Consider the following 144179-nt stretch of genomic DNA (forward strand, 5'->3'; position numbering starts at 1 on the left):
GTGCGGGTAGGGTCCCTAGGGCCTAGCCTGCTGCAATCAGGGCCATCTTCTGCCCGTTTGCCAGTCCCTAGGCCGCATGCCACCTCCATCGCCAGGCTGTCAGGCCATTGGGATCAGCAGCTCATCCCCAGCTGCTCCGGGGCTCAGGCCTGCGGAAAAGCAGGCGTTGGTGACTTCACCTCCATGTGCTTGTGCCGGGCCGGCCGTTGTTGGAACATGCTGCCCATTCTGGGCCACTCACGCCGGGGCAGGTAGGTCGTGGGTGCGCTCTGCAGCTTCCGTCAGCGCCTCAAGCCCGGCAGCAGCGGCAGCAGCGGTGGTGGCACCCAGGTGAGTGGCCCCGAGCAGGCAGCATGTTCCATCAGTGGCCAGCCCGGCACATGCGATTGGAGGTGAAGTCACCGGCGCCTGCTTTCCCACAGACTTGAGTCCCGAGCAGCTGGGGATGAGCTGCTGATCCCAACGGCCTGACAGCCAGCCTGTTCCTCCCGCCACCCACCCCGATTCCCCTGTTCACCATCGCTGATCCATCAGAGCTGGGGGCCTGGAGCAGGGACCAAGTGGTCAGCCGTTCAGCCCGCTTGCCAGTCCCTAGTCCCGCCCCACCCCGCTCGTGAGCCAGGGAGAGGGGGGGAGGGACCGAGAGGTGCTCAATGCACCTCATGGTGACCAGTTGTTTGGTCATCACAGTCATCACGGACACTAGTTTTTTATGTACATAGATAGTTCTGGATGCTGGAAGTCTAAGATCAAGGTGTGGACAGGGTTGTTTCTCCTGAGGCCTCTCTCCTTGGCGTGTAAATGACTGTCTTCCTCCCTGTGTCTTCACATGATCTTCCCTCTGTGTCTGTCTGTGTCCTCATAGCTCTTCATATAAGAACATCAGTTATATTGGATTAGAACCAACCTGTATGACCTCATTTAACCTTAATCACCTCTTTAAAGGCCCTATCTTCAAATACAATGCTCCTCAACTTAGGATGGGGTTACATCCCCAAAACCCCATCATAAATTGAAAATATCCTGCATCCAAAGTGCATTAAATTCTACACTGTACACAATGGGTTGATTGTGTGGCTGACAGGGAGCTGAGGCTGGCTACTTCTGTACAGCATCACCAGAGAGTATCTTAGCGCATATAACTCACCCTGGAAAAGATCAAAATTCAAAATCCAAAGAACAGTTTCTACTAAATGCATATCATTTTCACACCATTGTAAAGTAAAAAAAATAAATAAATAAGTCCAACTATAGTGAGTCTGGAAACAACCATACAGTCACATTTGGAGGTCCTGGGTGTTAGGACCTCAAAAGATGGATTATGAGGAGACAAAATTCAGCTCATATACCAAGTGACAACCCTGTAAGGCACCATTGTCCCAAGTGGGCACCTTTTCTAATGAGCCCAACTCAGAGGTCAGGAAACCTTTTCCTACTCCATCAGCCAAGCGCTCACATGCTCTTCAACACAAGCCCAAGGCTGGAGCTCCAGAAGAAAAATGTTTCCATCAGGAGTTAAGAGTGGCTGCCCAGCAACAAAACAGTCATTAAAATTAAACAGTAGGGATCAACCTGGAATCTACAGATTAATATTTTGTAGTAACATTAGGTTTTTTTTCTGGAAAAGCCCATAGTTTTTATCACATTTTCAGGGTGATCTGGAACCCCTTAAAAGGTTAAGAACCGCCCTAACCGGTTTGGCTCAGTGGCTAGAGTATCGGCCTGCAGACTGAAAGGTCCCAGGTTCGATTCAGGTCAAGGGCAGGTACCTTGGTTGCAGGCACATCCCCAGTGGGGGGTGTGCAGGAGGCAGCTGATTGATGTTTCTCTCTCATTGATGTTTCTAACTCTCTATCCCTCTCCCTTCCTCTCTGTAAAAAATCAATAAAATATATTAAAGAAAATAAGGTTAAGAACCATAGGTCCTTTCTCTTCTCCAGTGTATTGCCTTTATGGTCCTTTTACATTCTTCCTAGTGTCGTCCTTTCTACACACACACACACATATACACACACACTCAATCTCTCCTCCTCCCCTCCTACCACCCATCTCCTTTTCTCCCTGCTATAACGTAGTCTGTTTCTCAACTTGAACACTTATCTGTGATTCAAAACAACTTTTCTCAACAATAGTAAAACTCCAGCCCGAGCTGAGTTGCTCAATGGTTAGAGCAATGCTCTGGAACTGAAGGGTTTCGGGTTCAATTCCGGTCAAGGACACATGTTGCAGGCTCATCCCCACCTGCAATTGGGGCCCGTGTGGGAGGCAACCAATCGATGTTTCTCTCTCTTTCTGTCTCTCCCCCTGGCTTTCACTTTGTAAAAATCAATGGAAAAAAATATCCTAGGATGAGGATTAGCAACAATAACAACAAAAAAAAAAACAAGTATTAAAACTCCAAAGTAACCTGGACATGAACCCAAGTCACCGTACACCATAAGAATTAAATAAAATTGCCTAGAATTATCTTCCACCTTCACGCCCACACAGCATCTGCAAAATCGCAGGGCTTATGTTCTTGGGGGCACTTTTGTCTGAGTACCTCCTCTGAGTCATCTTCTGAGGCTGAGTTCTCTCTACTCTGCATAAACCCAGAGTTGGAGCTCAGCCAACCACAGATACTTGTGTATATAACAGATTTCAGTGGAGTTTGGGGCAATGGAGAAGACTAACACCACAGCCACAAAACAGTTTCTTACCGCATACCACTTCAGTGTTCAATTCCCTTAAGCACCTCAAATGCCTTCCTGGCCATCTCCCCTTCACCAGGCTACTCAGGTGCCCTCAGCCCTTAGGACAGCACTCTCCCTTTGTTCTGCAGGGCACTTTTACCTTTTGTTGCCTTCTTTTAAAAAAAATATATTTTCTTTTATTGTAGAGAGAGAGGAAGAGAAACATTAACGTGAGAGAAACATCAGTCGGCTGCCTCCTGCACACCCCTATTAGGTAATGAGCCTTTAACCTGGGCATGTGCTCTGAGGAGGAATCAACCCGGCAACATTTTGGTATATAGGACAGCGCTCAATCAACTGAGCCACACTGGTCAGGGCCTTTGTTGCCTTCTTGACTCCAGGACTATCTATTTCCTAAAGATCATTAAGGTCCTCCTCAAAACCAAAGGCTCGTCTCCTTGGGCACCTCAAAAGGATCAGAAGGGATGTTAGAAGTCCAGCCTTCTGTTTCCATTCTTCTGCATCATGTCTGTATAAAAAGAAGGACGTAATATTGATATTTATTTTTCCACTTATGGGAACATGGCATTCCTCTTACAAGGCACAAGTGGCTAGAGTTAGTTTTCATTGTGACCATCCATTTCCATTCCAAGGCACAGGCATCTACACTGAGCTGGAGTAAGTATAGGATGAGGGTTAAGAATATGAGATCTGGAGTCAACTACCTGAATTTGATTCCAAGAAAAGCTATTTGCTGAATGATCTTAGATGAGTTATTCAAAATCTCTAAGTCTCAGTCCACCCCTCTATAAAATGGGAATAATGGTGATGCTTGATGGGCCATTGTGCAGTTAAGTAAGGCAAAGTTAAGAGCACTTCATGTAGGGCTCAGAAAAGCTTCCATTAAACCATAGCTGATGTCCTCTCAGACTCTCGCTGACAGCAGGGAATCCCATTACCATTATGCCTGCAGAACATCAGTGTTGAAATAAAAGCACACAATCTACCCTGTAGCCCTCATAGTTGATCTTGGGCATCACAGAGATGCAACATTTTTCTGACTAACTAAGAGGTACTCAGCAAATTGATGTTGGGCTTCTATCTAAAAGCAGTGAAAATATGGAACCCCTTCCTTCTTCCCTCAAGAGCCCCCATGCCTGATTGAATCCTTTTAGGAGGCCAACAAGATGTGCATGTGGGAAAATAAAAGGCAAGAAATGGAGTAATTTTATTGAGTATCTACCATGTACAGGATCTACCATGGGCAAGATATACCAAATGCTAGATGCAAGGGACTGATTATCTCAATAACAATTAGGAAGACAAATAGTATTTTCAATTTTTTAAGAGGAAATATACACTTAGAGAAATGAATAACTTATCCAAGATCATGAGAGTTTCAAGTTAAAGTTTAAAACCAGGTGTACTGGATTCTAAAATACATATTTATCCCAATTCACTGCCCTATAAGGGGTGTAAAATAGTCTTTCCTTCCTTCCTTCCTTCCTTCCTTCCTTCCTTCCTTCCTTCCTTCCTTCCTTCCTTCCTTCCTTCTTTCCCTCCTTCTTTTCTCCTCTCTCTCTCCTCAGTTGAGTGGGAGATCCCAACAGAGGATCCTAGGGTGTATGAGAGAACATATGTGTAACCAGAAACAAAGAAGCCTGAAGGTGGGGTCCTGAACCAATCTCTTTCTAAACTCCCTCTCTTCTGTGCCAGTTCATCATTTCAGGATCCCTCTCAGTGGCATCAGAACAGCAACCGGGATCTTCTTGCCTGGTAAGTCCCATCCTGAGACAGGCTCTCCCAACTGTGAACCCCTAGAAGACACACACAACAAGGGAAAGGAGCTCACACGCAATGCCTCCCTCATCTTTGCACCTACTTATAACCAGACACAGGACACTGACACGCATGCTCACTCATACTCACTTACAAGACCACATCAACCTGGACAGAGTCACAAATGAGAGTCCAGAAGATTCGGTGGAAGGAAGGGTAGCATCAGGGTGTGGAGAGTCGGAGAGAATAACTTTCCTAAGATCTTACAAGAGGAGGCAGAAAGCTACCTGGGGTGCAGGGCTGCCCTCCAGCAGAGCAGGCACTGACTGCCTGCAGCACACAGAGCCCAGTGCCAGACATTTCTACAGGGAAGCCAGGGGAGGCTCACAGGGCAGCTTCCCTAAGGAATCCTGCCCAATAAGCTCTGTGAATCAACGTGAGCAAGGCTTGGTGGTCCTCAAGCGTTGGACCAAGAAAGTACCTTGGCTTCTCTCACAAGCAGGTTATCTGGGGCAAGGGGCCCGAGAATGAACCAGTCCCAAACCAGATGAGATCTATTTTAAAATCTCCATAGGGAAGGTCAGTTCTGGGCATGCCTTTCTGCACATTTACCAGAATTTTGGAGCATGGAGCCTGTCACATCCCAAGACACTTGGGTTAAGTTTTCTGCCCATCTCCTGGGGGATAAATGGGTCAAGTGTTTCCCAAAGATTATTTTTTGGGGACACTTGTCCCATGAGACACTTTATGAAGATGGTTAGATAAACTTGGTAGGGGTGGAAATATCTATTTAGTAGTCCACTTCTGGAAGATCCATAATCCAAGTTAAAGGCTCTGTGAAGTCCTGCACAAGTCCTGTTGAACATTTTTCATCCCAGGTGTTTTCAAAGCTAATTTACCACCATTTTAATTTTTTGGAATAGTACACCTCTGGCTCCAGAACTAGGATTCTGGGAATTCACATTAAGAATCACAAGTTTAATCTATGTTCAACTCAACTACAATCATTTTTCTCTCACATCCTGACCCTCTGTGTCTTCTTCAGCTGAATGGAAGCTTGGGCTTGAACATCATCAGTGCAATCTGTTCTATGGTTGGAATCATGCTGTTCATCACAGAGCTGATTATCAACCCCCATCATTACTACTATCCCGACTACTATTTTCACTGGGGTATCGTGAGTATCCCTCTTGACCAATGCTCTTCTGGGGTCCAACTTAGCTATGTTTAGGAATTCCCCAAGCACCAAAGAAAACAGAGGTGTTGTCAGAATCAGAACAGAGTTTCAAGTGTGTAGCTTTATTGCTGTTACTCTAAGCATGTGACTTCTTAGTCTTGGTTTCTATCTTTATAAAACAGTACCATCAGTAGGTGAGTGGATAAAAAAGTTGGGGTACATTTACACCATGGAATACTATGCAGCAGTAATAAAAAGGGATCTCTTAGCCTTTGAGACAGCCTGGAGGGACCTGGAGAATATTACGCTAAGCGAAATAAGCCAGTCAGAGAAAGACAAGTATTACTTGATCTCACTCATATGTGGAATCTAATGCACTAAGTAAGCTATTGAACAAAATAGATCTAGAGACATAAAAGCATAGAACAGACTGTCGAATCTCAGAGGGAAGGCAAAGGTCAGTGGGTGGGAAGAGATCAACCAAAGAACTTGTTTGCATATATGTATAAACCATGGGCACAGACAATAGGGTGGTGGAGGCCGGGGGTGGGGGCAGGCTCTAAGCAGTCAATGGAAGAAAAAAGGGACATATGTAATACTTTCAACAATGAAGATTAAAAAAAAAAATACAGTTCCTACCTTATGACATTGTTGGGAGAATTAGATGCAGTTATACAGATAATGCACCGTACCAACAGGCTGCACCTCTACTCAATGCTTGCCTTCTTGCCCATTACTATGGACAAAGGGCTCGGCAAACGTGTGCAGAAAAGGATGGGGAGTGAATATTTAAGGCTTTGCAGACCATCTGGTCTCTGTTGCAAGTACTTAACCCAGTGTGAAAGCAGCCAGAGAATAGGCATAGACAAATGAACCAATTCATGCTGTAGACCCAAGCTATTCCATAGAAATCTAATGTAAGCCTCGTATGTGACTTAACATTTTCTAGTTGCCACATTTAAAAGTGAAAAAAAGTAACAGGTGAAATTAATTTGAATAATACATTTATTTAACCCAATTGATCTAAAATGTCATTTCAATATGTAATTTGTATTAAAAATTATTAATTTAATATTTTGCAAAGGTGCCACATCTTTGAAATCCAGTGTTGTTTTTGCATTTACACCACATCTCAAGTCCTCTGGTCCTAACAGATCTGAAAGTTCAGCTCTGGATGAGTCCCATGTAAACTCAATGTCTCCCTCTGCCCAGCGGCCCTGTCCTCTCTGCCCACTCAAGGTTATCACTCCATGTGCTTCTCCTCTCTCCCTTGCCCCCACTTCACCTCTACATCACTTTCCCCCTCTCGCTACAGATTTTCTATAAGCATCTAAACACACTTTTGTTTTTTCATCTTAAGAAACAAACCAACCTTGCTTGGTTACTTCAGCTTCCACCCCATTTCTCTGGCCCTCTCTGCAGATAATTCCTTAAAAGAATTGTCTACCTCACAGTCTCCAATTCTCTCCTCTCATAATCTCTTGAGCCCACTCTAGCCATATGTTCAGCTTCATTTCTCCAAAAGCTTCCTCTGCTCAAGGTCCCCCATCATTCCTCCTCTTTGGTGGACTCCCAGGCCCTGCAGCTGGTGTTCCTGCACCCACACTGGTTGCTCTCTTCTCTGCTCCTTTCGCTGGTTCTTGTCTTTCCCCCAACTTCTCACACTCAGTCCTCCATCTTCTTCTGCTTCTCTCTCTCCTCCCTGCCTTGGCAGTGGCATCCAGTCTGGTGACTTGAAACACTTTCTCTATGAAAATAACTCCAGTTGCATAGCTTCCCGCAAAACATCTCTAGCAAACTCCGGTCTCTTGTATCTAGTTGTCCATTCACCATCTTGAAGTTAACATATTCAAATCTCACCTCTAGGTTTTACTTCCTAAACCCTCTCTCAGGCTGCCTTTTGCAGGTTGATGGCAACTGAATCCTTGCAGTCAGTGAGGACAAAAACTTAGTGAAGTCATTGACCTGCTCTCTGTTTCCCACACCTCTCAGCAAACTCCTCAGGGAAGCCTGCTGGCTTCGCCTTTAAAATGCATCCAGAATCCAGCCATTTTCACCAGATTCTCAGTCACCACACTGGCTGGAGACACTACCAGCTGACTTCTAATCTCAGTTCTGCCGATGTCTGATCTTGGAAAGAGAATTCTTCCATTCTGGCCACCCACCCACCTCCTGCCTCAGTCTTGAACAAGGAGGGCTGGACTTCATAGCTTAGCAAAAGATGAGCTAAGGGATGGGTTACTGCAAGGGCTCACTAAGCATGAATTAATGCTCACCAAATAATAACTGAACTGCTTGAGGATCCCTTCTCCCCATGGAAAGGTGTTTGTTTCTTTCCAATTACAGTTGACGTACAATACTGGATTAGTGTCAGGTGCACAGCATAATAATTAGACACATATAATTAATGAGGTGATCACCCCAATAAAGACTTTACCCATATGACATCGTACATAGTCATTACAATGTATAATTGACTACATTCCCCATGCTATACTTTAATTTACTTCCCTATGACTATTTTATAACTGCTGATTTGTACTTCTTAATCCCTTCACCTTCTTCACTCAGCCTCCAGCTCCCCTCCCATTAGAAAGTTTTATTTAGGAAAGAATGTTTGTTGTTAAAAATATATTGGAAAAGGACCAGTTTCATTTGCAAAGGGCCCTTCTCCCTAAGCTTCTGTGGTTCCTTGACTAAGACATCATCATTCTGCTATGCCCTTGCCTGGACATATGTCCAAACCCACATCATTGAATCTTCTACTGAGAAACTACCTCTCCTTAGTGCCTCGAGGCACTATTTTTGTGTCTAACCATGTCTGATTTGAATTATAATTATCTACATCTTTATCTGGCATCCTCACTAGATTGTGCCTCTCAGGATGCTTTCTTAGCCATTCGTAGCAAACAGATGTTTAATAAATGCTTGCTAAATAGGAGGGAAGAAACGGAAAGTGAAAAGAAGGGGTCTCTCCATAAGAGAGAATTCTCTGAGCAGCCAGCTATCACCAATGCCGTTTTAAAAATCATAACTGACAAATATCTGTTTGGTACCTACCATGTGCCATGCACTTTCACTTTTATTCTCTCCTGTAATTGGAATCCAAATGGTTATTGGGCTCATTCATCTCTTGTCCTTTTATGATTAAAGTGGATTCTACCCAAACTCTCTCCCCAGATACTGTGGGAGACCCCATTTTCCTGAGCATTGCTGGAGAACAGCAAGGGATGGGCTTAGAATTCAGGGGTAGGGAACCTTTTTTCTGCCAAGGCCCATTTGAATATGTATAACATCACTTGCAGGCCATACAAAATTACCAACTTAAAAATTAACCTGTTATATTTGGTCAAACATTTAATTAACTTACCTCTAATGCTTTGCAGCTCCAGACCAAATGATTTCTTGGGCCTGGCCGGACGTTCCCCACCCCTGGCTTAGATGTCTCCTGGTGCTCACGTGAAATCTGCTGAATTAGTTCCATTAGGGGATCCTTCTACTGACTGTTTTCCCAAGCTATAAAGACAGTCCCAATTATTTCTCCCCACAAAATGCCATGGTCACAAGCCAGGAAGGTTGCTTTAGTAGCTGACTTTCTCTAAAGGTTCGGAGGGATGGTGGAGGGAACTACTGATACCTGGAGGTTAGACAGCCCTGCTTTGTAATGTGTTAATTTCTCACAAGATGCCTTTTCCTGCAGACTCCACCTTCCGGTCCCGTCATTTCCCTTCCCTCTCTGTGGCTTGTCCTTACTCCCAAATTTCTCTTCACTCTTACACAGAACAGTTTCACTCTTTCACTGTCTCACCCCAGACCCCATCCTTAGGTCTTGTGCCCTGGACCTAAAACAAGTCACCAAGGTGTCTCCCTAAACAATGTTTCCCTTAGAAGAACACAGGTCATAAGTGTTAAAATAAATTCTTTTACAAACACACTTGACCCTCACAAAACCTGGGGAGATCTTTTCTCCACGAGGCTGAGACGAGGTTAGAGGTCTTCCTCAAAGCCCTAGCCACGGTCCATTGCAGAGCCATGCTTTGAGCCAGACCTCGCACTCCCGGGGCAGCCCTCATGACCTCCGTGTTCCTCCTGGTTCTAGGGCCCTGGATTAGCTACTTCTGCCGTGCTGTTGATCTTTAGCCTCCTGGAGTTCTGCATCGCCTGCACGTGTGCCCACTTTGGCTGTCAACTACTCCGCCAGTCACAGAACAGCGTGAGTTTGTAGGATCTTCACAGGGTGTAAACATGCCCCAAAGAGCGAGGGGACCAGAGGGGCCTTCAGGCTCCCCGTCCTGCCCAGAATGTCTAAAGGCCTTTTTGCATACACGGTTCTCACTAATGCCCCTCCTGTGCCTCTCTTTTCCAGGGGCCGATGGTCTTCCAAACCGTCTACACCAATCCAGGACCAGTGAACTCGCCGCCATATCATGTCAATGTGGTCCAGGGCTCCCAATAAGCCAAAGGTTCTAGAAGCATCTTTCACTGGGACCAAAAGAAGAACTCCCTTTTCTGGGCTTCTGAAATTCAGCTTCTTCCTTCCCTGACAAACTAAGGAATGTGTTTCCCCAACTGTTGGCACCCTTGACTTCATTCTCTTCAGCCTGTAAATCATGCTGTTCCTCTGTTTAAAAAAAGGAGATAGGACTTTGAAGTGGATTTGAGCAAAGAGGTCCTCCATAAGACATCAACTTGTGGGACGTCCAGTGCACATATTTATTTACTTACCTGTGTGAGCTTATGAGTTAGCGGATCAAATGTCTAGACAACCCCAGCTTCATCCTCCCAATCATTCACTCACTGAATAAAAATGCACTGAGCATTTGATATGTTCCAGCCTCTCTATTCATGGCAGGAGGAGGGTGAACATGAGTGAACACACAAAGTCCTGGAACGTGTAAACCATTTGCTCCTAAGTGTCCTTATTTAAGGAAGATAAAACCTTGCAATTCATTAGCTGACTGTAAATTACTCAAATTGTTTGGCTTTGTTTAATTATTTTGTCTCAGTTTCCCTTATTCCACCTCTCAAGGAATTTCTCTATTCTAGCTTCCTCCTAGCCTGCCTCAATATTTACCAAGTTATTCTGCTCAATGCTTTTTTACTTGCATTATCTCATTTCATAGCCAAACATTACAGAGTGACATTATCTATGTCTTAAGAACAAGAAATATGAAAAACCTGGGACTCAGAAAGGCTAGGTGATTTTCCCAAGTCCATACCACTAGTAATTGTGGAAGCTGGATTTGAATCCATGTTCTCTGCCTCCATATTCCATGCTATTGGCCACCTCATCTTGTCATATCTATTTCCCTCATGGCCACAGGGGGGCACCAGGACCAATGAGCCTTGTGAGCCTTGGAGAGCAGTGAAAGGACCTGGGTGCAGGGTGTGAGTTGGAGTACTACACAGAGATGAGTAGGACCCTCCAGAAGTGCACTGGGCCATGAGGGAGATAGGGGCCATCAGAAAGGACAGCATGGCTCACTGGAAACTGAACTTGGGTTCCCAAACACTGGCACACCATGAAGCCAGGAAAGGGCTAGAGGAGAGCATTCATGGCAGGAGAACCAGTTCGAGTAAAGGCAGCCTCTGGCAAGAAAATGTAGACCATGGGAGGGGAGACTGTTAAAAGTCTCTGAGCATAGACAGATATGCTCAAAGGGGACGGTGAGTAGAGCAGGGCCCAGGGAAATCATTGAAGAGCGTTGTCCAATTCAGGGGGTAGAAAGGGCAGAGAGTGATGTAGGGGCTGCAGGCTGACAAGCCACAAGGAGGCTAGTTCTATGTATGGAAGACTTGAACCAATGCAGGACCAACCAGAGAGGGAAATCTTTAGTTTCTAGAGAAGTTTTGTTTTGTTCACTGATGTATTCCCAATGCTGGGTCATAGTTGGCCCCAGTATATATATTTTTGATATATTACTTGAAGGAATGACGGTTGAGTCGTCCCATTCAGACTCACAGAATTCATTACTAGACTGCTGTACTCAGATTATCCACAGGGAGGTACTATTGCAACACCTGCCTGCAAGGGAGAGAGCCCTCCAGGACTGTCAATTGGGTTTTCTTTTCAGACTCCTAGAATTCATTACTAGGATGCTGTTTCAGAATGCTCACAAGAGGCCAGTATTGCAACTAATCTATTACTAGGGTGCTGTTCTCAGAATGTCCACAAGAGGGGAGATTAAAAATGGTGGCAGAGTAAGTGGATACTACTCAGACATGCTCCCAGGACCAAACTGGAATTACAACTAAAATACAAAACACACACACACACACACCACCACCACCACCACCACCACCACCACCACCACCACCATCCTGAATAATCAACTGAAGACTAGCTGGAGATAACCCTGATAACCAAGGATGGAAAGTGGAGACCGCATAGAGACTGGTAGGAAGGGTGCAGGTGCAAAAGGTCTGGCCAGGCTCCCACAGACAGCAGCTGAAGTTCCGGAGAGATATCTCAGTGGTGGGATGGTGCCACTGAGACTCTGGGGTCTAATTCCCAAGCTGGGCCCCCCAGCAAAGAGCACCAGAAGTGGGAAAAGTGGCCACATAACATCTGGCTTTGAAAAGCAGCAGGGTTTATGTCTGTCAGGGAGAGATGGCTGGAAATGGCACCCTCTTAAAGGGCCAACACACAGAATTTCGTGTCTAACCATTCAACTTGTGCTTGGCAGAGGGCAATATTGCAACACTTTCTTGCAGGTGAGAGGCCTCTAAGTCTACCAATAGGGTGCTGTTCTCAGAATGTCCACAAGAGGGCACCATTGTAACATCTCCCTGCAGGACAAGAGCCCTCTAGGTCAGTGGTGCCAACTGGTGGTTCATGGAGGTCTGAAACGTTGGCAACCACTGCTCTAGGTCTATCAATAGGGTGCTGTTCTCAGAATGGCCATAAGAGGGCACTATTGCAACCCTTCCCTGTAGTGGGAGAGTTCTCTAGGTCTATCAATTGGGTTTTCTTTTCAAACTGGCAAAATTTCTTACTAGGATGCTGTTCTCAGAAGGTCCACCAGAGGGCACCATTGCAACATCTCCCTGCAGGGAGAGAGCCCTCTAGGTCTATCAATAGGGTGCTGTTCACCCTAGCCGGTTTGGCTCAGTGGATAGAGCGTTGGCCTGTGGACTGAAGGGTCCTGGGTTTGATTCCGTTCAAGTGCATATGCCTGGGTTACAGGCTCAATACCCAGTAGGGGACATGCAGGAAGCAGCTGATAATGACTCCCATCGATGTTTCTCTTTCTCCCTCTCCCTATCTCTCTCTAAAATAATACAAATATATTTTTAAAAATAGAGTGCTGTTCTCCAAATGTCCACAAAAGGGCACTATTGCAACATCTCCCTGCATGGAAGAGGCCTCCGGTTCTATCAATTGGGTTTTCTTTTCAAACTGGCAGAATTCCTTATTGAGGTGCTGTTCTCAGAATGTCCACAGGAGGGCACTATCGCAACACTTCCCTGCAGTGAGAGATCCCTTTAGCTCTATCAATTGGGTTTTTGTTTTTTTTTTCAAACTGGCAGAATTCCTTACTGAGGTGGTGTTCTCAGAATGTCCACAGGAGGACACTATTGCAACATCTCCTTGCAGTGGGAGAGCCCTTTAGGTCTATCAGTTGCGTTTTCTTTTCAAACTGGCAGAATTCCTTACTAAGATGCTGTTCTCAGAAGGTCCACCAGAGGGCACCATTGCAACATCTCCCTGCAGGGAGAGAGCTCTCTAGGTCTATCAATAGGGTGCTGTTCACCCTAGCGGGTTTGGCTCAGTGGATAGTGTTGGTCTGTGAACTGAAGGGTCCCGGGTTTTATTACGGTCAAGGGTGTATGCCTGGGTTACAGGCTCAATCCCCAGTAGGGGACATGCAGGACGTGGCTGATCAATGACTCCCATCAATGTTTTTAACTCTCTCTCCCTCTCTCTATCTCTCTCTAAAATCAATAAAAATATATTTTTTTAAATAGAGTGCTTTGCCCTAGCTGGTTTGGCTCAGTGGATAGAGCGTCAGCCTGCGGATTGAAAGGTCCCATGTTCGATTCCAGTCAAGGGCATGTACCTTGGTTGCGGGCACATCCCCAGTGGGGAGTGTGCAGAGGGCAGCTGATCGATGTTTCTCTCTCATCGATGTTTCTGACTCTATCCCTCTCCCTTCCTCTCTGTAAAAAATCAATAAAATATATTTTTTAAAAGGGTGCTTTTCTTCGAATGTCCACAAGAGGGCACTATTGCAACACTTCTCTGCAGTGAGAGTGCCCTTTAGGTCTATTAATTGGGTTTTCTTTTCAAACTGGCAGAATTCCTTACTGAGGTGCTGTTCTCAGAATGTCCACAAGAGGGCACGGCACTATTGCAACATCTCCCTGCAATGGGAGAGCCCTCTGGATTTCTCAATAGGGTTTTCTTTTCAGACTCATATATTTTGTCATTTTCCACATATCCAACTACTTCAGGATGATTCTTTTAAAATTTTCTTTACTATAAATAGCACTGCTATAAACACCTCTGTACAAATTGTTATTTTCCCTCCTGTCTCCTTTTGATTTTTCCCCTTGGAATGCTATCTCAAAAGTGGATTTATGAGGTCAAAGGATCCGTTTAACTTTATTGTTCTTGTTAATGATGAAGTTATTGTGATGAACTAAACTCTTATTTTATTTTCAGTTGAAACCGAGGTGCTTTCCATTGAACTGCAAATATCTGTATTGAACATATTAGAAAAGGAGAAATAGCAACAACAAAAAATCTAGAAATTATTTCAAATAAGTCTTCTAGGAATAAGGTATTTTTTATTTACCAACCATTGTGAAATTTGCATAGAATTAGAAGGGGATCAGAGGTTATTAAGTTCAACTCAACCTCTCTAAACCTTAGTTTCCTAGTGTGCAAAAAGTATATAATAATAGAGTTGTTTTGAGACTAAACTAAGAAAACATATGTAAAATACTTAGCTCATTGTCTGACACAAATAAATTATCAGTTAATATTAGTCACTATTACAGTATAACTGTTATAGTTAGCATATACCAAATTGAAAGGTCACATTCCATCCATTCATTTATTTGGCACTTAAATGCCAGGCATTGGCTAGAATTTGGTATGCAAAAGTGAAAAAAAAAATTGTCTCCGCCTTCATGGAGCTTATGTTCTACGATACAGACAATAAACAAATATATCATGTTAGATGGTGCTTGTGTTATGGAGAATAAAGCAAAATCTGAAAAGTAGAGTATGTATGTTGGTATTACTATTGTATATATGGTAGTCAGGGAAGGTCTCCCGAATTTAGTGATATTTGTGTAAAGACCTGAAAAACGACAGGGAGTCAAAAGAGAGTTCCAAAGAGACTTTTACGGAGAAATATGGCCAAACTTTTGTTGTTGTTGTTAATCCTCACCAAGGGTATTTTTTTCCATTGAATTCCAGAGAGTGGGAAGGAAGGGGAGAGATAGAGAGAGAAGCATCAATTGGTTGCTTCCTGCATGCTCCCCAACCGGCACTGAGGATTGAGCCTGCAACCAGTCAGAATTGTCCCCTTGATCAGAATTGAACCTGAGACTCTTCAGTCCCAGGCCGACATTCTAATCACTGAGCAAAACGGGCCAGGCTGGTTACACTTCTGAGTACAGGAACTTTCAGATTTGGTAGCACAGCCAAAACTATCGTATATAGGAGACCTTAAATATATTAGGTGTTGGAATAGGTGTGGTCATCGGTATGATTATAGCTACAGTTTTCTCTTTATTGTTTCACTTAAAAATCAACATTTCATTTTTGCATGGATAACACGTCTACATGATTCAACATAAAAAAGTATAAATAGGTAGAGACGTCTGTCCTATACAGTTTGCATTGCTCCCAACAAACAGGTAACATTAGATTTTTAAAAATCTTTCCACAGATTGTACAATTTTTATTATTTTTGTATTGATTGATTTTACAAAAATAAACAAACCGATGTTTCTCTCTCTCTCTCCCTCTCACTTCCTCTTTCTCCCTAAAATCAATCAATACAAAAATAATAAAAATTGTACAATATATTCATTGGTTGAATCTTGTGTGTGCCTTGACCAGGATGGAACCTTGCAACCTTGGCCTCCGGGGAGGATGCTCTGACCAACCGAACTACCCATCCAGGGCCCCAAACATTTAAAACCAAACAAGCATGGATATGTCAGCTAGTAAACTGCGGACTTAAACAAAGAAAACCATCCAACATCCAGAGACAGCTTTCCAGGCGCCTGTATCTTTAAAACAGTCAATTACATTTTGCCCCAGCTGCCCAAGGTTCCCCATCCACGGGGATCTTAAGGCCTGGAAACCGGAAACGCCCTATGGAGGGTAAAGGTGAACCGGAAGTCCTTCCTGGGGAGCGATAGAGGCGCTGGGCTGAGGCACCTGAGGGCGGGCCGTTTAGAAGCGGTCCCGATCGTTTTGTCCGGGGTTCCCGTAGGGGTTTGACCGGCCTCTGTGGTGGCTGCCTCAGCTCCCCTTCCTCGCCCTGGCTGCTGAGCCGTCTCCGCGGCCAGGAGGCTCCTGACCTGACCGTGGCGTCGGCCGCGGGTGTCCAGAACCTTCCGCCCGCCTGAGCCTGACACCTGACGGGGAGCAGCCAGCGCCCGCAGGCCTCACTCCGCTTGGGCTTCTCCGGCCTTTGGGGCTGCTGGTTAGTAAGGTGGGTCTTGTCTGTTCCCATAGAAAAGCGCAGATCTTGTCTTTACTTGGTGTTTTTTGTTGTTTTTTAAGGTTTTGTTTGTTTTATTTTGAAACCTCACGTTTTTGAAATGACTACAAGGCCACAGTGTTGGCCGTGCTTGTGACAAACTTCACACAGGCCTGGTGCCCCTGGATTGCAGCAGTTCGACCTGTGGGCGGTGACCCTGACCTTCTCCGCAGGAATCCCTTCGGGCCAGGCGCCGAGGGATGTGCAACTGACTCCCCAGGAAAACTCCGGGTTCCTTAGCGCTCACCGACTTCTCACGCCTTCTGAAGCGCCCGCACCAGCAGATCCCCGCGATTCTGATAACGCTGGATTGTGGGCTTAAATTATTCCCGTCATTGTTGTTGTTGGTTTTTTTTTTAATCTCCCCCTTAGCTTTTGGAAACAATCAGAACTCTCAAGGCATTTATGGGAGCCTTTCAGGGGTGGGGAAGCTATTTTCTGCCCGGGGCCACTTGGATATTTGTAACATCCTTTGCGGGCCATACAAAATGACCACCTTAAAAATGAGCCTGCCCGCCCTGGCCGGTTTGGCTCAGTGGATAGAGCGTCGGTCTGAGGACTGAAGGGTCCCGGGTTCGATTCCAGTCCAGGGCACATGCCTGGTTTGTGGGCTCGATCCGCAGTGTGGGGTGGTGTGCAGGAGGCAGCGATCAATGATTCTCATCATGGATGTTTCTATCTCTCTCTCCCTCTTCCTTCCTCTCTGAAATCAATAAAATATATATATATATATTTTAAAATGAGCCTGCTGTATTTGGTCAAACCTTTAGTTAGGTCACCCCCAGAGGCAGTGGCAGGGCTGGGCGAAATGACTTCGCAGGCCTAACGGGACTGGGCGTCCCCCACCCCTGCAGACCACCTCGGAGATACGGGGCTTTGGGGCCGGGCTGCTGCAGCACAGCGAGTGGTCATCTTTCCGCAAGTGGAGGGCCTGGCCTTCCATTGATAAAAACTGCAGCATCTGTGAAATATAACAAAACCAGCCAGTCAATCAATGTATGCCTGTAATGGGTATATTCCATTTAGGAAGAAAACGGGAAGATTCCACTGTGAAATCCTTTAACTTTTGATTATGTGCTGTATTGCCTTAGATGTGGTAGATGCCTGTGGCTGTGTTTGTGTTGTACTTTTAAGAAGGAACCCTGACTGAAACAGCAGTCTGGCCTATGTGAGTGGAATTTTTTCCACAGCCCTTCATAGTTTTATTCTCTACCCATTTCTTTAGTCAATTTTAGTGTTTATGATAACCCTTCCTGGTTTCAGGGTTGAATTAAAGTATTATTGAATTTTTAAACATTATATCCCCCACTCTGATGGTTTACAAATTGTGCTGATGTAACTTGAGAGAATATTTTCGTTTTTATGTTGCTTCCTACAGTAATATCTGGAAGGAACCTGCTATCATAGTGCATCAGTGTCCACTGGGTGGCAGCATAGTGTTTTTAGTTTCTTTCGCTTTGATTGGATTTCAGAATTACTGATGCTGTAATAGTGTTATTCTGATAGTAATTGGTATCTATCAGATGTTGAATGCTTATTACATGCCAGGTACTGGGCCAACTCCTTTATGTGTATGTTCACATGTAATCCTAAATAAGTCCCAAAACCTGTGACTTAACTATTCCTATTAGTCTTTTTATACCATATGAGGAAGCTGTGGGAAAAAGAATAAATAATAATGCAAGGCTAATAACAAGCCAATAAGTGATAGAGCCAGAACTGAAACACAGGTACTAACTACTTGGTGCTAATCAAATTAAAACCATTATCAAATTGACCAATTAATTAAGAACCAGCAGTTAATATGAGAAATCTGTGGATATTCTGAAAGAGGGGGAACATTGAATATTGGTTTTATATTATGTGCCTCAAAACACTTGGGGATGCATAGTTTCCAAAAGCCACTATTTCTTAAATTGTGTTCCAAGAAATACTAGTCCTGCAAAATGCTTCAATTGAAAAAGGTTCCTGTGGTCACAAATGCTCTTGATGATTCATTAAAGGTTCTAAGAAGTCCTGCAGTAAAGGAGTCTGTTTAACCTAACTTTTTTTGAACTCATAGCATTAAGTTTTATTTTAATATATATATTTTTTATTGATTTTTTACAGAGAGGAAAGGAGAGGGATAGAGAGCTAGAAACATCGATGAGAGAGAAACATCCATCAGCTGCCTCCTGCACGCCCCCCACCTGGGGATGTGCCCACAACCAAGGTACATGTCCTTGACCGGAATCGAACCCGGGACCCTTGAGTCCGCAGGCCGACGCTCTATCCACCGAGCCAAACCGGTTTCGGCTAAGTTTTATTTTAATCCTCACCCAAGGATATGTTTACTGATTTTAGAAAGAGAGGATGAAGGAGAGAAAGAGAGAAAGAGAATGGGGGAGGTGGAAGGGAGGGAGGGAGGGAGGGAGGGAGGGAGGGAGGGAGGGAGAAGAGAAGAGAAGGGAGAGGAAGGGAGGGGAGGGGAGGGGAGGGGAGGGGAGGGGAGGGGAGGGAGAGGAGAGAGAATATTAATTGGTTGCCTCCTGTACCTGCCCCCACCAGGAATCAAATCAGCAGCCTTTTGGTGTATGGGGCCAATGATCCAACCAACTGAGCCACCCAGCCAGGGTGCGTTCTTAAGTTTTTATTATTACAACCCACATTAAGAAATACATTTTACATGCAGACCAGTATAAATATATGTATATACAACTTAAATAAAATACACATGAGGCAGTACTTACCTTTGTACTACTCTTATGGTTTCTACTAGAGGCCCAATGCACGAAATTCGTTCAAAGGGCTTGGCCCTTGAAGCCCCGGCTTCATCTGGAAGGTTGTCCGGATGGCCGTTCTGCTGTTGGTCTAATTAGCATATTAGCTCTTTATTATATAGGATTTTGTGTTTTTCTAGCCTAGCCTTCATTTACATTTTTCTGTTGAGTTTAGAAATAGGGAAAAAGGCATTGATTTGTTGTTCCATTCATACATGCATTCATTGGTTGCTTCTTTAAAAAAAAATGATTTTAGAGAGGAAAGGAGAAGGAGAGAGAGATAGTAAAATCAGTGATGAGAGAGAATCATTGATTGGCTGCCTCCTGCATGCCCCCTACTGGGAATCAAGCCTGCAACCCCGGCATGGGTCCCAGACAGGAAATCTAACTGTGACCGCCTGGCTCATATGTTAATGCCCAACCACTGAGCCACATAGTCAGCCATTGGTTGCTTCTTTTATGTGCCATGACCAGAGATCAAACCAGGATGACACTCTGAGCTACTCAGCCAGGGCTAGCCTAGCCTTTCATTTAAAAAGAGTCTTTTTAAAAAAAGACCTTTTACATTGATTTCTTGAACCACAATCTATAGTTTTACTGGACTAGAACTTGGGTCCTATTTTTTATTTGAAGCACATATTACTGGAACACACCGAGGTAAACATACAAGGCTGTGTGTGGTTGAAGGAAGTGGTTGATGTAATGGTAAATACCTTTGATGAAGTTAATATTCTTTTTTTTTAAATATATTTTATTGATTTTTACAGAGAGGAAGAGAGAGGGATAGAGAGTTAGAAACATCGATGAGAGAGAATCATCGATCAGCTGCCTCCTGCACACCCTCTACTGGGGATGTGCCCGCAACCAAGGTACATGCCCTTGACCGGAATCGAACCTGGGACCTTTCAGTCCACAGGCCGACGCTCCATCCACTGAGCCAAACCGGTTTTGGCTGAAGTTAATATTCTTTTATCAGTCCTGGAAATTGTTGAATGGAGATAGTGTTTCTTACTGGGAAATTAATTTTCATAAATCAGAACACTAGCAAAGTGAGAACATAAAACAATTATACAGATTACATTCTTTGGAACACATGCTTCTGAGAGTATTAGTTTGCATTATTAATTTTTTAAAGTGTTCCGTGGTCAAGATAAACTTGGGAAATTTGGGTTAAACAGCTTCTAACTATGTGATGGCACTGTTATTCTCTAAGATGGGGAGTTAGTATGCAGCATTTTCCAGATTTATTTGACCAGAGAACCTGTTTTTAGAGATGTATCTTATGGATCTTGTGCCCTTTAGAATACACTTTGGGAAATGATTATGTAGATAATAAAGGTAAAAATGTTTTTGTTGTAATATGACTATTTTAGGTGAAAATTTTTATTGTAAGTTATTCATGTAATTTTCATAACTCATTTTATTTCCTAATATTGACATGATAGAGAATATCAGCAAGCCATTCAACATTCTTAGTTTTAATATGACCAATGGAAATTTTGTTATTAAAAAAAAGCCTTTATGAAATTCTCTGGCACTGATTAATTTCATATAAAACTAAAACTCTTAGTTTTAATTTAAGTTCAATGAGCAATAAATATCCAGTTGCTTTAGAATCAGCCTGAAAAAATTTGAAGTTTAGATTAGTTAAATGTTATTAGTGTTTTAAGAAATACTTAAAGGATTTTCCTACATTTTATTTACAAGGTGGCCAAAATTAGTGTTTATGTACTTGATCCAAAGATCTCTTTTGTATTGCATTAGACTAATTAAATTTAAAATTCCATTAATAGTTCATTTCATGTCCCATAATGAACCTTATGAAGAGAATTTCCAGTTCTTTCATTTCCTTCACATGCCTCAAACCATTCATTTTTAGAATTAAATATTTCTAAATTTAAAATCTTGTATATGGAATCCCTATTCCTTTTTTTAAAACAAGGAGAAATTTGGCAAATATTTTATTGTGAATAGAGAATATTTTACTCATCTATAATAATAAAAGCATAATATGCTTATTAGACCAGACAGCCAAATGACCTTCTGGACATCATTATGGACATCCGGACAAAGCTGCAGCGGCAGGGGCTGAGGCAGAGGCAGCTAGGGCCAATCAAGCAGGCAGGTGAGCAGTTAGGGGTGATCAGGCAGGCAGAGTGGTTAGGGACGATGAGGCAGGCAGGCAGAGAGGTTAGGGTTAGGGGTGTCCAGGCAGGCAAGCAGAGGTGGTTAGGGGTGATGAGGCAGGCAGGCGAGCAGTTAGGGGCGATCAGGCAGGCAGGCAGAGTGGTTAGAGGTGAGCAGTTACTGGAGATCAGACAGGCAGGCAGAGGGGTTAGAGGTGATCAGGCAGGCAGGCAGAGTGGTTAAGGGCAATCAGGCAGGCGAGTGGTTAGGAGCCAGCGGTCCCGGATTGTGAGAGGGTGCAGGCCAGGCTGAGGGACTCCCCACCCGCCACGTGCATGAATTTTGTGCACTGGGCCTCTAGTAATGGTATAAAATACTTTCTTTCAAGAAACTACCGTATTTTCCGGCGTATAAGACGACTTTTTAACCCAGGAAAATCTTCTAAACGCCCAGTCGTCTTATACGCCGGAAAATACAGTAGGTGTTTAATTTTGCATAACTTATAATTAAAATATTTACCAAGTGTTCCCAAAGCATATTTCCCACTGCAACTTAATAACATGAAACAGTAAATGAAAAAATAACATTGTTAATGGAAGCATTCTAAATTGATGTAAAAATACAAAATTATATGTAATAGACAATAAGAGAATGGGGCAATATACACACTAAAGTACTGATCACATGGTACAGGCAACAAGTACAGTCCAAAAAAGGAGAAATTGGTGTGAGCTGGATTCATAAGAAAAACTTCATGGAGGAGATGGAATTTGATCTGATTTTTAAATATGTTTAAACAAAGATAGAGGAAGGCATTCTATATGAGAGAGCAAAATGTATAGGTATTAATTTGTTCAGGCTCCTTAATGTGGCAATACATGACCCTCAAGACCTGCCTGCTTCTTGAGCCTCATTGCATCTTCTCCCAGCCTTTCATGTTAGACTTTAATCTCAAACTGCTTTTAGTTCTTCATATAAGATTTCTTTGCCCTGGCCAGTTTGGTGTAGTGGAAAGAGAGTTGACCTTTGGACCAAAGGGTCCCAGGTTTGATTCTGGTCACCCAGAATGCCAGCTCGATCCCCAGTGTGGGGCATGCAGGAGGCAGCCAGTCAATGATTCTCTCCCATCATTGATGTTTCTATCTTTCTCTCCCTTTCCTTTCTTCTCTGAAATCAATAAAAATGTGTTAAAGTAAATAAATAAAATGTTGTTTCTTCCACCTGTGCCTTTGCTTATGCTGTTTTGCTGTTCTAAAATACCGTTACCTAATCTTTCAATTTGCTAACTTCTTAACTTTTAAGAGTTTTAGCCCAGACCTCACTTTCTCCAGGTAGTTGCTGACCTTGCTGGATTAGAAGCCCCTTCTTTTTCCTACCATAAAACTCTCTGGGATCTCTACCACTGCACATCCGATATAATAAAAGGCTAAAATGCAAATTGTCCCCTCGACCGGGAGTTTGACCAACGGGCAGGGCTGGCCAGCCAACCGCCCGCAGGCCTCCCCACCCCCGGCTGGCCTCAACCATGATTGGGGCGGAGCCAACTGGCCAACCTCCTGTGTCCCCTCCCCCTGGCTGGCCTGGCCCCATCGGCCTTGATCGGGGCGCCTGGCCAGACCCCACCTGTGCACGAATTTGTGCACTGGGCCTCTAGTTGTATTATACTTACCTTTATATATTTGTATCTCTCTCTACCACAGTTCCTTGAGCACAAGGTCTCTGTGTTGTTTTTTTAAAATCATTACGTTTTTGAATATAGAAGGGCCAACAACTATTTATTGAATGGATGAAAACTTTTTGTTTTCTTTCTTTATTTACATTAATATTTTCAGACTTTAAAACTCCCCTTAGTTCTGGTATTTTGCAATTTATTTAACAATGTCAGATTTACACTTGATTTTATAATATTCTATTCCCTTCTGGAACCTCAACAATCTCTGTATCTTGACCCTATCACATAATTCTTCACTGTACTTCCTAAGAAAGAAAAGAGTGTGTTCTTTTTTTCCTAAGGTTAATCATTCAACAATGTGTTTCTCTTTTACCTAACTCCAAGACTTCATTTCTTCAGTTATCCCCTCTTTTCATATTTAATCCCTTGATCTTTACTGGCTTCTTTCTGTAAGATGTGAAATGTTTCCATTTTTCTCCTATCCCCTAACCTTTCCTTGATTATTTATAACCTTAAACTACTACCTATATCTCATTTTGTGAGAACTGCTCATGGATCTCCCTTTTATATTCCAGATCAATTTGTGTCAGTAAGAACTACCATGTTATCCTTCTGCCAAATTCCATTTCCCTTTGAACTATTTCTTGAATTCCTCAATAGCCTAAGAATTCTTCTCCATAGGTTAATTAGATCAGAATTACACTGCTACAAGTAGCCCTGATACCATTTACTCCAGTTTGCTATTGCACTTATAATTATTTTGGTTAATGAGGTTATTTCCAAATTAACAAATAAAAATTTAAACTTAGTTTAGCATTCTTATTTTATAGGTAACATAAATGAGGCTTTGGCACTGTGTACTTTGAACTCTCCAAACACTTAAAGCCCCCTTTTTAATCTATGGTGCCTTTTAAAAAAAAAAAAAGTGTTTTTATTGATTTAAGAGAGAGAGAGAAAAGAAGTGAGAGGGATAGAGAGAGAAAAACATTGAGACAACCTCAATTGGTTACTTCCTACATGCCCTCTTCTGGGCATGTGCCCTTACTGGGAATAGAACCAGTGACCTCTCAGTACATGGGACAAAGCTCAACCAATTGAGCCACACCATCCAGGGCTATCTGTGGTGTGTTTTATATCATGCTTAGTGTTATCATGTCTGGGGTTACACTTATTTGAATAAATGCTCTATTCACTTTTACAGACCTTGAAGGTAAATACCATTGACTCAAATATGTATCACCTGCAGTTTCTTGAACAGAGATTTATTGAATTATGTCACTGTTTTTTATTAGCCTACTAGAGGCCCAGTGCATGAAATTCATGCATGGGTAGGGTCCCTAGGCCTGGCCGGCAATCGGGGCTGATCGGGGCCTTCCAGCTGCCGGCCAAACTTCTTTCTGGCTGCTGGCCGGGGCCTTCCTTTGTTCAACACCGCCCTCTGGTTGGTCAACACATGTCATAGCGAGCAATTGAACTCCTGGTCTCCGGTTGAACTTCTGAGGGGACACTTTGCATTTTAGCCTTTTATATAGATAGATATAGATATAATAAAAGCCTAATATGCAAATTGACCGAACGGCAGAATGAGTGGTGGAATGACTGGTCGCTATGATGCGCACTGACCACCAGGGGGCAGACGCTCAATGCAGGAGCTGTCCCCAGACTGCAGGTCCCAGGCAAGCCAAGGCAGGTGCCAGCGGGGGCCCCCTGATCACCCCACTGGTCATCCTGCAGGGGGAGGCAACCAGCAGCGGCAGTGGCAGGGGTCAGGGCTGGCCGGTGAGGGCAGGGGTTGGGGCGGCTGGTGAGCAAGTGATTGCCCCACTGATTGTTGCCTCCCACAGAGGGAGGTGACTGGTGGCCGTGGTGGGGGAATCAGTGGGCGGGGCTGGCCAGTGAGTGGGCGCCACCCCCTTATCGCTCCACTGGTTGCCTCCAAGGCAGGTGCCAGTGGGGGCCCCCTGATTGCCCCGCTGGTTGCCCCACCGAGGGACCAGCAGCGGCAGGGGGCGGTGCTGGCAAGCAGGCGGCGCCAGGCTGGCCAACGCAGGTGCCCGCGGGGGGCCCCCTGATTGCCCCACCAGTCACCCCACAGATTGGCCCTGATCACCGGCCAGGCCTGTGGACCCTTACCCATGCACGAATTTCATGCACCAGGCCTCTAGTCCTGTATAATAAAGAGCTAATATGCTAATTAGACTGAACAGCCGTCTGGACGACCTTCTGGATGAAGCTGGGGCTGCGAGGGCTGGCTGGGGCTGCTGAGGCTGCGAGGGCTGAGCCCCTTGCACGAATTTTATGCTTTGGGCCTCTACTCTGTATATAAAAAGTCATTTTAAAAATTCGTATGTGGATGCTTTTCCATTTTCCCTCATTATATAATTATTGTTCTCTAGGCCTTTTCTAGTGTTGTGATACCTATCAAAGTTTGTTTATCACAGATACAGGAAACACTCTGATTGCACATGTGACTTTATTTGTCTCAGTTTCCCAGTATCCTACTCCCCACCTTTCCAAAGGATGCAAGTGTTCTGTTAAATACAGTGCAACATGCAATGTGAGAAACATTGAGTGCCTGACTTTTGTAAATTATTGTATTGGGCAATGTGAGGATATAAAAGTGAATGAGATTTGGCACTAATCAAGGAACTTGCAATATAATGGTTAACACAACTATTGCTTATACAAGATAGAATATGAGTCATGTTTTGGTAATTTTTTCTCAGTCTTTTAAAGAAATATACATACACTAGGTGTATACATATAATACTTTTAAAATATATTTACACACTGTCTCTTCAAATATATATATATATACACACTAGCTTTTATATATATAACATGTATGTATGCATATATATACAGTTTTCACTTTTTGTGACAAATGTCACCCGTATTTCACATCTAAATTTTATATTTATAATTACTTATGAAGGAGATATGCTTATAAGACTGATATAGCATATAGTTTAAGTACTAATAGTATTCCTGAGAATAAATGCAATATGATGATACCAACGTAGGGGCTATTAAAAAAAGGAAACTTGGAAGTTATAGCTTTTTAACAAAGAATTTTGGGGGAAAATACTTTAGTTACTGAAAAATCAATTTTTGGTATTTGTACAGCTATTGTTGATTTTGTTTACACTCTATTAATGTTTTAGCTAATGTCAAAGCTCACAGTCGTTATTATGTGAAATGATAGTGTGAAATTGATGCTGTTATAGTATAACAATAAGGACGTGACTCATGTATTTTATGTACACATGCATTCAACTGTAGTGACAAACGGCTTTATGCTGTGTGATTAAATGCATATTAGCGTTTGCCCTAGGCATTTGATTATTACCATCTTTACTTCATTACATTACCACACTGTATGGTCATATAATTTATAAGATAATACACACATCACTTTGTTGCTGATAGGAATTATTCTGTTTTATGGATGGTGTCCTTTAATTTTGCCTTTCATGGATTATAAAATTGGTTAATATCTGCTGAAGTGAATCACTGGAGAAGCAAATAAAGATGCTGGCCTCAGGTCACAGTGTCATTTGTGATACTGGCAAAATCTTACAGGCTCATTTATCCCTGTACATGATTGATAACAGCATGGGTTAAATGGAGAAAGCTTTGCTTCTATTAAAGGATCATCATGAATGAAGACCTCCCACTTAATAGTCAGGCATGATGAGAAGACAAGAGACTGTCTACAGGTCAAATTAAATAACTTAAATAATTTAAGTAGAATGACAGTGTAATTTGTCCATTTTGTGTTATTACTCTGACCCCTATCAGGATTATAGACTAACTTACTTTCCACTGTAGAGTATTTAAGATGTAATTTTTTAATAAATACTTTCAAAGATTTAAAAGCCTTTCTGGCATTTAATTGTGGTAAAAGACAGATTTTTATTACGTGCTTAAAATAAAGCTTTTTAAATGAAAAATAGCAATACTATAAAATACAGAGTCAGTAATATGGTGAATGCTGAGGTAATGTTTTAATCATTTTGTAATATATTTATAATTCTTTAAGTATTTTATAATAAATGTATTTTTCAAATGTATATTTTATAATGAAATATTATAAACAATTAAGTGATTATAAATAGAATATATTTATTATAACTAATATTTGTTATAAATAATTGTATTATAAACAATAAATTTAGTATTATAAATTACTATAAATAAATGAACTATTTACAAGAAAATTTTTTTAGTAACACTTAGAAGCCAAGTGTTAAAAATAAAGATAGTCAGGATTTTTTTTTTAATAAAGAAAGCTTTTTCATATACTTAAAAATTTTTTATTGATTGATTTTTTAGAGAGAGAGAGAAACATCAAGTTGTTACACTTATTTATGCATTCATTGGTTACTTTTGTGTGCCCTGACTGGGGATCTAACCCCCACCCTTAGTGTATTGGGTTGATGCTCTAACCAACTGAGCTTACCCGGCCAGTAATGACTACTTTCCTTTATGGAATCATTGTTCAGCTATTCAAGTTGTGATTCAAAATATGGGAAGGCATATGCATTTTTGGAGATACTTATAATAATAGTATTGAAATATGAGAGTATTTTGATTTGTTAAGATTAAAGTAAGTATGAAGCTTCAAATTAAATATTACATGTCTCTTTTAAATGATCAAAAAGGCACATTTTGTACATGTAATCATCCTCATTTCTTTCTTTTTTTTTTAATTTTGTTAATCCTAACTGGAGGATTTTTTTTTTTTTAAGAGAACGGAAGTGGGGGAAGGAGAGAGAGAGAGAGGAGAGAGAGAAACATTGATGTGAGAGAGACACGTCTATCGTGTTGCCTCCTGCACCTACCCTGAGTGGGGCCCGGAATCGAACCTGCAACCTATGACCAGAATCGAACCCATAACCATTTGATGCGTAGTCACTGGCTATTAAACCTTTGTGATAAACCAAGACTTAAATACATTACCTCATTTAATCCTCACACAGTGAAATAAGTGTCATTGTCTCTGTTATGCAGATGAGGAAACTGAACTCTAGGGAAGTCACACAGCCAGTAAGAGGAGATAGAATTTGAATCCACATGTTTTGGATTCTGTTATAGTAATCTACAAATATACATATGTCTTTTTCAGAAGCGCAGAAAACTATATTTACCACAAAACTGGTTCATTTCTGACTTTATCAAGCTTGCTTGTAATAGCGTTGTAAAAACTTTTTTGCACTTTGACCCATAGAGCAACTACTTTAAACTATTTTAGCTGATTCTTCAGACATTTGCTTCCGTATCTCTAAATAATAATGTGCTTATCATTGCTACATCTTGATTTTCCAGTGTTAGTCATTATCTAATGACTTTCCATAATGACAAATGAAGATTTAACTTTTCTTTCACCTTTGCTCTAATTCTTCCCCCTTCACATACTATCCTCACCATATAGTTATTTCATAATCTTGATTTTATAAGTAATTTATGACCACATAAATGCTATTCACAGCTGAACCTTTGGAGTGTGCTATGATAATTTTTTCCTTACCTATACAATACCCACCCCCCAATTTGTCTTTTTTCTCCTATTGATGACTTTTAATGTATTCATTACTAACTCAGCCTCATACTTTTCCCAGATATATGGACCTCTTATTACTAATTTAAAAACAGTTGGTAATCTGTTAATCTCATCCTATTGATGAACTTTTTACTAGAGTGTACTAAACCACTTCCATTTGGACTGGTTGATCTCAAGGTTTGCTGTTCCAGTGTCATCTTTATACCCCCCTTCACAGTTCTAGGATCCTTTTCCTCTCTTGTGTAGGATCCCCTGTATCTCATACTTTCCTCTTTCTTGGAGAAATCTTTAAGTAGCTTCCTGAGAAAGGATGCATGAAAGATAAATTGGTTTTGACACTGCATGTCTGAAAATACCTTTTACCTTCACATTTTTGCATGGCTGGCAAATTCCATTGGGTAATCTTTTCCCCTAATTTTGAAGGCTTAGCTTCTTTATTCTAGTTTTCATTTTATATGGGCTCCTAAAGCAAACCCTAATTTTTTTTGAAGATATTGAAAACTCTAATGTAATTCTTAGTCCTTTGTATGGAAAAAACTTTTTTTCCTTTCTTAAAGCTTATAGAATCCTTTCCATTTCCTCTAGTGTTACATTATTTCACCATGATGTGTCTTGGTTCAGCCCTTAATGAGCTCTTTGCAAACCCATATTTTTTGTAGTTCTGGGAAGATTGATTCTGAAAATGATTCATTTTCCTCCAAATTCTTTCTGAGAGAGAAACATTGATTGGTTGCCTCTAGTAGGAGGCACAATGTTTATCTCAGGCTTGGTGTAAAACAATTAGTGAAGGGCCAAACCTTGCCTGCTACATTAGGAACCCAGCCTTTAGGAGAAGGATGGAAGGGGCAGGAGATTTAGTCCTGGAGGGTACTACAGTAACAGAAAAGATCAGCCACAGAGAACCAAAATCAATCATTGTTTTGCTAAGTGCTTTGTGTATGAAGATCAGAATAGGAGTAATGACAAAACTTACTCACTATTAGCCCTGGAGGATTATGGGATACCGGTTGTTACATTTTTATGGTAACTGTGCTTTTACTTGAAAACCTAGAAAAATGCTTTTTTTTTACATTACAGAAAATAAATGTCAACATGGAGAACGATTTTAAGATTGACTCATCATCATCTACCTTTGCTCTTCAAAGTTCTTCAGAGACATTGTTTTCTATTCAGCTATTAGATTTCAGAACTAGTTTATTGGAAGCATTAGAAGAATTACGTATGCGAAGGGTAAGTACCTTTTTAAAGTGCTATTTTAATAGATAACTGGATTTGTCCCGTTTAATTTTTGGTTTAAGAAAAAAAAAAGACCTAACAAAATAAGCTCTTATTTAGAAAGAAGAAATACAGTCCAAATAATGAAGTAAAAGAGAAAAGGATAAATTTAGTTGACCTCAGGGAATGGGAAATAAGAATTTACAAACCAAAAAATATAGTAGATTTTCAGATTGTTAAATACTTGATAAATCAGCTAATATTTGTTGAAATACCTTGGAATGCATAGATAGCACCATAGTTAGACACTGTGGATGATTAAAAAAACTCTTCGTTAGAAGATTACATTTTTTGTTAAAGTTATAAGTTAAGTACCTATGAAATGATTAAATGATGAAACAAGATAACACATAATTGACAAAATAAATGTATATAGTAAGTATTCTGAATTCAAAAAATAAAATATTCTTAGTTTAAAAGTGATAACTCTGAAATTTTTAGGAAAGAGACATCTAGTATAAAAATTTTAGCACGAGATCAATATTGTTCAAAGCTGTTCAATGTTTCTTGGGACTCCTTTTGTAGGAAAATTTTTAGCTGTGATCTTTTCGAGTGTTGCCTTCCCTTATTTCTTTTCTTCTATTACCTTGTTCTGGAATTCCCCTTAGGTAGTATATTGGATCATTTCATTCTATCTGTTATGACTCTTAACTGTTTTATAGTTTTTGTATTTTTTCATTTATTGCATGTGTAATTCATTTTGTTATTTCCTAACTGTCTTTTCAAATGTGTTTTTTTTTCTGCTATCTAACCTTGATGAGAGTTTTTAATTTCAAGGATTACATTTTCATTTCTAGAGGTTTCTTCAAAGGATCTGCTATGGTCTGAATGTTTGTGTCCCCCCATATACATATGTTGAAACCTAATTTCCAGTATGATGGAATTAGAAGGTGGGGCTTTGGGAGGTAATTAGGTCATGAGGCCCAACAGGGCTCTAGCCCTTTTTGCTACGTGAAGTTATGAACTGGGAAGCTGCTCTCACCAGACATAGAACCTGACCATGTAGGCACCCTGATTTCATACTTCCAGTCTCCAGAACTATGAGAAACAAGTTTCTGTTGTTTATAAGTCACCTAGTCTATAGCATTTTATTGTAGCAGCCTGGACAGACCAAGATAGGACTCAACAGTTTAGTGTTATGCCAATAAAAAACCAGTGGGATGTTTTTTAGAATTTGGCAGAATGATTCTAAAGTTATATCTGTAAGAAAATGTATTAATATATACAAAATTATGTTATACACCTTAACTAATACAATGTTATATGTCATATGTCATTAGCTAGAAAAAAATGTATGAGTATAGATAGAAAATAAAAAAAAGAATTGCTACTTGGTCTATCAGATATTAAAGGCTTCTCCAGTCTATAATAATAAAAGCGTAATATGCAAATCGACCGAATGGCCAAACAGCGGAACGACCTTCCAGATGACCACACTATGACATGCACTGGCACCAGGCCTGACAAAGCGGGTATGATGCGATTGGTCAGTGGCCCCACCATCGGCCCATGATCATTCCGCAGAGGGAGGCCCAGGCCACTGGCCAGCGGGGCATTCAATCAGGCGGCTCCAAGATCACCACAAAGAGGGAGGCCCAGGCTACCCGGCGGCAGCGCTGTAGTGGGTGGGCGGGGCCTTCCTCCGTGGGGCGATCGATTGCAGGGTTCCCGGACTTCGAGAGGGAGCAGGTCAGGCTGAGGGACACCCCTCCCCACCCTCACCCCCGAGTGCACAAGTTTCATGCACTGGGCCTCTAGTACTGTAATAATTAAAAATGTGATATTGTTGCAGGAACAAATAGATCAGTAAAAGAATAAATCCAATGGGGGAAAAGAAGGAAGTCAATACAGGGCACTTGAACAATTCATACATAATTCACATACAAATATAAAGTGTAAAGAAAAAATATACAAATACTATAAAATATAAGAAATAATTTTATAGTCTTTGGAATAGAGATTATCCTTCCTTAATGAAAAGATGGTGGCCAGATATGATGATATACAAGATGTTATGAATGAGTAGGAATTTTGGATCATTCTCTACAAGGGTTTGTCAATTATGCTAGTATTGTCAAGAAATTAAATTTGTTTTTTCTGATTCTGTTGTGTATTTATTTTATTGATCTCTTTTAGCTTTATTCTTTATTTTACTTAATTTTCTGTTCTTTTTGTTTTGAAGTTTTGGAGATGGGTATTTTAACTTTGTTTTTCTAACAAAGTATTTAAAGCTGTAAACCTCTCTCAGTATGGTTTTAGCTGTGTCACACAATTTTTACATATTTTATCTTCATTATCATTCAGTTCAAATTATTTTCTAATTTTCATTGAAATTTCTTTTTGAACCCATGAGTTATTTAGAAGTGTATTACTGCTTTTACAAATATTTGAGAATTTTATTTTTGTTAACTTTAAAAAAACGATTTCTAGCATAATTCTGTATCAGATAACATACTCTATTTAATTTCAGTCACTTAGTATTTGTGGAGCTTTGCTTTCTAGTCAAGGATATAATCAATTTTGGTAAATATTCCAACATAGATGAACTTGAAAATAATGTGTGTTTTCTATTTCTTGGGTGTAGTGTTCTAGGAATATGAATTTGGCCAACTTTGTTAATCTTGTTCACATCTCCTATATCATTACTGATTTTTTGTCTATATTTTCCTTTTTCTGTTCATGTTTTAGTGTGGTTATTTTCTTCTGTCCTTTTAGTTCACTAATATTCTCTTCCATTTATTTAATCGGCTGATAAAGTCAAGCTATTGAATTCTTAATTTTATTTCTTGTATTTCTAAATTTTCTTTTTGGTTCTTTTGTAATTTTCAATTCTCTGCTGAAATTCATTTTATTATATATTTTTTAGCATATTATTTCATATATCTTAATGTCTATGGCTATAAACTCTGATATCTGGGCTTGTAGATCCATTTCTATTATCTGTTTTTTCTCTCATGATTTTTTGTTATTTGACCTTATTTTCTGAAATGTAGGGTGAATTTTGATTAAATGACTTTGTGCATGAAAAATTGCAAAGAAAATTTGAGGCTTTGCATGCTATCTTCTTCTAGAGAGGTTTACTTTGCTTCTGTAAGGATGGGCAGGTCATCTTACCTATCAGAGATTGAGGTCACTGGAGGTTCAGTTTCCATTTTTGTAAGGGCTAGTTTATTTCCACCCTCTAAGAGTGTAGATGTTTGGACTTCCAACTAAAATCCTGGGATATCTTCCAAAATTCCTCCTCTTTAGTGGGTCCTGAACACTAAGTCAATCCTCAGAAAACTGCTGGTAGAACTGCCTCACTTTCTTAGCCCCTAGTAAATGGGTGAATGGCAATTGTCAGAATCATCTCTTTTTGCTTTCATTTTCTGTATGATCTTAGAGACGTATTCTAAATAATCAGTCTTTTTGCAGGTTCATGAAATTGTAGGATTTTAGAGGTGGAAGTGGCCTGAGGTAGCTTCTAGTCCAACCTAAAATCCAGAGAATTTTAAGAGACTGATACTCTGATCTCTCTGCTCCTTGTCTAATGTTCTTCCATTAATATATATTTAATAAGTTAACTAGAATGAATAACGCAGTCAACATAAAATTGGTCAATATTGTAGAGGGTTAGATAGTAAAGTTTCTTCAAAGAAGTAAGCACAATAGGTAATAAAGTCAAAGAAAGAGATTTATTACTCAATTGAACTACATTTTACTACTTACCTATGCTGGAATTAACAAAAGAGAAAGGGGACTTGACCCTTTTTTTCCATTATGGATCTAATTTGATAATTATAATAATTTATTGGGGAAAAAGAATTTTAAATTATAATTACCTTCAGATAAACAATCTGAATCAACAAAAAAGTTTATATTGAATTTATGTTTGCTTTTTAGAAGTTAGACACCATTTCTGGTAAATTCCCTTGTCTGATAGGTAGACAGAATAACTGATGAGTAGGGATGAACAATAGCAGAAGGGTCACAAATTCAACTTCCTTTGGATTCAGGTAGTGGCATATGATGGGAATAGGGTAGGAATTGTATTTGAACTGGAGAAACTATGTCTTCAGTTCAACCTATCTCTGATTCAGCTTCAGAAAATTGTTGCCATATAGAAAAAAAATGGGCCCTGAACTGTTAGCTTTTCCAATTATTGAAGACTTTAATGTAGCCCCACTGGTGTGGCTCAGTTGGTTGATTGTCGACCTATGAACCAGGAGGTCACTGTTGGATTCCCCGTCAGGGCACATGCCAAGGTTGTGGGTTCAATCCCCAGTGTGGAGCGTGCAAGAGGCAACCAACCAATGATTCTCATCATTGATGTTTCTATCTCTCTCTCTCCTTCTCCCTTCCTCTCTGAAATAAATAAAAATATATTTTTAAAAATACTTTAATGTAAAATCTATTAGATCCTAAATATTGGTAGTGGATTGAAAGTTTATAAACCAGATTTTTAAGTATTTTTAAGCTAGATTATCTATACAATGGGAATGAAAGACTTCTATCACAGAACTTTCAAACTTAAAAATATGCATTTTTTGATAACCTTTGAAAAACTACTCAGTCTTGCTCTAAGAGAATTTAAATTTTAATAGTCAAAACATACCATACAAATCAATCACTATACTCTCATATAGTGTGTATTACGGATTATGACAAAACCATTATGGGAGTTCAGAGAAAGGATACTTTAAATTTATTAAATATCTAAACAGAAGTAAATCTTGGAATTTTACATTAGCAATAAATAAAAGCCAATGGAAATTTGGGTATTCTAGAATAGCAATGATTTGCTAAGGAAATTGTGAAAGAAAACTGAGCAATTAATGGTATAATATGTGGTAAAGCAGCACTTCAGTGTCCCATAAAATTAGTTATGCTATCAGTGGAATCATACATCTCTGTGATTATAATGATTTGTAGAATGTATATGTTTATATTACATGGAAAGCTGATACAATGGGTGTTATTCACATTGCTGAAAGTCACATTATAATATGCTTCTACTATATTAGGATTTAAAATTTACTTCATGCTTTCTATTAAAAATTATTTACTTTTTTTGAACTTTTTATTTTCCATGCATTCTTCAAGCAGCTTTCAAAAGTTATTAATAAAAATTATTATTAAATTGTGAATGAATAAAAAAATACTAAATTTGGTGAGAAAATCCCATCTGTAACTTCAATAAAGTATCCAAGAATATCGAACCTTAAAAGTGTTTATTTTTTATTAGCTGCCTTAGGACTACAAGGATTTAAGTGTTTTATAAAAACAATAAAAGAGGAGTAATTTGATGGTTTATTTACTCTTTATAACCTTTAGAAAGTGTCATGCTTTTTAAAAAGTGCTTGCTTCAGGCTGTAGTTTTACAAGATGGGCTATGTATTGGTCAGACCTCTTTAATTCTTGACCCTGAACAGATTTAGGGACATAGTATGTATAGCAGGCACATGTCCAAGCAGCCAAAACTGTAACTGGGTACTTTTATTCTCTTTTTCAAACTCATAATCCACCTCCTACAAAATTGCCCAATTCAGTTTCTTATGTTGTCTAATAAAATACTAATCACTCTTTCAGATAGTTTCTTGGTTTGATTAGCTACAAAGTATTCTAGATGAAAAAATCTGATATATAGGGGAGAGCCTAAAAGTTCATATTTTTAAAAACCTCTTTCCTAAGTAGTATTTAAACTGCTGTTTTCATATTAGTCAACTTAATCTATTACATTGATTTCTAAAATAGAAAAATATTAATATTAGAAAATTTGTAGTAATTCTTAAAATTCTATTTTTCCATTCAACAAATATTTCTATTTTTTTTTTGACATGTTCTACCAAACAATCAGAATATACTTACATGTTTAAAATAGTTAATATGATTTAGGGTGTTTTTCTAACTTTTGTGGAATATGAAGATTAAACTCCGAAGTGTTTGAAGGAAAAGAACATATATGATACATAGATCATAATCCATATTGTTCTACAGAACCCATGGTCTTTTAAAGATAATATAATACGTGTTAAGGAGACTCTGGAGACAGATCATCTAGGTTTACCTAGTATGTGACTTGAGACAAGTTACTTATCCTCTTGCTAACCCAGTTTCTTCATCTATAAAATGGCAATGAGAAGAATACTCACCTCATAAAATTAAACCTAGGATTAAATTAATCAAAAAGTGCTGACCAGTGATTCTCATCATTGATGTCTCTATTCCTTTCTCCCTCTCCCTTCATCTCTCTGAAATTAATAAAAATCATTATAAAAACATTCTACTTGATCATGGTGTATAATTTTTTATACATTGTTGGATTTCACTTGCTAACATGGTATTGAGGATTTCTTTTTGTCAAAACTTCTCACAGATATTGGTCTTAGTTTAATTTTTTTGTATTATCTTTGTTTGGTTTTGGTGTCACAGTTAAACAGGTCTCAAAAAATGAGTTGCAGTGTGTTCCTGTTGTATTTTTCTGGAAGAGTCTGTGTGAACGTAGTGTTAATTTATCTTGAAATGTTTGGTAGAGTTCTTCAGTGAAACCATCTGGCCTGGAAACTTGTTTTTTTTTAGGAACTATTAACTTAATGGTTGTAGAGCTATTTAGATCGTCTATATCACCTAGGTTGAGGTTTGGTAGTTTTATGGTTTTTGAAGAATTGGTATATTTCTGTAACTTGTCATATTTAAGAGCATGACCTTGTTCCTAGCATTCCTTATGAATTTTTTAATGGCTGCAGTATTTTTGTATATGGTTTCTTTTAGCTCTCTGAGCTAGTTAAAATTGTTCATTTAAAGTCTTTGTCTAGTAAGTTCATCATCTGTAATTGCTCAAGGACAGTTCCTATTCATTTCTTTCCTTGTGTATGGATCACACTTTCCTGTTGTTTTTTTTCTTCCCATGCCTTGTAATATTTTGTTTAAAACTAGACATTACCCTTTTGAAAAGTGGCAACCTTAGAAATCAGTTTTCTCTCCCTCACCAAGATTGCTGCTTGTCATTTTTTGTTTTTGACGTTTCTGAAATAATTTTGTAAAGGATGCAGTTTTTGTAATATATAGCTATTGAAGTCATCATTGTGCTTTTTTAACTTAATTATCAGCTTTGTTTGACAGAGATTTCCTTAAATACATTGGGCCAAAGGGAAAAAGCACACACCTCCCAGTCTTTGCAGAAGGGCTCTCTGCATGTGTGTGTGGCACACCTTCAATACTCAACCACGCAGTTTTCAAGTCTGCCTGTTGAAGTTTTCAACAGAAGCTTTAGATTTCTCTAGTGATACCTTGTGTTATGGTGTGGACTGATTCTGGAGTATTACATTATTTTAAACAGAATCAGAGGGGTTTTCTACATAACTGCTTCCTGTCTGGCTTTGGGCCTTTTCCTTTGACTCTTTGGGCCTTTCCTTTGTGCTGCTTCCCAGAGAGAGAGTCTGTCTTTGCAGCTCCTCTCCTTGTTAGTGGGGTGGTTATAGAGGGAGGGAGAACAGGGCATTCTCTGATGTTCTTATTAAGGCTGATTGTCACGGTGGCGTCTTCACAAGAGTTTTGATCCCTCCATCATACTTAATGCTGAATTTAGCATGTATTCCTGCTCTTCCTAGAGATGTTTTATTTTCCTAGCCTTCTGCTCCTACCCGCAGTGGGTTTCTGCAGGTGCTCTTGTGCTGCAGTTTTTATTGCCCTTCCCTCTGTAGATTAGACTTTTGTTCCTTAGGGGAGATAAGGAAGGTAGAGTTTTCAGTTGTGGCTGTTAGTGCCCTTCCCCTGGGTCAGTTCCACTAGTGTCCTTAGCTGTAGTGCTGTTGTTGTTTTGTGGCTTTGTTTTGTTTTGTTCTTTCCCCAACAGATTAAGGTTTTTGGTCTGGAGGGGAAATAGAGAAGGTGACTTATAATTGCTCTTCTTCTCCCAAGCCAGTACCACCAGAGAAAGCTTTCTCAGGATTTTCCCCATCCTTCCCTGTAAGTACAGTGGGTTTCCTAAAAAAAAAAAAAAAAAAGCCTGGTAGAAGGTATAAACTTCCTTTGGAGCCCCTCAGGGGACTCACAATCTTACACTGGCCCACATTCTGCCTTTAGCAGTTTATTAAGTTCTTTTAGCTGAGGTTTCTTATCAGTACTCAGTAGTTTATGTCTCAGGTAAGCAAATTTGCAATTTGTCCAGCTTTTTTCTTGTGGTAAGAGCTAAAACTGGAAGATTTAAGGTCCTAATTTTCCTAGCATCTTTCTTCTTTTTGATGTAGGAAGCAGAAATTCAATATGAAGAGCAGATTGGTAAAATTATTGTGGAGACACAAGAACTTAAATGGCAAAATGTGAGTATATTTTTTTCTCAGATTAGCATTCTTAGCAATTGTTTTTAAATGTATTCTAATCTTTAATTGCAAAGTCAATTTTTAAATTTTCTAAACAAATTCAGAGTATTAAAGTTCCCACTAAAACTGTTAACATTTGGGCTTCCAGAAAATTGAGAATAATTTTTATTCAGGCTTTCTGATAAGAAAATAACTAAGAATAATACTGAGTATAATGCTGAAAACTGTGAACTATTTCACATCTGAGAAATATATTGTATGTTTTAGAGGAGTCAAAATATTTTTTAAGAAGTGAAACCTCAGAACTGTACATGTGTTCCTAGGTTGTTGTTACATATTATAACCAAATTTTTAAAAAGAATATTAGATTTTATTTTCTCTCTAGACTTATCTATATTAAAAGCATTTTAATAATGCTTCTTATGCCTTTCCACCAAGGTAATTTTAACCACTAAATATTGAAAGATTAATTATGATAGCCCTTCTCACTATTTGGCAATATTGAAATAGGAACAGGAGGTAACATACTAGAAACTAGAATCAGAATTCAGGTGACAAAAGATAATTATTAAAAATTAGCTATGAGAATTAAAATATTTTAAAGCAATTGCTAACTTCTGGAGAAATAAAAGTTGTCTGAGAATAGAAATGTAATTGTGATACACTTATACTAGAGGCCCTTTGCATGAAGAATCGTGCAATAGACCTTCCTTCGCCTGGCTACTGGCACCAGTTTTCCTTCCGCCTTCTTTCAGGGTGGGGGCTTGGACCCCAGCGGTGGCGGTGGCAGTGTGGGGCGGGAGCTGCCGGGCCCCACGCCGCCATCCGCAATTCGGGCGCCGCTACCGTCCAGGTCCCTCAGTGATAGGAGGGACCCGGGCGCCACCACCGCTCCGACCCACGAACGCTGAGGGGCGGGACCAGGCGCCGCCGCTGCTCCCACCGCGCCTCCTGCCGGCCCCATCGGTCCCCCCTCGGCCCCATTGGTCCCCCCTCAGCAGCGGCCGCCGTTGAGAGGCACAGGGGGCGGGACCCGCACCTCTCAACGGCTGGATAGGCCACCCCAAGTCCCCCCCCCCAGCCTCCAATCATGGGTGTAGCAGAGTGATGGTTATTTGCAAATTACCCTTTTATTAGGTAGGATGACTCTGCATTGAATAAAAATTGCATAGTCAGAGTAGTAAAAATACTATTAACTTAGCCACAATTTTTATATAACTGTTGGAAGAATAGAGGGAGGAAATGTAGGTTAATGACTGTACAAGAAAACTAAACTATCATAATAGGAGATCAATACATAAATTTTTACATTGTTTAATCAACATATATTAAGAGACATGGAGTCAAATAACAGAAATATTTGAAAGTGGCTGCTACATTTAGGCCTAATAGTTTTAAATTATGAGGATTATTTGATAAAAATAGAAGAAAAAATATAAAGTTATCTTGAATCTGAAGGACAGAACATAGAACTTCTACCAAAAAGGGTGGGCAGGGGAGGGGAAAAAAGAAATGGAATCATATATGTGTATTTTTTTCAAAAATGCCCTGTGGTAGAGTAAAATCTCTGACATTTCTCTTAGCAATATTTTTTTCTGCTATATCTCCTTGGGTAAGGGAAACAAAAGAAAAAATAAACAAATGGGACTGCATCAGACTAAAAGTTTTTGCACAGCATAGGAAACCATCAACAATGAAAAGACAACCTAGTGAATGGGAGAAGATATTTGCCATAGTACAGTAGATGAGGGGTTAATATCCAAAATATATAAAGAACTTATACAACTTGACACCATAAAAACAAACAATCCATTTAAAAAATGGGTAAAGGACCCAAACGGACACTTCTCCAAAGTGGGCAAACAGTTGGCCAAGATACGTACGAAAAGATGCTCAGTGTTACTAATCATCAGAGAAATGCAAACTAAAACCACAATGAGGTATCACCTCACCCCTGTCAGAATGGCTATCCTCAGTAAATCAACAAACAAGTGTTGGTGAGGATGTGAAGAAAAGGGAACCATCATACACTTTTGTTGGGAATGCAGGTTGGTGCAGCCACTGTGGTAAGCAGTATGGAGGATCCTCAAAACATTAAAAGTGGAATTGCCTTATGATCCAGTGATTTCACTTCTGAGTATGTGTCCAAAGAAACCAAAAACTTTAAGTTGAAAGAGTACGTGCACCCTTATGTTCATTGCAGCAGTAGAGGCCTGGTGTGGGAGTCCCTCAGCCTGGCCTGTGCCCTCTCGCAGTCCAGGAGCCCTCGGGGGATGTTCAACTGCCGGCGTAGGCCCACTCCCCAAGCCGCAGTGGGACATCCTTAGCGCTGCCTCAGAGGCAGGAGAGGCTCCCGCCACTGCTGCTGTTCTCGCCAACTGTGCTCCCCAGCTGTGCGCCTGGCTTCTGGCTGACTGGTGCTCCCCCTGTGGGGGTGCACTGACCACAAGGGGGCAGCTTCTATATTGAGAGTCTGCCCCCTGGTGGTCAGTGCGTATCATAGTGACCAGTCGTTCCACAGTTCGGTCGATTTGCATGTTAGCCTTTTATTATATAGGATTATTTACAATTGCCAGACTGTGGAAGCAGCCCAAGTGCCCATCAATAGATGAGTGGATAAAAAAGTGGTGGTACATATATACCATGGAATATTATTCAGCCATAAAAAAGAATGAAATCTTAACATTTGTGACAGCATGGATGGATCTAGAGCAGGGGTCCTCAAACTTTTTAAACAGGGGGCCAGTTCACTGTCCCTCAGACTGTTGGAGGGCCGGACTATAGTTTAAAAAAAACTATGAACAAATTCCTACGTACACTGCACATATCTTATTTTGAAGTAAAAAAACAAAACGGCAAAAACACCCGCATGTGCCCCGCAGGCCGTAGTTTGAGGATGCCTGATCTAGAGAGTATTAATGCTAAGTGAAATAAGCCAATCAGAGAAAGGAAAATACAGTATGATTTCACTTAGTGGAATCTAAAGGGCAGAATAAACAAACAAACAAAATTGAAACAGACTCATAGATAAAGAGAACAGACTAATGGTAGCCAGAGGGGCAAGGAGTTGGGGAGTTGGGGAGCTGGGGGAAAAAGGCGAAAGGATTAAAAAATACAAAATGGTAGTTACAAAATAGTCACAGGGATGTAAAGTACAGCATAGGGAATATTGTCAATAATATTGTAATAACTATGTACAGTGCCAGATGGGTACTTGAAATAGCAGGGGGAACACTTTGTAAAATATATGATTGTCTAACCCTATGCAGCTGAAAGTAACACAAAATAATATTGAATGTAAACTGTAACTGAAAAATAAAATTAAAAAATTTTTAAATGCCCTGTGATAGTTTTGGTTTTGTAAAAATTTAGTAGTATTTCAAAGCATTTAAAGAATCATATGTTGCTATATGAATATTTGTGCCTAGATCATAAAATTGGTTTATTTGGAAACTCTAAGACTACGGTCTGCTTGTGTACAAGGAATGTTAATAACTTTTGACGGAAGATATTTTCTTGAAGAAAGCTTTGCAGCAAGCTATGTTTAGAGTTTAAATTCTAATAAAGCAATGTATTTTATCATAAAGAAGCAACTGGAAGCAAAATAATTGTATGATGCTTCCATGACAATTAAAAAATCATAAAATTGGTTTAAAATTGCATTTCAGGAGCATGAAATTATATATGCAACAAATATATTTAACTTGTATTTACATAGTGTAACTAATTAAAGTTTAAACTGAAAGAGTTGCTAGAATTTATATCTTTTTATCATTTTTTAAAACAGGAAACTCTTCAGAATCAAAAGGAAACATTAACAAAGCAACACAAAGACGCAATGGCAGTTTTTAAAAAGCAGGTAATTTCAAAAGGATAGACAAACACTATAGTATTAAATATAACATCTCCCCTTTATGAATATTGTAAGCTGTTCTCCATACACACTGAAGACCCACACAAAAACGTATTATTGGAAGCAGGAAATGAATAAGGTTATTTTGAATCATAACTGATAATAAAGAGTATAATGTGGTAGAATGAGTTAGTTATGGAGAGAAATTGGAAAAACGATTTTCTTGTAGATGTGTTTTCATCTGTTCTAAATAAATTAGATTAATGATGTGGGTGTTCTTTTTCTCTCCCTTCTCCCCTTCCTCTGTTTAATTAGAGTATCCTAGGATATTAACCCTTTCAACATTACTTCTTTACCCTAGCTAGAATTGTATCACTGATGAAAAGCAGAGATGCAAGTAGGGAGATGTAAAAGATGAGGGGATGTGATTATCATGCACCGAAGCCTTCATAAATATTAACCATCAGCAACTCAGTAAGTCTAGTAGAAAAATAGAAGAAAAGAAAAAGATTTTTAAAGAACTGAATAACAACTCCTTTCTTATTTTGAATTCTATAGCTCTTCTTTACAAGCTCAAATTTCTCTTTTCAGTCCCTAGTTAGAAAGTGTAAGTGTAATAAATATGTTCCTGAAAAATATCCTCTGGAAGTGTTTTTTCTTATAGCCTTTCCAACATGACTTTTTAAAAAATTCATTCCTCCCTCCCTTTTTTGTCTTCATCTCCATATAGGTGTGTATGTGTGTTTAGAAAAACAAATGTATAAAAAGAAATAAACGTACACATTGTAAATCACTAGTGGGTTAAAGTCATTGGTAATTTATACTTTAGCATAGATTTATTTAAGCAAATGATAAACTTTCTTTTAGTCTGAGATTGGCCTCATCAAAGTTATGGGAGTTTTAATTGAAGGGTAAGGAAGCAGAAGCCAAATGTATAGCAGTCTTCTTTAGGAGAGCAAGTCTTTATCTCTGATATCACAAGGGACTTTGAGCTAGATAAGGATATCACAGGGGACTTTGAGCTAGATAAGGATATCCAGGTATCTGAAGAATAGAGGAGAGAGTGCCCTGGGATTCTTTTTATTTTGTTTTATTTATTTATTTATTTATTTATTTATTTATTTATTTATTTATTTATTTTTAAGGATTCTAGAATGTAACAAGGCATATAGAAAATTAGATGGAGAAATTCCAAAGAAAAATTTCATTTCTTTTTTTTAATTCTTTACTGTTTAAAGTATTACATATAGTATTACATATGTCTTCTTTTTCCCCCATTGACCTCTCTCCGGCCACCCCCAGCACATTCTCTCACTTCCCTCCCTACTCTCTATGTCCATTGGTTATGCTTATATGCATGCATACAAGTCCTTTGGTTGATCTCTTACCCACTCCCACACACACCCTCCCCTTTCTTCCCTCTGAAGTTTGACAGTCTGTTCCATGCTTCTTTGTCTGTTTTTGTTTATCAGTTTATGTTGTTCATTATATTCCACAAATGAGTGAGATCATGTGATATTTATTTTTCTCTAACTGACTTATTTCGCTTAGCATAATGCTCTCCAAGTCCATCCATGCTGTTGCAAATGGTAAGAGTTCTTTTTTATAGCAGCGTAGTATTCCATTGTATAGATGTACCACTGTTTTTTAGTCCACTCATCTGCTGATGGGCACTTAGGCTGTTTCCAAATTTTAGCTATTTAAATTGTGCTGCTATGAACATAGGGAGTGCATATGTCCTTTCTGGTTGGTGTTTCTGATTTCTTGGGATATATTACTAGAAGTGGGATTACTGGGTCAAATTGGAATTCCATTTTTAATTTTTTGAGGAAACCTCATACTGTTTTCCACAGTGGCTGCACCAGTCTGCATTCCCACCAGCAGTGCACAAGGGTTCCTTTTTTTCCACATCCTCCCCAGCACTTGTCATTTGTTGATTTGTTGATGATAGTCATTCTGACAGGTGTGAGATGGTATCTCATTGTCGTTTTGATTTGCATCTCTTGGATGATTAGTGACTTTGAGCATGTTTTCATATGTCTCTTGGCCTTCTGTATGTCCACTTTAGAAAAGTGTCTATTTAAGTCCTTTGCCCATTTTTTGATTGGATTATTTATCTTCCTTTTGTTAAGATGTATGAGTTCCCTATAGATTTTGGAGATTAGGCCCTTATTAGATATAACATTGGCTAATATGTTCTCCCATGCAGTGGGCTTTCTTGTTGTTTTGTTGGTGGTTTCTTTAGCTGTGCAGAAGCTTTTTATTTTGATACTAGTGGCCTAGTGTACAAATTCGTGCACGGGTAGGGTTCCTCGGGATAGCCTGTGGGGATTGGGCCAAAACCTGCAGTCCATTGCTGCTGCTCCTGCCTGCCGCTCCTGCTCATCCGGGCCCTGCTGCACCTGCCGTGGGCTGATGCCACCGCAGCGGTGCCCGCAGTGGCACTCGCCAGCCATGAGACCTATGTCTGGCACCTGTCCCGGGGAAGGTAGGGGGAGGCCCAGGATGTGATTCGCCCTCCGGGCGGGTGGTGAAATGCCCTTGCTGGCCCAGGATCCAGATCCGTCCTACTGATGTTCACGCAGGTTGTTGGGAGCCACTTGGTGGCCGCTTTTATATCATTTCTTTCCTTGCAAAGCATCTCGGGAGGGAAAGCAGCTGCAGTGCCTAAGGCCAACTTCCAGAAGGCCGGTGGCACTGTAGAGATTATGCTGGTGGCACCCGTCTGTCAGTGTCTGTCCTGTTCTCCAGAGATTGGACCTGCAGGACTACTGAGGGAGTGAGTGGATGCTGCCTGGGCTGGTGGGCCGCTGGGATGGGTCGGTCAGCTGAGTGGCACTCCCACTGTGGGAGTGCACTGACCACCAGAGGGCAGCTCCTGCGTTGAGCGTCTGCCTCCTGGTGGTCAGTGCACATCATAGCGACTGGTCAACCCGTCGTTCGGTCACTTAGGCTCTTATAGATAGATAGATAGATAGATAGATAGATAGATAGATAGATAGATAGTCCCATTTGTTTATTTTCTCCTTAGTTTCCTTTGTCCTAGGAGTTGTATCAGTAAAGATATTGCTACAACACAACTTTGCCTAATATCCTTGCAGTGCTTGGAATATTTAACTAGTTTTCTTTGGCAACTTTACTTTAGTTTTTCTGTTTTAAAAAGTCATTGTTTATTAGACTATTGCATGCATTTTTCAAATTTTTAGGAAATATTGTCAATGCAAATACAAATGGTATTTATTTCATAACAGTGTGCCCTTAGAAAATGTTATTATTTATGAGTAGATAGCAAATTACTGAAATATTTAAGAAAAAAACTTCTGGAGGGCAAAACTAAACTTTCAAGAATGATTGTTGTCTCTAATTCATTTCCTTTGTTGACTGGCTTTTTCCTTCCATTCATATTTTTTATTATTTATTTTCTCATTCATTGTAAAAGTAGCATATTCACATTATATCAAGTTCTAACAATAATCATGTAAAATATATCTATAATCTCACTGTGTAAATCACTGTTAACAGTTTACTTACCTGTATTTTAATCTTTCTAATTGTTTGTAGTTGCAAATGAAAATGTGTGCCTTGGAAGAAGAAAAGGTATTAATTTTTTAATAATTTAAAGCATGGTTAAATGTATTTAAGTATCAATTGTTCCCCATAATGGAAAGGAGCATTAGTAATACACTAATGTAAACTGTTAATTGCTGAAAATCTTAGACACAGAAAGGACCCAAGGGAATCGTGTTACTTGACCACTGTTATTTTGCAATTGAGAACATTGAGACCTAGGAAGACTTGCTGAAGTTCAAGATCCCATTTTGAAGTGGTAAAATTGGGACTAGAACCCAGATCTCTTCAGCCCCCAAATTAATGCTATTTCCACTCTACTGCAATTAAGTGTAATATTTTTTGTGCTTTTTTAATGTAATTACCTTCTTTAAAAAACATTAAAATGATTGTCATATGGGTGCCAACCAACTGGAAAAGAGGACACAACTTAAAACAGTCCTAGAAATTCATCTGGAATGAAACATTTTCCTTTGCTATCTAATAGTTAATACATGTTTTGAGTATGTCAATGAACATATCACTTATAATATTAATAATTTATAGTTTGTTATTTTTAGCTAAAGACCTTCTTTTAAAAATTCTCCCATATCCTTAAATTTATAAGATAAATGTACCTGTATCTTGTTAATCCTATATAATAAAAGGGTAATATGCAAATAGACCGAACAGAACAACCGAACAACCAAAGCGTAATACGCTAATGATATGCTCTGGCTGCTCAACTGCTGGCTATGATGTGCATTGACCACCAAGAGGCTGATGCTCCAACCTGTAGGTTAGCTTGTTGCTGGGGTCCGGCAGATCAGGACTGAGTGAAATGGGCCGGACATGTCCTGGAGCCCTCCCAAGGTCCCTCTCCAGTCCAATCATGCACTGGTGGGGTCCCTCAGCCTGGCCTGCGCCCTCTCTCAATCCGGGATTCCTTAGGGGATGTCGGAGAGCCGGTTTCAGCCTGATCCCACAGGCCACTCCCCTTGGGATGGTGCCAGATGCAGGGCTCTTAGCTGGCAAGCACTGCTGCAGCAACGCTAGCCTCTCCTGATCGGGACTGATTGGGCTCGAGCCTGCAGCAGGCACAGTGGGGCTAGGATGAGCGGGAGCGGCAGATAGGAGCTGCAGGCGGCTTGATCCCTGCAGGCCACCCAGAGAGACCCCACCCATGCACGAATTCGTGCATCGGGCCTCTAGTTAGATTATATTTATTCTAGCTATATGAATTCAATACTTAATTATACAGTATTCCTAAGTTCTCAAGAATGCTCTACTGATAAAATTTGTTGTTATAAGATTTTCCATTTCATGATATTTATAATCTCATCAACAACTTACTGTAATTTTACAATATGGTAAAGTCTTTAGAAGTTGTGGTGTGGATACAAGTGTAAAGCCTGTGAAGTATTATGTTTACAGTAGAGATTTTGGTTCTTGAGCTCTTATATTTTCCCATTAATAGTATTATTTACATTGGAAAATACTGAAATATAGTTTTTTACTTAAAGGGAAAATATCAACTTGCTACAGAAATAAAAGAAAAAGAAATAGAAGGATTGAAAGAAACATTAAAAGCATTACAGGTAAAGTAATAAGTATTGTTTAAAAAGTAATTTGGCATTTTAGCATTGTATCAGTAAAATATCATTAAACATGTAAGCTAGCAATGCAAAGCTAATAAAAAAATTCACCTATGGTATATAACATATAATTTAGTACTTTTTATCTTAGAAAATGAATTTCAAATTAGAAGGATTTTTGCTTCATTTTTTTATTTTAAAAAGAAATATTAAAATAGCTTTCATTATTTTTATAGTAATACTAGAGGCCCAGTGCATGATTGAATCATGCACGTGTAGGGTCCCCTACACACTTTTGCTTTCGATCACGGCCTGTCCGCTGGTGCACCAGGCTTTTCAGAAGCCTCCAGCGCGGCGGAGGCTTCTGAAAGGCCTGGTGCCTGAGCAGACAGGCACCCAGATCCCACGCTTTTGCTTTTGATCGCTGGTGCACCAGGCCTTTCAGAAGCCTCCAGCGCAGCGGAGGCTTCTGAAAGGCCTGCTGCCTGAGTGGACAGGCAGCAGGCCCCCGCTTTTGATGGTCCGCGGTGGGACGTGAGCTCGCTGCCCCAGAAACCCCTTCTGTGCCGCAGCACAGCCATGGCGCAGACACTGAGCTCGAGCTGCCGCTGGCGACGCAAGCTCAGAGTTCTGCCCGCCCAATCGGCCACCCTGGCCACCCCGAGTCCCGCCCCCCCGCGCCTCCTGGCCAATCGTGGGCATAGCGAAGGTATGGTCAATTTGCATATTTGTCTATTATTAGGTAGGATAATTAGATATATATTGTTTTTAATACTTTATAGGTTAAGTACTAAGGAAAATAAGTCCGGCCTGTATACTATGTCAGATTCACCCATGGTTCCTAAAATTTTAAATAACATTAATTGAGTCATTATTACTTGCTAAGTAATGTGGTTATTTTCTGTAAATACAAAGATGAAGAAAACATCACATTTGCCTTTAAGTTGTTCACAGTCTTAGAGAATACAGAGGTGTACAACTAATGATGATTCAAATATATATATACACACACACATATATTTATACGCACACATATATATACACATATATGTATGTATGTATATATAGAAGGTCTACTATGTGCCGAGCACTGTTCTAAGCATTGGGGATACAGCTGTGATTAAAAAGGACAAAATCTCTGCCCTGGTGCACTTACATTCTGTTAGGGAATACAAACATTAAAATTAGATTAAAAAGTAAATTGAAGATTGTTGGAGGGAAGATATTCACATGATTTAAGAATATCATCCTATAGATAACATTAACTACAGAGAGCAAAATACATTTTTACAGTGGAAGGATCCTGGTAGTCACTATCTTAATCAGGTAATTCACACCATAGTGTGGATTTGTTTAAGCAGATGACAAACTTTCTTCCTTTAGTCTGATTAAGGTAGTATAAGGGTTCCGTTTTCTCCATATCCTCATTAACTTCATCTTTTTTATCACAGCCATTCTAATAAGTGTGAGGTGATACCTCATTGTGGGTTTGATTTACATTCCCCTGATGATGAGTGATGTTGAGCACATTTGCATATACCTGTTGGCCATGGATGTGTCTTCTTTTGAGACATGTCTATTCAGGTCCTCAGCCCATTTTTAAATTAGATTATTTGTGTTTTTGTGTTTTGCTTTGCTAGTGAGTATATGAATTCCTGACATTTTTTGGATATATTTGCAGATGTTTCTTTCATTCTGTATGTTGTATTTTCACTCTGTTGATTATTTCCTTTGCTGTGCAGAAGCTTTTTAGTTTTATACAGTCCCACTTGCCTGTTTGTTTTTGCCTTTGTTGGCCTAGACCAGTGGTCGGCAAACTCATTAGTCAACAGAGCCAAATATCAATAGTACAACGATTGAAATTTCTTTTGAGAGCCAAATTTTTTAAACTTAAACTATATAGGTAGGTACATTGTTATTAACTTAATTAAGGTACTCCTAAGCTGGCCTTTGCTAAAAACTCAAGGGGCCAAAGAGCCGCATGTGGCTCGCAAGCCGCTGTTTGCCAACCACTGGCCTAGACTAATGTCAGGAAGCTCTTTTCCCATTTTTTTTTCTTCTAGTAGTTTTACTGTTTGAGATCCTATGTTTAAGCTTTTAATACATTTTTAGTTGATTTTTGTAATGATGTAAGATTTTGTGTATAGTGTGATATACTGGTCCAATTTCAGTCTTCTGAATGTAGCTACCCAACACTGTTTATTGAAGACTGCCCTTTCCTCATTATGTAGTATCTTGGCACTCTTGTTGAAGAGCAGTTGGAGTAAATGTATGGATTTATTTCTGGAATCTCTATTCTGTTCCATTGGTCAAGATGTCTGTTTTTATGCCATTATCATACTGTTTTGATTACCACAGTTTTGAAATAGATTTAGAAGTTGGTTTATTCATCTTGCTCAAAGTTGCTTTAGCTGTTCAGGGTGTTTAGTGGTGCAATATGAATCTTAGGATTGTTTTATTTTATTTCTGTAGAGATTGACATTGAATCTGGAGATTACTTTGGGTAATAGGGACATTTTAACAATATATATATATTTAATCCTAACCAGAGGATATTTTTTCCATTGATTTTTAGAGAGAGTGGAAGGAAGGGAGGAATGGGGGAAAAGAGAGAGAGAGAAACATCGACGTGAGAGACACATTGATTGGTTGCCTGCGACCAACCAGGGCTGGGAATAAACAGAACAGAGGTACATGTTCTTGACTGGGAATCAAACCCGAGACCCTTTTGGTCCATGGGCTGATGCTCTAACCACTGAGCAACCAGCCAGGGCCATTTTTAAATAATATTAATTCTCGCATCCATGAACACAGAATGTCTTTCCATTTATCTGTATCTTAAAATTTTTTTTTAATCAGTGTTTCATAATACTCAGTGTCAGTCTTTTACCACGTTGGTTAAATTTATTCCTAAGTATGTTATTCTTTTTATTGCTATTGTGAATTCAATTTTTAAAATTTTATTTCCTTTACAGTTATTTTGTGTTTTTTTTGTAGATAGAAAAAATGTGGCAGATTTTTGTATGTTGATGTTGTACCCTGTAGTTTTAATGAATTCATTTATTAGTTTTAACAGTGTATTTTTTGTTGTCTTTAGAGTTTTCTACATATATGAACATGTTATCTTTAAATAGAGATAGTATTACTTTTCCCTTTCTGATTTGGATGTTTTTTTCTTTGCCTAATTGCTCTGCCAAGACCTTCTAGTACTGTGCTTGACTTATACTGGATTGATTATGATTTTTACTGTGGGCTTTTTATAGATGGCCTTGTGTTTAGTTAAGTTCCTTGTATAACTGTTTTGTTGAGAGATTTTAATATGAATAGATAATGAATTTTGTCAAAGGCTTTTTCTGCATCTATTGAGGTGAACATGATTATTTGTCATTCTGTTAATGTGGTTAAGTACCACATCGATTGATTTGCTATGTTGGACTATCTTTGTAGCACAGGGATAAATTGCACTTGGTCATGGTGTGCTACCCTTTTAATATGCTGTTGAATTCAGTTTGTTAGAATTTTATTGAAAAATTTTGCATGTGTGTTCATCATGGATATTGGCCATATTTTTTTTTGTCTTGTGGTATCTTTGTCGGTTTTGGTATCGGAGTTTCAAAATATTTTTGAGCTACACCGGCCAGGGCTGCAGCTCCTTAATTGTACTCTACAGCTCTTCTAGAGCTATATTTTCAGTTGTAGGTAGTAGTTAAAGTGTGTGTGTGTGTGTGTGTGTGTGTGTGTGTGTGTAAGTGCTGGGACCTCCTAGTCTTGCTATCGCTCCCATGAATTCTTTACATTTCTCATAAATAAGACGTTGCTGTCTGTGTTCTGAGCTTCAGATTGGTATTTTTTCCTTTTAATTTCGGAGAGAGAGAGAGAGGAATAGAAATATCAATTATGAGAGAGAATCATTTATCAGCTGCCTCCTGCACCCCCCCCCCCCCACCATAGTATGGAGTCTGACCGGGAATTGAACCATGACCTCCTGGTTCATAGGTTAACACTCAACCACTGAGCCATGCTGGGTTGGGCCAGATAGTTTCTTCAGTTTGTCATTTGTGTTTTGATTTTTGTTTAATTTTTGCTATTAATTATTTATTTTTAATGACTTTTAGAGTTTGTAATGGTTAGAAAGGCTTTTACTACTCCAAAGTCATAAAGGGATTTACCCATGTTTTCTTTTATTACTTCCTATGTACTAAAATTTTACATTTCATCTCTGGTGATTTGAAGTTTATTTTTGTATCAGAGTATGAGATATGGATCTAAGTCTGTATTTTTCTAGATTCTTATCCAGTTGTCTTAACATTGTTTAGATTCTCCTTATTTGAGATGTTGGGCAGTTTTTATTTTGGATTTCTTTGTTGCTTTGATGTAACAAAGTGAATAAAAATTAAGTACAAGAAAATGTCAATGAGTTCCAAGAAGAATGTTTTCAGTAAAAATAAGGGAATGGATTTCATGCCTCAGATTGGATGATGTTAGTGATGTAGTAAAAAATCCTTGTATCTTGCTTCAACAACACAAAAAGTAGGACGTGATTAAAAACTCCAGGGAAAATAGATTACTGTATAATTAAAGCATAAAGCATATTAAAATTTGGGATGGTTTTGAGCAGATGATAGAATATAAAAAGAGAGAAGGTAGTTAGGTCCTGACACTAGTAAAATCATCCTTCATGTAGAATGTTGTATCTGTATGTAGAGAAGGAAATGTAGTATTAGCCCCTTATGGGGTTCTGCATTAAACAATGTTTATATTGATTGCCATAACATAAACACTGTTGGCTTATCTTTTGTATAATTAACCTTTAAATAAAGCATGGAAAACTTAATTATGGCTACAGAACAAAACTTAAATGTTACTAACCATGTTGATTAAAAAGTGTGGTAAAATGAAGTTGTTGAAAAGGTGTGGTAAAATGAAGTTGAATCCAATATACAGAAAAATTTTTTAAAGTTGATGGAACAAGAAATAGATGATTAAGTCTCCTGTTTATAATTATCAGCTTGTTCAAGGCAGTGTGCTAAAAAATTTATTTCATAGGAAATATGAAGTAATTATTGTATTTTTGCTTAAAGTTAATAAATATGAGCAGGATTTAAGAAAATGAGCACTCATACATGGCTAATTGAGGTTTAAATTGGTCAACTACTCTGGAGGTCTATGTAAAATTGTTAAAAGTCTACAAAAATGAACAAAACTTAGGAATTCAGCTCCTTGGAATTTATACTGCTAAAATGAATAACTATACACTTCTTGGTTCAAGCATGTTTATTTCAGAATAGTTTCATAAAGCTGAAAACTGGATAAACTTAACAAAAATGAGAGTGATATGATAAACTATGATATAAACATGGAATACTATGTAGCCATTAAAAAGTTATGTTGTAGGCTAATTTGTCATAAAAAGGTGTTTGTTATATATTAGGTAAAAATAGGGTACAAAGTAGTACATATATTATTATTCCTCTCCCCTCTGGCTCTCTTTTAAAATATAAATGTATAAAAAGTATCTGCTAGAATAAAAATATTAATGATTGCAATTTCTGGGTTGTGAGATGATTTGTTTAAAACAAGTTTATCCTCTTCCTATTCCTAATCGATTTTTATCAAATTTTCTTCAATGAAGAGCTAATAGTAAATGACAAACTCACCTAGACTGCTCTTGCTATTCCTCTTTATTTTTCTTTATAGTAGTTGTCACTCTCTTAACTTCTCTACTTCTTACTTAAATTTTGTCTGTCTATCACTATCCCCACTGGACATAAAGCTTATTAAGTAAAGGAAGCTTGTTTTGTTCACTGCTGTATCCAAGAAAAGTGCCTGGCATATAGTAGGTGCTCCATAATATGTTCTGAATAAATAAATGAATGTATTGTCTTTGCTATAAGGAAGAAAGTTATGGTAAATAACATTTAAAAAAATGTCACTGGAAATAAATAGTGCATGGAAGGTAAATGGCACATTTCATAGCATACAATTTTATTATCAGAAGGAATTTGTAACTAGTTAATTTTTAAAAATTAATGAAATTTTCCACTTGTTTTCAAGGTTTCTAAATATTCTTTACAGAAGAAAGTGAGTGAAATGGTAAGGAAATTACAAAGTATACACCCTCCCCCAGACAGATACATAATGTGCGTTGTATTTTTATCAATATAAATGTGACTCTAAAAAGTTGAAATTGGATATTAATATCTTCTTTAAATGACTAAATTACAATTCCAAAAATAACTTAATCTATTTAACAAATTTATTTCCAGATTACATAGTGTTTACATATGATAAAATAAATTTAACACAGCTTCTGTAGTATTGGTAAAGGTTTTATACTAAAATAAAACAAAGAAATAAGAACAACAAAACCTTTTAGACATATCTTTTCTAGGTGTTTATACAAACATGAAGTTATTAATTATAGCCTGAAAAATTAAAATAACTTGATGTAGCATTTGAATACAGCACTTGGAGTATGGTATCCATCCTTTATCATGCAACAAGTGTTTGTGTATTCTTCTTCTATAGCATATTAAAAATTAATATTTGCATTTTTACAGCATAACATTTTACGAAAAATTTACTTTGATATTCTCTTTTTATCCTTGTTTGATTCAAAGGATTTACTTTTGTATTTTTGAATAAGCGAAATTCTCCCATATCAACTTAAATCTTCAGAAGGCTTCTTGGGTGGGTTTACCCTATTTCAGTCTTCCTTCTTTGGAGCAGATCATAGAGCAAGGAAAATTAATTTTTGAGTAAGATTTATATTTATATATAAATGAGAAGTAAGAAATGAGAGATTATCCTTTGGACATTAAATACAAAACAAAGTATTTTCTTCTTGAAATTGTTTTGGTGTGTTAGAAAATAAAAGAGCTATAGAAAGATTGCTAAGCTTTATTAAATAAAAGACATGAAAATTGTGTCACTGCTCAACTGGAAAGAATAAAGATAATGTTGTCAGACTGTTTTAAACTATTATTTTAATTAAAAAGCTGAAAAACTAGATTCCAGTTTAGCCTTAAGTACCATGACATTTGTACTGAAAGTCATCTTCAACGCTACAGTGGTTTTACACAAAATATAGTGAAATTGAATAATGTGCCCTCTGACCTGGGAGATAAGGCTACAAGTTAAAGAGTAAAAGCAACATAAAATGTGTTTTATTTATTCCACTTTAAAATTTCATCAAACAGATATTCGTAATCTTAAAAAACCATGGAAACATTCAGTATACTTATGGTTGGCTTTGGCCACTTCTGAGCATTTTGTTACTATGAATTACAGCCTCTAAAGAATCTACTAAAATGATATTTGAGTTATAGTTATAATATTTTTTCTGACAGTTCAAAGCCTTCAATCACTTTGCATTAAAAAAGCTTTATATAGAGAGATGTACATTTAATATTTTATGCCCATTGTGGCAGAATATTGTATGTTTTGAGATAATTGATCTTAAAGTTAAATAAAGTTTTTTTCTGAAGATTCTTACACTCTTCTTTTTACATTATTTTTATATAATTCAGATGAGATTTAACAAGATATTTACTTTCTCACTTTTATTTATTTTTATAGATTTTTAAAATTGATTTTAGGAAGGGAGAGGGAGAGAGAGAAAAAAACATCGATGTGAGAAATATCGATCAGTTGCCTCCTATACATGCACCAGGGATTGAACTGGCAACCTTTCAGTGCACTGGACAACTGGCTCAACCAACTGAGCCACACCAGTCGGGTCCAGATGATCTTTTCTTTATTTAAAGTTCTATACAATATTCAGTACTTCAGTTCATCTTATTTTATTTAAATTAGTACATTATATTATTTGACTCTATGTGCAAGACAGGAAGCAAGATGGTCACTGTGTTAATGTAGGACTTTGGGGAGCAATTAATAAAGTTGTGTGCTGAAAGAAATAATTTAAAAAATAGTATTAAGAAACTTTCAAAGAAGTTTATGATCTTCTGTTGGTGAGCCCTTACCTACTACTAAGTTTCTGTCTTTTGTGAATTCAATAAGCTCATTTTTGTGTAGATGTGGAGTATGGCTCTAAATTAACAGAGTTATGAATTGAGAGATGCATCTATTTGTAAAGGTACTCAAATCTTCTTTTGAACAAAGGATCACATTGATTATTACTAATAAAAAGAATGCAATAAAACATCATAAAAAACAAACAAACCAGAGAACATCTGAGTAACTGTCATTGTGATTCAGTCATTGAGGTGACTATGTTGTGTTGAGTAGCTAATAGAGCTTGATGAATGAAGTAAACATTTATCCAACCATCTTTTAGTTATATTTTATTTATTCTTTTTGTATATTCCTTTCATCTAAAGAAAATACTTAGAGATTCATTTTTATTTATTAAATTAAAATAAAGTTTCAATATTGAAGATTTTCACCCTGACCAGTTTGGTTCAGTCGTTAGAGCATCACGGGTCACGGAATTGATTCCAGGTCAAGGGCACGTACCTTGGTTGCAGGTTCCCCAGCCTCCCTAGCCCTGCTAGGGGTGCATGCAAGAGACAACCAATTGATGTGTCTCTCTCACTCTCACGTCCATGTTTCTATCTTCCCTAATAATAGACAGACATGTAAATTGACTGTACCTCCGCTACGCCCACAGCCAGTCAGAGTGAGTATGCAAATTACAAGGCCACAGATGGCAGCCGCCCAGCAGCTCCAGGCACGGAGTGGCCAGGTAGGGCAGGACGCCTGCTCTGAGAGGGAGGGTGGAGGGGTGAAGGGATCTACAGGAGCGGAGTGCCGCAGCAGAGACAAAACTGCAGACTCTGGAGTCTGCAGCGAAGACGAAGATGGCAGACTCCAGCCAGAGTCTGTAGCGAAGCAGTGAAGACGAACCAGCCGGAGTATGAAGCGAAGACGAAGATGGCAGACTCTGGCCGGAGCAAAGACCAGGATCCCAGGTGCTGGAGGAAAACCGGTGCTGGAATCCAAGGGAAGGAAGGCCTATTGCACGAATCTCTTCATGCAACGGGCCTCTAGTGTGTGTGTGTGTGTGTGTGTGTGTGTGTGTGTGTGTGTGTGTGTGTGTGTGTGTGTATATATATATATATATATATATATATATATATATATATATATATATATATATATATATATCATCCTCTCCTCCCTCCCTCCCTCCCTCCATCTCTCTCTAGAAATCAATGGAAAAAATATCCTTGGGTAAGGATTTGAAAAAACAATATTGAAGGTTTTTATATGATTTAGAATTACCACATATTTTCTTTCAGAGTTGAATATTTTTAGACTGAAGACTTGTCTGGAAATAATCTTCATGATTATAATGATTACGTATATCAGTACACACATACAAACTGTAAGTTTAGACTTTTTAAGTAATATACATATTTTATTTTTGTTACTAAGAAAGTATCTTACAGCCCTCTCTTCAGAGGGTTTGCAGAGCAACAGCTCCTCTCACCTCTGCATGTAACAATAAAGCTGTGTGTATGTGTAGAGAGAAGCTGAAAAATAAAACAGATAGTTCTTTCATTACCAGGGTGCTTTGGGTTAATTGAGCTGGACATGTTATTTTTTTCAAGGAGACAGAGCTGGATCCTGTGGATAACCAGCCATGAGCTACAGTAATGTAATAGGTGCTGCTGAGTGTGCTGTTGGATTTTTTGTTTTGTTTTTGACAATTTCATCATCCTGTCAAGTATTTTGGGGACAGTAGCAGCACAACCTTTGTCTTGGATAATTTCTAGTGGTACAGCGATTGGGCAGACAACCTCCTGAAGCTCCAGCACCCTTCCCACGTTCTTCACCTTAAGGAACAGAGGGCCTTTGGAAACATACTCCTTGAAAATGCAGGAGAGCCAGCCATGAGAGGCTACCTCGTGGTTATATTCCTGAGTGCTGTCTTCCTCTGTTATGTGCTGCATTGTATATTATGGAGAACAAATGTCTATTGTGAAGCAGTATTGAGCATCTTTGGGATATAACTTTCTTCATATAATATTTCATCTCCTTGAATTGATGGAGTGATTCTTTGACTCAAGAGATACTCGACCTTTCCAGCCTAAAATGCTTGGATAAGAGATTGTTTGATAAATGTAGATACTACATATGTTTTCCTTTGTTTAAAAATATTTGATGAATGATGATATCTGTATATTTTATAACAACTTTGAGTTAAAATGTCACATATAAAACTTAGAAGAAGTAAAAAACAAAACAAAAAAAAAGTATCTTACAGATGCCGTAAATTTTTAAAAAATGAGTTTTATAACCCCATTGCTTTATTTGGGGTTTATATTGAAAAAATTGAAAGGTAAGTTGCAAAATTAGAAATGAAGAATATATGAAGTTTTTGTTTTTTATCTTTTTCTCTACAATTTATGTGTTAGGTGTCTCAAGGGAAATTAATTTTATTTTGAAAGGTTTTCATATTGATCATAAGGAAATGAGAAAAGGGAGAAATGAGCTGCTATACCATTTATTAGTAAATGTAGTTCTAAAAAGTTGCATGTAGAAGTCAAGACAATCTCTTCAACAAATGGTGTTGGGAAAATTGGACAGATACATGCCCAAAAAATGAAACTAGACCACCAACTTACACCATACATAAAAATAAACTCAAAATGGATAAACGACGTAAACATAAGACAGGAAACCATAAAAATATTAGAAAAATCCACAGGCAGAGAAATCTCAGACATATGTCATAGTAATATCTTCACTGATACAGCTCCTAGGGCAATGGAAACTAAGGAGAAAATAAACAAATGGGACTACATCAAAATAAAAAGCTTCTGCACAGCAAAATAAACCATTAACAAAACAACAACAAGGCCCACTGCATGGGAGAACATATTTGCCAATGTTATCTCCAATAAGGGTTTAATCTCCAACATTTACAGGGAACTCATAGAACTTAATAAAAGGAAGATAAACAATCCAATCAAAAAATGGGCAACGGACCTAAATGGATACTTTTCGAAAGAGGACATACAGAAGGCCAAGAGACATATGAAAACATGCTCAAAGTCGCTAATCATCCAAGAGATGCAAATCAAAACGACAATGAGATACCGTCTCACACCTGTCAGAATGGCTATCATCAACAAATCAACAAACGACAAGTGCTGGGGAGGATGTGGAGAAAAGGAACCCTTGTGCACTGCTGGTGGGAATGCAGACTGGTGCAGCCACTGTGGAGAACAGTATGGAGTTAAAAATGGTACTCCTATTTGACCCAGTGATCTCACTTCTAGAATATATCCCAAGAAACTAGAAACACCAGTCAGAAAGGACATATGCACACCTATGTTTATAGCAGTGCAATTTACAATAGCTAAGATTTGGAAACAGCCTAAGTGCCCATCAGCAGATGAGTGGATTAAAATCAGTGGTACATCTACACAAGGGAATACTGCGCTGCTGTAAAAAGGAACTCTTACCATTTGCAACAGCATGGATGGACTTGGAGAGCATTATGCTAAGCGAAATAAGTCAGAGAAAGATAAATATCACATGATCTCACTTGTTTGTGGAATATAATGAACAACATAAACTGATGAACAAAAATCCAGAGACAGAGAAGCATCAATCAGACAGTCAAACCTCAAGGAAGGCAGGGAAGGGTTGGGGGAAGGGGGAAAGCTCAACCAAAGGACTTGTATGCATGCATATAAGCATAACCAATGGACACAGACACTTGGGGGGTGAGGGCACGAGCGGGGTGGGAGGGCGCGGTAGGGAGGCAATGGGGGGATAAGGACACATGTAATACCTTAATAAATAAAAAAGTTGCATGTAAATATCATTTTTAAATGAATCCTATTTTAAATGCCTTGAGGCTTTTAATTAATCTACACACACACACACACACCTACTCGTTAATTATGCATGTTCTAGCTTTTCTTTAATCTTGGTTTTCATAGATTAAGTTTCTTTAAAATGAGGTATACATGTACTTGGAAAGCAATGAATCCTGGCATTATTTTCTTGTGGACAGATTCTTTGCATTTAATAGTAAAATCATGTAAAAGAATAAATAGCTTGAACAAATTCACAAAAGTAAAAAGAACAAAAACCATATGTACTTAGCTATTTTCTAGTCATCTCAATAAAATAATCTTTATTATGGTAGAGTATGTGATATTAAAGTTTGAATAACAACACCAATTTATTTGTATTTTTTAAAGTGTTCTTGGGTTTCTCAGGCAGGTGTTACCAATCTATTTTTTGTTGTTATTTCCCAAAGAATTTACACTATTTGCTGACAGTCATGCAGTTAGTGGCCAACTTGATAACTGGCCTCTTCATCTCATTATCAGGGCAGCCAACGAGATTCATGTATGAACAGTTCCATATAGGCCTGTATGGGCTAATAAGCTATAGGAGCTCATATGATTTGAACATTTTTATAGTATTTAGTGTGGCTATTGAATAGACCAGCGGTCACCACTGGTGGTCCATGTGGTCCAAAAGGTTGGTGACTACTGGTTTAAGGAAACATATGGAGCAGCAGTCATCAACCTGTGGTCCGCGGACCACTGGTGGTCTGTGAGGTTTGAAAGGTTGGCGACCACTGGAATAGACTAATGTGAGAAAATAAGAATCATATCATGCAAACAAATGAAACTGCATTTTAATTGAATTCAACTTTGGCCTCAAGCAAAGGATGTTGGAGTAGAGAATATCAGAAATTACTCTAATGTGTATAAGAGCTTTATGTCTGTAGAGAATATCTATGAAATCACTTGATCTTTGCCGCATTTTTAGTTAATCAGGATTATTAACATTTGTAGGCATTAACAGCCTGTTTTATTCACCACTTTTTCACTGAAAGTTAAAGTCTGCGTTATTATGTAGGGGACAGTATTCTCATAGAGGCTATATATAAATTGATTTAAGTTGAAAATTTCCTTGCATTGGAAAAATGCCTTTAGCCTGGTTTTTTAGTGAAATTGTCTGAGGTTTCTTCATATCTGCTGAAAGCAAATATAATTCTCAGGGTTAGAGAATTAAGTGGTATTTTAGAGGAATGAAAGGTGGTTCATTATTGTTCAGTTATTGATAAATAGTGACTACTCAGGTGGCATAAGATCTCAGGGGTAAGTACACTTGTCAACTTGTTTGCCTTGATAACTGCTGGACAATTCACTCAAATGACTAAGTAGTAAATTTGAAAAGACCATAGATGTGCATGAGAAACTTTCAACTGATCTGTCATAATCATTATCATTGATATTATCACTTTGCTTAAAATCATTAAAAAGTATCTTAGAAAAAGTTAAAATTATCAACAAATTTTCCAAGATAATTAGTCAGATACAACTTAAATTGTAATGTGTGTTCTCTATTAATATTAGGGCTGTTCTTATTTCAAATAAAAATTAAAGCTATGAAGGTACTTTTATCAGTTAAGGAATAATAATAATAAAACACTGTGATGTAAGTATTATGTGACAGTCCTGTTCTTGGTGCCTTGTATGTATTATTTTATCCTCACAGCAACTCCATGAGGGAGATACTATAACAATCTTTATTTTAAAGACAGGGTATATGATTTTCCCAAGGTCATACAGCAACTGAATTACGGAGGTACAATTTAAACATAGGTAGATTATCTTTTGACCATTCTATACTGTCTGTCCTTGCTTTTTAGCGGAGATAGCTCTAGTTAACTTATGCAAATGGAGATTTAGTGGAGGCCCTCACAATAAATCAGAGAGTGAATGGTCTGGAGAATGAACAGTAGGCAGGGTAATTCCTAAGTTTGTGAAGCAGGATGTAGGAACCCAGGATAGAAGTCTCACATCAGTCTGGATGGGATCGATTATCACTGAACTTCTTTGGTGTTATACTCCTTTTGCTCAAGATTTAAATTCCCAAAAGGTAGAAATCAATTGGTTTATTTTGGGTAATAAGGTAGGCCCTTCACTTGACTAGGGGGAAAAAAGCCCTAAATTTTAGTCCTACTTAGGTTGTAATGAGGAAAAAAATATTTCAAAAAAATAGTTGAAGTTGTGTTGTTGGGTAAGGGAGACAGGTTGCCAGGCAAATTTAATAAAATTCCACTGTTGGAACTCTATAGGACAACAACAGTTCATTCAGAAAACAATTACTGAGTGCCAGTCGATTGGCCTACACCAGTGGTCGGCAAACTGCGGCTCGCGAGCCACATGAGGCTCTTTGGCCCCTTGAGTGTGGCTCTTCCACAAAATACTACAGCCTGGGCGAGTCTATTTTGAAGAAGTGGCGTTAGAAGAAGTTTAAGTTTAAAAAGTTTGGCTCTCAAAAGAAATTTCAATCGTTGTACTGTTGATATTTGGCTCTGTTGACTAATGAGTTTGCCGACCACTGGTACACTGTTCTCTATCACTGCTCATTATAGAAACTGAAGCATGTGGCAAAAATGAATGAAAGTTGTGATGCAGTGAAACCAGTCAATGACTCTGTTAATGCTAAGTCCAGATCATGACCTTTAAAAATGTTATTGATTCTATTAAAATAACATTTTTCTTTAAAATTTAAAGTCATATTTCAAAAGTATGGTAAAAACAAGCTCCGTTAGCTCAAAGCATGAAGGCCCCATACTGTGTGTAGAGTCCAATTTTTACCAATTATATCTCTCAGCTTAAGTAGACTTTTTACTATACTATGTTGTATCCCTGTCACTAATAAATATTATCCTCATCATTTCCATTTTTAATGCAGTGAGAATGTGCTATATTCATTAAAACTAATCTCAGAAAAATTGCCTGAATTTTGATCATACACATCATAATTATGCCAGCATATTTAGAGAAAAACACTTTTCCTAAATTATCAAAATATTGCTTTAATATTTCCCCCACATTGCTTAGTGTTGGACTGCACTAATTAACTTTTCAATAAATAAAACCAGTTGATTTTTTTAAAATATTTTTTATTGATGTCAGAGAGGAAGGGAGAGGGAGAGATAGAAACATCAGTGATGACAGAAAATCATTGATTGGCTGCCTCCTGCATGCCCCCTAGTGGGCATCGAGCCCGCAACCTGGGCATGTGCCCTTGACTGGAACCGAACCTGGGACCCTTCAGTTTGCAGGCCGACACTCTTATCCACTGAGCCAAACCAGCTAGGGCAATCAGTTGATTTTTGAAAAAGAAAACTGTAAACAAGGGAAATATAACCATAAGTCACTATTTTGTTACAGGGGGAAAACATACTTTAATATAGATTTAGAAATATCTGCTAATATTTCCTTCCTATGGTATACTCAGTACTTTTTCATGACACATTTATGTTAATGATAGTTATTAAAAACAATAACTTTTTATATTTTTAATATATATGTCTGCATATTTGTACGTGTGTGTTATGTATGTATAACATTTAAAACAATTCTTCAAAATAGGAACAAAAACTCCAGTTACAGCTTCTGGCTAAAGAAGATCATCAGAAGCAACTGAATGAAATTGAGAAATACTATGCCACAATAACAGGGCAGTTTGGATTGGTAAAAGAGAGTCATGAAAAGTTAGAACAAAATGGTAGGTACTGTCTTATTTAAACATATATTTAATAGGAAATGTTTAAATGGACTTATTTATAATGAATAAATTGAAGTTAACTGAGACTAGTAATAGTGAATTTTATTTAAATTCAGTAATCATACACATTGCATTGAAGCTCTTTTCCTTGTCCATATTAATGATATATTCTTTAAAATGTAAATTGAATATAATATTTTCCTAAATGTCTTTCATGTTGCAGTACAGGAAGCAATACAGTTAAACAAAAGACTTTCAGCTTTAAATAAAAAACAAGAATCTGAATTATGCAGTTTAAAAAAGGTATGGTTGATACAGTGTTATAGTATTAAATAAAATTGTAGTCTAAAATAGTTTTATAAAATATTACTAGAAAAAGTTTGGTAATTTTTTAATAAATAAAATGTTTTGAATATAGATTCATAAATTTTTAGTTATGATTCCAATAAATGTAATGAATAAATTTGTTCTAACCTATCTGAAATATTGTTTGACTTGTCACCAGTGGCATTCATTTTTCTGGTAACATGAATAGCCTATAAGCACTCACTGTATGTCAACCTTATTAGATTAATTCATTCATTCAATCAATACTTGAGTGATTCATTATGCCAGATATTATGTGGCACTGAGGATATAGTATGAGGAAAATAAAACACATTCCTGCTTTTTTGAAGTTTATAATTCAGTGGAGGAGCTGTACATAAAACAATCACATAGATTAAATAATTTTAAACTGTTATAAGTGATATGAAGAAAAAGTAAATGATATAATGACATTATAACAGGTGACATTATTACATTGGACGTAAAGGGGTGGGGAAGGGAAAGGAATAAAGTTTCAGGCAAGAGAAGCAGCATATGCAAAAGCTTTGAGGCAGGAAAGAGTTTATGTGAAGAACTAGGAAAAGTGGGGTGTGGCTGGAGCATCACAAGGGAAAGAATGCATTGGATATTTATTGATTGCTTACTGAGCATCAATATCCCCTTACTTGACATCTGTACATCTTTTTTAGTGTTAAGATCTTTTACCTGTTTTTAATTGGGTTGTTCATTTTCTTATTGTTGAATTTCAAGAATTTTATCTGTAGTTGGGTAATAGTCCTTTATCAGATGTGTCTTTTATAAATATTTTATCCCACTCTGTGGCTTGTTTTCTCCTCTTGACATTGTCTTTTGCAAAGTAGAAGCTTTTAATTTTAATAAAGTATATTTTATCAGTTATTTCTTTTGTGGATTGTGCCTTTGACATTGTACCTAAAAAGTCAGTCATATACAAGGTCCTCTAGATTTTCTTCTATGTTCTAGGAGTTTTATAGCTTTGTATTTTACATCTAGGTCTATGATCCATTTGAGTTTTTGTGAAGGGTATACAGTTGTCTAGATTCCTTTTTTGCATGTGAATGTCCCATTGTTTCATCACCCTTTGTTGAAAAGATTATCTTTGCTCCATTGAATTGTCTTTGCTCCTTTATTAAATACTAGTTGACGGTATTTATGTGGGTCTATTCTGGGTTCTCATTTATGTTCCACTGATTTAATTGTCTTTTTAAGTTTTGAAGTTGGGTAGTGTCAGTCCTCTTACACTGTTGAATGAACTGTTCTGGGTTTGCCTCTCCATATAAACTTCAGAATTAGTTTGCTGATATCCACAAAATAATTTGCTGGGGTTTTGATTGGGATTGTAATGAATCAATAGATCAAGTTTGGGAGAATTGACATCTTGAAAATATTGGTTTTTCCTATCCATAAATATTTAGTTCTTCTTTGATATCTTTCATCAGAGTTTTATAGTTTTTCTCATACATATTTTATATTTTGTTACATTGATACCTATGTATTTAATTTAGTAGGGTGCTAATGTTAATGGTAATGTGCTTTTATTTTCAAATTCAACTTGTTCACTGTTGGTATATAGAAAAGTGTGAGGTAATAAGAAAATATATGTATTGGTCTCTGCCCACAGGTCCTGGCACAGAACTCTTAAAACCCTTGTAATGTTCTAAGTGGTAAGAGCACTAGGAGCACCTTTTGTTCTAATGACTCTGGGTGGGCTCCTGGATGGGGTGATCGCTAGAAAGACTAAGCCATGATTAGAAACTTGAAAATTTCAGCCCTGTTCCTCCATATCACCCACTTCTCCAGGGAGGGGAGAGGGGCTAGAAAAGGAGTTAATAATTGATCATGCCCGTGTGAGGAAGCCTTCATAATAATCCAATAGTATGGGTTTTAGAGAGCTTCCATGTTGAACACATCCATGTACTGGAAGGGTAACACACCCAAACTTCATAGAAACAGAAGCTGTGTGCTCAGGACCCTCCTAGATCTGGCCCTGCGTATCCTTCATCTGGCTGTTCATCTCTATCCTTACCATATCCTTTGATAAGCTGGTTAAACCTAAGTGTTTTCCTGAGTCTGTGAGCAACTCTAATCAATTAATGGAACCCAAGGAGTGGGTCCTAGGAATCTCTGTTTGTAGCTGATCAGTCAGAAGTGCTTAAACTTGTGATTGGCATCTGAACATTTTCTTTTTGGTCACATCCTAGATTATTAAAAATGGCTCTTTTAAATATTAAGAGGAAAAGCTGCAATTTGAAAAATTTGTCTGTAGTCTCAAATCAGAAAACAGTTAGAACCACTAATTTTTCAGTATAAACTTCAAATGCTAAATACTGACTGAGTAGTTGTGAATAAGCATATTTTCAGTGATCTCTCTTTTGTTCATTTATTTTCTATTGAATATTTTTTATCAATAACTTAAGCTATTAAATAATAATTAATTTTGATGACTATATTAAAATATTCACTTAGCTTTTGCATTATGAAAAGATTATGCTTCATAAATTTCCATACTAAATTATGTATTTTTTACTAGAGACAAATCTTCTTTATAACATAATAGACTATTATATTTCAAATGTATAGTTTAAGACTGACCTGTAGATGGAGACGAGGCTCATGTAAATCTAAGGAGAGATAGATGCCTTAGTGGATTTATGTAAAAGGATGAAAATTGTCTCTTTTTAGGCACACATGAAACTGTGTCTCATGAGCATGCTTGTCCTTTTTCCCCAGAGGATCCTGGGCCAGGGCTACTGGATTGTGCTGTGTATCATGCCCTGGTGGCCTCTGTCGCTCTAGACAGCATTACAGTCAGTGACCATGCTGCTAAAAAGTGAGAGAATTGTATTAACTTTGAGAGTTCCAAATCCAAGTAGTTGAAAGGATGATAATTTAAATATGTACATATTTAACAGACAATTTTTAATATTTCAAATAATCTAGTTATAAAGATTTTGTATTTTTAAAGGTAATCTTGATTTTTAACTTTAAGAAACATTCTTGTCTTTTTATTTTCCTTTTCAGAAGCTAATTAAGTTTAGTAACATTGGTTATATCACTTATTTAAAACTTGTAACCATTAATTGCCCCAGAGATAATTTTATTTTTATTTTATACTGTTTTGTGATTTTGTCCAGAGCATTTAAATTATTGGTTTGTGATAAGATGGGATTCTATCTTTGTGGAGCAAAGTTAAACAGACGAAACTTAGTTGTTAGATTAAAGTAGGTATTCCAGCTCTGAATGCTGGGTTCACTATTATGGCCATCATGAAGAATTCCCGATACTATCTGTGAGCAGAATTCATAACCTCTGCTGTTTGTCTGAGTAAACGTCAGAGCACTCAAGGAGATAGTGATATTTAACAGACTACCCCATACCAGAAAAGGAGGGGAAAAGGAGAAAAGGGCACAATATTTATGACTCTAGGAACTATAAGTTGTAATTTAATGAGATCAAAGCATGTGCTGTTTATTTGCTGCACTAACAGTTTTAAATAAAATGGTTAGAAAACAGACAATACTAAAAGTTCAGGATATTTAAAAGCTATAAAGGCTATAAAATCACAAGCATATTTTCAGTGGAAAATCATTTCATGGAGGTCTCTTAATTTATTATGCTCTTAAGATTAAGTAATTAATATATAAGAGAAAAAGACATAAGCAGTTAGTTTTTACTTTTGACAGTCATATACTAGGTTTTCACCCCACCTCCCCCTTCCCACATCCCTGTTGTTTCATAACAATTATTGTAATAGGAATTGATGCACTTTAGAGAATCTCCTGTAAAATTTGGCTGATAAAACAGCTCCATGTATTTAGTTGTTGAAAAATGTAGCCTTTTAAAAGTTGAAGTATATTAGTCAAGTTTCTCAATTGTGAGATGATTTTGTCAGGAAAGGAATTTGGATGTTGTTCATCTTAGACTCAGAAACAAGGGAAGCTATGCAGTATCCAAGACCACAGCCTAAAACCAACTTCCACTACTGAGTACTGTGCACTGCAGCTTGTACATCACTGTTGACCACAGTGGGAGAGCTGCTACTGCTGCAATGCTATCACTTTTCCCATGGAAGCTTGGAGTTCCTAGCACCTACCTGCTGTCTGCCAGCAAATGGATTTGCAACATTTCTTGTTCTTTGTAATACTAGTTCCTGATCCAGTAATGAAGACAAGTGCATCTGATTAGCAGAGTCTGGTCTCATGCTTAGAAAGCTGGCATTTCCTACTTCTCTGGTGGCCTCTTATATTGTAGAGCTCCTAAAATCCAAAGGGAGTTCAGATCCTGTGTAGTCAAGAATGTGAAAATCAACCCTAACTGGTTTGGCTCAATGCCTAGGGCGTCAGCTGGTAGACTGAAGAGTCCCAGGTTTGATTCTGGTCAAGGGTACGTACTTTGGTTGCAGGTTCTCCGGCCCTGGTTGGGGTTTGTGCAGGAGGCAACCAATCGATGTTTCTCTCTGTCTCTCCCTTACACTCTCTCTAAAACATCAATGGAAAAATATCCTCGGGTGAGGATTAACTAAAAAATAAAAAAACTTAAAAGAATGTGAAAATCAGATCTTTGAGTATTTAACATAGGCAGCATACAGAGGACAGCAGTAGGGTAAGTACACAAGTATAGTAAGAGAAGCTTTTATTTCAGGATTTTATGTATTTGGATGGTATCTGTTAATCTCAATGGACATGTAATTTCACAAATTAAGGCTTCTTTTATATCCTCTCAAATTCTATCCTGTATTATGAGGCCAGAATTATTTTTCTGAAATGAAAATCTTTTTATGTTGTTCTATTCAAAATCCTTCAATGCTTAATTCTTCATTGCCTGTAGGATAAAATTAAAACTCTAGTTTGGCCTGCAAATCCCTTTCAATATTTGGGTTCTGCCAAATTTCTAGCCACTGTTACCAATATTCTACTCTTCCCCCTTACCTATAACATATGAGTTCTAGCTATATCATATTAATTTTGTTTCCCTGAAAAAATCATGTTCTTCCATGTTTCTGTACATTTTTGCATGTAGAATATTTTTGCTTAGAATATCTAATCCTTTTTTGTCTTTGCAAATTTATCTTTTAAAGATTCAATTCATATACTACTTTTCTATGTAATGCCTTCTTGATGCCCTTAGCCAACTGTGTTCTTCGTGCTTCTATGCATTCCATAATATAGCACTCATCACATTATATTGTAATTATTTCTTACACAAATTTTTTCTTATTAGATGCTAATAAACTTGGGAATTTAATCATCTCTATATATCAGAAGATTTTTGTTGGATAAGTAACGAAAGAAAATATCCTACTTCTGGTTGGTTAGTGCATTTAGTTAGCATGCTCCTTTTAAGAGCAAAGATCATGCATTGTACCCCTATGTCATTGTGTTTGCATATTCTATAGTCACTAATAATGTTCTCACCTTGGCTAATTACCTTGCAATAGAACAAGAGGAAATACACCTTGATGGACCTGGGAGTAGTATTATCTTGATATATGAAATATAGTAAATTATACTGATAGGTTTAAAATTGGCTTTAAAGCTGTCAGAAAAGTACCTTGCTTTGATGAAATATGCATACTGAATTTTTTGTTTCATGTTTCTTTTCTTAAGGAACTAAAAAAAGTAACCTCAGACTTGATAAAGTCCAAAGTCACATGGCAACATAAGATGGGAGAAGAAAACATCAATTTAACAATTAAAGAACAAAAAATTCAGGAACTTCAAGAAAGACTCAACATGGTATTTAATTAATATATTCATGTTTATAAATTTTATATTCTCATAAAATTTATGAGAATTTCATGATTATAATATAAAAATGTTCCTTCTTTGTAAAGTTAATATACATAGAAAAAACAGTACTGTGAGTCTTTTTTTAATTATTAGATTCTTGCCATTATCAGCAAGACTTTAAGACAATAAAATTTGGTCATAGTAATTTGCACTTTAACATGGTGTCAGATTATCTTAGGGTATAGTGGTGTCTCCTGAAAAGCTTTTGGAGATGAGAAATTCTATTAAGTGAACATGGACATGTATAAGTCTGTGCCAGCCTATATTGGTTATATAATACCATCTTTAGTTCAGTAGAGTCACTGTTTCAACAGCAGACAGACGTTGGCAGTTATGACCCACCCAAATTTGTTGAGCACTGAATTGAATGTAGAATTTACTGAATTTTCTATCATAACCTAAAATTGTTCAAATTTTTTAAGGAATTGGAATTAAATAAGAAGATTACAGAAGAGATTACTCATATTCAAGAAGAAAAACAGGCAAGCAATCATAAGATATTTTGGAAGTCAATAAATATTTTAAAAACCAGATACAATGTGGGAAATAAATAATAGATGAAATCATGCCTATGTCAGTTCCTAGCACATAGTGAGCCCTCAGTTAGTGAGTATTGAATGGAGACATATGTACATTTTGAGCCAGGTCTCTCATATACTCCCATCTATACTAATAAAAGCCTAGGGGGACCTTGCGCACGACATCATCACAAGATGGCTGCCACAAGGTGGCCACCACAAGATGGCCACATGCACAGTGGAGGCGGGGCCCGGTGACCACTCCATGTGGTGAGGCCTGGGGTCCCATGGCTCCACACAGCATGGAGGAGGCCGGTCCCGGTGGAGGAGGCGGGTTGCGGCAGGGGAGGGCAGTTGTGGGTGATCAGGCCAGCAGGGGAGGGCAGTTGGGGGCGATTGGGCCAGCAGGGGAGTGGTTAGGAGGCAATCAGGCTGGCAGGCAGGTGAGCAGTTAGGAGCCAGTGGTCCCGGATTGTGAGAGGGATGTCCAACTGCTGGTTTAGGCCCGATCCCTAACCGGCAGTCAGACATCCCCTCAGAGGTCCCAAATTGGAGAGGATGCAGGCCGGGCTGAGGGACACACACACCCCGCCCCTGCCCCTGCACAAATTTCGTGCACCAGGCCACTAGTTAAATAATAAATTGGGTCCTGGCTGGTTTGTGCAGTGGTTAGGGCATCAGCCCGAGGACCAAAAGACATGTATCTCAGTTGCAGGTTCATCCCTGCCTTGGCCTTGGTCGCAATGGATGTTTCCCTCTCTCTCTCCCTCCCTGTTTCCCCACCTCCCTCGCTCCTACTCTCTCTAAAAGTCAATGGGAAAAATTATCCTCGGGTGAGGATTAAAATAAATTAATTAATTAATAAGGAGATATGGGGAGTAGGTCGTCAAAGGTTACAAACTTCTAGTTATAAGATGAGCAACTTCTGGGGATTTAATGTACAGCATGACTTTAGTTAACATACTGTATTATATACTTGAAACTTGCTAAGAGAGTAGATCATACATGTTCTCACCACACACACACAAAATGGTAATTATGTGAGCTGAAAGAGATGTTAACCTTATTGTGGTAATAATTTCACAATATATACTTGTATCATATCATTACCTTGAACACCTTAAGCTTACACAATGTTTATGTTAATTATATCTCAGTAAAATTGGAGAAAATATTACATTTAAATATTTTTTAAATGAATAAAAATAAATCAGTTTTCCCTTGATATTTTAGACCATGGTACTCTGGCAGATAATTATTAAAATGTATGTATGCTTAAAACATGATTATGGGACAATATACTCATTTGAATCTATATTTATCATATTCTTCTATTTTTTTTTAAAAAAATGGCATATGAAAGAAAACTGCTCCCGTTTTTTTGTTTGTTTGTTTTCTATCTTTTGCTTTTCCTCCATTTGATTCTGAATGCATTCCATGGCATCCTAGGCCATTGGTAATATGAGATTTTAGAAGGGATAAGTTTACTAGTTTGGGGGCAAGCCAACAAAAGTTTTAGTCTTGAATTCTTAACATTTTGCAATAGTGTCTCAGAATCCATGGTCCATTTCAAAGAACTTTAATTATTTTGAGGAACTCTTAGAAATGATACCTTGTAAGAAATCATGTAATATAAATTCATTCAGATATTAAATTAGTAAAATGTGTCATTAGCTTTTTTCAGTATATTATGATGTTAAAATTAAACTATGAAGATAAGTTAAGAAACTAAAAAAAAATTTTTAAAGAGAAACGTACTTATTATCTTAAAGTTTTTAAAATTGACATATCATATTTATACATTTTTTAAAGGATATCATCATTTCTTTTCAACATATGCAGCAATTACTCCAGCAACAGACCCAAGTTAATACTGAATTGGAAGCAGAATTGAAGGTGCAAAGAGAAAATAATCAGGTTATATTTATATATTTTTTAAAGTATATTTCCATCTAATGAGCTCTGCCTATTTAATTGCAGTCATCTATCTAACCTTATCTGAGATCATTTTAGATTTTAGGAACAAGATATGGCCTCCTTAATCAACTTGCTATCAATGTCTAAAGTAAAGAGCATACTTTTAAACATTGAAGTCACTAGGTAAATGTTCAATTGTATTAAGTATCTGATTTAATTTTGTAATACATTGAATGTGATTTTTTTTTTTTGTCTTAGAATTGTGGCCAACATCACAACTGAAAATAAGGTGACAAGTACACCATATTCTAAGGGAGCAATCAGTGAGCTCCTAGGAATTGGGACAGATCCCTCTTTACAGAAATACTAGTATGATAGAACTGGCCCTGTTACCTCAACATTCACTCATCATCTTCTTTCCAGTATTAGTAAGAAAGTGATTGAGGAGGGGAGGAAGTTATGGTCACTGATGTTTGGGAGTGAGGGTTCAATAAGCAGCTTTTTTTTTCCCTTCCTAATGGAGGGGTACCCATTTCCCCTCACAAAGGTAAGAGAAGGAGTCTATAGGAAAATCACTTGTAAAGATTGGGGTACAAAAAGGGAAGGGCAGACTGCCCTCTTGTTTCTTAGATGGATAAGAAACCTTAATGTTCACTCGGGTGTTGCTAGTAGAGTGAGATAGGTTGATGTGGAAGGACTTGACATGTTTCTTAAGGTTTGGAAGTGTACCAAGAACTTGCGGATTAATGCTCAGTTATGGTCTAGACTCTAGAAATTTCAAGGAGGAAAGTCTTTAGAATAATCTGTGCCAATGGGGCTTGAAGTGTATTATGCTTGTTCCAATACTGAACGTGCCTGGAAGGATGCAGAAGAGAGAACTTGGATGGTGCCTTGGCTCCACAGGAAGGACCATGGAGGTTAGTGGAAGGGTAGGAACTGCCCTGCTTGCTACTGGGCCAAGTGATGGGATGTACAGCTTAGGAAGAGCTGGGGACCTGTTCCACTGGGGTGGCCAGTAGAAGGATTTATGCCCCTCTAAAGGAATTCTTGGGAATCCAGGGTGATGCTGAACATTTCCTAAGAAAACTACAATCACCTCCTGTGTAAAGACCACCATTAGCAGAAGCCAGGGCCAGCCTCATGGGTATGTAACCAATGCAGTTGCATAGGGACCCAGTCTCAGAAGGGCCTTGTGCTTCAGGTTTAGTGTTCTGTGGTTCCTGTCTTTATGAATTTTTATCTTTGAATTTATATTTTGTAAATTAAGTCTGATAATGGCACTGGGGGCTTGGAGCCTCAGCTCAGGTGTTCTCCTGTTTCCCACTGCCTCCCAGGACCACTTCCTGGCTGCTGGCTCTTCTACCCTTCTGCGCCCTGGGCCCTGCTTGGCCTCATCCTCCCTGCTCCTGTCTCGAGACTGCTGTTGCAACTAGCTCACATTGGTGGTGAGAGGCCTGTATTCTACTGTTGTCCTATACCCCTGCTGGAAGCCCAGATGCAGGAGAGAGGGTCTGAGTGGAGTGCATGTGGCCTGCAGCATTCTGTATCCTGGGTGGTAATATCTTGGCATTCGGCATGTTAGATAGGTGACTTGGCAGGAAATGAGTTCCCAGTTCAGGTACTGAGGTGCATCTCTGCCTGGCAGTTGCAATCCCTTGAGGGTTACCCATCTGCCATGGGTTGGGCAAAGGGCCCATGAGACAGGAGATTGACTTCCATCACCCACAGCCAGGACATACCACTTGCAGGAGGTAGAACTCAGTAACTGGTAGCTTATACTTATGCTGAGTAAAGTGGCAAGGCCTTTAGGCATCTGTGAGGATCTGCATTTGCCCTGTGAGTATCCTTCTGCCCGGGGACCATGGCATTAAATAGAAAATAAAAAGCCCCATGATAGGTTGATGGGGATAAGAGAGGAAGGGAGGAGGTACGGACCATGAAGAAAGAAAAAACTTTTGTAATATCTGTAATAGCACTTTTTCCCCTGCTTTTTTTTTTTTTTCCATTTTGTACCGGGCCTCACAAATTATGCTGAATCCATCACCATTGAATGGAACCAAACCTAACCTGAGCAGTGCAAGATTTATCTCCTCACCATTGATGTTTTTTGACTAGTCATGCAAAGAAAGTTTTGCCTTCTTTATTTCTCTTGCTTCTATAGGAGTTAGACCTAGAAGAGGAAGGAAGAGGTGTGCTTGAGTCAAACCTCTTACTCCTCTTAACCTCTTCACCTACTCCAATAAAAGACAAGTAGAAATCATTTCTCTGAAAGTCCAGGCATAAGCAAGTATCCCCAATACCTTCTCCACCTACCCTACAGATGGATAATTTGGAACCATTTCTCTGATATGTTGAACCTCCTCCCAAGAAATATGTGATGTAGTTTATCCACATTCTTTATGAGTAGCAGTTATCAGACTTGTCTTAATACATTTAAAGGAGTTGAAACCTCAGTTTTTAGGATGAAGAAAATATTAGAGATTAGCTAGTCTAATCATCATTTCATGATGAGCTATAGATCCAGAAAGTATAAGCATGTAGTTCAAAGTCTCATAATTAGTGGCAAACCCAGGATTAAATATTTGTCCTGATTCTATTCCGGCACTATTTCTACATTACATTGTTAGTATTTTTCCTAGACCTGTGAGAGCTGCCACTTTTGTTAGATCTGTTATATGAAAACCACAACTTTTAAATTGCTTTGCATGCTTTCTAAATCCAATGTTTATGTATCATTGAATTCTACAGAGCCTAGAGTAGTTACAGATATATATATAGTCATGTGTTTCTTTGAGTTCATGATGACTGTAACTATGGTTCCAGGATCTTTTAACGACACTACTAAAACCTTGGGTACTCCAAATGCCTCTCTTTAACTAGCACCATTATTATCCGTGCCTTGATAATATATAGAGAAACTAGATTTCATATAGTAAAATATCAAAGTATTGGCAAAAACAGGATAGAATTGTCAGCTTTTTATTTGGATAAGTAAGGACATTAAAAAATAACCAATACCATCTATCATCTTATTCATTTTATGAAAGAGAACATTTTTAACACTAAAACTATCCTACCTAATAATAGACAAATATGCAAATTGACCGTACCTTCGCCATACCCACAATTGGCCAGGAGGCGCGGGGGGTCGAGACTTAGGGTGGCCGGGGTAGCTGATTGGGCCGGTGGGACGCTGAGCTGCGTCGCCAGCAGCGGCACGAGTTCAGCGTCGGCGCCATGTCTGTGCTGTGGCACAGAAGGGGCCTCTGGGGCAGCGAGCTGACGTCCCGCCGCGCGGACCATCAAAAGCAGGGGAGCTGAGTGCCTGTCCGCTCAGGCAGCAGGCCTTTCAGAAGCCTCCGCCACGCCGGAGGCTTCTGAAAGGCCTGGTGCACCAGCGATCGAAAGGAAAGCGTGGGAGCTGGGTGCCTGTCCACTCAGGCACCAGCGATCGAAAGCGAAAGCGTGGGAGCTGGGTGCCTGTCCACTCAGGCACCAGGCCTTTCAGAAGCCTCCGCGGCGCCAGAGGCTTCTGAAAGGCCTGGTGCACCAGCGGACAGGGACCCAGCTCCCCATGATCAAAAGCAAAAGCGTGGGAGCTGGGTGCCTGTCCACTCAGGCACCAGGCCTTTCAGAAGCCTCCAGCGCCTGGTGCACCAGCGGACAGGCACCCAGCTCCCCTGTGATCGAAAGCGAAAGCGTGTAGGGCACCCTACACGTGCATGATTCAATCATGCACTGGGCCTCTAGTAGTAAGAATATAATCTCAGGTAAAAGGACAGTCTATTACAAGAAAAGACATATGATGCCATCCAATTGACATTTTTTGCCATGGACTAGTGAAATTTTGCCGTGCTTGTTTGCATTCAGTGCTTGTTTGCAAACTGGTGCTGGAGAACCTCTGCTATATAGCATAGGAAAATATTGATGTAGAACTGTTGCTGAGGATTATGCTGCATAGATATCTCAAGTGTTTTCTCGAGCATTCTAATTCCACCTGTACTAAAAGGGATCATTACTCTTCATAATGGCCTACTGTGTTTCAGCGCTCTGCAGTCATGCTGCTATCTGTCTATTTTTATTGTACAGTTTGGAGCATAGAGAAATAATTTCTCATGATGGAGAATATTTTATACTATGATTTAACTATAGTTTAGTCAGATATAAGTATAGTTATACTGCTATAGGTATAGTGTTAATAAGAATAATTTACTTAGTTTGCTGCCATAGTCATAGTATTAACCAGGATAATTTACTCAGTTTTGGGTATGTTAAAATATTAACAGGTGGTTTTATTTTGACTTTCTACAATATCCATTTTTTCAGCTAGGGTTTTAGATTGTTAATCTAGATGCAAACAATGCTATATAATAAAAGTGTAATATCCAAATTGACCAAATGGCAGGACAACCGGTTGGTAGGGGGTGGGACCAGTGAACAGGCAGCTCCAGGCCAGCCAAGGCAAGTGCCAATGGGCAGAGGGAGGGGATGGCGATCGTGCGGGGGGGGGGTGGGGGGTGGGGGATCGGCGGGCTGCAGCAGCAAGGGGTGGGCCAGCCGCTCATGGGCCAGAGCAGTTCCCTGATCACCCACCCAGTTGCCTCTGGCAGAGGGAGGCCAGACTGCGGCTTAGGCCTGCCCTAAGCTGTCAGTTGGATATCCCCTAAGGGCTCCCGGACTGCAAGAGGGCACAGGTCAGGCTGAGGGGACCCCCTCCCCCCAAGTGCACGAATTTTCATGCACCGGGCCTCTAGTACCAAATAATCTCCTGATAGAGTATACCTTCCAATAGAACAGTAAATTTTCACTACTATAGCATAAAAGCATAAAAGAGTATCTGGCACATACTAGGAGCTCGTTAAATGTTTAGTTCTTTATGAGCTAGAGGAGAATCTTCATGTTAAAACTGTAAAATTATGTTTCCAGAATTTTGCCTGCAGATTGACATTTTAGATATAATTGAGAACTCTATATAGATGAAATACTGTGAAGCCTTTAAAATGAGATAGGTCTATATATAATGATATGGAAAGTAAGCAAGACATATTAATTTTTTCAAAACAGATGCAGAATAACACGGTATGTATAGTACTATATTCTTTATGCTTATATACAATTTCTGGAAGGGTACACAAGAAACAGCCTGAGTGGTTACCTCTCAGGAGGAGAATTAGAAAACCTTACCTTTTCTTTTTGTGGCTGGAAATGTTTACCCTGAATGTACATAGCTTTAATAATGATCAACAAATGAACTTAAAAATTCCAGATATAGTAGACATGTAGGTAGAGTTCTTACTACTTGTCTTTTTACAGAGGTTCATTTGGCTTATCAGCAGACATTAGAGAAACCTAATAATATTGATGACACTGACACTAATAGCTTTAAAACCCGTGTCTTAGAAAACACTTAGTAGTGGTTTTAGTCTTTAAAGGTTTTTCTGGGGGGAGAGAGGGTAGTGTGATGGTGTTTATATTATGTTATTTTATAAAGTAATAGGTTAATAGAGTAAATATTAAAACTCTACTTAAAATGTGTTAATTTGAATTTAAAAATTAAAATTGTATTTAAGGGCTCTCTAGCCAGTTACTTTCTAAAATAAACAGATATGGAAAAATGTTCTGTGGTAGTTAAAAATTTTTAGTAGTGTTATATGCTGGATTATGCTACATTTCATATTTTTCAATGCTGTAGTTTATATTACTTTTTCAGTACATTAAAACTTATGTGGTGAAACTGAATAATGGCAATGTTTTTATATCCTTTTATAGTCATTTCTTTTTCATAACCTCCCCCTCTTTCCTGTTAACTAAACTATAAGCACCTTTCTGTTAATTTATGAAAATTATTGTTGAGATAGCACATTATCACTGATCTGTATGGCACTTGCAGCATGTTAGAAGCAAAGGTCCAAGCAACATAAAACACATCAAAATTCATTAATGTGGTATTGATTATTTTTTGGATAATTAATTTTATTGCAGACCCTTGAAAGAGATAATGAGCTGCAAAGGGAGAAGTTAAAAGAAAATGAAGAAAAGTTCCTTAATCTTCAAAATGAGCATGAGAAAGCACAAAGAACTGGGAAAAAGCATGTAGGTTTATTAAATACTTAAATATTTTTGAATAGTTTCAGACATTTAAAATAACTATTAAATGCTAAGGAAATATTGAAAAATAATGTAGGAATAGTCAGACACATTTTCTTCTTGCACTTATATTTCTAAGAAGTGAATGCTTTTTAAAAAGCTAAATTTAATAAAATTTCCTGTATTGCTTTTATGCATGAAAAACCACACGTGTGTATGTGTGTAATTTGAATGACTTCCCATATGTAACAGAAAAATTAATTTACCTTTTTATAAAACCATTAATAGTATTATAGTAAATCATTAAAATAAAGAATTATATAGGTATTATTATTGGCTGATCTATTTAGCTTTCCTCAGCAGTTATGTTGAGATGTATTAAAGCCATGTTTAGAACATGTATATCGTAGTTGAGTTCTATAGTGTTAACATTTATCTATATAATAGAGGAATATGCAAATTAGCCAGGACACCGTAATGTCACAACCAAACAGCAGGGGACCTGAGGCTGCATGGTACCTGGCCGGAGCGAGGGACCTCAAGCCATGCCTCCCGCCCCATGGGGCTTGACAATGGACCTCAGGTTGCGCCCCCCGTCCCGGCACCAGGCTGGGGGACCTCAGATCACACCCCGTACCCAGCAGGGCTTGACAGGGGACCTCAGGCCACATCCCCACCCCGGCACCGGGCCAGGGGACCTGAGGCTGGGCCCCCCGCCCAGAGGGGCTTGACGGGGTGGGGCCGGCCGGATCTGGGTCTTACCTAATGGGGGTGGGGCCAGCCGGGTCTGGGTCTCCTGCATTTTCGAGTCGCGGGAGGGTGGTGGGCGGGTACTTGACTCTAGGTCCCGCGGCGCACCCCAGACTAACAGGAGGGAGATTTTCATATATATTTTATTAATTTTCTTTAATCTCTGACACTTCTATTATAGAGAAAGAGCAAATAGCAATATTAAAATATTTCCTCTAATTCTTTTTAATGTGCATGAATTTCGTGCACTGGGCCACTAGTTTTATCATAAGACTTGATGTTACAAACATGGCTATTTTCTTAAACCACATGTTTGCTACTAAATGTTAATTTTAGTGAAGTAGGTAATAAAAGTGTAAATGATGTAAAGTGTAATATAAAGATTCACTTTAAAAATTGGTGAACCCCAAAATTGATTTTTCTATTTTAATATCTATTTCATTGCCTTTCAGTTGTTTTACAAGAATAATATAATAGCAAGTTACTATTTATGAGTTTATGAAATCTGTATTTTGGGAAAGTAAGATTGTATTTTAGACTGTTGTGCTAATTATACTGTTACTCTAATAATATACTAATATATTTTTACTAATCTACTTAAATCTAAATACCAACTTGATAAAATTCAATGAAGACGATTTTAGTATAAATTGTTATATAAGTAACTCTTGATTTTTCAGTTTCTCACATACAGTGGGTTCCCCTTTCAGTTTTATGCTGGTTTCTTTTGCTTTGTAGAAGCTTTTTATTTTGATGTAGTGCCATCTGTTTATTTTTTCCTTAGTTCCTTTACCCTAGATGTATCCGTAAACATACTGCTATGAGAGATGTCTGAAGATTTTGCTACCTATGGTTTCTTCCAGGATTTTTATGGTTTCATGACTTAATTTATTTTATCCATTTTGTGTTTATTCTTGTATATGGTATACTAGTAAGTTGGTGGTCTAGTTTCATTTTTTTGCATGTATCTGCCTAATTTTCCCAATACCATTTATTATTGAAGAGACAGTCTTGACTCCATTGTATGCTTTTGCCACCTTTGTCAAATATTGAGCATAATGGCTTGTGTCGATTTCTGGGGTCTCTGTTCTGTTCCATTGACCTATATGCCTGTTCTTGTGCCACTACCAAGCTGTTCTGTTTACAGTGGCTTTTTAGTATAACTTGATGTCTGGTATTGTGATCCCTCCAACTTTGTTCTTTCTCAAGATTGCTGCAGCTATTTGGGGTCTTTTTGGTTCCATATAAATTCTTGGAGTATTTGTTCTAGATATGTGAAATATGCTGTTGGTATTTTAATAGGGTTTGCATTGAATCTGTAGATTGCATTGGGTAGTATGGACATTTTAATGATGCTAATTCCACAAATTCATGAACATAGTATATTCTTCCACTTGTTATATCTTCCTCTATTTCTTTTTTCAATGTCCTGTACTTTTCCAAATACAAGTCTTTTACTTCATTGGTTAAGTTTATTCCTAAGTATCTTATTTTTATTTATTGCAAAGGGTAAAAGGGATTGTTTGTTTTCTCTTTTTGAGAGTTCATTACTGGTATATAAAAAAAGCCATAGTTTTTTGAGTGTTGATTTTGAATTCTGCTACATTAACGAATTCATTTATTAAATACAGTTTCTTGGTGGAGCCTTTAGGGTTTTCTATGTACAATATCATGTCGTCTGTGAATGAGTTTTATTTCCCACTTTCCAATTTGGATGCCTTTTATTTCTTCTTCTTGTCTGCTGTCAGTGGGAGCCCGCGCCACCGCCTATCAGGGTTCTCTCCGGCTAGTCTTCAGTTGATTATTCAGAATTTTTTGTATTTTAGTTGTAATTCCACTTTTATCAACACAATTTAAATGTTTTATACTTCTTTTTAAATTTTATTTTGTTGAAAGTATTCAGATGTCCCCCATTTTCCCCTCTCCACTCATCTCCCCCCCCCCCCATTGTTTTATAACTTTGAATCTGTTTTTACATTAAAGGAACCTTTTCCATTTTACACTAGAATCTTCCAGAAGTAAATACTGAAAACAGTGAAATATCAATGGGAAAATTACAAAACATCATACAGAAATATAATTCTAGGCAAGAAATAAGGGAAGAAATAAGGGAAGAAAATACAGTGAGTTTTTGTTTAGAAACTGAATATAGAGAAAAGGAGGAAAAGAAAGAAGGACCACTTACAGAAGAAATCATTATAGAAGGTAACCTAAAATTATATTGATATTTTCTAATTTGTATATTGAGCTTTCTAGGGGGATTCAATTATAGCTTTTGCTTTGAGGACATTGTAACGTAGTTGTAGAAATACGTTATTTATATATATCTTAACAAAACAGGGTCCCTTTGTGCTATTCTTTTACAATCAATATTTTTTGGGGAAAAGTACATTTCTGCCTTTTCATCACTTTTCTTTTTGCATTCTGGTTTATGCCTTCACTGTTTTGCTGAGAATAACCTATGGGCTTCCAGTAACCTTCTGATGATCAGACCTAGAGCACGTTACATCAAATGACCTTTCTAAAACTGTTCAAATAATTTACTAATTCATCCAGCTTGAAAAAGAGTTGTTTAAAGACAGTAACATGCAAGGTTTGTCCTTGACTAATTAATTCTTTGAAAGTGTTCAAAACTAGGCTGAACAACCACTTGGTGGAGATGTTGTAGAGAGAATGGTCAAACTAAAAAAGCCTTACAAGCCATGAACTTTATATTCCAGATTATTGTGATTAATTATACCTAATTTTTTAAATCTATGGTTGGAACCCAAATGAATAAAAATTAATGTCTTAAGTAGACATTTTATATACTTGGCCAAAAGTATTCCAAAATCAAAATATATTTACAAGGTAGTAAATTAAAAAAGTGATGATAGTATTGAAGAAGCCAGCTAGCAATTTCTGGATCTAAGTAGTAATAGAAATTACGGGTATAAAGTGTTAGGATAAATTGATTTTATCTAATCAGCTATGTGTTATATGGACTTGACTAGAGAAATAAAAATCATTTTTATAATACTCTTAACATCTCTTGTTTTAAACCAAAAGTACTTTTGTTGTAGTGTATAAAAATTTACTGTGTTCTCATGACAGATATACAGCATATTGAAAAAATCCCCAAGAATGAAATTGATCCTAGTGTACCTCAAGACAAGAAGCAAAGTGAAATCTCTATAAGCAAAACCCTCTGCATAGAAAAAGAATTAATCAGTCAAGGACAAACCTTGAATGTTACTGACTTTAGAAAAGCAGTTACTACAGAAATAAAAGACAAGGTGGGCTTGGAAAGAGACAATGAATCTACAGAATTTAAATCACCAAATAATTATTTTTTAGAGGCAGATATATCAATGGAAACAGAGAGCATACACCTAGAAAAAACTGAAGGATTCGATGTTCACCGTGCAGATTTACATCTGGAGGTTGAAAGTAACAGAATATCATTTAACAGTGTCTTAAATGAAATGGCTCACAGTACAAATCATAAAAAAGATGTTTCTGAACAACAGTTTAGATTGCTTCCAGAGACTCAAGAAAATGCCACAAAGAAGAAAATTACAAACAGTGACCAAACTAAAACAGATTTGGATTCATCTCTGGATATAAAAAAGAATCCTGGTCAGTGTCAAAAATACAATTTACATGACTCAAGTAACATTACATTAGATGATAAACCGTATAAAATAGAACAAATACAACTGGTAAATAAAAAAAGTGAGTGCAGCACACCGCCATTTAAACAAACTTCAGATGTTCAGCAAATCTGTAAGGATACTTCAGAGAAACCTGGACTAACTATTCCCTATGACGTTGCACTTGAATGCCCCATTTCATCAGCAGTTTTCAGTGATAATTTGAAAGCATTTCTTAAGAATTCAGATACAAATGTTAATATTATGCCTATGTTAGTGAAACCAAACTCAAGCCCTGGGAAAAGAGCTGTATGTAAAAATCTGAATGACAAACAAAGTCCCTTTAAGAACTGTTTGGGAGATTTAGAAAACAGTATGAACATTTCTCATCTTCAAGTTAACAATGAGAATATACATATTTCACAAGCCAAAGATAAGAAAACTGCTGTTCACATGAAAACTTCCACAGAAATGCAGTTTTCCAATAAAGAGAGTCACGTTGATGAGAATCAGTTAACTGAAGCTTCAAAAAATGACCTTTTCCTGTTTGTGGATGTTAATGAAAGACAGCATACATTGTTAAATAATACTGAAAAAACAGAGTCATTAAATGACATCGTTTCAGGAAAAATTTACAGTGAAGGACAGCTGGAAGAATCATGTTCATTTCACATAAAGCCATCTGGAGATTTAGTAAACAGAAGTGGAAAGTCAGCCTTTGATCTTTCAACTTCGGATAAAAAAACTGAGAAAACTCCAGTATATGTGAATTTTTTAGACCCCAGTTCTTGGTCAAAAGTAAATCAAAATGAAAGTCAAACAGTGAGCACTTCAATTTCTGGCATTCCCTTGTTGCTGAACGAGAGACCAGTAGGTCCCTCAGAAAATGAAAAGATTGTTTCTATGACACTTTGTAAAAATGTGTGTGTGGATGATGTCAGGAAGGATATTGGGCCAGGTAAGAAAACAAGCTTTATGTTTACTTTTAAAATTTGTTATTTCTGTTTAGTATTCTTAGTAAAAATTCTCCAGATTATGTTCAAAATGAAAACATGTATTTATTTTTTTCCTAAACCTAAAATACTCCCTATATAGTAAAAGTAAAGGCTTTATTTAGATGAAAGTGGATTTTTCACCTAAATCTGAACCAGTTTTGTCAACATATACTGAGGCACAATTGCATTTTGGAAATTCAAAAAAAAAGAATCAAGGACAGAAAATAACAAAAACAACCACAGGTCCAGGCGACTAATTTTAAATTAGGAACTGCTACTTCATCTGAGGTCTTTACTTTCTAGAGCAAATGCCGAGTTGATAAGGCTTCTTCCATGTTTATCCCTTACACACACACACACACACCAGAAAAATCACCACCTCTCTCCCTCAGAACCACCTTTTGTCACTTTCTTCCCCCAGTTTTCTCCCTCTTTCCTTCACTTTTCTATTTTATCTGTCCCTTCACCAGCACCACAAATCCAGCTTTTGTTTGACAATCTCAAGGTATAGCATGACTGCATTTCATATCATTGCTATGTCATTGAAACACCTTAAATTGAACCCCTTAACATTATGTACCTATATTACTAATACACTAAAATGCTAAATATTTCAGACTATTGTATTAAAACTACCACATGAAATAACAATGTCCAAATTTTGCTTTAAAAATACACAATAGAAAAATAAGGGGAAAGGTAAATGGATAAAAGTCATATGAATTAATATTGATGGATATTGGCCCTAACCGGTTTGGCTCAGTGGATAGAGTGTCGGCCTGCGGACTCAAGGGTCCCAGGTTCGATTCCGGTCAAGGGCATGTACCTTCGTTGCAGGCACATCCCCAGTAGGGGGTGTGCAGGAGGCATCTGATTGATGACTCTCTCTCCCCCTCTCTTCCTCTCTGTAAAAAATCAATAAAATATATTTAAAAAAAATATTGATGGATATTGAAGCTTGGTAATGGGTACTTGAGATTCATACTCTGTAATTGGGAGTATTCGAAATTTTTCGTATTAACGTGTAGATGCTATATAAATGTAACTTGGAGATAATGAGAAATAGTTTAAGAAGTATGATCATGAGGAAAATGTTTACTTTGCCATTTGCAGTTTCTTAATCAAAGTTGTTTACATTGTTAAAGATTTAGATTTTAAGGGACTTTGCCTATTTAAGAATATGCAGTTAGACCCATTAAAAGAAATGTAGATCACAAGGACAGCTTTGCGTGGCCCTGACTTTAACAGGCTTCTTTTAAAAGGAAAGAGAAAACTTGAGAGAAAAACTGGGAACTAAAAGCAAATTAAGTACTTCTTGCTTACTAGTATGAATGGAGATATAGGAAAAAACAAAACACCAAAGCACTGAAAAACCTCATTTCACAAAATCTATTTTTTCCTAATAAAATGTATTAACTTCAGATTCCATTAATCTTATCAGTCAAGTGCTATGGTTAGTCAAGTGCTATTAGTCAAGGATCTGGTCTAAGGTTGATTGACCATTTTATCACAGTTCTTCTAAATTAAATTTCAGTGATATAAATAGTAAGAATGGAAGGGGAGATGTCTGAAATTCTATAAAAATTCAACTTGTAAAGTCCTCAAACTCATAAAAGTTTAAATATTTTTTAAACTTCGAAGTAGGCATGTTTCTCTACATTACTTTTATCTGTTTATTAAATACTAGACAGCCCTTTGTTGGGTATCTTACGTATAGCCAATTTCTTTTAATCTGAATTGGTAAGATGTTCACTATATAAATGTTTACATGTACAGGCAATGTAGTAACTGGGGAATAAGGATAACATTTTGTTTTATAAGATGTTTATACCATTTCATTCATTTTAATGTGAAATCAGGTTTTAGAAAGTAGCAATAATAAAACTTAATTTTCTGAAATGAAATGTTTAATGTAAGAGCGAAGTCTATGAAAACTATAAAAGATCAAAGTAAAAAGAAAATAGAAATTGTTACTTTTAAAATACAAAAGCATAGAATCAGAGTAAAACAAGTTCAGCCACTAATGAGTGCCTGGAGAATAAAATTCAGTTGTTGCCATTTCCTCTTTGTCAAGCAGATACTACCAGCATTAACAGAGTTGCTGACACTTTGAATAACTCCACTATCCATCCAGATCCCAAGGGAGAGCCCAGTGAAGAGAGGAATGCAACTGCAAAGACTTTTTATGATTCTTCTTTTCCCACAGAACATGTAAGTCAATTAAAAATATTGCCAAGCAGACCTTAGTGAGCTAATTCTACAGATATGTGTAGAACTGTATGCATCTGGATGCTTTAAGACCTAACTGATCTCCAAAATAATATCAAGAGGGCAGCATGGCACCATTTTTCACAATTAAGGTTGATGGAAAACAGCAGGAAAAAGTCACAGTGTATAAATCAAATAGATATAATCCAGCCTGCTTGAGGAAGGAGAGTGTGAGGTAGTGTATTATGGTACTTCTATATTTCAGTCACCTAAACTTAGAAATAGTGACACTGGCACATTTATTTAAACTTAAAATACAACTGTTCACGTTTGAGCATTTAAATTTTTATTCTAATTAAACATGCCTTAAATAATAAGTGAATAAATTCAGCTATTTTTAGTAGGGCTTAATGTTACTTACATTTGGGAAACTGTTGTGAAGGAAGAAATTTATTTTAAATTATTTCAGTTAGAACACAGAATATGAAAGGATCAAATGTCCATCAATATATATCAAGTATGAATGTAAACATTAAACAAAAGATTTGTAGAGATTATATGGCTCCAGGAGTCTATTTGTCATATGAAAAGCAACTAACTACAAAAGACATTTTTTTTGGTAAAATTTATAAGTTGCTTATCTTGGTGTACAAAACTTTAGTGCAAAAAAGGCTATGTTGTTCAAAGTCTAAAAAACCCCCACAATTATAGGTATAACTGCTAAAAGATAACCTATAAATGTTAGGAAAGGTTACTTATTTAAATAATTGCATAGTGAGCCTTTAAAGCTACTATAGTTTGAAATTTTACAGATGCACATTAACTTTCTCTTCAGCACATCGAAGATGAAAATTACAGTATTAACGCCTTAACATATAACAGGTTTTCACAATAAATTTCATTCTCCTTTTTAAGTATGAGAGACCCCCACTGAGGTAGTATAAACTTTTCTTCTGGGAGGGTTAAAACTAAAATCAGGATTCATCTTTTCACCATTGTGTCAGCAGAAATCATTTCAGCTTGATGTGTCCAAGTGTGTATCTTTAAAATATGGTAAATCTGGCATTGGGAAATCCTTGGCCAACTAGGTAAGTCAGTGAAATCAAAGCAAAAAGGAAAAGCTAGAAACCAATTTCTAATTAGGTTGAATACTTAACATTTATTATAATTGTCCTCTTTTCAAAGGTACAATGGGAATTTCATGTCTCCCTTTCAAGCCCATTTTTATAAATAACCCAGTAGTTCTTTGTGTCTAATCCTAATGCTTTTCTTGCAATTAATGTTTTTAAGAATTTATAGAATTAAAACTTTTTCAAAAAAATATTCCCAAAGCAGTCCTGTAAGGCACATCTATTTTACAAATGAGGAAGCAGTGACACAAATGTGAAATAATTCCAAAGCACTACCTGTGACAGACTTAAAGTAGGTCCCTTGGCTTTTAGTCAAATGCTATCTACTTTCTCAACTTTCATAGTAGGAAAAAATGTTTCTTCTCAAAATACTAGTGCATGTAAAAAAACTCAGCTCAATGGCTAAAGAGACATTTTCTAGATTTTACTAGGTGTCAAGCACTATGCTAAGTACCACTGTCCCCACTGAAGCTTGATTACCAATCAAGATCTAATGTGGGACACATTTAAAAGCAGACCTATTCTTTTGCCTAGACTACTGAAAATGCTATTATCCTTGCATTAAACCAGACAAATCTCGTCTCTTTATAAAGCCTGTTTACTTGCTCCTTAATATTTTACACTTTTCTCAATAGGGCTGTCAGGTGACAACTGGTGGGCCAAATGCAGCCCCCACGCCTTCATTTTAGTTAAGTACAATTTTATTAGAGCACAGCCACACCCATTAACTATTGTCTATGGCTACTTTTGTGTAGCAAGGACAATTAAGCAGTTGTGAGGGAAGTCACTTGGCCCACAAAGCCAAAAATATTTATTTCTGGCTCTACAGAAAGGTTGCCTACTGTTGTTCTAAATGAAGACTAATTTTATGAAGACTTATAGCCAAAAAGGGAATAAAAGTTATTCATATTTTTCAACGTATTTTTATGCACTCTAGCCACACCAACCCTGTAAAATTTTAGGTATATCTTATGAGCTAATCCTCCCTTTTGGTACTTGGAGAGGGTTAGGTTAGTAGCCTGCTGCAATCTTGGTCATACCTAGGAATGAGGATGAGAAATAGGGGCCAGCGTAAACAATTCATTTTATATAATGAATTAGGTTCAGTGAAGTTAAATTTTAAAATGCAACCCAAGGATTAGTAACCAGATCTTTGAGTCAAACAGAAAGAGGAAGTATTTTTAAAAGGAGATAGGAAAGAGCAATGATATGTGGCTACATATAGAACTAGAATTATTGCTATAGGCTGCAAAACCCTAGTTAAGCTAAGTAAGACAAGTTTTGTTAAAATCTTGTTTCTCTCTACAGGCAATCTCTGCTTCTGCCCCTCCCACCAAGTAGCTAGTTTAGGGAAAGAAACTAAAGCATATATGTGTAATTGTCTCTCTCCTTCCCATCATCAAGATAAAAAGTCAAAGAATCAGAATTTTGGAAAATGGGCTGATTTGCACTTGATGTCAAATGCACCAAAATGCATCCAGTATTTTGATGGCAAAACAGGACCATTAAATCATAAGGCATCAATTATTTAACTTCAAAATCAGCAGCAACCTAGATTTCAATTTGATATATTTCTATGTATCAGTATTGCATGGGTGACTGTGTACATTCATTTTGGCTAAGCTAAATGAAGTGTGGTGAACTTACTCATATGAGAGACATTATCAGAAATACACATTTACCCATTTTTTCCTGTTACCACTTACTCTTTTTAAAAAAATCCTTACTCAAGGACATACTTTGATTTTAGAGTGAAACATCGATGTGCGAGTGAATGTCAATTAGTTGCCTACTGAACTTGCCCTGACCAGAGCTCAAACCCACAACCTGAGTACCCGCCCTGACTGGGAATCGAACCCCGTGACTTTTTGGTGTATAGAACATTGCTCCGAGTCATACCAGCCAGGGCATCAGTTACTTTTTACAACAGCATTTTATATCTAAAAGGAGCTGATGAGAAAACTAAGGCTCACAAAAGTTAAATAACTTGTACTTTGAGGGGACAGATAGCTGAATTCCTCAGGACCAAGAAGAGCAGTCCATAGGGAACTGAGATTAAATGTAAACAGTTAAGAGCCTATAAAAAATTACTATGTAATCTCACTTTGAAAATGACAATGTTTTGAATATGCCACTTTTATCAGTGCAATTGGAAAAGATTTTAATGTAAAGCAATATTCAAAGATCATCAAAGATTTATGAGCAAATGACATTCATCACAGCCTAATGTATAAAAAGAAACATTTTTCAAAACCTTAAATGTTCAACAATATATTAAAGGCCTGGTGCACAAAATTCGTGCACTGGCGGGGGGTGGGGGGTTCCTCAGCCCCCAATCTGGGACCCCTAGGGGGATGTCTGACTGGTGGTTTAGGCCCTATCCCAGGCAGTCAGACATCCCTCTTATAATCTGGGACCAGTGGCTCCTAACCGCTCACCTGCCTGCCGGCCTGAACCCAACTGCTCTCCCGCCAGCCTGATCCCCCCTAACTGCTCTCCCCTGCCGGCCTGATCACCCCAACCACCTCTGCCTGAGCCCCGCCACCATGGCTTTGGCAGAAAAGTCATCCAGATGATGTCTGGTCTAATTAGCATATTACCCTTTTATTAGTATAGATTATGGAACATGGAATAAAATGGAGCCACGTTCCTAAAAGACTTGAATACAGGGAAATGCTAAAAATGTTTTTAATGCAGCATAGAAAATATGTGATTCAAATTTTTAAATAGTGTATTTATACATAAGGGACCAGAATATTTACATCGAATTGTTTAATGGTGGTTGAAATCTTGGATAATTTTAATGTAGTTCTTACCCTATTCCCTATTCTAAATTATTATAACATTCCCTTTTAACAAGTTTTATCTGGTAATCTAAGAAGACCATCAAAAGTGGGTTTTTTTAAGAAATTAACTCAAATTTATTTGATAGGGATAAGTTAAATATTCGATTAAGAGATAAATTACAACACATGCATAAAAGGGAATATTTTGCAGCCCCTGACAGTTTATGAGAAATTTTAATGACCTAGGAAAGCAGATCGGTGGGAAAAGCAAAGATATAAAATTCTAGAAAATTATTGATTATACTAAAAATAGAAAAAAAGCCTAGAGCAAATAGTACCAAAATGTTGATAAATCTCTGGATAGTGGTTTACTACTGATTTTTAGTTACTTTATACTTTTCTCTCTTTTCCAAATTTCCGGTATTGTATTATCAGGGGGAAAAAATAGAAATGAACAACATTTTTAGCACAATATTGTAAGTATGACCCAATGTAGTGCTTTGGAAAACATGCCAACTTCCAAATACTGCATTGCTCTTTCCTGTGTCTCCAAAAATGGTGCTCTGAAGCATGAGAGGAAACATGAAGTAAAAGGCAGTTTTTAAATGGTAGTTTACTTTTGTTAACATTTTAAAATTTACCCTTGTTTTGATAGAAGATACAAAACATAGACATGTTTGGGAAAGGAAAGGAGTAGAAGACAAAACAGATTTTTATCTGCCTGTTTTAAATATCTTTTCTTTCAATGTAAGCTCAAGACCTTTTAGAAAATGTTTGTGGTGTTCCTGGACTATATTGAGAGATCTTGAAAAGCTACTACATAAGCCTACAAATTCACATTTTATAGTTTTTTGGTGCCAAAAGGTAATAGTTGGAAAAAAGCCAAGAAAATGGTGGCTTTATCACATGCTCATAATTGCAAAAGCTTAAGGATATTCTTTAAACTTATTTGTTGATGAGTGTTTAGAAAATGAGTAATAACTTAAGTGGTAAAACAAGTTTGGTCTTTCCTAGGTGAAAACAGAATCTCTGAAATCAAATCTACAAAGCCATTTTCAGGCTCTCAAGATTAAAGATACTACTGATTTAACTGTGTCTTCTTTTGGTGAAGGTGGCTGGCAGAACCTGATAACAAATCAAATAAAAGAAAGTGAAAAGTTCCTAAGCTTAGAAAATGACAACCAATCTAAAAAAAGAAAAGCAGAAGAGATGTTGACAAAAACAGATTAATACTTTCAGTGGTGAACTAGAGTACTGATGTGGTTTCGATTAGAGCAAAATGACTGTTACATTTAAAGCTTTACAGATGTACTCACTTTTCCAATTTTTTCTGATGTAATGAAGTATTACTGCTGTGTTTTTGCCCGTAAAATGCTTCAGTTAAGATAGCTGAGACTGCAAAGTTTGCTGTTAGCATCTAATTCCCCTTAAATTGGTCTTTCCTCCATATACCTTTCATCAAAGCTCCTATTGCACCTTCAAGACCCTTCCGTACAGAACACAACTGGCATATTATACAAGATAGACACAGTGAGACCCTTCATAATTTATTACATTGTATCCTCTGAAGATTGTAATTTGAATTTGAGATAATAAATGTTCAAAATTTCAGCTTAAAATGTTTTACTATCATTTAGATGTTTCCCCAAAAGAAAAATATTTATAGCATAAAAATTCAGGTATCAGAAAGACTCAAAAGGCTGTTTTTCACTTTGTTCAAGTTTTGTTTCCAGGCATTAAGTGTGTCATACAGTTGCTGCCATTGTTGTTTTCCAAATGTCCGATGTGTGCTATGACTGAAAAATTAAAAGTCATTAGTCAACCTTTTATCTTGTATTCTTTTACAATACTACATACTTGTATCTAGTCAAAAGCAAGGTTAAATATACATAAAAGACAATTTCAAATTGTAAGAGAATTAGCAGCTTATTTTTAAAAAAATCTTTATCATATTGATCCTGAACCTTCTATTTTCCTGAACTACATAAAACAGACCCCAAAGTCATTAGTATTCTAGCCAATGCTGAGCCATTAAATGAAATGTGCTGGAAAATAGGACTTTCATTAAATAAGCTAATCAATTCAGTCTGAACTTTAATAAAATTATGATAAATAGCAACTATTTAACTACAGTCAATTGATAAGAACATCACCTTAGTTCTCTAAACATTTAAGTGAAATAATCAGAACAAATTAAATTGTTCTACAAAATGCTGCAAGTATTAAGAGTCTTACCTGACAACTACTTTTCGCTGGGTCTGATCAATTTTGCAGTAGACCATTTTTGTTTTCACAGCTGAAAAAAGACATTTTACATGACATGTTATATGGAAAATGCCTAAGAAAAACAGCTTAAGGTATGAAACTATGACCAAGCAAGCCATAATAAAATTTGACAGTTTTCTAATATAATTTTACAAGCTGGCTCTTAGAATCTAATAAACACAGCAATATGATGCAACTAAGGAGGAGGTCATGCATTTATTTATCCTATGGTTGCTGGGCTAATCCATACCAAATATCATAGTGTTGTTTTTAATACATATATGTTTTATTGATTAGAGAGAGAGAGAGAGAGAAACATTGATGTGAGAGCACAACACTGATCGGCTGCCTCCCACATGCCTCCCCTCCCCCAGTTTTCGTTAAGAATTCTAGATGTTCTCTACAGTCACACCTTAGGGGGTTGGAAGGGAAGATTTCCTAATTAGGTATTTCTTTGTAAGTATGTTTAAGAATTAGAGCATTAGAAGCCATGTGAATAGTTGTTTGTTTTATTAATTGTACAATTCCCCAAACTTTTAAACTTAAAAGGCTCAAGGGAAAAAAATCCTGTTAAATTACTTTGTAATACCAATGTTGAGGAAGAAGGTACTGTTTCTAGGCCAATCATAAAAAACTGATAATGATTAACATCTGCAGGACATTTAATACATGCCAGGCACTGGGCTAAGTGCTTTACCTGCATTAATTCATTTAATCCTCACAACTACAAATTACTCCTATATTCCTGTTTCATAGAGGAAGCAAGACCTGGTCTCAAACCCAGGTCTGATATAAAAATCTAGGCTCTTAACCACACTATGGTATACCACCTAAATGTTTTTGTTCTATATGATTTTAAGGAATAGAACAAACACCAAAAACCACATAGCAATTTGTATTTCCATTGAATTTTCACTCTACAACTATAATCTACTAAACATACACATTTGTTACAAAAGAATCTAGCTTTGTTAGCATATGGCTCAGCTTCAAGATCTAAAATCTTATACCGCATGGGTAAAAGACAAATAGAAAAAAAAAAGTTCTAATTGCCTTACCATCAATAACAAATGCTTCAACATCATCAGCTCCAATCTGAAGTTCCTGTTGCATTGTATCAAAAGAAATTTCTTTATTTTCGACTGCCATTCCCATAAAAGTAAGTAGTCTCATTTTTGCCATATTCTGTTCATGTAATAGTCCTGAATAACAACAAAATAGTGAAATTGAATGGTATCAATGCTAATAAAAGATCAATTACAACTCTTGTGTCAAACTGTAGAAGTCATTGTGTTTGGGCACTTTATATATAGAGTAATTTTGACAACGCTTATATTTTCAAATCATAAACTGACCCCATAATTAAATTATGGAGTATTTAAAATTATTTTTCTAGAACTACATTTATTACTACAGTGCTATAGGTAATAGATACAAAGTTAATAAGACTGGGCTATAAAATATTTTTAGGCCCTAAAGTTTTTTTTACATCTTAACTTATTTTATACTTATACACTTTAGGAGATAAAATTTCATAAGGAAAATTTTATATAAATAAATTACTTATGCTTATTTTTATTAATAGATCCCATGTTTAAATGGAGGATTCCTTATCTACTTATAACTTTTTCTGTGTTTTATTAGGAAACATGAAGTGTTTTTTTTGTTGTTGTTGTTGTGTGTTTTTTTTATGTGCCTCAGGCATGAAACAGCTCTGGCCACCGACACAGGCATCAAGCTAGGATGAACTAAGGACTGTACATCTGCTTTGCCCTGATTGATATAAAAGCAACACCACCGTGAATCAGGTGTCTCCTTGCCCATTGCCAGGGGGTGGAAACATGAAGTTTTAAAACATTTTCATACATATTCAGTCATGAAAACATTCCATTTCCCGTCTGTTCACTTTGGATTTAAAACTGTATGCCCAGCCAGTGTGGCTCAGAGGTTGAGCATTGATTGACCCATATAAACCATGAGGTCACAGATTCCTGGTCAGGGCATATGCCTGGGTTGTAGGCTTGATGCCCAGTAGGGGGTGTGCAGGAGATAGATGATTCCCTCTCCTCACTGATATTTCTCCCTTCCTCTCGTAAATCAATAGAAATACATTAAACAGTTAAATAAAAACTGTAAAAGTGTGTTTATCACTTTATATTTACAGACTAAGATGATTAATACTAGAAAAAATTAAACAGTACCATTAACATACTTGTTCTTTACAAGGCCTAAGTAGAAAACTGTATAGATAATTCAAATTTTTGCCTTGCAATTTCTAAATGCAACATACTGTTATAATGATTCGTATAAAAAACAACTGTTAGACCCTTTTAAAAGGAAACTTAACCAATTATCTGGTCCTGCTCCTTTCACTTTAAAAAATAAAATTGAGGAGTAAAGAAGTGAAATGCTTTACTTACGGTCACAAAGTGGCCTCGAAAATAGGTTCATTTATAAAATAAATAACTAGAAATATAAATATTTACAAATTCTGAATATTCAAGTGTTTACCCGTTTCTACATGGAAACTGAATTATAACATATACACTTGATTTGATGCTTCTCAATTATAAAAACAAGTTTCTAAAATTAATATAGAATTACATGCCCCTTTTCTCTGAGCTTTCCAATTTGGTAATCTCACCAAGATCATAACCCTTTTGTAATTAAGAGCCTCAAGTTTGTATTGTTTAAAAAGTTCCCTCTAAGCACTCCACAAATAAATTTGAAATATATAACATTTATTATTAGCAGATGACTAGGAAAGCCCATTAATATAGCACATGTCTGTTAATTAACTATAATTATGATGCAGGCTTTCTATTTGGCACAGATTCAACAAAAACACGATCATCATAACTCAGATGAATGAGGTACCCAAGTAAGTATTGCTAACCAGTTTAATGGAAATCTACAAGCATCAAAAAATCAATTAGTGCACATTAATCCTAATTAACAAATGAAAATTAGATGCTGATTAACTTTCTGAAGCAAGAAGGTAACAACTGGATAACACCAGACTACATGTGAACATGTTAGGGCAATTCAGATGACACAAGATAATTCTTCTGTTGGCCCAAATTGTCAGTTAATAAATCCCATCTGGTCACTTTGGATTTAATATTTAAAAGTCAAAACTGTATGCCCAGCCAGTGTGGCTCAGAGGTTGATAAACTGAGTGTTTTGATAAACTGTTACCATCTGTAGAATCTAGACATTTGTAACCAAACTTTAAACTGTAATAAATGTCTAAAAATATATCTAACTAAAAATATACATTCAAGATGTTTTCCACAAAGCATCTATTACAAACAAATTTCTAATAAAAGACTGCTAATTTGCATGGATGTAAAAGAAACAAAAGGCAAAACAGAATTTGATTTCCAGGAATACTATGTTTCTCCTGTTAATGAGAACAATACTAAAGATTTTTCTCAAGAAAATTTCTTAGCATTCCCAGTTCTGTGGGCATACATAATCCCTTTTAATATGTTAAAATGATAAAAACTCCACAAATTTCTAAGGTATAATTTAAAATACTCTTTAAAATAAAAATTTACTGCTATAGTTACCATAAATCAAAAAAAAAAACGTATCAAATAAATTATGTAAAACTATTCATTATATGTCATACAAGGGGGAACCTACGTTTAAAAACATTTCAAGTTGATGTTTAAAGTCACTACATCAAAAGAAATCACCAAACCTAGGACTTTTGCTCTCAAAATCAAGCTATTAAGCCAGTGAAGTATGAGTTCAAAACTTTTATATGAGTTCAGAAGCTGTGCTTTATTTCATGAAAAGTAGAACATCACCTTCAAAGAAGAAGTCATAGTGTTCTGTGTCATATTTCTATTTTAAAGTTATAAAAAAAATCTAATTTTATGGAAACATTTATTCATTACTAATATGTCAAAACCTTAATGCAGTAATAAAAAAATGTGCATCACTGAGCAATTTCTACATTGTCACTGACCCCTGCCTTAAAATGCTGCAATATAAAAAACGTAATTTTAATGCATGCAATAGCTTATGAACCAGTGCTCCTTTGAAACAGTCAATTACACATCAATGGGGGAGTGTCAAAGTGTTAATTACTACTCCTTTTTCCTTGGTGAGTAAATAAAGAGGTTGCTGACATTAACATTCCATCACATAGCTTCATGCCACAAAACAAATTAACTGGGACAGAATGTGGTTTTCTGGGTCTAGTGCACCTGGCAAAGCATTCTACACAAGCACACTCGCATCTACTTTATCTTGGTGTATTTCAAATGCCTTATTATGTTCAGAATAATTCAGTCTTGTCCAATGCCGAAGTTTACAGGTGACAGGAATGATTACTATATTGAGAACTAACAGTATAATCAAACTAGATTATAAATGCATTCTTTACCTACGTCTCAAACAACCAGGAAGACTAACAATTAAATTTTAATATGAAAAATATATAATGTATTTTATTACCTAGTAGGAAAACAAAGTACCTTTGTTTCATAGTTGACTTCACTCTCTTAGAACAACTTAAACTTGTTAAACTATAGATTTTCTAATTTTCCTTTTTGTAATTTTAGTATGTTAAAGACATGCGCTAGAAGGAAAATACTGAATCTACATGGAGCTTGCTCAATGAGGACAGTAAGTCAATTCAAGTTGGTGAACATTTACTGAGCTCTGATGCCCTAGAACAGTGGTCGGCAAACCGTGGCTCGCGAGCCACATGCGGCTCTTTGGCCCCTTGAGTGTGGCTCGGCATTAGAACCATTTCTTCAAAATAGACTCGCCCAGGCCGAAAACCGACTTCTGCACATGGGCCACGAAGTTTCAATCGAACTGTATGTGCGCGCCCGCACATGGTATTTTGTGGAAGAGCCACACTCAAGGGGCCAAAGAGCCGCATGTGGCTCGCGAGCCACGGTTTGCCGACCACTGCCCTAGAAAGACAAAGGCAAAATCATAAAGCTAATACTTACTTTGCTGTCTTCAACAAACTGTAGTTAGGAAAGTTTCTCCTATCATGTAAAATCACAAACCACTTTCTAATCCCATCTACAGCTTTACTTAAACATGCTTAGCGATACCATACAGTTCTATAATTTGTTAATTTGGGGCTAGGGGTTTGCACAAATATAAAAGTGTATCATAGGGAGAAAAATCTATTTGTTGCAATTACATTAATCTGGCTTTTTTTTAAAAAGCAACAAAAATATAAATCACCATGCATATGAATAAGGAGTAAGGTCCTTTACAAAGAAACAGTAGTTTCAAGCTCTTTCCATCACGAATGCTTTTGGTTTCTGATTCCCAATTCATTCTAAGTAATATTTTAAACAGCCTATCTTTATTTGTTGCTATCCATCATACACCACTGGTTAGGCCAAGATCATATTTGCTGGATCTCACAGTACAGAACAGTTTTAGAATAGCACATTCCCATTTCTCTATACCCCTCCAAAGAATACACCCCAAAACTTACCAAGTGAATCTATGAAGTCTTTATTATTCTGATAAAACTTGACATATGATGCCAATTTAGCATTCACAAAAATGGTTAAAAGCTATACAGACCGAGACAAAAAAATAAAGATACAATATTCATTATAGAATAGTTATAGCTCAAAATACTTTTAAGACACTGACTCACAGTAATATATTTCATTCAGTGCAGGCATTTTAATAAGTTTGATCAAATTACCATCTAAACCATTTGTTTAATAAAAGACTCACTTAGATAAATCAGTAAATACAGTGAGCTCTAAAGATGGTGGTAGGCATAGTACAAATGGAAAATAACCCAAAACATATTTATACTTGTACTTGAAAAGGATATTAATGTGTTTTAAAATATAGGATTTACTTTCTTAACTGGGCTAGCTGACACTATATAGTAAAAAGAAATTTCTATTATTTAGGTTCATAATGGCCAGGCAAGTGAGAAGATGAAGGAAAAGGATAAAGAACAGAACTGTGTTCAGTAGTTAGAGAAAAGCTAATCCTAAATTTCAGTCTGTTCCTGATACAAAAAAAATAACTAGTTCTCTTTCCACCTCTATAGACAAAGAGAGTTCTTTTATACAAAGAGTTCTGCTTTAGTATGTTAAATTTAGGAAAAGATAATATTTTTCACATTAAGGATAAACTACTTACATCATGAATAAGCTCGCCTTCCAAAAATTTGACTGGTTTTAAAGTAAGAAGATGGTCAAAAAGAAATGCATTTGGATCTTTCAATGCTCGTACAATACACCTTAATTAGAAAACAAAAATCCAAGCTCAGTCTTGAAATTCAGTATGTCTTGCTGAGTTTGCAGGATGCAATACATTTAATTCAGTAAAATATCCAAGAATTCAATATACAGAGCATAAGAAAAGCCATAAGATTGGGGTTAAAACAGGTCAATAAATCTATACATCAAGTATATCAATTTAACAAAATAATAAATAGTTGGGAGACAGAAACATAGCTGGAAAGTACCACAAAGTAATCAAAGAATAAATAAAACAGCCGCAGCATCCTACCATATGCCAGACACTAAGGTAAGGATTAATTCAATGAATCCTCATAATATCCTGAGACATGTAGTCTTAACATGCCCATCTTATGAATGACAAAACAGGCTCAGAAAGAGCTCGCCCAGTAAGGGCTAATTAAGTGTTGGAGCAGGCAGTCTAACCTCACAGATACTTTCCACTAACTACCCTTTCAACCAACACCTACCATGTATACAGGTCCTGTGTGAAGCAATAACCCTGTAAGTTATCATAATTTGTTTCATAAATTTGAAAAGCTGATTTTGTTCTTATTGCTACTAAGCAGACTTACGACTATTTGAAGCCATTATTATTATCGGGAATAGGCTAAGCTAATTTTTAGCAAGCCACCAACTTTTCCTCATCTACACACCTTTATAAGTTAAAATTGACCTAAGATTAGATTCTATTTTTCAGGTTGAGATTTTCAACCCATACCAGCAAATTCCCAAAGAGCAAACAGTATGTAGCTAGTTCACATACAATTTGTGGTTCTTCCAATATCAAATTTTCAACTTTAGTATCTCGATTAGAATCACCACGGAGCACACAGTATCAAATGGCTTTGGATCATTGGCAGGTGCAAACATGATTTCAGTTATATGACTGAATACTGTAACTCATCTCTAAGCTGCTGATAGTCATCATGAGAACAATGTGTTTTTAACATTACCTGTGGGCATCAACTCGAGCCTGGGAAGCATTGTCTTCCGTGTAACTTCCTAGCAATTCTACCATGACTTTTGAAGCGGCATCACTAAAAAGAAATATTGCTTTAAGAATTTCAGAATATATCACTGCTATTCATTCATTAAAAAATATTTACTATGCCAAGTACTGTGTCAATGATACATACAATGGTGACCAAGGTCCTGCTCTATGGGAAAAGTCATGGCACTTTCTAGAAGGTAAGGCAGACAGACAATAAGCAAGCATGTGCCATGAAGGAAATAAACAGTGATTAATAGAGTCAGCATCATGACAGAGTGAGATGACGCCTTATTTCTCCCCTTAAAGTTACAAGTCAGGCAACCATAATTCAACAAAGAATCCTTTGCTCAACACACAAAACATGTCTGAGAGATACATGCATTGAGACATCTGATGGTAGGCATATCAGAAGCAGCAGGGGTGGTGGAACAGGGGGAAGGACAGACACAGGTCGCACCCAGTCTGGCACCTGCCCAGCCCCAGCTGATGTGGTAGTGAAGGAGTTGGGCTGCAGCCCCCACAGGGCAGCCCAGAGGGTAGGAGGGACAAAAGCAATGTTCTGGCCTGAATACCCAGTGCCCATTGTGGCTAAACCCGGTGATGGGGGCAGAGATGGGGTACAGCAGTGTGGCAGCTGCAAAGTGGTGGCCACCATTAGTAGCAAGAAGGCCAACCCACAGAATCACACCACCACTCCCAGCCACCCCTCACCAGTAGAACCTATAGAGGCAGCAGGGATGCCACCGACAGCACAAAGCAGCTGGTACCTTCGGGTTACAAGGAGGCTGCACTGGGAAGTCGCAGGCTTGAAGCCCCATTGCCCACCACAAGGGTGGTGCACTAAGACTGAGGGGACCTGGACATAAAGGGGCATTTTTCACAACTAAGGCAACACCAACTCACCAAGATCCGAGAGGTAAGAGAAAACAAAAACTGCACTATCTACTGGAAAACAAATGAAAGACCACTACTTATCAATCCACTAGAGCAAAACAATATTTAGAAGAGTTCACTACCCCAAATGCCCAGGCAGAGAAACAATCCATCAAGTACCATGAATAACCAAGTAACAAGGTAGCTCAGAAAGAAAATAAAGTCTCCAGAAACCAAACTCCCAAGACATGGAAGACTATGATTTAAATGACAAAGAGAATTCAATATTGCAGTTATGAAAACACACACACAAAAAAAAATACTCAAGACGCGAGAAAACTCAGAAAGGCAGTTTAATGAAATCAGGAATAAAATCAGTAGGAAAAAGGAACACTTTGCCAAAAAGATTGAAACTATAAAAAATTTTTCTGGAACTAAAAACCTCAATAAATGAGATGAAGAATGCTCTGGAGAACATTGGAAACAGAGAAGACTAGATGGAAGAATTAGTGAGCTTGAAGACAGAAATCTAGAAATGACTCAGGCGGAAGAGTGAGAACTGAGAGTTTAAAAAAAATGAAAGAACTCCACAAGAACTGACTCCATTAGAAATAGCAACATAAGAATAATGGGTATACCAGAAGGAGAAGAGAGGGAGAAGTGAACAGTGAGCCTATTCAAATAATTGATGAGCACTTCCCAAGCCTATGGAAAGAGCTGGACTCTCAAATTAAAAAAGCTAAGAGAATTAATTACCTTATTTCAAAAAGACCTTTTCTAAGACACATTATATTAAAACTGTCAAAAGAGCCAGGTGGGTTCGATTCTGGGTTAAGGCATATGCCTGGGTTGTGGGCTTGATCCCCAGTAGGGGCGTCCAGGAAGCAGACAATCAGATCACTGTCTCTCATCGATGTTTCTATCTCTCTATTCCTCTCCCTTCCTTTCTCTCTAAAAATCAATAAAAATATTTAAAAACAAAACACTAAACTAAATACTAACTACTTACTGAGTATATAAAAGAATAAATATTTTGGGAATGAAGTTTGCTAGGTAGGCTGGATACAACCCTTAGGAACCCAAGATCTTGCAGAAACTCAATAGGTATTTTAAAATTTGCAGTTATCTTTAATAGGTAAAATTTACAAAAAGATTTATAGCAACCCCAGAGAACAAAGGAGAGCAAATTCACTTATCTTTAAAAATCAGCCCTCAACTACTCATTTTGCCTGTAAGTTTTAAGACATTAATTCTAAATACCTTTTCTTACAATCCACAAGTGCCTCATAAAGTAGCCTTAGAAGGGTATGTTTTTTCTCAGTGGTAAGGTTCCAATCAGAAATCCATTTTCTAACCTATGATGAGATTGATAAAGAGAGATTTAGTGATACAGCTGAATATGTTTTCACAATTTAAAATGTAACATTTAGAAAACACATATTTGCTACTTTGATTATAAAATAAAACCACACTTATAAGCAAAACAAGTATTCCACATAATAACTCACCTGATCCAGCTCAGTTGGAATATATTGGATGGCCCCACAAGATGCTGCCACTTTAATGAGGCTACAATATACTGTATATCTTACAGGAGTATTCTTATCCATCCCATGGAAAAGGTTGCTTAGCCTGGTTAACAAACAAATAATAATAAAGTTTGAGATCAGTAACTACAGTGATTAAGTTGAGAGTATCTGCTCTCACAACAAACGTGAGACAGACACTATTAATAACTTCACATTACAAGGAGGGACCTGAGGCACAGAAAAGTTAAGTGACTTATCCAAGGTCACACAACTTATAAAAGCCACAGCTGACAGTCAAGTTTCAGAATTCTTGCTTTAAACCATCAAATGACAATGACATGAAAAGAGCCCTGGAAAAAACTGAGCCTTTTTCAGTTCTTAACTTACAACTGCAGTCTCAGAGATGGGCGTTCACCTTCCCGAAATTTGACCAGCTTTTCACAGAGGTTTTCAATCAGAGCTTCTTGCTTTTCTGGCTCCAAGATCAACAGGAGGGATACCACGCTGTTCATCACACTTTCAACATCTACACATGACATGCATGGATAATACAACTGTGATACTATGATACTTAATGTATCTGAATTTCCAGTATTCAAAGACCATTAAATATAAGACACTTGTATATTTTATTAAAGAAATAAATTATTACCTAAGATTTGGTTTTCAATCAATAAAACAGAAGATTGATTTACATGTCTACTAATACAGTGGCAAGATAGTCAATCATGTGGAAGTTATTGGTTAGGTCTTAGGCTAGGATACTCTCCCAATTAAAGAAAACATACAAATAGAAAAGTTATTTAGAAATGAAAGCTATGTATTTTCTGACTGGGTCACTAATTTTCAAGTGTAACCTATTAGTCATTTACCAAGTTTAATCTGAAACCTTAACTAGAGATTTCAGGACTCCCAATTCTCAAAATGTCCCATTTCATGTCAATAAATAGGCTGAGCCGGCGTGGCTCAGTGGTTGAGGGTCAACCTATGAAGGTCGAGGTTCAATTTCCGGTCAGAGCACATGCTCAGGTTGCGGGCTCCATCCCCAGTGTGGGGCATGCAGAAGGCAGCCGATCAATAATTCTCTGGCATCACTGATGTTTCTTTCTCCCTCTCCTTCTCTGAAATCAATAAAAAAATTTAAAAAAAAAATAGGACATCAACCAAATCATTAAATAGCTTTTAGATTACTTGTTATTATATCCCACTTGATATTAATCTAAACCTTACAGAAAAGAAGTGCTTCATTTTTTTTCTTCAATTCATTCTGAAATTATCAATATTCAGTGTGTGCAGTAACACACAAAAACATTCCTGATGTAAAAAAGATGTTTTCTCAAAATGGGCTTACTTCATAGGTATTAACAGATTAGAAAAACCTGAAAGTATGTACAAAGATTAGAAACAGTGCTTCAAAGTTCTAAGGTCTGAAACAAAAATATAATTCACAAGAAAATTTTAAAAATAGGTTATTAGAAATACCACAAAAAATTAAAAAAAAAACAAACCTTTATCATCTTCCTTCAGACATACATCACAAGCTTCAATAATTTGAGCTAAATCTACATGAAGTCCACCTTCTGAGTTCTCTTCTGAAATTTCAGCTCCTTTAGATTTCAGATAAGCTCGAAGCTCAGCAGCCTGTGGAATCAAACAGGGTTGCTATATATCTATAAAACTGACTATGAATGACAAGATCGAAAACCATTCTGTCCTATTTCTAAAAAAATGAATATAAATGCTATATTTAACAATGACTTTACCTCATCCATCATCACAACCCCCACAAGTTTTCCTCTACAACTCCCAATGGGTACAGGCCCACTATGGCCCACATATATCAACTTCAGAATTTCTCTCAGATCACCTATATCCTGCTGGAATTATAGTATATAGCAAAAATCTTTCTAATATAACCCAAAGCCTTTGGGGGGCAGGGAGGGGAGATCTGACTTAGTAAATTCAATTTGTTTTAAAGAAATAAAATGTTACTGCTCTGAGATGTGCATAACACCACTACTTTGAAAACTTACAAATATTACGGTGGTAGGAGAGTAATTACTTGTTAATTAAATGTCTGAGAACCTATCTGAGATGAGCATTTGAGGAGCCAAAGATAAAAAGATGATGCCTTTGGCCCTGGCTGGTGCTGTTCAGTTGTTTGGAGCTTTGTCATCTACAACGAAAGGTAGCAGGTTCAATCCCCAGCCAGGGCACATATCTGGGTTGCAGGTTCGATCCCAGTTGGGGCCCTAATGGGAGGGCAACCCTTTGATGCTTCTCTCTCTCTCCAATCAGTAAGCATGCCCTCAGGTGAGGATTAAGAAACAACAACAAAAAAGTGATGCCTTCAAATGCTTCCTTGAACAAAATACTTATATCAAATTGCATCTACTATAAAATTAACCTTTTGAAATGCAAAATGCATTATCTGGATCAGAAAGCACCTTTGCACCTATAAAAGTATAACGGCAAGACTGCATCCAGTATTTAGACATTTTCTATTCTAATATGTACATATGATATTTAATAACTAGTTCTTTATTTAGAGTTCAGTATGTATGGCAGATTGTATTTAAGATATGAATGCATGCAGATGGTATTTAAGATATGAATGCATCCAGTATGAATGCAGATGGTATTTAAGATAATAATATGAGGAACTGAAAAAGAGAGGTAAGAATACCATTAGTAAATGCCTAGCTATCATATTTTCTAAACCCACAGATATGTTTTGGCTACCTAAGAAAAGTATATTAAATCTGTAGATCTGATGATACTATCCTTTCAGATAAAAACATAGTCACTTCACATATGAATTGGTAGTAAAATAAGACTTCATAAAACAACTTCACCCTGTGAGAGAGCACAAAAAATACTCCTGGAAAGTACACTTCGGTATGAAGAAAACACAACATCGTCAAAACAAAGGCACCTGGTTCAGTTTCTACTTTGTAGACACAAAACAAATTCTTCTAACAACTATTCAACCAACAGTTTATTGTTTTGTTTTTAAACTAGCACCCTCACTGGTTACAAGTAGTGTTTGGGGAGTGGAACAAACCAAGGAAAAGAAACAAGGATCCTGAGCTCCATTTCGCAATTTTAATTCAACAGATAATTTAATCAAAGTTAACCTCTTGAAAACAAAATCACCTCCTTACCTGAAAGTAATGGCTAGAGTGAAATTAATATATTACAAGAACAGTAGCATAGTTTAAGTAGAAATGACACTTTAAGCCTAATATATACATATAAACCTCACTTGGGGATATTTTTTTCCATTGATTTTTAGAGAGAGTAAAAGGGAGGGAGGAGAGAAAGCAACCTCGATGTGAGAGAGACACAGCCATTGGTTGCCCAACTCTAACTCTCTCTCTCCCTCTCTCTCCCTCTCTCTCTCCAGTTCAGTTCAAGGGCCCACGCTCTAACCACTTAGAAACACCTGCCAGGGCTAAAACTAAAATATAATCAATAACAGTGTTGTGTGTGTGTGTGTGTGTGTGTGTGTGTACCACATCTACAATTCTACAAGTATGTTAGAATAGTAATGATGTCTTCTATGGAAATCAAAATTCCCATGTTAGTGGAATAGCAGAAAAATGACAACACGACTTCACAGAACAGCTTCTGCAAAATTACCTTAGAGATCATTCCAGGTTTAGTTTCACTCCCACCAACTACAGTGTAACTTCTGTGATGGGGAAAAGTGCAAACCCCAAACAGAACATTTAAAAATGTGAGGACGGCTCACCAGAGGTATGCCTCGAAGTATGAGGGTGGAAGTGACGCTTTATTTTCAGGTTAGGAGACCTCTCAGCCTGGCACGTTAAGAATATAAACTATCTCTATGTATAAAACAGGTCGCCTGTGCCTTTGTGACCCCCTGACACCGTTTTCATCGTCAACCAAATTGTGTTTCCTTGGACGGCTCACAGCATCGGAACGTCGGCCACCTCCCACTCCGGAGGTGACTGCACTGGGGGGACTGAAGCCGAGACCTCTCCCAATGGGTCCAAAAGGACTGTGTCGTCAGGAGGGACTCCGGGCAGAGAAAGTACAGACACCGACCAGGAAGTTGGCGGGGAGCGAGTGGGGAGCGAGGGGCCAGCGCCGGGGCCGCCGGCCGGCCGGCTGGTGCGACTCCGGGACCCGAGCGCGCGCCCCTGCCTCCGCGCGCCCGGCCTCGCGGCCTCGCCACTCTTCCCGTGCGGAGGGTGAGCTGCGGTTCTCAGGCCCCGAGTCGGCTCCGTGGGGCGGCGTCCCTCCCACCCGGCCCCCACGCGGCTCTTCACACCCCAAGGCTCCCCAAACCCCGCCCTGGCGGCCCCGCGGCCCCGGGAGCACACCTGGTCCTCCTCACTGATGTCGATGAAGGCCGGGACGCTCATGGTGAAGGCCCGGGCGCGGCGGCCGCTGCGCTCGCCAACCACGCCAACCGGAAAAGGAGGCAGACGCGCTCCGGGACGCTTCCAACCGCTTCCGGGTCACCTCGCGCGGGCCTCGAGGGGCGGGGTCACGGGGAGGGTGGGGCCACGGGGGCCGAGTCCACCGCGGAGGCTGGAGGCGGGGCGGGCGTGCCCTCTGGGGCCGCCTCCCTAGGTAGTAATTTAATTAAACGACTGTCCTGTCACCGCCAGGCTTGCTCCTCGCTGAGCCCTCCCCTTTGGAGTCCTGGGACTGTCGGATGAAGGAACATGTCTTGCGATCACAACAGTTGTTCCGTTCTAGCCTCGCCCCCTCTGCCAGTCTCTCAGGCCGCATCTCCTGACGCCGCAAACGCAAACGTTGCTCCCAGCAGCCCCTCGGCCCTGCCTGCCTTGACCGGCCACCGAATCTAACCCCCTCTTGGCAGTCCTGAAAGGGCCTTCCAGCTGTGCATTTGTTGCTAAGCCTGGCCATTATTATTATTTTTTTTTTTTGCGAGTTATAATTTAACCCATTTTTCAGCCTTTATCTAGGAACAACCTGGCAGGCAGGGTTCTCTGCGCTGAGGATAACAGTAGCTTTTACAAGACGCGCTCACATGCAGCCTATGTTCCAGTTGGGTATATACAGGCCATAAACATTACAAAGTAATTACAAAGGCAGTCCTAGATAGCATTGGAATACCTGCTGCACCATTTGATGTACGTGTGATTTGGGGAAATTGTTTAACCTCTGTGTTTCAGCTTCCTCTAGGGAAAAGTAAATTAGTATACAAAGCACAGGGTGAGCACTGAATGTGTTAGCTATCGATATATATAAAACCCTAACCGAACAACCAGTCGCTATGATGTGCGCGTATCATGGTGGGCTTCAGCAGCAGGCGACAGAGTGTGGAACATGGCGGGCGTTGGCTACAGTGGGATGGTGGAGCAGGTGAGCGGGGGCGCCAGACCAAGGCGGGGCACAAGTCACTGTCATTGGGGCGAGCCTCTGGTGGTTACCAAAAATTCTTTGCTCGCGCATGCCATGGTCCCACCTGGTGCTCGCACCCGCTGCCGGCACCCAGTGCGGGCCCCGATCGCTCGGCGCCGTCAGCGGGTGCAAGTGGCAGCTGCTGACCCTGATCGCACCTCAGGGCTTCTCCACCTCCCTCTGCTCCTGAGGGGCGATGGGGGCCAGCAGCTGCCTCTTGAACCCGCTGCTGGAGATGGCCCCACTCACACCTGCTGCCAGTGCCAGAGCCGCTGCTTGCACCTGCAGCCAGTGCCAGGGCGGCCGCTCGCACCCACTGCCAGCACCGGCCCCGCTTGCACCCGCAGCCAGTGCTGGAGCGGCCACTCGCACTCGCTGCTGGCATCCAGCGCCGGCCCCGATTACTCAGCACCATCAGCGGGTGCAAGCGGGGCCAGCACCATTAGCACGTGGGAGTGGCGGCAGCGAGAGTGGGGCTGCCAGCAGATGGGACTGGGGGTTGCGGCAGGAGGGGCTGAGACCTGCCCCTGTGCCCACCGCAGCCTCGGGGCCCACAGTTCCTTTCAAGGTGCATGAATTCGTGCACTGGGCCCCTAGTTATTAAATAATTAGTGGCCCAGTGCATGAATTTGTGCATATTAAAAGGAAATTAATTAGAAGAAATATTTTAATATCACTATTCACCTTTTCTCTATAATAGAAGTGTCAACCAAATTCACAATCGACAATGACAGATCGAAACATGCACGCGCAATTTGCGCCAGCGAGAGCTTTAGATGTATCACGCATGTGTGAGTCAACTTAGCCTTTTACAGATATCGAATAAACTTGCTTAATTAGACCTGCTTTCTGATTTAGTTAAACTTTTTCCAGCCCAGTGAGGCACCCCAACTTCTCTTTCAGGTAATTGTCAGCAACACAGCAGTAAACATCAACACGAAGCAGATTATTGTAGATCACACAGGGAGAACAAAGGGTAAAATATTTAACTGTAGCACTGTTTGACTATATTCTGCGCGGTGAGAAAACCTGAAGTCATTTTCAAGGTCCACCATTTCTTACTTTTTTTTCAGTAGGGTCAAGTTTCTAATTTTGAATGAAAAATAGATGAATGATTACAACATTCTAGAAAGATATGGGACAGAGTTTTTTTTTCTTTTCTTTTCTTTTTTTTTTAAGTGTGGCAGAGACTGATACTTGTCAGCTCGTTATCCATCCTCTTAGTAGCAAAACACTCCCTATAGTGTGGGTGTGGCAATGTACCCTTCTATGCAATTAAATGTATCAGCCTTATTATGGCTAGGGAGAGCCAATGACATGTAAGTGGGAGTTTTGGGAGTAGCTCCTGGGAAAACTCTATAAAAGGAGCCAACTCAACTTGGAAGCTGACTCTTTTGCCCTTGCCCCATTTCTCCTTTCTGCCTAAAACATGAACTTGGTGGTGGGAGTTGCAGCAACCAAACTAAAACTAAGATGTGGCCTTAGAGGTGGAAGCCATGATGATGGAGAGGAAAGATGAGAGGAGCCCATATCCCTGATGACATCAGGAAGACGTGTTGGCCATGACTGTCTACCTATGGGCTTGTTTAACATAGAAAAATAAACCTCCATCTAGTTTAATCCACCATTATATTGAATTTCTCTTATATACAGCTGAACCTAATTCTGATTAGCACAGAGAGAAAACTTTGAAATCTAAAGTTAAAATTTTGTAAGTAAAAAGTTTATTAAGTGCAAATTAACACATTTTTGTAATGTGTGTATTTAAAATGGTGGAAATACTGGAATCAGTGCTGCTGTGATGTAACTCTGAAGTAACTATCATCTTAGGATCTCAGAGATTTATTGCTAATAATTAAATTTTATACAGTGATGCAACATATGCTTATAGAGACTTCATAGGTGAAACAAATGTTTAAACCACTTAATTGGTGGCTTATTGAAATATATTACACCAGAGCTATAGACTTAGCAGTAGAACTAATACAATGCCTTAAATCGCAAATACTTTGACCATTAGAAAACATCAATCTTCCCATTAGTCTTTGTAGTAAGAGAAAATTCATAAGGTTAACTTCTTCACTTCACATGACATTGCTGATTATTGAAACATTCATAAGTCTGTGGAATCCAAAGAAGACACATTCATTATTTATGTTTCTTAAATTGTTGCAGAAGACCAAAGAAAACCAAGGACGCTTCAAAGAAGAGGAGGGACACTGTTTAATACACCGGCGGGCTCAGAGAACAGCCTTCCAAATCTGAGTGAAGGAACATGCATGGGGCTTTCCTTTACATCTCCCTGTGGTCTTTGTCCCGCAAATATGGATTATGCTTCCGGTCCTTTTCGCGTGCCTTGCAAGAAGGCTCCCAGGTGTTGGGGGTCTCCAGGCCATATCTGATGGTCTGGCCTGGCGCCAGTGTTAATAACCCTCCCTCTGGGGCAGTGCACTGTCCACAGCCCCTTGGCCTCTGTAACCGGTTCTGCAAAACCAGTATCTGGAAGGAGGTAGTGACTTAATTATAGGTTATCAAGAATGTACACTGAGCTTGCTGGCATGGATTCAGATCACTATTCCCCAAATATCAGGGTTACATTGGAATTAGCCCTTTTTAGCCTTCTCAAAATGACTTCAGAAAAGCATGTCTATACCAGAGGAGAAAAACTTAATGCACTAGTCAAGAAGCTTATCAGTTGCAAGCAATACAAATGCAAGAATAGTTTATAAGTTAGTGATTTTTATATTGGGGGAAAACATTATTTTGAGCTTGTATATAAACCACACTAACCCAAATCCTATTATTATTATTTAAAGATGAAGCAAGAGAGGCTCAAACAAGTTAGGCAGCTTTGCTTCCAGGAGAGAATGGTGGACCTGAAATGAACACAGATATTCTTCCCACGCATATTGATCAGAATCCCTCAACTTCCCATTGGGCAGAGGGAGGTAAAGATATGGAGAGACGGAAGTGTCACAGTGGACACTTTGTAAAGCTTTCTTCACTTGGAAGGGAATATGAAGAATAGGGTGATCATCTAAAACCAGTAATAAAGCTGATTTCCCCCAACTCCAAACAGCTCTTCCATCCTATTAACTTACATTGTTATTCAGACTTTCATCATTTCTTATCTGGACTATTGAAGTCCTCTCCTATCTGTTCTTCTTACCTCCATGCTCCATGTTCATGTACCCAGAGAACCTGCAGAACTGATATGGCTCAAAGATATAGTTTATTTGTCCTATATAATATTTAAATTTAAAAAATTGCTGTGGCAGACACTGCTGGTAACTTATCCAATACACGTTTTTCTCTTTTCACTTTCTTAGCAGAATCCTGATTTTGTTCAGGGTAGCATGCCATCTAGAGAATTCTTCTCAAGACTCTTGCAGCTGGGTTGGGGATGTGACATCTTTTGCCCAAGATGAAAGGAAAGTTGCTGGGGGGAGGGAGGCGCATTCTCAAAAGTTTTTTAAATGGACGCATACTTCACTGGCAGGAGCCTTTATCCTTTCATCTTTCTCCATCCTGGTTCATTATGGAACCACCTTTTAAGCCCTGGGGAGCTTACCTGTGGATTTCTAGTTTTGTAAGGAGTATTCACCCCTTATTTGTCTAAGCCACTATACAGTCAGTTTTGTTTTGTTACTTGGAGCCAACCTACCTGATCAGATTTGGTACCTGAAATGGAGTGTTTCAAGCCATAGAACCTAAAATATAGTACTAGGTAACTGAAAGAAGTAAGGCTTTGACAGTGAGGACACCGATTCTGCAGGCTAAGAAGAGCATGGATATTGCTATTTGATATCAAAACATCCTCCATGGAAAACGGTCTCCTTTTGTTTCTTATGATATAAACCGTGGTGTCTTATGCTATTGTCATTAGGGGAAAGAATAGATCTAATTCATGTTAACCTATCCTGGTTACATCTTGACACTTTCAGCAAAGAGCCAAAGAATAGGGGTGAATTCAGACTATGTGGATGGGCCCCGTTATGTATCAGATGTGTGCATTACAGGAAAGGAACCCTGAGCTTTGGGAATCCAAATAGTTTATAGTGCACTGCAAGCATGTCTGCCCTTTGTTCTGGAGGGAAACACTATCTCCATCTTCCAAGGCTAGTTGCTACACAAATATTCTTAAAAACATAGTCTGAAACGAAGGGCCATCAATGCCTCTTCATACTAGAAACCCAAGAAAATTTGTCCCACAACAGCATATTGCCAAAGAAACATCAGGCTTGTCTGACCATTTATATAAAACCCTAATATGCAAATTGACCATTTGCATTGGAGCCAACCTAACCGAACAGATTTGGTACCTAAAAATCTGAAGTTATAATTTTGTAAGTAAAACGTTTATTAAGTGCAAATTAACAAATTAACGATGGGCAGAACAACCAGTCACTATGATGCACATTGACCACCAGGGGGCAGATGCTCAATGCAGGAGCTGCCCCCAGCCCACAGACCCCAACTGGCAGCGGCAGCAGGGGGTGGGGTTGGTGAGCGGGCAGCGCCAGGCCAGCCAAGGTGGGTGCAAGCGGGCCCCCCTCAATCACCCTGCTGGTTGCCCTGCAGATCGGCCAGCCAGGCATAGGGACCCTACCTGTGCAATTTCCTGCACCAGGCCTCTAGTAGTCTATACTTGTTCAACCCCTAAGGCTACCCCAGGTCCCTAAACTCACACCTACTAGAAGTGAACTGGGAGGGCTCTGTGAGGCCCCCCCCCCAAAGCCCTTCTCATATGAGGCCATGGATAATAATGGTCTAGGACCGTGGTCGGCAAAATGCGGCCCGCGAGCAACATGCGGCTCTTTGGCCCCTTGAGTGTGGCTCTTCCACAAAATACCACGGCCTGGGCGAGTCTATTTTGAAGAAGTGGCGTTACAAGAAGTTTAAGTTTAAAAAATTTGGCTCTCAAAAGAAATTTCAATCGTTGTACTGTTGCTATTTGGCTCTGTTGACTAATGAGTTTGCTGACCACTGGTCTAAGAGGATTCCTTTGGAAGGCAGAGCCAGAGGCTATCAGATTTGCTAACCAAGGTCTTATATCACCAGCAAGGAGTCTTTAATCCAGATGCCAGAGCACCCTGTGTTTCCCATTCTCCTCTTTCTTCAACTGGAGTTGTTACTGCATTTTTGCTCCTTCTCTATTGTATATTCAGTGTATTGGAGGCAGTTACCTTTATCTTTTAATATTAAGGTCACTGGGCCCTGAGGAGACACATGTCATCCATAGAGCTAAGATTCTGAGCTGGATGCAGTATTATTATTATTTTTTTTAAGATTGTCTCCCTTTTGGACAGAGAGAGAGTGTTTTCATTTGCATAAAGAATATTTGCATTATGTTCCATAGGAGAATTTTATTGTGATTACTAGTATTTGTATGTTGTTATTGAGTTTAAGTATTGAATACAGACGTATTGACATTGAACAGCTAAGAAGTATGTTGTAGTGGGCTTTTTTTGGCTACCTACCACTTTTTGGACATCCTTGTGATGATTTCCAATCTTCTGATTCCTATCTCCCCTGAGAAGCAATCCAGAATACAAATTGCCCAAGATTTGACGTAGGCATTATCAGTTAGCCCCACTTGAAAGAATATTTGGAAATGGGCAACTTGAAGAAGAAAGCTTTGCACATAGTCTGTGTGCGTGGCAAAGGTGGTGGTAGAGGACTCGGGCTTTCAGCGACAACAATGCGAGCAGCAGTAATGGTTTTATGAAGCGAGGTGGACCATGTGGCCGGGTGTTGTTTCAAGCCTGTTTGTCCAGGACTCCCAACAATGCTGGGAGCTGCCCCACCTAGTCTTTCTTCTTTTTACCTTGATATTGAAACATAATGTGCATACGGAAAAGCACATATATCCTGTGGCATACCAAGGGCAGGATGGTGGGAGGGGTTCACCCCACAGCACAAATAATAGGAGGTGCCCTGTCTGTGGATGATTTAAAAACAATAATAAAGCTGATTAATCTTTACTATTATCACCACCGTCCACAGTCACTTCTAAATAATGTCAGTGATAAAATAGTCCTCCCTGAAAAATTCTTTAGTGCAATTGCTACTGAATTAAGTATTTATATATCACAATTTGAGAAACATATCAAATTTCTGCTGATCCAGAAGCTCCATGAATGAGCAGGATTAATATTTCAAGATATGCACTCGAGGATTTTCTCCTAAAGTCATAGGAGATCAAGGTGAAATGCCCAGACTCCAGACGGCTTTCCTCTCTAAACTACTAACATAAGAATTAATCATTCCTGACTATTTTTCATTTCAGAGAAAAGGTGCTCTGAAGCATACTTGTTTTGGAGGTAGAAACAAGCTAATTACATTTTAATCTGAGGCCGAAACATAGCTCTTTATGCTCAGGAGCTCTATCTCCCTCTTCTGTACAGATGTTACTTCTCTGGACTACCTCCATATGCACCCTAAGATCAAGCTGGAAAAAATTACTTGTAATTTCTCAAATGCAGAGATTCTCCCACCTCCTCCTGAACTTGGTGAACTTGTGGATGGCTGTCAAGGCTCCTTATGTATCACCTTCTGGATGAAGCTAAGCCTCTCCAGTCCGCTGCTCTCATCTACACCCTGCCTGGCCCTGGCCTCATGGGCTGCTCCTTCTCTGAGTTTTCATCTCAGCCAGCACACACGACCATCTCTGCATCAGCACCCTGCGCATTGTAATGCTTTACTTCGCTTTCTCCTAGATCAGGGCTGTGTTTCATCAATGCCAGAACGGCAGATGCTTAAGTAGGGCTCTCTGAATTTCTGTGCACCTAGTGTGTGTCAGACACTTGCTCTGGGCCCTTGAGATACACCGGTGAACAAAACCAGCAAAGGTCCGTGCCGAGGGAGACAGACAAGAAGACTTACTAAGCAAATCATAGAGGATGTTAAAAGGTAATAAATTCTGCAGAGAACAAATAAATCAATAAATAGATGTGATGGAGAACAACAAAGTAGAAGCTGGTGGTTTTCAAATGAGTGCCCACCTTACCCAGAAGAGGAAGAGCCAGAATCAAGACAGTAAAGGAGGTTTTGTTTGACTTACACGTAGAGGATTGAGCAGGGTGGAAGGTGGTAGTGAGAGGTCTACGCTCCAAAGGGCATTCCAGGCAAGGGAACCTGCATTTCCTAAGGCAGGCAGTCTTTTTTAGTTGTTTTATTTTTATTTATTTATTTTAAAATATATTTTATTGATTTTTTACAGAGAGGAAGAGAGAGGGATAGAGAGTTAGAAACATCGATGAGAGAGAAACATCGATCAGCTGCCTCTTGCACACCCCCTACTGGGGATGTGCCCGCAACCAAGGTACATGCCCTTGACCGGAATCGAACCTGGGACCTTTCAGTCCGCAGGCCGACGCTCTATCCACTGAGCCAAACCGGTTTCAGCTGTTTTGTTTTTTCATGTATAGCTTACTTCCAATATTATTTAGTTTCAGGTGTACAGCATAGTGGTTAGACAATCGTATACTTTACAAAGTACCCATCACCCGATATTTCCAGTACCCACCTGACACCATACCAAGGGCATGCAGTCTTGAGAGCTGATGAAGTGGGAGTGGGGATGGTGGGAGTTGTGTGTGTTGGGGCGTGGAGCTTGCAGGGAAGTAGAGGAAGTAGTGGAAGATGAAGCTGGTGAGGAGCACGGGGCCAGGATGTGAAGGGACTTGCATGCCCTGCTAAGGAGTTTGCACTTTACCCTGTAGACAGCCGGAGTCCTGTTGATGATTTTATGCAGGGGAATGTCATGTTTATATTTATTTTTAGGAAGATAATTCTGGCAGACGTACTGGAGTGGTGAGAGACTGGGCAAGTCACTTAACCTCTCTCTTCCTCCGTTTTACCATCTATCAAATGAGATGAGCCATATCTGCTCTACTTACCTCATAGGATTTTGGTGAGAAACAAATGAGATAAGAGATGTGAAAACACTCTGAAAAGTATATGGTACTGTAAAAACGCAAGCTGGTGCTGTTGTTATTTCAGCTGTGTTGTGTTTGAGAATGTGGTTTTAGGGAAGCCAAAAGAATCAAGGAGTAAAGCAGAGGGACGACCCCATTTTTGTCTCCCTAAAATAATAAAACCCAATAATACTTTAATTTATTGGATGCCTATTTCAGCACTCCACAGTAGGAAGAGCCAAAGGGGCTTATAGCAAATAGAGAAAACCAATGCAGGAAAGCTTAGAGTCTGCCTGGAGAGATATAATAGCTCAGCGAAATGAAAACGAAACACATGAAAATATGATCCAATCCAAAAGGAAAATGCTGGAGGGGGAGGAGAGGGAAGGCGTTGAGAGAAATTCCCACAGGAGAAGTCATGTAATTTACTAACGAAGATGATGATTTGCTAATTAACATCACACCTCCGTCATTCCACTCCCTCTGATGAGGCAGAATGGACAGAGGCAACAGGAAAACATTTCCCCAGGCAGAACATTTTATTTCACAATTGGTCACATCATGCAATCCATGCTTCCAAAAGCAATGCTCATAAGCACATAATGACATTTTGACATTTTCAGGATTCGAAGTTGCTTGGTAACAAACATTAGTAGCCTCATGACAGAAACACCTTGTGTCCGGCTATCGAGTGCTTTTCTTGTCTCAGGTATTTGTTGGTTAAAAACAGGTCCTAGGCATATTCCACGATTTCTTTAGGCCCCTTGAATGCAAGCCCGAGTTGGCTTCACCTCCTTTGTATTATATCTCTTATGTTCTGTTAGCCTATGTGGTTCCATAAATATATTACATTTCAAATTTTATGTCCGTTTGTGTTTCCTTTTGCAGATTATGATGATGAGGTGTTTTTCTTTGTGTGGGTGGCAGGCAGAACCTTCAGTGTTTGAGAAATACTAAGGGAAGATAATAAAATATTTAATAAGGGATATATTAGCTTTTTCCTGGCCTTTGTAAATACATTATCTCATTTATTAAACATCCTCTGAGTTGGTAAATTATTCTTTTATTCAAGGATTTTGGTTAGAAATCATATAACCTTTAAGATGCTGTTTTGATAAAGCAAGTATTCAACTTAGTTGATGCTACAGTAAGTCACTTCATATGTGCTCAGCACATGGTCATCACCTCATTAAGCCCATAATCTGATTAAGGAGACGAGATTTATACATTAGCAAAAATACATGATAGTATAAATTATGCTAAATTATGAGGCATAGGCTACCAGAGCTATGGAAGCAAATTAGCTTAGTTAGAAACAATTTTTTCAAAGCTGGTTTATCAATGTGTGCAACTGATAGTGAATATAAATATGATTAGTTCTCCTTGCCAAGGGCTATGGAAAGACTATGACTTGGGCATATAGCCTACCCGGGTCCTAATCCAGGCTCTGATACCTTCTACATTGTATGACCTTGGGCAAAATCCATGAAACACAGCAGTTAATAGTAGCTATCATGACTCTTGTAAGTAAATAATGGTGATTCCACCCTGGCTGGGTGGCTCAGTTGGTTGGAGTGTTCTCCCATACACCAAAAGGTGGTGGGTTCGATTCCTGGTAAGGGCACATACTTAGGTTGTGGGTGCCATCCCCGGTCGGGGCGCATATGGGGGGCAACCAATTGATGCTTCTCTCTCACATCAATGCTTCTCTCTCTCTCTCTCACTTCCTCTCTCTCTCTAAAATCAATTAAAAATTATCTTTGGGTGAGGATTAAAAAATATATAAATAAATGGTGATTCCTAGAAAGAAGATAAAGATGTCAGTACCTTCATGTTTAGTTTAGCCATTTAGGATACTTTCCTGAAAGGCCTCAGAAATAGGAAAAAGGCAGTCACTTTCCTGTTGAAATTTAAGATTATATCTTTGGGTGAGTGTGCAGTGGGAAATATGAGGAGAAAAACAATAGGAAGCCACTATTAGGTCTTAGGCAGGGAAGTTTCAAGATGAAAGTGATGGAATGTAGAGAAGGTGGGGGCAATGAAAAAAAAACATATACATTTTAAAACACCAAATGTCCTCTTATGGTAAGCATAACATGTACAATGTAGCAAGTTGGAAAGTATAAAAAATATAAAGAAAAAATAATAAACATTGGAGGAGAAGAATATTGAAATAAAAATGATTTAAGTCTTATGTGTCACCCCTCTGGGATTTCCATGCATGATTTGTTCTCTCTGATAATAATATTTTATACATATATAGCAGGGGTAAAAAAAAAAATGCCAAACCACATGAAATAAATGCAATTAATGTAAGCTATTCTAGAGGTAACTGCAGATTTTTTTAAGGGAACATTGCTCTTTTATTTATAAGAAAAACAACTTATAATGGGCCTTTGGAGTTATGCAAAGGTAAAAGCAAATGCTGCTTTGGGACAGAGCAGTTCAGGGCAGTTGCTAAATTATTTTGTATAACAATGTAAAAACAGTCTTGCTTTGAGCAGGAAGTATTTCTGTAGAAATTATTATTTTACAGGGCTCTTACTTGCTGGAACCAAAAGAGAGTTTTGGATGTGCTTGACTTGGAGTGGCAGCTGAGGACAGGCTGTAGGGGACTCCTGTCTTGAGGTTTAAGAGCTGATTATTGCAACCCAATAGCAGGCTGAGGGCTGAGCAGAGAAATGTCCTATAAGTGACTTTCTGGGAAGAGGCGACATCAGTGGACTCTAGGTGCTAGCAATGTCTGCATAAACACTACAGTATGTGTTAGGAGTGCTTTGTGGAATTAAAGGAAGCAATTATGACCGCTAGAAGTGGTGTAGACTGATGGGAAGACAGCGTGAAGAAGTGGGTAAGACACTCAAGCATATAAGGTCCTTATTACATCAGATACTATTCTGAGGTCTCTACGATGTTAGCTCCTTTAATCCTAGCACTAACCTTATTATTCTCAGTTTATAGATAAGGAAACAGAGGAACAAGAAGTTAAATATTTCCAAGATATTTAGGAAGTAATAGAGCCAGCACTCAAGTTCATAGGCACCTGAGCCTATGATCTTAACCACTGAACTCTAATGTCTCTTGGAAAGGGACTATGCCATCTGCAGTCTCACAGGATGGTGGTTCAATGCCCATGAGAATCAGAGAGAAAGATGACATACAAAAGCTAGAGAACTTGGAGACTTGCCAGATATTTTCATTCATTTATCTCTCCCACCCACGAGGCTGATTTCTTCAAGGACAGGAGGAGCGTGTTGTATTGCTTCTGTATCCTCAGTGACAAGCACAGTGCCTGACACAAAGCACCCACTCAAAAATATTTACCCAAAGGAGCACACAGGACACATCAATGATGACTCCAAGGTGTTGAGTCTGGTTTACTGAATGATGTAGTAATTTAGAGACAGCTACCTCTGTAGTGAGAAGATCCTTACAGACTAATAACCATGCTATTATTTTGAATATTTTTAAATATTTTTCAGTTGTGTTTTCTTAAATAGCCTGCATTAGAAGATGGGCTGATTTTTGCTTGTATTTTTTCTCCAATGCCAAGGTACATAAGGCCTGAACCAATCTCAGATTTATAGCCTTGAATATTATCAAGATATTTGAGAACAGGTAATAAGAGCAATCTATAAACTTGGTAGGATTTATACCATGTTTAAATCTTGTGTCTAGCCCTAATATATAACAAAACACAGTGGGACATTCAAATAAAATTCATGTAGAATGCAAGGTGCATGGAATAGCTAATTAGTACCCCAGTCCCTTAACCTGGAACTTAAGCTCCCTACTAACAAGTCCACAGAGAATTTTGAACAATTAATGCACTGCGGCTAATGACATTGACTGTCAACATAAAACAAAAATGCCCTAAATAAGCTGTGTTTAGTATTATTACTCTTACTGTTGTTAGGTTTAAGCCATGAGCAAAAGCTAGATTTTTACCTGAAAACCAAAGACAAATATGAAAAAAATCAAACATATACATAAGTGGAGAGAATAGTATAATGAATTCTTAGGTTCCTATCATCCAGTTCCAACAATTATTATTATTTTATGGCCCATCTTATTTTATCCATTGGTTCTCACTCCATCCCAGATTGTTTTGAAACAAATGCAAACATCATATCACTTGTCTGTAAATATTTCTGTATATAGCTCTAAATGATAAGAACTACCTAAAACAATTAATCATAATTCCTTAACATCATCAAACATCTAGTCAAAGTTTAAGTTTCCCTGATGGTTTGGTTAGATTTTTGAAGTTTCTTGAATAAAGCTACAACTAGATTCTAGATCTTTTGATTAATTGATATGTCAACCGAGTCTTCTAATTTATAGGTTCCCTCTCCATCTCTTTTTTCTTTTGCTCTCTGGTTCTATAGGGTACCTCAGATGAGGATTTTACAAATTACATCTAACCTAGTGTTAGTTGTATTTCCTATGAATTGTATTTCCTGTGAATTGGTTTTTAGATCTAGAGTTTTTATTATATTCATTTTGGCAGGCTGTTTTATAAGTAATGGTTTGTAGTTGTGCACTTCTATCAGCAGGCACATATGCCTGATTGTTTTAGCTTTTGTGATATTCACAGGCATGGATCAACATTACCTGAATCCATTAATTCATTAGGGGTTGCATAATTCACTAATTCATTATTTATCAGCTTAAAGAATTCTATAAAGAGGAATTTCCTCTCATTAACTGTTTGATTACTCTAGGATATAGTTTATACTAGAGAAACAAGATAAATGCTTGATTCTTTCCATTTATTTACTAGATTTTAAAATAATAACCTGATTTCCTAGCATCATTCAAAGATGACAAGGAATACACTTTTTAATATCAGTCTAAATTCATGGATTTATATACAGAGTTTCCCCAAAAAATGTATACACTACTAAAAGCTGATAACTCAATTGATGTTTCTTTCTTTTCAGATTTAACCCATTGGAATTAATAATTATTCAAATTATGTATACATTTTTTGGGGACACCCCATGTATTTCAATCCATTGTGACTATTGGCCAATGGGAGCTTTTGTAAGTTGTCTCTTTTCTCCTTTTAAGGGATCCCAGGAGTCTTTGAAGGCATTCTAATTTTCACAGAGAGATGTTTCAGGCTCATTTGTATATTTCCAACCCTAGACCTGAAATCAGCTATTTATCCAAGAAACTCTGGATTATTTTAGAGGGAAATTGTAGGAGAACTAAGGGAAATAGGACTTCCTTGAATAAAAAAATGTTTTTACTAGATCCAAATATCAAAATCTTTGTATATTTAGACCACCACTCATTTAGAGTGGCTCACAAGATTCCTGAAGATTTTTCCCTCAGAGAGTTACTACTTTGATAAAGCACTGTGTTTTTTTAACATCCAATTTTAAAAAGAAAACATACTACCTAGAAGAAAATATTAACAATGTCATTAATTCACACTTGGGGCATATGGTAGGCTGAATGTGTGTGTCCCTGCCCTAAAGATGTCCATGTCCTAATCCCTAGGACCTGTGCATATTGCCTTATATGATAAAAGAAACTTTGTAGCTGTGATTAAGTCAAAGATTTAATTTAGAAGGAGATAGTGAGATTATCCTGGGTTATCCAGTTAAACCCTAAATGTAATCTCAAGTATTCTTATAAGAGGGAGACAAGAAGAAATTTGACTAAAGAGAAGGTGATAAGATAGCAAAAGCGAAAATGGAAGTGATGTGACCACAATCCAAAGAATGCCAGCAGCCACCAGAAGCTGGAAGAGGCAAGTAATAGCTTTCCCTCTGGAGCCTCCAGAAAGAACTGGCCCAGCCAACAGTCATTTTAGTCGCATAAGACTTATTTTAAACTTTTAGCTTCCAGAATTATAAGAGAATAGATTTCTGGGTTTTAAGTCATTAAATTTGTGGTAACTTGTTACAGCAACAATAGGACACTACAACACAGAAGGAAGGGAGCAGGGCGATATATTTTGGAGTGTAACAAAATCAGAGACTTTTTGAGCCTTAGAAGGCCTCTGGGATCTGGTGAAGGATTTGTGTTTAGATGAAAGAAAGTAAAAAGACTAGTTAACAAGGCTGATGTTAAGCTTCACCTCCACATCTGTTTTTATCAATGCTCAAGCAGCTCTGGTGAGAACTTGTTTGGAGGCTCCCAGGCAAGAGGTGTGATTGCAGGTTGCCACACCAGGTTTTAAGGAAGGTGTGAAACTCACAGGAGCAATTAGGTGCTGACGTGATGGGATTAGGGGAACCCCGGATGCTATGTGGGGCTGTCAGTAGGATTAGAGTGGGGATAGCAGAGGTTTCCAGACCCACTGTTTTTGGTAATAACAATGACTGTTGTTAGTAAGTAGTAAAAGAGCTTTTCATCAACCATCAGCAGTGGAATAATTTAAAACATTTTTGTGAGAGAGAAGAGGTAATAAGATTGGGCAATAATAGGAAGTAAGGAGCAGAAAATACTGCATTTTGGGGGTGGGGGGCGCGATTCGGAGGCTGGTGCTGCAACCTCACGCACTGTGTGGTTTATATGAGAAAGTGGGAATCAGCCTGCTGAGCGAACGCTTCGTAAACTCTTCCCTCTGACTTACGGTTTTTGAGACAGACACAGCACACACTCACTGCATTTTGCTTCATGCTTCAGAAGTTTAAATAAATAATCCTTCACTTCAATTCAGCAGCTATCAGGGAAAATGATATTGTTTTTACTCATCCCAGGGAGGGGAGGCACTTCTCTAGTGTCCACGCTTTCAAGCAGAAAGAGAGCATTTCTGCCAATGAAGCGTGTAGTGAGTTTCCAAGTCACCAGCCTAACTTTTTTTTTATCATAAAGGGAAGATGAATGCCCCAATCTAAACGTTGGCTGCCTGCTATTTTCCTGTGTATGGTCAGTGGTTTCCATAGAAGCAAGTATGAGAAAGACTTGGGATAATGATGTTTTCTTCTCTTGGCTAACTGAAAGTTTTTGATATTTAGGTGAAAAAGTCAGAATACTTTGTTAGATGGGTTGTGTAATTCATGAAAGAGCAGCAAATTCACGCTAATGTTGAGTAGGCTCAAAGGGTCATGGCAATGTCACTGTAGTTAGGAAGAAGGGAAATGGATGTCCTTTTAAAATTCCTCAAAGTTCCTTTCATAAAAGTTATCAATCCCCATTAAAAAAACACAACTTGATGACTTTGACTTCCTTTGGCAAAATAACCATGAGAGTTTGCCCATGAATTGAACATCAAAGCACCAGTGAATTTAATGAGCGGTTTTCAACACTGAAGGCTTCCTAGCTAGTAGGTTTCACTATTACTATGTCCATGTTGAGAAAAAAGGAATTGCAATTCCAATTGAGGACATGCCTCTCAAGCTTCAGTACAGAGAATGGGCCCGAGACCTAGCTTATGAATAGTAGAATAGTGATGGCCATGAATATGCCTCATGGTGCCTAAAATGTTGTCGTTAAGATCCATCGCTTTCAGTTAAAAACGGTGTTTTCTAGACTCTTCTCAGCGAATGCAGAGGATGCCATGTTAAGTCACACAATGTCAGATTACTTTTCTCTGGGAAAACAGGAAGCAAGTTAAGAAGCCTTGGGAAATCCAATGGGTCAAGTGAGGCTGGAAGATGGGGAAAGGGTGCTGAAAGGAAGGATGCTGAAACGAGAGATGATGTAAGCTGGAAGGACAAGCTTTATCCTCTTTATAATCTTTCATAAGGTTGCCCTTTATCCCCAGTGTTACAAACTCAGAAATCAATGGGGCATCTTAGGTTACAAGGTAACCTAAATGGTTGGTAAAGACCATGGCTCCCAGCTGGCATGGCTCAGTGGTTGAGTGTTGACCTATGAACCAGGAGATCACGGTTCGATTCTGTGCAGGCTCAATCCCCAGTGAGGGACACCAGGAGGCAGTCAATTGATGATTCTCTCTCATCATTGATGTTTCTCTCTCCGGCTCTCTTCCTCTCTGAAATCAATAAAAATATTTTTATTTTTTTTTAAGAAAAGAAGACCATGGCAAACTGGGCAACAGGTCTTGTCTAAAGAGCCAACATCTTCTTAGCTTCAGCTTATTGTTGCCATGCTTCTGATTTTTAAAAAAGCTGGAAATCCATATATAATCTATATGCACTGGTAATCCTCTGATTTTAAAATATAAGCAGCTAATTCCAGTATTCTTAAGACATGGTGCAGACTAAACAAAGTGTCTCTGCAGGCTGACTCAGCCACTATTTTACAATCTTTGCGTTAGCTTAGGAACAAATCTTGCATTTTCAAGAATATGTAAGTTACTAAGGAGAAAAGGCCAGGATTCTCTTACATCTTCCTTAGGAATGTCCCAGGTAAGAATAAAGATGGGGGAAAATCATGTGAAGACCATTTAAAATGATACTTTTTCTTTTAAAAAACAGTTATTTTGGCCTTTAATTTTACAGACTACTCATTTCCAGTTACTTAGGTCTGCATCTTTTCCCTTCATTCCTTCAGTGAGGTTGTTTCGTATAATTGCAAAACAGTGATTATTTTGTCGCATTTTTCAGGAGGATCCCCCTCCCTCCCAGCCCACCACCACCACCAGCCTCCTAAATGAGTTTTTGAAATGTTGTGTTTACTTGTTTTCACTCTTTGTGCTGTGAAGTTTTATGGGTTTTGGCAGCTGTATGGTGTCATTTATCCACCATTACTATGTAACGGAGTAGTTTGTTTCACTGCCCTAAAAAATATGCCCTGTGCTCTATCGTTCAATTGACTTCTTGGTCTAGTCCCCATGAGCTAGACATCAGAGACAAGATGGAGCTCAATCTAAAATGATACTATTTTAAATATTAAAAATTTATTTTCAGTTGCAAATGTAAGAACAGAGTTGGATTGCAAGAAACATTCTATTTCAAGTAGAAAGGGATTTAATATGGGGTTCTAGGTTGAACTTCCAGAATAACTCCCAGAACAACCCCAAAGAACTAACCCTCCCGGGGAGCTGCTGCCTCTGCCCCAGCTGAGGAAGGGGGAGGCTGGAGCTGTACTTTAGACACCAGGAAGCCACTGCACAGCCCTGTAACTTCCTTCACAAAGTTAAAGGCGATCTGCCTGCTAACTTGCTGCAGGAAATCTCAATAACTGTGATCTTCATAACTGTGATTGCTAACAACTTCAGCCAAAGTAGTGGAAAAATGACCCCTTCCTCACTTCTGCCTTCCAACTCCCACACACTGCATCTGACAGACAGCCTCTAATTCACACCCAGAAACCCTGACATAGGGGGTTGAATGGTGGGTCCCCAAAGATTTGAGGATGTAACATTATTTGGAAAAAAGATCTTTGCAGAAGTAATTATGTTAAGAATCTTGGGATGAGAACATCCAGAAGTTAGATGTGAGGCCCCGAATGCCATACCATGGAATAAACATTTTATTTAAGGCATGCTAGAATATGTTATGTGTCTGTCATCATCTATGGTTGGTTAGATAGGGTTTATAGTCTTATAAAGAAAAGAGTTATTTTTGCAGGTTGTCCTAGCTAATTCTAATCTAAGTAAGCCACATATAACAAATCATTATCTTGTGTAACAATTACTGGTGTTGAAAGGAAGATTTTTCCTGTGTGAATCTATTCTTCTTTTTTGTTTGTTTGTTGTTGTTTTTTTAATCCTCACCAGAGAATATTGACCGGAATTGAACCCAGGGCCCTTTGGTTCCCAGGCCAACGCTCCATCCAATAAGCCAAACTGGCCAGGGCTGCATCTATACCTCTGCTGGAACATGAGGCTGGCCCCTATAGGACTCTATGCTGATAGTTTCTCATCTGAAATTAAGTGGTATGCATGCCAAAACTGGGAGAGGAAGCAGAGTTTCCAATTTCGTAAAAATCCAAAGTTCAAAAAGCCAGAAGGGACTTGGTGAGTCTTCAGATAGGAAGGGAGTAGCACATACTGAGGTAAGGGTGTAGAGCCAAGAATCTGAGACCTTAAAGTAACAACACAGTGACAGAGGATCTGGGAGAAGGTCCTCCACAGGGCTTCTGCTGCTTGTGCTTCCTTTTCAGGAAGAGTGAGAGCGTGGTGCCTGGTGGGTTAGACCAGTGGTCGGCAAACTCATTAGTCAACAGAGCCAAATATCAACATTATAACTATTGAAATTTCTTTTGAGAGCCAAATTTTTTAAACTTAAACTTCTTCTAATGCCACTTCTTCAAAATAGACTCGCCCAGGCCGTGGTATTTTGTGGAAGAGCCACACTCAAGGGGCCAAAGAGCCGCATGTGGCTCACGAGCCACAGTTTGCCGACCACGGGGTTAGACAGTTTAAAGGGCCAGAGTAGGAGGGACCCCATGGGACAATGAACAATCCCAGTGTAACAATAAACCTTGGATAAACATAGAAACTCACTGAAGTGAAGTTATTCACATTTTCTCAGCCATATGGAGAGTACACATAAAATAGTAAGCATTTTAGCATTTGAGATGCCAAGTTCAGTCTCTAACTCCAAACTAATGAATTCAGAAGCCTTACATGTTTGACAATACCACAGAGTAGATAGCAGTTATATGATGTGATAGATGGATAAATGGATGGTTGGATGGGAAACCTCCCTCTATTCCTCCCATTTATCATTCTACCATTACAGATTCATTCCTTGGGCCAAAGTGTCACCACAAACATCTTCTTTTAATATGCAAACAAACCACACTGAGTATTAACATATTAGTTATAATAACAAAGACCATTTGTATAGAAATGTGCAGTTTTCAAAGGTCATCTAATAAATATTCCATATCACTTTTCTAACATTTATGGGGCGAAATCAGTGAGGAAATCAGAGCTTTGGTGGAGAGCTACGGAAGGGCTTATTTGGGAGCAAAAGGCATGGTCAGAGGTGACAGCTTGAGTGAAGAGACGTATCAGAGGGCTCCAGGCTTCACAAGGGCAGTGTGTGTGCACAGGGGAGGAGGGGGGCACCAGGGGCCTGAGAATGCAAAGACAGGGAGCCTGCAATCGAGAGTGAACCCAGATGACCTCATTACTTCAGTGTCTTGTGCCCCCCAACCCAGAGTGTGAAGTGCTTGCTGGTGCTTTTTGCTGCTCGGTTACATGACTTGAATCTACTCTCTTAGCAGCACATGGCCCCTGCTATTTTCAGAGGCAAATCCATCATATATTGGTCCCCAGTGGCAAAACTTCTGGATCTATGTTTTTGTTATGGAAGAATATGGTAGGGGGTATGAAATTATAGCTGCAACCCTAGCATTAGGTGACTTAACTCAAGAACCTTCTCCTTTTTTTTTTTTTTAAATCAATTTAGGCCTGGGAAATAAAAGATATTTTGTGCGTATCATTTCAGTACTTTAGTATCAGTGCCATAGTCCATAAGTTTTAGTTACTGGCAGGCATTTTTGTTGCCTTTTTTTGCAGTAAAGTGTCTAATAAAAACTATTTTTAACATAATGTGAACCTTAACAATGGATAAATGATTCAGATGTAGAAAAGACCAAGAAGAAGAAGAAGAAGAAGAAGAAGAAGAAGAAGAAGAAGAAGAAGAAGAAGAAGAAGAAGAAGAAGAAGAAGAGGAGGAAGAAGAGGAAGAAGAGGAGGAAGCTATCCATATTAACAAACAAACCCTAATTAACCATGAACAGCAATTTTCAGTGTAGTGGGTGTTTTTGGTGCTGTGGCTTCAGATGAATTTCAAAGTAAACATTAGTTTGAATAGTTGATCAAACGGAATGTGTGAGTTTACATATTGATTTGGTAGCACTGATAGTCTTGTTAGAGCCCAGCTGAAGAGGTTGGGTCACATTCTTTCCATGACATTTTAATGAGCAGTTTAGGGAGTGTGGCTGGTGTGGTGATAGTAAGTGGGGACAAGTGGCAAAGATTAACTCACTATTCATTTTGCCTGACTGCAGAATTTAATACCTCACTGTGGCTGGTACTGTCAACACAATGGTGGAAAATATAAATTAGATTGTGCTCTACAATCACTTCGCTTGGTAAAGTATTTTTAAAGGTTTTTAGTTGTTCATAATATCCCTTTCCTCATTTTTCTATAAGGACCATGTATTATTACTAGCATATTTATATTTTTTGTTGATATATAACTCACACACATAAAATTCACCCTTTAAAAATGTACAATTCGTTGGGATTTATTTTTCCCAGAAAGTTGTGCAGCTATCACCACTATTTAATTTTAGAATACTTTCATTGCCCCAAAAAGAACCACCCAATCCAATAACAGTCACTCCCCAAGTGTATTTATATTTAATTGACCTACAAATAACAGAAGAGGTTGTCCAGGAAAACATAATCCGTGAGAATAGGTCCTTAAGGGTGCGAGGATGCTGCTTTCTCTGATGAGCCAGCTTGTGCCAGGCCCTCGGTTTTTCAGATTTTTGCCAACTTTTTAAAAACTGCATGCAAATCTCATTTGCTGCCAGACCAGAGAAGAACAATTTGGACAGTGAACAACTAGAAGTGCAAGCTAATGAGTGGTTTGCAAAGTTTTATATATCATTTTATGTCATCCCTTTGCCAAAAATAAATCCTCCCTGGGTTTTAATTTGTTTTACCAGTTAAAAATAATAAAAATTTAATAACCTACTTGCAAAGTAGGGCAGAAGTTTGGAAATTGTAAGTAAAGGATTAAAAACAACGTTAGGCACAAAGCCACTATACACACTATGACTACAGTCACCAACAATAATTTTTCATTATTGCCCCCATGTAATATTTAATTCATAGATATTAAATACATTATAAACTAATCATTATCAATTTTTCAGGGTTATTGAGTGAAATCCTAACAGGAAAAATACCTCACAATAAGTAAATGGTATATTGTTATTTGCAAGAGCTATAATTTATTATTGTCTTGTAGTTGTCTTGGATTTGCCAAATTGAGTAATAAAATTTTAGAGGATTAATTTCTACATCTCAATATACTGTGATTAAGGAGATGCAGCTTTTATTTTAAGTATTTCCTTTTATACGTACATTGATAATAAAAGGTGCATTTGTTTGAGTTTACATTCACTATGCTACCCAGGAGTTAAATTACTACCATTTCTAACATTACTTCAGGGGCTTGAGGGTGTGGCAGTTTTTAGAGATGGCCACAAATTCTTTGACACTGCTCCCTTCAAGAGACAAGGTCTGTGTTCCCTTCCTTTGAATGTGGGCGGGTATATGTATGACTGCTTTGACCAAAAGAGTACAGGGAAGTGATGTGTTTGACTTCCAAAGCTGGATCACAAAAGGCCATGCAGATTCCACCTTGTTCTCTGGGACACTGGCTGGCCCCTCAAGCTGCCAGGCTGGAGAAGCCTCATGATGGCATTCTGATCCACGATCCCAGCTGAGCCGAGGTGTCCAGCCATCCTCTCAGTTACCAGGCATGTGGGTGGAGGATCTTGGATCCTACAGATGAGCCCATCTACCAGCTGAATACCCACAGGCGACCTCTGTTGATACCACAGGGTATCAACCCTTCTCAAAATCCTGGTACACAAAATTATGAAATATAAGAAGAAGAGCTATTGTTTTAAACTCTAAGTTTCAGGATGGCTTGCTACACCGCAATAAATAACTAACTGAGGGTCACCTGCCTGCATCATCAGTTACAGGGTTGTTCCCTTGGATTGATTACACTGGCTAAGCCGATATTCCCTTTCTCCCTCTCAGCTCGGAATGCTCGCAAAAGAAAAACTTTTTCAGAAAGAGATAGCTATTTCAGGTCTAGCCTGCTCTTCCCTCCCTGTCCCCTGCCCCATTCTCCATCTTTTGTTTGTTTGCTTTGTTGTTGTTGCTGAAGGTCTTTGAATTTGTGTCAGACTTTAGTTGTTTTGGTCTATGAATAGTTCAAACGATTTGACCTAGGGTTTATGGGGTGAAAATGCATTTGAAAATTTTACAAAAAGTAAGTTCTTGAAAAAAATTTTAAATTCTTTCCACTTACATTTATCCAATGTAACCTGAATATTCTTTAATGAAACTGGGTCCTCATCTACAAAGTGAAGTGTAAAATTCAGATCCTCACCCTTGATCTATACTTTTTAAAAATACAGAAAATGGAAACAGATATCAGAAAACAGATATCAGTTTTCCATCTTTCTAAATTAATGTATCTCTTATTCCCAAAAGAAAAGAAGATAAATCCATGAAACCTAGCCCACAACAATAGATTCTAAGCTAGTCAATTATTTTTTAAAGTTGGGGAAATTTTTGATTCATATTTTGGCTAAAGGTTTAAGAATAACTCATCTCTAGCTACCTATACAGCATGAATGATATAGGAATGAGTTGGTACAGGAAAAATAGTCTCTTGGATTAGTGGCTAAAGTATCACGATATCTTGGGAACCTTTATGATGAATTCTCATTTCCTCCCATTTTTCCTTGAGGACACAATCATGCTTTGAGTAAATTCGTGTACATCTTACCAGAGTTATAGCTCGGCATCATTTTTTTCTTTTTTTTCTTTTTAACAGTACAACTATGAGTTTTTGGATGATGTTGATGAATGAAAGCGAGTTATGTAAGCACAGGAGCTACCCAACTGAATGTGTGTGGGGGAGAAGGGCCAAGGTTATTGGAACAAAAGAGAGAGAGGGAAAGAGTATGAACATGAATAAAATAATTTTCTCTTGACCCAGACAAAGATATGTTCAACATCACCCTGGCTGCTACTCAGCTAACATTAGCTTTATTTTAATTCTCCTGGTAGCATTTGCTGAAGAAGGGAAGTCTATGTAGTTGTCAAAGCTTTTGAAATGTCTGATCAGAATTTTGGGTCATTTCATAGTCTCTCCAGTGATTCCCCACTAGAAACCCCAGGATATGGTGTTTAAAGTTGGAAGAGACCACTGATGTCATCTACTCCTTGCTGCTCCAAGGGCCAGTAGCACAGGCATCTTGTTAGAGATGCAGAATTTCTAGCCCCACATCAGACCTACTAAGTCAGAACTACCTTTTTAACAGGATGCCCAAGGGATTTGTGTGTACAGATGTCACTCATCTCCTACCCCACTTAGGAACCAAATGGAATGAGTGCTGGTATATCCTAAAGTGATAAAATTACTGTTATAGTGACAAGAAAAGTTCCATTTTTAAGTAGGAAAACAATGACATTATAAACCAAATCAAAACAAACAAAGCCTACAACAAACGATGGAAAAATCAAGAAGATGAATGTGAAAACTTTAACGGGAAGAATTAAAGATAATATTTAAAAAAAAACCCAGCTTTTTTTTTGGGGGGGGGGGCGGGCGCGGGCGGTGTCATAACATAGAAGAGATTGGGAACCACTAGTCCAAGAAGCAGGTGACCTGGGGATTATTCTCTACTTTTAGTAAACAGGGGACAGTTCTCTGATGATTTTCAAACAAGTATGGTCTTGCAGATATATTTGTGGAAATTCCTAACCTGTCACAGATGAGGACGTCTACAAGGAAAGTTTTTAATAGTCCTAAAGTGTTTGTTTGTCTTAGCACAATTTTGTTTTAGCCAAGAAAGCCATGTTTTGGGACTGTTGTAGCAGGTGTTTTTCTTAATCTTTTTCTTTTTTTCTTTTTTTTAAGGAGAACTGCTGAATTCAGAGGAAATGAACACTCTCTTATTTAAATTTCCTGAGATTAGAAGAAGAACATATTGCCAAATAATGCCTCTTCACTTCAAAACCTCTCCCCATAAATTATTTGAGGATATCTTATTAAAAGTCTGTAAAATTTCCCATTAAGAACAGTTGATTGCAGTCCAGATCATCATAGCTTTGGTGCTTTCCCTGAAATACCACAGCTGTCGGGAAGAAATATATTTTGAGACAAAAGGTTTTGTTTCCCCAGCAATAAATTATTTTTGTGATATCTCAAGATAGATAAAACTTTCACTTATGTTTGAGTGAAGGAAGATTCTACTGATAACTTGTTTAAAAAAATCTATAAAAAGAATATGAGAATGTAGATGTAGATAGCAAATTAAAATCAGACTTCCTTTAAGTTTAGCAAAGCAATTATTTGTAAAGCCAGTGAAGATTATTATTATGGATAATGAAATGATTTACTGGAAAATGTGGAAATGACATTCAATATGGCCACATCTTTGCACAAGCTCAAATTGGTATTTTCAACTTTAACCTTGGAGCTTTAAAAAAAAACACAAAAAAAACTACCTCTAGTAATATTTTATGTAAATTCCTAAACCAAAACCCTGCTGTAGTGATGTGGATCCTGGGTGAGGTAGGAAGTGCCTCCTTTGCAGTGCTGATGTAATAATCCATTGATATCCTGGTAGATGAGCTCTTGAAAACAAAGTTGCTCTCCACAACCCTAATAGGGTAACTTCCTGGCTTCCCCTTATCCTTAAACAAGACAGGTATTTTTTACTGTAGTCATAAGAACATTTATTTTATCAAACATATCCACTTTAAGTGTTGCAACTATCCTCTACCACTGGAAGTAATGATGTATACCAAACAAGTTTCTAACGACTTCTAATTTTCTTTCTTTCCTATGAACATCTTCAGGGAACCCTGGGCTCACTAAACATGTAGACCAGTAAAACTTCCTTTTTTTTTTTTTTTTCAAATCTGGTATACAGTCAGTGAGAAAAATTTGTTATGTCTTTCCATTTCCAGAGTGACATTAATTAAGAAAGATCCAGTTCATTTTCATTTAGTCCTTGAAAGCAATTCTATTGATCTCTGCTAAATGCAGATCTTTGATATTTAAGTGGATATTGATATATTATTTGATATATGAGATGACCCAAAAAATGTAAACACACTTTGAATGATTATAAAGGTAATGTTTATTACAATACATTTCATTTTCAAAATGTAATAGAATCTACAGACATTGTATGTATACATTTGGGGGGGGGGGTGGGGAATCACCCTCTATTAAGATGGGTACTAACAGAGGGTAGAATTAAAGGGGTTAAGACTTCACAGTGTCAATATGATACAACTCACCAACCTTGATGATAATAGCAAAGTGGAACAAAATGCTGCTAAACATTGATAAAACATTAATAATTTAAAATGTGTGATAAGCCAAAACCAGTTTGGCTCAATGGATAGAGCATCGGCCTGCGGACTGAAAGATCCCGGGTTCGATTCCGGTCAAGGGCACGTACCTTGGTTGCGGGCACATCCCCAGTGGGAGGTGTGCAGGAGGCAGCTGATCGATGTTTCTCATTGATGTTTCTAACTCTCTATCCCTCTCCCTTCCTCTCTGTAAAAAATCAATAAAATATTTTTTTTTAAATAAAAAATAAAATGTGTGATAAAATAATCCTAATTGTCCATTCATTTTTAGTTTGGAGATAATGAATAAATTATATCACCATAGTGCTTTTTTGGTAAAAATTAAAAAACAGAGGAGTTCTTTGCAACTTTTAAAAAGAAAAAGTATATATCTCAAAAATACATACTGCCCTTTAGTAAGGTAACTGAAATTAAAAATGATACAACTCTGTGGGTACTAAAATGCATATTATTAGCAGTTTTATGTTTGAACAACTTCTTTTTGCCTCAAATAAAGTGTCTGGACACAGTAAGTTCATGCTGCCTCCTGCAGCCTGCAGTTGTTAAAAGAACATTAATCATTTAAACAAGGTCACGAGCAACAAAGGCCAATGAGGGTTCAAAGTTTACAGGTCCAGGCATTTATCAGGTAGAAATAGGCTACATTTCAATATTTTGTAAAATATCCTTTTATGAAAAAGCTATCAGTCATTGTATAGCCTGGCAAAACGCTGGTGATTTCAGTGAACAAAATGAATGATGACAATGAATCAAGAACCCTTTTATGAGCTTATATTTTTGCAGGACCACCACGGCTTGAACATACGTTTTCAATTTCTATAAGGATGTGATTATTATGTGGGAATGTCTTCCTCCCTCTAGCTCAAGCAAAAGATATATCAAAATTGCCTCCACTTCTGATAGGCAGATTAGGATCAATTGGTTAAGGAAATCACAGAGCTGGTATCACTAAATACTATGCAAGGTATGGTTTTCCACTGACTTTCTGGTAGTTTAAATTATTTTTATGGGAGAGATATAAAACAGAATGCTTTGGTTTATACTCAGCTTGTTGAATGGCATCAACTTTGTCATCCACCATTTCTTAGTATCTTAAAAACTCATCTAGGTGTATGGCACTTCTGGTCTAAATTTTAGATCAGATATTTTCCTCATTTGTTGGTGGCTTCAGATATGCCTTTTCCCATTCATTTGAAATCTTAACTTACAGGTGCCTCAAACCTTTCAAGTTCAGAGGAGAAACAAATACTCCACTTTCCAATGTGTGTGACCTTGCATTTAATTGGAGAAGAGCTCGTTAGTATCTGAGGTTATTTTTTAACAGCTTTATTGAGATACTAGAGGCCCCCTACACGCTTTCACTTTCGATCGCGGGGGAGCTGGGTGCATGTCCGCCAGTGCACCAGGCCTTTCAGAAGCCTCTGCCGCCGGAGCTCAGTGTCCTGCCGGCCCAATCGGCCACCCCGGCCACCCCGAGTCCCGTCCCCCCGCGCCTCCTGGCCAATCGTGGGCATAGCGAAGTTAGGTCAATTTGCATATTTGTCTATTATTAGGTAGGATAATTCATATACTGTACAATTCACCCATTTAAGGTGTGCAATGCAATGGTTTTTAGTATATTCACAGAGTTGTATAACCATCACCACAAGAAATTTTACCACTCGAAAAGGAAACTACCCACTCAAAACTCAATCTGTATTTTCCCCCAAACACCCCATTCACCCCTTGCCTTAGACAATCACTACTCTATTTTCTGTCTCTATAAACTTGTCCGTTATGGATGTTTCATATAAATGGAATAATAAAATAGGTGGTATTTTGTTAATGGCTTCTTTCACATAGCATCATGTTTTCAGGTTCATCCATGTTGTAGCATGTGTTAGTACTTCATTCTTTTTTTATGGGCGAATATTATTCCATTGTATGAATATACTATATTTTGTCTATCCATTCATCAGTTGGGTTAAATTTGGGTTTCACTTTCTGGCTATGATGAATAATGCTGCTATTAACATTTGGCAGTGAATTTTTGTGTGGACATATGTTTTAATTTTTCTTTAGTATATACTGAAGAGTGGAATTTCTGGGTAACTCTATGTTTAACATTTTGAGGAATTGCAAAACTGTTTTTCAAAATGGCTATGCCATTTTACTTTTCCATGAACAATGTATGAGGGTCCCAATTTCTCAACATACTTTCTGTAATTATTACGATCCTTTTGATCATAGCCCATTAGAGATAATTTGTACTATTGTTATGATGCCAGAATTAGACACTAAAAAATTTTTAGACTAGAAAAAGTATTTACTTAGTCGAAAACATATTTTGTTATTTAGACTAAAAAAAGTATTTAACAGAGATATAGCACTTACATTTATATAGTTTAACTCTTTAAAAGTTTTCACATCTTTTAATGTAAAGGGTTACATTACCCACTTCTAGAGTTTTATAGTTACACCCCATCCTAATGAATCTCATTGGAACCCAGAAGTTGTTTTTTAAAATATATTTTATTGATTTTTTTTTACAGAGAGAAAAGGAAAGAAATAGAGAGTTAGAAACATCGATGAGAGAGAAACATCGATCAGCTGCCTCCTCCACACCCCTGACTGGGGATGTGCCTGCAACCAAGGTACATTCCCTTGACCGGAATCAAACCTGGGACCCTTCAGTCCTCAGGCTGACGCTCTATCCACTGAGCCAAACCAGTTAGGGCATCCCAGAAGATTTTTTGTAGTGGTCATAGTTCAGAGCTACAGGATGGGCCAGGTAATATGAATATGATCATGAGTAAATGGAAACATTATTAAAGAACTTATATGAGATCTCAGCCAGCTCAGTCAATACTGTGTCAACATTTATCAAAAATATAAAATTAGCCCTACCTGGTTTGGCTCGGTGGATAGAGAGTTGGCCTGTGGACTGTAGGGTCCTGGGTTCGATTCTGGTCAGGGGCACATGCCTGGGTTGCAGGCTCGATCCACGGTGGGGGGCGTGCAGGAGGCAGCCAATCGGTGGTTCTCTCTCATCATTGATGTTTCTGTCTATCCTTCTCCCTTCCTCTCTGAAATCAATAAAAATATTATATATATATTTAAAATTAGCTCCATAAGATGCTTAGAGTCTAAGAAAGCATGATTTTCATTGGCTGCACAATATTTTCCCCACAAATGGATCATAATTCATTAAAACATCTTCTAATTTTTTGGCTATGTAGGCAGTCTCTAAACTTTACTGTGATAACTCATGTTGCAATAGACAATAGAGCAATTTCTCCCATGCCAAATAAAGAGTTGATAGACTGAATTTCCTATTACTGGCTTTGGCTTCATGGAGATCCAGTCTGAGATTATCTTGAGATTGTGTAAAGTTGATGCAAAGCAGACAGAGTTTCACTTAGCAAGGGGCTCATCCGAAAGGCCCCTACGAGCCCACTAAATAGGGGCATTCCAAGAACTCAATTTATCTGTCTTAAAAGGTTAAGCTCCCATGTTGACCCTGCCAAGATTCAGACCTGTGCTCCCAAGAAGGCTACAGATTTTGAGGCTGCTATTGGCCTTGAGTAGCCATTCCCTTAAGCAATCTGAGCATGATTTCTTTATTCCCACAACTGGAAGGCAAGGACTCTCTGATCTAATAGAAATTTATCTTCCCATTTGAGACTATGCAGTACAGACATCTCTCTTTCTTCTAAAGAAGTAGATTTCACTACAGTAAAAAGACTTTGGGGGGTGAGGGGAGAGGATCACGTATGGTATAGTAGAAATAGCCTGTTACACTTCAACACATAAATCAAATTCAAAAAGTAGATTCTAAAGTGGAATGAGTACAGGTTTAAGAATCAAGGAAAGCCTGAATCAAGTCCTCATCTTATCTCTCACTAGCTATGTGACCTTGGGTGAATCACTAAACTTCTCTGAACACCAGCTTCTTTTTAACACGGAGAGATTGATTAGATAATCACTATTGATCTTTTCATTTCCAAAGAACTATGCTCTCCAAAACAAAAATGTGTGTAGAGTTTTCTGAGGAGTAGGAATGATGCTGCTGTTGGTGTATGTGAGCCAATTCTAATTAGTATGCTTGTTACAGATGTTACATAGAATTGTTTGTTTGACTCTTTACAGTTCATAAAATAGTTATATACATGTTATGATTTAATCATTTTACATTTCTTATGATCTCCATTTTACATATTAGAAATAAGGCTTGGGGAAATTAAATGACTTGCTCGGTCATACTTTAATTCAGAGGCAATGCTCAGGGCTCAAACCCAGGTCTCTGTATTTAAAGTCATGGAACAGAATGATGAATCTCAGAGGGAAGGGGCGGGGGTTGGGGGAGTGCGGGAGAAGATTAACCAAAGCACTTATATGCATATATGCATAACCCATGGACACAGGCAATAGTGTGGTAAAGGCCTGTGGGTGTGCGGGGTGGAGGGGGTCAATGGGGAAAAAAACGGACATCTGTAATATTTTCAACAATAAAGATAAATTTAAAAAAAATAAAGTCCGTATTCTTTCTGCCATGTCACTATTTCCCCCCACATCACTATTTCCCCTTACATCAACTATTTTATATTTCAGGCACATTGAGAAACTATTATAGGTGAATTTTAAAACTAGATTCTCATGTGCATGGGGAGAGGGAAAACACTAGATGCACATAGACTGTTCCATTGGATTAAGATATGCCCCCCCTTAACCCATTCACTCCATCTGGTCACCACCTTCTCTCCCTCTGTCCCCTCATGGACAAGTTCTTAAAAGCCTACTTTCTCACCTCCCATTCACCCATTGAGCACTGCAGTCTGACTTCCGCTCCCACCACTTTTCTTGCTGAGGCAGTCTGTGGTAGACCCCACAGATCTGGGGTGACTTGCTGCCAACAGCAGCCCCCCTTCTCTAATTCAGCCCCAATACATTGAAATAGGCCCATACTGCCCATTTCTGCACCACATTGTCATACGCCATGGCCATCGCTGAATAATTGAGAGTAGACACCTGACCTGAGCTGGGCCAATCTCTCAGAAGTTTGAAACGTGCATAGACATCCAGAAAATGGGAGTAACTGAAGCTGAGCTGGAGAATGGCAGGCAACACACTGAAGATCGAGCCCGCCCAGCGCTCCAGCCCAAGTTCCTGCAGTTGCCTTGATTCCTTCTCAGATGTTCAACTCTTCCTCTGACTTTTTACACTTTCACTTTTCTTGCTTAAACTACTTTCTGAGGCTTGCTACCTAGAGGCTCTTAACTTACACATTCATTAGCAATTCTTTTTCCCTTTAAAACCAATGGACACTTGTCAATTTCCTTCCTCCCCCCACCCCTTCTTCTCCTGTTGTCTTACATGGTACCTCCCCCCCATTCTCTTCCCACTTCTTGGACCACACACCTTAGTGTCCTCAGAAGTCCTCTCCACCTTCTCTGTCCTTCAAGCTCTATCCTTAGACTCTGCTGCTCTGCTTACAGTAACTTTTTACCTGGGTGATGTCTGCTCACATGGATTCAACTATCTACCTGGGGCCTCACTCTGTCTGTATGAAATACTTTTCCCATAACTATGTCATCTTCTCTCTCCAGTCTCCTAGTCTTTCTCATGCCCTTCAGGGGTTGCCATCCAGCCCCCAGTCCACTTCCTCTGGATAGCTCTTCTTCATCCTTTGGATTCAGTGTGGACATTATGTCCCGCAGCAGGAACGTCCCAATGTTTTTGCTCTAATATGTACCAAATTCATTTTGTAAAATTATTCACCCTCTTGAACAATTTATATATGCCCTCAAAAACTGTTATAAGTTTAGAAAGTTTCAAACAAAATACTTTTGGGTTTATTGTAAACACTGGCATTTTAAAATAAAACTGGACCTAAATACTTGAATTACTTTGGTGGTTGATGCCCTCCGTCACCTTTTAAAGAATACATGAACCCACTCTTTTTAACAGTCAAAAATATTGTATCTTTTCTATTTCCCCTTGAGTTTATATTTCATTCTACTTCACCTACAAAATTTTATCCTCATGTAAATTATTTTAATCTTGAAAGTTTCTTATTGATAACTGTCTCATATTTCTCTGTCACAGAATATGTAAATAAACGGAAATTTTTAAAAATGCCTGTGATCATACACTTCTAAGAGTTACATTTTTTTTCTTCTGGATTGAGTTTTCATTAAAATTACACAGTGTGTGGCAATTAAGCAAATGTTTATAAAATGTATTACAAATTTTGTAAATAATTATTAATCACAAAAAGTAAATGACTAATGTTCAGATGGGCCTTTAAAAAATTCTTCTATATATCCATGGATAGATATTATTACTGCTAGAATGACATAGTATTTCTGCATCAATTATATTCCAATTTTTTCTTTTATATGTAAGCATTGAGAAACATCACTCATAGATAGGTTTCACTAGAGCAATGCCATTTGATTCTTTAAACTCCTTCCAAATTGTATATTTAAAATAACATAAATAGCTAGTATAAAAATTATGTTTAATTTTCTATTGCCTGACAGCTATATTATATCTTCCTTTAATATTGTAAAAGGATTTGTGCTTCAGCTATTAGAATAATTTGCTTTCTCAATTGCTGGGACATAAACCCAAAGTTTTTACCAAAACTTATCAAATGTCTATTTATTAGATCTGTTGCTCTTTCACTTAGATTATCTTATTTAACCCATTATGTTCAGAAAGATTGGAGAATATTTAAAAATTTTTAAATTTCAGTATTTCATTCTTCAGTACTTTTAAAATTGATTTTATAGGATGAACCTGGAGAGTATTATGCTACATGAAATAAACCAGTCAGAGAAAGACAAATATATGATTTCACTTGCATGTAGAATTCAATGAACAAAATAAACTAACAAACAAAATAGAAACAAACTCATAGGTAAAGACAACAAACTGACTGCTGTCAGAGGGGAGGGGGCTGGGAGGGGGGCTGAGTAAGAAAGGTGAAGGGATTAAGCAAAACAAAACAAAAACTCATAGACACAGACAACAGTATGGTGATTAGCAGAGGGAAAGGAGGGTGGGGGGAGGCAGAAAAGGGTAAAGGGTGACAAATGGTGATGGAAGAAGACTTGACTTGGGGTAGTGAATACACAGTACAATATACAGATGATGTATTATAGGACTGTACACCTGAAACCTATATAGTTTTATTAACCAATGTCACCCCAATAATTTTAATAATTAAAAAAATAGATAAAAATAACATAAAATTGATTTTATATTTTTGCATGCTTTAACTATATGTTTTTATCAAATCCTTGGAGTTTCTGACTATACTCAATTTATGGAAAATATGTAATACACAACTTAACTGACACAGACAGTCCTCATGCTTAAGGTAGATATGCATTTGGTCTTTCTATATGGAAAGAAATAAGCTATTTTATGGTCTACTTGGCTTCAGGTTATGTGAGTGTGCTTTATTTAATGACATCATAACTGACCTGGCTGTTCTGTTAATGTTCACATTTCTCTGACTTTACAGCATCTTGTATCTTGCTGGCATTTCTGAAGGGCAATTATTGTCTGGAAATTGAACATCAGAATGAGTTCATTTAATCTACAAACTACTTTTAAAGCTATTTTCTTCGTAAATTTTTATGATATGGTTTATCTGATTCAGTTAAGTCTGGTTAAAAAATTTGATGCAACAATAGAATTGTATTGATCATGTTGACATGATTACATTATATTGATATACAGGATAACCAGCCTCAAATAATCAGAAGTTCTGAAGAATAAGAAAAATAAAGTCCTGATTCAAAAGACACAACCCATGGTTTGGCTTACACCAGGATATCACATCCCAGCCAAGAGGCAAGATCCTGCCAGCAGCCCAGATCCTGACGTGTGATACCCATTGTCTGCAGATTCTGCCCCCACGGTTCTTCCTCACGAATTTTATCTGATCATAACTCAAGCTGAGTTAGGATATCATGGTTCAGAATTTTTGTGTGGCTCGCCCCCACCCCCAATGCTGAGCACCTTATCTTACACATAGTACATGCTCATCACTTAAAAAACAATAATAATATTAATTAAATATTAACAAATGAGTGAACAACCTAATCATCACAGAAAACAGGAAGGGCTGCCCTTTTGTCCAGAATTGTGAAACTGCGGGCCTTCCAGGGACGTGGGAGGGCTGCAATGCTTAGCCTCCAGCTTTCTAACTTTAGCCACCACTTTAGAGGTAGCATTTAGCTCCGTGACAGAGATCTACTGAGAAGGACTATCCTTCCATAACCTCTGCTCTGGTGCCAAAAACTCATAGCCGAATTGAAACAAATATCCATCAGCTAGTATTAATTAGGCACTACTTGTATGTATGTGTAAGGCTTAAAATTTACAAATAAAGTACAGGACACTGTTTTTGCTTTTCAAGAACTTCACATTTTGTTAAGATACTATATTAAAATATTCAAAAAACAATGCAAAACTCTATATATGACACAGTATCAAATTGCATAGTTCAGAAAATGAGGTGCTGAGTTCAGAGAAGAAACTGATTGAACTAAAAAGAGCTTTGCCATACAGGTGGTTAGCATTTGTCAGTAAGTACTGTGCAGGTTATTTCTGAGCACATGTTCAGATGTTGCAGCCCCGATTCCTTATCCTGATTCTAGTCACGCTTACAAGTCAGTGTCCTCCCATCTGGCCGGTCCTAAGGATGGGGAAGTGAGCTCCAGGCACAAAGCCTCCATTGAAGTGTAGAGTACCTAGAAGCAGGCTAAAGGGGTCGAGCATTTTGTAGGGCCACCAGAGGCATACAGTGAGGGAGGGAGAGAGGGGAAAGAGAGAGAGAGAGAGAGAGAGAGAGAGAGAGAGAGAGAGAGAGAGGAAGTGAAAGCCGCACAAAGGGTGGAAACTAACAGTTATCAGGGAGGATAAGGAAAGGCAACAATTTGGAAGCTGACTTGTGAAGTCATAAATCAAGAAGCTCTGACAGGTCAGGAAGAGAGGTTTGAACTAGCCTAAGTGGCCTTGGCCTTGAACATTAAAGCGGCCTTGGAAGACCAAGGTGGTCAAGGGTGGAAAAGGGAAGGCAGTGGTTAGAATGCAAAGAAACTACACAGAAGTTAGATCAGAGGGAGAGAAACTTTATCTAAACAGCCACCAGTTAAAGATTGGTCAGTCTAAGAAGTCCAGAAATAGGATTTTGATGCAATCTCTGTCTTGGGGAACCCCAACCTGAGTGCAAGTTTTTCAGTTCTACCACTGCCAGTGCCGTCATTCCAAACTGTGGAGGAGAGGCTTGGGTATTAAGAATAAAACTTACTTCGAGTGGTTTGTCCCATGTGACTGCTCACTTACCATACACCAGTCTCACTGGTATTGTTGTATTTCTTGTGCACGTAAAGCATATTTGCTCCTCAGGACCTTGACCCTGCTATTCCTCTCCAGAGAATACCTTTCTCTTGAGTCTTCAAATGTCAGCCCCTCAACCACCTCATCTCACATTGGTTTTCCACAGCTTGGCTGAGCCCTTATTGAAGACCTCACTGGCGAGTATTCAACCTGGGATAGGCCACTCTGTTTGAGGAGATAGACTCTGTTTGAAGAAATGTCTATTGGGAATCCCAACCATCACCACAGACAATTTCCAAAAGCACGCATCTTAGGAACTGTACTCAATCTAGACTTCTTAAAACAGATAAGAAGAGAGGAAGACATGGCATAAACGCATATGTCCATGGAATTCAAAGTCTGGACAGGATTTTCTCGTGGCTCTGGTCTAATCCCATCATTGTTTATATGGACGCGTTGAATCCACTAAGATCAAGAGATATTCCCAAAGCCGCTTAGAATTTGGGACTCCTTATTCCCATTTCAGCATTCTCAGGAAGATAGTCAAGATGGCTTAGTTCTTTTATTCAGTAAGTGATTGTGGAAGACCTGTTTGTGTATCTGGCATTAAGCCCAGAGCTGGGAGTATTTACTGGGTGAAATAGACACCATCCCTGCTTGCATGGAGCTTAGAATCCATTAAGGAAAACAGAGAATTAAATAAACAATTGTAATGAAAGCGAATAGGGTCATCAGAAGGCAAGTGCAGGTTAACTCATTCATCCAAAAATTATGAAACAACTACTGTGCACCATGCACTATTCACGTGTCAGTGATATCACAGTAGCAAACGGCGAAAATGCCCTCATGAGTTCATACTGTAGAAGGAGAGTTATATAATATACATAATAAGTACATTGTATACAGTGTTAGAAGGTATTAACTATGGAAAAAAGAAAAAAACAATGGAGCTGGCTATAGGGGCTGGAAGAAGTAAAGGGAAGACCTCATTGAAAAGGTGCATTTGAATGAGGACTTGAAAGAGAGGGAGGGAGCCACACAGATATCTGGGGGAAAGCTGTGCCCAAGGCCAGCTGTCCCAGGCGATGTGAATGAGGAAAGAGTAGGCTTCTTCAGGGCTCCACTTCAGCTCCTGGGCTGGGGTGGAGTGTGTGTGTGCTGCTGTGCACAGCTCCTGGAGTTCAAGGGCAGGCCTGGCTGTCTTTTCTAAGCTCGCTCAGATCTTCAGCCAGCTTACCCACTTAGGAAGTCGCCCTGCCCTTGTGGAGAACAAACATTTATAAAAGATGGCCTGGAACTCTGCTCCGGGTTCATTCAGAGAGCCAACTATCCCTATCAGTGGAAGAAAAGCAGTGGACATTGCATTCCCTCAGCCTCCACACCGGCCCCCTTTTACACAGGTTAGGGGGTACACAAGGTGGATCGTTTCTCTCCCTTCTGCTCATCTCTCTTCCCCTGGAACACAAGATGCACAGTGTATTCCTTAGTTTTACCTTCATGAATCTTACTAGGTTTTGGCAAAGCTTGTTTCACGAGCGCCCCGATGAGGGTTGTTTTCTTTACCAAAGTACAGACTCTCCTATTCAAATCACTCACTTCCATGGCTTCACGTCAGGGCTTTAGTGCTCCGCAGGCCTTTCAGGAATGAGCAGTTATCAACTCCGAGTGAATCGGAAACCTGATTCAGTCTTCTTATGACCTGACGAGAGCAATGGGTTTTATAAATGTCACCACAGAAATAGTCAAACCGAGACTGCGAGAGGGGGGCCTGTGAACTTGTGGCTTATTATCTTTGGAATATTTGAAGCAGATCAGTGGTCTGGTGGTCATTGTGTGTCATGGGGGGTTAAGATTTTACCGTGAAAAACATTCCTTATAGTACTTGGCATGCACATTCCAAAAAAAAAAAAAAAATCCCATCAAGAGACTGGCAGTTTTTTAATTAATTATTTGAGCTTGAACAATTCAAAAGCGTCATCAAATTAAAACAAGGTAATTTGGCACAGAGGTTATTGCCCATTATGTCTTCTAATTACTTTTTTGTATTTTGAAAAAACAAAAACAAAACATTAAATGCTGAGATAATGAACTTTGGGGGCGGCGTTCCGCAGCAATCTCCTTGGTGATGGAAAAACAGCGCTGACTTCCAAACAGACCATCTGATCTTTCTCAGAAAGAGCTGTTCGTAGGAAGTGGCAAGTCTAAGACCCATTCTCCTTAGAACACCTTTATAGCACACTCCACACAAACTGCACACACGCTTATAGAGCAAGGAGAATTTAAAAAATAAATAGACACAAGGGTGCTTTAAAAACATTCATATACTTCATTGAGGTATTCTTTACATATAATTAAGTGCATCTATTTTAAGTGTGTAGTTTAATGGGTTTTGATAAATGCATACAGTTGAGTAACCACCAGTACAATCAATATATCACACATTTCTATCACCCCCCAAAATCTCCCCGTGTCTCTCCCTCATAGTCAATCTCCATCATCCAGTTCACTTTCCAGTCCCAAGCAACCACTGACAGAAGTTTACTTTTAGAACATATAAAACATTTACAATGTTCAACAGTCAAAGCGATGCCCCGGCTAGTTTGGCTCAGTGGATAGAGCGCCAGCCTGCAGCCTGAAGGGTCCCAGGTTCGATTCCAGTCAAGGGCATATGTCCATGTTGCGGGCTCAACCCCCAGTGTGGGGCATGTAGGAGGTAGCCAATCAATGATTCTCTCTCATCATTGATACTTCTATCTCTTTCTCCCTCTCTCTTCCTCTCTGAAATCAATAAAAATATATTTTTTAAAAAGTCAAAGCAATATAAAAGGTATCCTTAGAGAAGTCCCACTCCCATCCACATCCCTTCTCCCATAAATACACATTTTCATCTTGTTACAGTTGATCCTTCTTGTAGCTCTTCTAGAAAAATAGCAAATATGCATCATATATATTCATATTCTCCCTTCTTTTTTTTTTTTACATAAAAAGTAGTACATGATACATACAGTTCTGCCACTTTTAAAAAAATTTAACAATATATATGGAGAGCTCTCTGCATCAGTACATCATTCTCTTTTATGGCTGCAAAGCTCACTATTACATGGCTCACACATGTCAAACTCAAAGGCTAATACGGGCCAAATAAACGAGGCAAGCGGCCTGCAGGTCACAAGTTTGACATGCTTGACATGATGATCCAATCAGTGCCCTATTGATCTTCTGCAATTAAATAAAGCTACCATGAATAGCCATATTCATTCATGCATATGTTGTTTCATATCTGTGTAGACTTATCTTCGGAGAAGATTCTTAGGAATGAGAGAGATTGCCGGTCAAAGGGTAAATGCATGCATAATTTTGATAGATATGGCCAAATTGTACCATTTTGCATCCTACCAATAATGGATGAGAGGCCTGTTCCTCTCTCCACTCCCCAGCCTCACAGTTATCAAACTTTTGGGTTCCCACCAGCTAGTAGGTAAGAGATGGTTTCTCAGTGTAGTTTTCATTGACAGCCCTCTTGTTATGAGAGAAGTTGAGCATCTTATCATATATTTAAAAGTGGCCTTGGTATTGCAGATATTCCCACATGTTCTTTTTTGCCGGCAAACTATAGTGCTCACCAAAACAGCACCTTTTCCCCAGTTCCTCATTGAATCTCCTCCTGGCCCTCCCCTCCCTTCTCCTGCCAAATCGTGCTCTCAGAAAACAGTCTGCCTCAGTTTACTCCAACTTCCCTGAATTAAAGTCCACAGGATAGGAGAAAGGAGAAGGAAACCGGCATGTGGGGGCATAGGCCAGGCACTGTGCTATTGACATGTATTCCTTTTTTTATATTTTGAGCCTCATGTCTAAAATGAGGAGGGGGGGAAGATCT

General features: G+C 38.3%; 3 protein-coding genes across 3 annotated transcripts in view; 2 read left to right on the top strand and 1 right to left on the bottom strand.

Moving 5' to 3' along the window:
- The window catches only part of LOC307109378 (membrane-spanning 4-domains subfamily A member 8-like), a gene marked incomplete at its 3' end in the record, with an annotated part of 18469 nt that extends 8385 nt beyond the window's left edge, over positions 1-10084 (top strand). The window contains exons 4-7 of the mRNA XM_079788056.1: positions 4389-4448; positions 5497-5628; positions 9728-9841; positions 9995-10084. Coding sequence (XP_079644182.1) covers positions 4389-4448; positions 5497-5628; positions 9728-9841; positions 9995-10084 — 396 coding nt within the window. The remainder of the gene's footprint in view (positions 1-4388; positions 4449-5496; positions 5629-9727; positions 9842-9994) is intronic.
- A 19481-nt stretch (positions 10085-29565) lies between these two features.
- Positions 29566-89954, top strand: CCDC73 (coiled-coil domain containing 73; the record flags this gene model as incomplete). Its single annotated transcript, XM_079788058.1, has 15 exons — positions 29566-29703; positions 37977-38048; positions 41836-41907; positions 46971-47045; positions 53097-53135; positions 62426-62561; positions 62785-62864; positions 68513-68641; positions 69118-69177; positions 71026-71109; positions 77113-77223; positions 79974-80172; positions 81061-82557; positions 84672-84805; positions 89733-89954. 15 exons carry the CDS (start codon positions 29566-29568, stop codon positions 89946-89948), a joined length of 3042 nt encoding a protein of 1013 aa, XP_079644184.1. The 3' UTR covers positions 89949-89954.
- A 278-nt stretch (positions 89955-90232) lies between these two features.
- Positions 90233-105105, bottom strand: EIF3M (eukaryotic translation initiation factor 3 subunit M). The gene is made up of 11 exons (XM_079788608.1): positions 104977-105105; positions 102136-102268; positions 101015-101153; positions 100607-100730; positions 100359-100453; positions 98188-98271; positions 97131-97230; positions 96460-96541; positions 92042-92185; positions 90954-91014; positions 90233-90514 (listed from the first exon to the last, which is right to left on the bottom strand). Exons 1-11 carry the CDS (start codon positions 105016-105018, stop codon positions 90394-90396), a joined length of 1125 nt encoding a protein of 374 aa, XP_079644734.1. The 5' UTR covers positions 105019-105105; the 3' UTR covers positions 90233-90393.
- Positions 105106-144179: the final 39074 nt, after the last annotated feature.

Source organism: Cnephaeus nilssonii (assembly GCF_951640355.1).
Source record: "Cnephaeus nilssonii genome assembly, chromosome: 13".
Taxonomy (NCBI): domain Eukaryota; kingdom Metazoa; phylum Chordata; class Mammalia; order Chiroptera; family Vespertilionidae; genus Cnephaeus; species Cnephaeus nilssonii.

Coding starts and splice junctions, on each gene's coding strand:
- EIF3M (XM_079788608.1), bottom strand. CDS start 105,018: ATGAGCGTCCCGGCCTTCATCGACATCAGTGAGGAGGACCAG. Junction 102,269..104,976: donor ACATCAGTGAGGAGGACCAG/GTGTGCTCCCGG, acceptor TTGATTCCACAG/GCTGCTGAGCTTCGAGCTTA. Junction 101,154..102,135: donor TCTGAAGGAAGATGATAAAG/GTTTGTTTTTTT, acceptor TGTCATGTGTAG/ATGTTGAAAGTGTGATGAAC.